The sequence below is a fragment of the Mus musculus genome, chromosome 11 (genome assembly GCF_000001635.26).
Source record: "Mus musculus strain C57BL/6J chromosome 11, GRCm38.p6 C57BL/6J".
Lineage (NCBI taxonomy): Eukaryota > Metazoa > Chordata > Mammalia > Rodentia > Muridae > Mus > Mus musculus.
The window spans coordinates 114,645,732-114,764,528 of record NC_000077.6 but is presented as its reverse complement, the minus strand read 5'-3'; the positions used below and the strand labels follow the sequence as shown (position 1 = coordinate 114,764,528).

The 118,797-nt window shown below is 50.4% G+C and overlaps 3 protein-coding genes and 1 pseudogene across 11 annotated transcripts; all 4 read right to left on the bottom strand.

Annotated features, from left to right (window-relative positions):
- Positions 1-6,639: 6,639 nt before the first annotated feature.
- Dnaic2 (dynein, axonemal, intermediate chain 2) lies at positions 6,640-43,188 on the bottom strand. 5 transcript variants are annotated; one of them, XM_006533660.3, is made up of 14 exons: positions 40,635-43,188; positions 36,754-37,250; positions 31,434-31,636; positions 29,840-30,001; positions 28,543-28,664; positions 25,771-25,913; positions 23,999-24,112; positions 20,089-20,228; positions 19,352-19,474; positions 13,968-14,191; positions 12,608-12,743; positions 11,526-11,672; positions 10,067-10,294; positions 6,640-7,407 (listed from the first exon to the last, which is right to left on the bottom strand). In XM_006533660.3, the coding sequence occupies exons 3-14, from the start codon at positions 31,614-31,616 to the stop codon at positions 7,258-7,260; spliced, it is 1,872 nt and encodes a 623-aa protein (XP_006533723.1). In that variant the 5' UTR covers positions 31,617-31,636; positions 36,754-37,250; positions 40,635-43,188; the 3' UTR covers positions 6,640-7,257. The 5 variants fall into 5 exon arrangements, with proteins under 5 accessions (XP_006533723.1, NP_001030050.2, XP_006533725.1 ...); NM_001034878.3 differs by lacking the exon at positions 40,635-43,188 and having other exon boundaries at positions 36,754-37,110; XM_006533662.4 differs by lacking the exon at positions 36,754-37,250 and having other exon boundaries at positions 6,647-7,407.
- A 356-nt stretch (positions 43,189-43,544) lies between these two features.
- Ttyh2 (tweety family member 2) lies at positions 43,545-89,061 on the bottom strand. The gene is made up of 14 exons (NM_053273.2): positions 88,857-89,061; positions 77,963-78,135; positions 74,179-74,290; positions 67,720-67,940; positions 62,653-62,748; positions 62,221-62,293; positions 57,124-57,193; positions 56,795-56,850; positions 56,020-56,112; positions 55,668-55,760; positions 54,344-54,486; positions 53,533-53,718; positions 52,691-52,769; positions 43,545-45,400 (listed from the first exon to the last, which is right to left on the bottom strand). The coding sequence occupies exons 1-14, from the start codon at positions 88,983-88,985 to the stop codon at positions 45,326-45,328; spliced, it is 1,599 nt and encodes a 532-aa protein (NP_444503.2). The 5' UTR covers positions 88,986-89,061; the 3' UTR covers positions 43,545-45,325.
- A 3,134-nt stretch (positions 89,062-92,195) lies between these two features.
- On the bottom strand, positions 92,196-96,711 carry Rpl38 (ribosomal protein L38). Of its 5 annotated transcripts, XM_017314720.1 has the most exons (6): positions 96,624-96,711; positions 95,920-96,009; positions 95,715-95,748; positions 95,563-95,623; positions 92,673-92,795; positions 92,198-92,264 (listed from the first exon to the last, which is right to left on the bottom strand). In XM_017314720.1, exons 3-6 carry the CDS (start codon positions 95,715-95,717, stop codon positions 92,239-92,241), a joined length of 213 nt encoding a protein of 70 aa, XP_017170209.1. In that variant the 5' UTR covers positions 95,718-95,748; positions 95,920-96,009; positions 96,624-96,711; the 3' UTR covers positions 92,198-92,238. The 5 variants fall into 5 exon arrangements, with proteins under 5 accessions (NP_001041523.1, NP_001041522.1, NP_075861.1 ...); NM_001048058.2 differs by lacking the exon at positions 96,624-96,711 and having other exon boundaries at positions 92,196-92,264; positions 95,844-95,949; NM_001048057.2 differs by lacking the exon at positions 96,624-96,711 and having other exon boundaries at positions 92,196-92,264; positions 95,903-95,949.
- Gm11689 (predicted gene 11689) lies at positions 99,405-99,941 on the bottom strand (annotated as a pseudogene).

The window sequence follows — 118,797 nt, the reverse complement described above, 5'->3', positions numbered from 1 at the left end:
GACCTGACACCCAAATGTTGTCCTCTGATCACCACATGGACTCCCTAGTACATGTGCATAATATATAAATGTAAATTTTTTAAAGTATGAATGGGGGCGGCAATGCTGGAGAGACAGTTCATGAGGTACTCTCTCTCTCTCTCTCTCTCTCTCTCTCACACACACACACACACATCATTAAAAATAACTCTTTTATGACAAGTTTCTTGAATTTTTTTTTAAGACAGTTTTTTCTCTGTGTAGCCCTGGCTGTTCTGAAAGACCATCCTGGCTTCCAACTCACAAGATCCCCCTGACTCTGTCTCCCAAGTGCTGGGATTAAAGGCCTGTGCTACCGTCCCCTGGCTTTTTTGTTTGTTTGTTTTTTCTGGGTTGGGGGAGTTTCTTGAAAATTAAACAAACAAACAAACAAACAAACAAACAAAACCAAAAGTGGGTTACACAGTTCTCCATTGTGAATTTCGCAGGTGAGATCACTTTGCGATGTAAAAAAGCCGGACAGGAGGCCAGGTGGCCAGGTGGAACAATGGATACACAGTTGCAATTTCCATTCTTGGTAACAGTAACAACAATTACACACTCAGGGAGCCCAGTGGAAATTTTCCTCGTCTCAGGAGGCCTGGGCAAAACAGGATTCTAGTCCTAGCTCTGCCTTAAACCTGCCTAGCCACTGAGAGCCTGGTTTTCCTGTCCTGTCTGCCTGTCACCTGGATGGTGTTGGAACTCTTCCTGAATGTAGTGATCTGTCCTTTGCATTGTCTGTCCCACTGAAGCTGAGAGCCCAGAGCTCTTGCACAGACCAGAGAAGGAGACTCCATGGGGTTAGAATCCAGGAAAGACGCTGGAAAAGCAAGTACCCACATCCCTTAAGGCTGTCTCAGACACCTGGCAGGTCCCCAGAGATAGAGCCCAATGTCAGCCTGTGCCTTGGGACTGGTTTCCCCGGCTTCCCCCAGGAGCGGGTGTTGGGCATAGTTATTAATAAACAGCGGCAGGAAGCAGCTGGCAACCCTGGGTTTGATAAATATATAAACCAAGCCAAGTCTACAAACCAAAGTCTCCTGCAGGGGGTCCCAGGTACTGCCTGACTCTCTGAGGCTGGCCAGTTTGCGAATGGGTCATTCTGCAAAGAGAATGGGGCCATGAGCCCAGAGGGTTTTCTGCCTTTTTATTTTATTTTGAGATGGGGATTGAGACTGTTAACCCAGGCTAGCCTCAAACTCACAGCCTTCCTGTCTCAACTCCCCAACTGATATAATTATAAATATATGCCAGTACTTTCCACTCTGGTGGCATTTTAGACCCTTGAATTTACTTTTTTTTTTTTTTTTTGGTTTGGTTTTTTGAGACAGGGTTTTTCTGTATAGCCCTGGCTGTCCTGGAACTCACTCTGTAGACCAGGCTGGCCTCGAACTGAGAAATCTGCCTGCCTCTGCCTCCCAAGTGCTGGGATTAAAAGTGTGTGCCACCAAGAATGCCATGTCCCTGGTCAATTGGTTTGGGCTTTGGCTAGTTCTCTTTTTTTCTCTTTTCTTCTTCTTTTGTTATTTTTTTTATTTTGTTGTTGTAGTTTTAAAGATTTATTTATTTTATTTTACTTTACTTTTTAAAGATTTATTTATTCTATGTAAGTACACTGTAGCTATCTTTAGACACTCCAGAAGAGGGAGTCAGATCTTGTTGCAGATGGTTGTGAGCCACCATGTGGTTGTGAGATTTGAACTCAGGACCTTCGGAAAAGCAGTCGGTGCTCTTAACCACTGAGCCATCTCTCCAGCTCCCTATTTATTTTATGTATGTGAGTACACTATACTGTACAGATGGTTGTGAGCCTTCGTGTGGTTGTTGAGAACTGAATTTTTAGGACCTCTGTTCACTCCAGTCCATAAGTACCCTGTAGTTGACTTCAGACACACCAGAAGAGGGCGTCAGATATCATTATGGATGTTTGAGTCACCATGTGGTTGCTGGGATTTGAACTCAGGACCTTTGGAAGAGCAGTCGGTGCTCTTACCCACTGAGCCGTCTCTCCAGCCCCTTTGTTATTCTTCTGCATACATAAACCTCACAGCCTGTCTTGACTGATGGGTAAAAATAAGCATCTTTGGAGGTATGGATGTGTGCACCTGTAATCCCAGTACTTGGGAAGCCAAGGCAGGAGGATTGTAGTGAATTTGAAGCCAGCCTGGCTTGTATAGGGAAACCTAGTCTCAAAATGAATAACCTCAAAACTAGAGGTCCTAGTTTGATTGACGTGGAAACCCACCTCGAGTTCATGTCTACTCTCATTCTCTTCAGCTTGCCTTTGGGTTGTATTAGTTAATTTTTTGGTTGTTATGACAAAATTCCTGATGAGAGAAACTTGAGGAAGAGGTTATTTTGCCTCACAGTTTGGGAGTACAAGCCAACATGGCAAACAAGACACAGCGGCAGGAACAAGAGGCAGCAATTATGTCCACAGTCAGGAAGAGGAGGAGGAGGAGAGGGAGGAGGAGGACGGGGAGGAGGGAATGGGAGGAGGGAGGTAAAGGAAATGTGGAACTTAGCTCACTTTCTCATTTGGTCCTGGATTCCAGCCCTTGGGGATAGTGCCACCTATGGTCATGGTGGCTCCTCCTTGCTCTGTTAAACCTTCTAGAAACATCTTCCGACTCAGAGATGGGTGCCCATGCTGATTGTGATGCTAAACTCATCTCATCTGTCACTGCCCTCTGTCTTCCCCTCTAGTGGATGTGGATGAAGCTCATGAAAACGCCCTCTCCTGTTTCTCACCAGAGTCCTCGACTAGGGAATGCTGGGAAGCCACGGGTCTCAAAGGCTAGTCACCATAAGCCCACGGGCTCAGCCTTTCTGAGTTCATTGACATCTTCTCCCACTTAAGTACAAGGCCTGCCTTTGCTGATGGAAAAGTCACCATTGCTGACATACGATTACATGTGTACACAGGTGAACAAGTTCATGTGTGCAAATGTGCTGTGAAATATGCTCTACACCACCTGGCTGCCTCACACCCCATCTCAGGGGCTCAGTCTGTCATCAGTTTTTCATGGAGGACATCTGACAGCTTTCTCCTCTATCTCCGAGAATCCAGGACACATTCTCCCGTTATCCTTATAGTGCCCTGTTGATTTCCTTAAAACATCACCCCGTAGAGGCTGGGGATATGGCTCAGTTGATAGAGCATACACAAATCCCTGGCTTCCATCCAAAGTACAGCATAAACACGCATGGTGGTATGCACCTGTATCTCTAGCACTCAGGAAGAATAAGAGTTCAAGGCTATGTAGTGAGGTCAAGGCCAGCCTGGGCTACATGAGACCCTATCTCAAAGCAAAACAAAATGCCACTCTGCCCAACTCTGTCTGTGTGTACTATCCTGTTCCCAGCACTGCCTGAGTACATACCCTGGGAGGATTGGTCCACATCTGTTTTCCCGACATCACATGGCTGGGACCTGGCTCAGAGCTGAGCAGAGTCGCTCAGTGAACACCCGACTTGGATTTATCTGTGCCCCACCTGGAGGTCCCCTGTTGTCCTTGGCTCTCAGCGCAGTCTCTCAGCTCATCCACAGACTCCAGCACTCTGGGATGCTTTCTTCCTCTTTCCTTGGATGGGCACAATTATCTCACCCTGGGAGCTCGTGAGCAGTCATCTGCTGTGGCAGCCTTGTGGCCATTCCATCAAGCCCAGGGACCACTTCATTTGGTTAAGGTTGAAGGGTGACAGGGGCTTCCCTCAGCACCTTGCTCTGAGGCTCCAGCACCCAGTGGCGTCATGGACAAAATGATTGACAGCTTGTCCTGGTACCCACAGAGTGCAGAAATGGGATCACGGGTTAAATGGCACAGGGTGGGGACATACAACTCCACACAGCTTGCTGGGACTTTCAGTTTCACACCTAGCCTGTGTTGCCATTTCCAGGCCCACTTTTGACCTCTGTGGGCACCAGGCATTGCACATACTATGTGTATCCATAGGCAACAACACTCATGTCGTAAAATAAAAACAATACATCTCCTTGAAAAAGAGGGCAGGGGGTGGGGTGGCTAGTGAGATGGCTCAGAGGTTAAGAGCACTGGCTGCTCTGCCAGAGGTCCCAGCAATCGCATGGTGGCTCACAACCATCTGTGATGGGATCTGATGCCCTCTTCTGGTGTGTCCGAAGACAACTACAGTGTACTCATATAAATAAAACAAACACATACATCTTTAAAAGAGAAAAAAAAAAGAGAAAAAGGAAGGGGGGGAGGTACAGTTCCTTTAGGCTGATGCCAACACTGGAGGCTTGTGGCTGCATCAGCAGGTGTGTCAAGCTGCTGGCTCACGTTTGGATGGACCAGGAAGTGACAGATAGAGATGAAGGCAGGCACTCTGGGATGGTGCCACACACATTCAAGGTGGTTGCCCTTCTCTCGGTTAAGCCTTCTTGGGAACACCCTCATGGATAAGTTCATAGGTGTGTCTCCTAGGTGACAGTGAAGGTTCACCATCACAGCGGGATGGTGGCAATAGGTGTCAGGGGGTTGGGACCAGTGAAGGCCATTGCAGTAAAGCTGGCCGCAGAGACGCCACGTACAGAGTGCTGCAGCCCCTTGTCCAGCCCTGTCTGCAGGTTCTCCCAAGTTCCATTCTGGAATGTCATGCTATCCCAGTGACACCCTCTGTACCCACGGGAAAGGATTTTCAGGCTTCAGCAGGTGGCCCACTTTTGCAAACACAAATCAAAGACCAGTAACATCCCAGAACAGTAAGAGGGTGTTCTCCTGCCTCAAGTTCACAGTGGGAGAGCCCTCACAGGGGTTCGTCAGTGCCCAAGTCAACAAGTAGCTGAACCCACCCCCCACGCCCGACCCCCAAACCCCAGACCACTCCATCTGATTGATTTTGCTCTCCAAATTAGGTTTCTGCACCCCGGCTCCACCTCATTTTGCTTGTTTGTGTGAGAGAGTCTCATGTAGCCCAGGGTAGCCTTGAACTTGATATGTAGCTGAGGATGAACGTCTGATTCTCCCAACTCTTCAGAGAGTCAGACTTGCTGGTGTGCCACTCAGTCCCCAGGTTCTGCAGTACTAGGGACCCAAAGCAGAGAGAGCATAGTGCCTGTCTTGCAAAACCAACACCAAAACTGACATTTCGGACAAAAGACTATTCCTTGTAGTAGGGGCCTAGGATCTCAGGAACCCTGGAATGCTGAGCCATTAGCACCCAGGCCTTTCTGCTTTAAATGCCAGGAATAATTCACTTAGCAGTGACATTAATGCACAATGTCCCAGATGTTGCTAGATGTCCCAGTGGGGCAAAATCCACCTCATAGAGAATCACACCTTTGAGAGGAGAGTCCCTTAGGGCAGCACGGGTGGTCTCTGCGACTCCTTCTGTCCTCTTACATTGAGGACAGCTTCCTCCAGTACCCTATGCCTCTTGCCTGGATGCTGCAGCAGGAAGGGAGCAGGGCCCCAGCTGAGCCCACTTGAGCCCAGAGGAACTTTGTGTGTGGAGAGTGTGATGTATGCCTAAGGATCCTGAGCTCAACACCCAGCTCCGGTCATCTGCTCTTATGAGACCCAGCAGCTCCTCCTGCTCTCTGTTGCCTGCCACGTTGGTGATGTGCAAATGGGAGACCGTGAGGCCCTTCCTGGATCCCTACTAAGATTTAACCCTCAATAAACATGACTCATGGTGACGAACATCAGAGTCTAGCCAAACGCAGCCACTCATGACCCCTCACTGCTCTGGGCAAAAGGAACGGCCGGCTGGCCGGTGCTTTTCTTCCACAAAATACCCAAACTCGAGTGCGTGGAGGTCAGAGGTCAGCTTTAGTGTCATTCCTTAGGATGGCATTCATCTATGATGAAACGGACTCTCTCACTGAGCCTGGAGCTCACTGATGCATCGAGGCTGGCTAGGCTGTGAGTCCCTGTCTCCATCTTCCTGGTGTTGGGATTACAAGAACCTTGGTCTCACGCCAGGCTTTTGTGCATGGGCTCTGGGGAGTCAACCGAGGTCCTCATGCTTGCACAGCAAGAACTGTACTGACTGAGCTAGCTAGCTCTTTGCCCCCTTGTTGTTGCTGCTGTTATCCTACTCCTCTTTTTCTAACTCCTCTTCCTCTTCCCCTCTCTCTCCCTTCTCTTCCTCCTCCTCCTTTTAAAACAGGGTTTCTCTGTGTAGCCCTGACTGTCCTAGATCTGACTTTGTAGACCAGGCTGGCCTCAAACTCACAGAGATCCACCTGCCTCTGCCTCCTCCATGCTGGGATTGAAACACCACCATTCCTGGCAGGCACTTTAAGTCTCTGCTGACAGCCACAGAATCCATGACACTCCGGGACTTGTACGTGTACTGAGTTGTCTCTGAGGTCCCTCCACCCTACCCTACTACTATATGGAGCCACAGCTTTGGGGCCCAACCCGGTACCTACCCAGAAAGGACTCTGCGTAGTCCCCTAGCCCACCTTCAACTACCTGAAGCTCCTGTCCCTGCCCCATGCCTTACCAGCTGCGACCAGGTAACTCTCCCAGAACCTCGACTTCCCCCGTCAGTGAAAGAAGGCCTTTTCAAGCACAAACAGTCCAGGAACTTGGCAAAGATGATACAAGATCAGTGAGAGGCCCTGAGCATGGCACACATGACAAGTACTGATGGGTGTTATCACTGATTTAATGTTATAAGAAGCAAAGCAATAAAAACCACGTGTGTACAGGGAGAGTCCAGTTCATCCTACCTACCTACTCTCCACACTTGGGGGCGCCCCGCCCCCCACCGTGTGACCATAGGTCAAGATGCCCCCTGGGGGGTTGCTTGGGAAGGTTTTACAGATGGACAAAGAGAGAGAGAGAAGCTTGCCCCTGTGCAGGCGCTCCAGAGGCCCCTGTGGGGCAGAGGTGAGCTCAGCTGAGCTCTGGAAGCTTCTGGAAAAAGGCCTTGGTAACTACTCATTGGATAACCCATAATAAGCAGAATCTAGGGTCCCATCTAAAGTCTGACTTAAGGCTGTGTGTGTGCCCTGAATCTGAGTTCGCCTCAGGGTTGCCGAGGCCGGGGGAGTTAGCAGAGAGACAAGCCCTACCCCTTCCCACCCTAAAGAAGGGTGCATTCGGGGCTTGGCCCAGTGTGGGCCAGTGACTTGTCCCTGATCTGTCCCCACCAATAATTATTGAAGAAGGAAACTCAACTTTTCGCTTTTCAGATGAGACGGTATCAAGTGGAAGTCCAAGCCGTGAGCACGAAGGGACAGTGCCGTGGGCAGAGGCTGCCCTAGGTGGGCACATCCTCTTGCTCTTCACCTGCTTCTTCACTCATGTCTTCAACTGCATCTATACCTATTATGCCACCTGCTTCTTCCTCCTCTCCAACATTTTCTTCCACTTCCTCTTCGGCTTCCACCTTGACACTTGATTTTTTCCTCTGAAGCAAAAACAGAAATGCTGGTGAGGGGAGGCCCTCCCTATTTCCCTCTCCCGCCCCCCCGTCCCCCACCCCTAACCAAGGCCAACAGCAGGGAGCTGCTGGGAGCCTAGAGTGTCCATTCCAAGCTGTCCCGACATGTTTTCAGAGTCACTGGATGGGGAAAGCAACAAGATGTTGGGGATCTAATAGCCAGGTTTCTGCCATTGTTGGAGTGGGTGACCTTGAGCTTGCCCCATCTGGGGCACCTTGTATGACAGCTTGAGGGGCAGGGCTTAGAGAGAGAAGGGTGAAGGGAGATAATGTGTAGAGGACAACCTTCATCCTGAGGAGTGGCCTGTCTTCCTTCCTTCCTTCCTTCCTTCCTTCCTTCCTTCCTTCCTTCCTCCCTCCCTTCCTCCCTCCCTTCCTTTCTTTCTTGCTCTCTCCTCATCTTTCCATTTCTTTCCTTCTTATGAGACTGACTCTTGCAATATAACAGAGGCTGGCCTCAAATTTTAGACTTTTTTGCTTGGGAGCTACACAGTGCTTAGGTTTTTTTTTTTTTTTTTAAAGATTTATTTATTATTATATGTAAGTACATTGTAGCTGTCTTCAGACACACCAGAAGAGGGAGTCAGATCTTGTTACGGATGGTTGTGAGCCACCATGTGGTTGCTGGGATTTGAACTCTGGACCTTCGGAAGAGCAGCCGGGTGCTCTTACCTACTGAGCCATCTCACCAGCCCCAGTGCTTAGGTTTTTATAGCAATGAATTACTCTTTCTGGCTTTGGAGTGATGTTCTATGATCCTCCCCCCCACCCCCAAATTTCAGGCTAACTGCAAGGAATAAGAGAGGAGAAGGTATGGGGTGGGCAGGAGAGGGGCTGAGTCCGTGAACTTGAATAGTCTCTGCAGCTCAGCTTCACCTAGGACATTTAGATTTTGCAAGGGGAGGACTTCAGGGTTTAGGACACTGCCGAGCGCGTGCCTGTCAGCCACATGGTATTTTAATCTTTGCCTTCTGCAGGACTGCTGGGCTGGGAGTGACAGATGGAAAAAGCCTGGGGATTCAGGCCAGACATCAGAACTCTAGTCCAGCCTGTGCTATGAATGGGGGCTACCCTTCCCCCTCACAAAAGTGGGTCTCGGTCAAGTGCTCCCCAAATACAAACTATATCACAAAATCACTCCCTGTCCGCAAGCAACAGAAGGGAAACAAAGTATCACTAGGCAGAAGGGGGCGGGGAAGGCCCAGAGAGCTGGTGGTTAAATCACTCACTGTCCTTGTGTAGAGTCTGTATTCCGTTCCTAGCACCCATGTTAGATGGCTCATAAACACCTCTAACTCCATCCTCCAGAGGGGATCTGACACTTCCTCATGTATACATCACCCCTTCTGCCTGGATCTATGACAGGTGTGCATGAGCCCACCTGGTTCATGGTTTGATGTTGAACATGAAACCTAGGCTTTATGAATGCATGGCAAGCAGCAAGCAGTCTATCAGATGAACTAAATCCCAAGCTCCTCTAAATAGTTCCTAAATGTATTCATTTAGTGTGTGTGTGTGTGTGTGCATGCGCATGTGCACACATGTGATCAAAGCACAGGACCTGAGAGTGGTGGTCAGAAGACAACTTGTGGGCGTTGGTTCTCTCCTTCCTCCACCACATGGGTCCCCAGCAATTAAAAGCCTATCAGGTTTGGTATTAAGTGCCTTTATGCAGTAAGCTGTCTTGTTGGCTCCATTAAAACCTTTCTATTTGTTTGTTTGTTTTAAATATGTATGTGTGTTTTGCTTGCAGGTATGTCAGAATACCATATGCATGCCTGGTGCTCACAGAGGCCTGAAGAAAGCATTCGATCCCCTGGAACTTGAGTGGAGTTATCAAAATTGTCTGGGGTCCTCTAGAAGAGCAACCAGTGCTTTAACCTCCAAGCTATCTCTCCACCCCCTCCTCCAAATGCTTTTTAAGCAAGGGTCCCATACTTTCATTCTGGCCTTGGACCCCATGACACAACCAGTCTTGCTCAGCAGAACATAGCCTGGCTTCATGGTTTGCCTGACTGGACCCCTAAGGACAATGTTGCAGATGGACCCCTAAGGACTATGTTGCAGATGGACCCCTAAGGACAATGTTGCAGATGGACCCCTAAGGACAATGTTGCAGATGATGGGGAAGATACTTTTTCTCTCTGTCCCCAGAAGGGAACCAGGCACCATTTTTTACAGCCTCTGCTTCACTTTCCAGGTGGCAGCTGAGGAGCTGAGAAGAAGAGCGCGAGGCAGGGTGGCACAGGCAGAAAATGCTTGTCCCAGGTAGAACATGCTTGTGAACTGGGGCCAGGGGCAGAGGAGCAGTCAAAGGCCACATTCCTAATGTCGGAGGCAGCAGGGGGTGGGCGGGCCTCCATACATGTTGAAGATGAGCCTACCATGGTGGGGAGGAACATACCACAAGGCATGGAGCATAGGCCCTCAAAGAACCTGATGCCTCATGGGAGACGAATTTCTTCAGAAGATAGCAGTGAGTCTTTCCTCTTATCAGTGGCCAGTCAAGATCCATCCCAGAAAACTATTGGCTCAAGGTTACCCAGGAGGTCAGATGTTGGGCAGAACTCAGGCCTCATGGCTGCTTCCCAGACCCCAGTCCCCGTGCCCCTGCCGAGGTGCTTACAGGCTTCGGTTTCTTCTTCAAGGCCTCTGCCTCCTTCCTCTTCAGCTCTGAGAAGATGACTTCAAAGAACTCCTCCTCTGCTTTGCCAACTAGCTCATCAAGGTCCAGGGCTGCCTCCTCCTCCTTCTGGTCATCCTCTTTGCCCTCCACCTTGCCTTTCTCCTTCAGTCGCATCTCACGGTGCCTGGCCTCCAGGATCTTTTCCCGCCGGGTTTCACGTTCAAATATCTGGAGCAGACAGGGACAAGCTGGTGGCAGGGGAAGTGGGGCATAGCTAGAAACCCCAGCATGGTCTGGGCTTCTATGGACATGGGTCGCAAGTTTGAGGCCAGCCTGGACTACTTAGCAATACCTGTGCAGGAGAATCTATGCCAGAGATGAGAGATTCATTGTGTATTAAACAAGTTTCTATGAAATTAAAAGTAAGCCAGCACATACTCGTACATCCAAAGTCCATTTATCTCTGAAAGTACATCTCCAGTGATGCAAACTTTTAACATTTGCCTTCAGGTATTTGTATGCAAATGAACCTAACTGAAATAAATTGTCATGCATGGGGGGGAGGGGGAGACATCTAAGCCAGATATGGTGGCATTAGGCCTATAAGTCCTGTACTCAGGAGGCAGAGATGGGTGGAGCTCTTGTGATTTCAAGGCCAATCTGTTCCACATAGGACAGACTAAGACTGCAAAGCAAGATCCTGCCTCAAAACAAACAGATACACACTTGCACACAGGGCTAGAGATCCAGGACAGCTATTGGAGTGCCTGCCTAGCAGAGATCCCCAAATGTAAATGGGGTGTGGTGGCACAAGCCAACAACCCAGCGAGTCCCAGGCAAAGGCTGGGAATCTGAAATCCAAGGTGATCACTGACCATGCATTAATCAAGGCCAACCCAGAGCAAGGCCACTGAGTTACTCTGTTCCAAGGAGCCCTGGACACAGGCTACAGTGGAGAATGCCCTCTGGGGTTAAGACAATATGGTGATCCTAGACCCCAGCTTGGATGTGAGGCCCAGCCTCAGGAACAGCCAGGATGCTATCCCACCCTCAGTACTAGGAACTTCAGTGCCAGTGTCCCCCCACCCCCCCTCCAACCCCTGTGCTGCTGGGGATTATGTTCCAGGGTGGGGAGAGGGGTAGTGGTGGCTCTCAGTGCCCCTCTTATCACGTCCATGTGATTTCTTTATGTGTGGCTGCTAAGCTTTCAACTGAGAGGCTCTGCTGCCAAAAAGTCTCACTTTTTTACTCCATCAAACTGATTTACAGCCTGGGCGTGCCGAGGCGACCCTGCCAGCACTACTGGATGTAAGCAAATGAGCAAGGGCAGATCTGACAGCTTGGGGACCCCATGCTGCCCTCCCCTGTAACAGCAACCCATTTTCCCTAACTCGGTCTCTATATGACCAGCCGGCGCGGGTCAGGTCGTGTACATAGTAGGTCTCTCCCTGGCACTCACGGAAGAAGCTATGTTCTTCTCATTCCTCTGCAGAGTGGAGAGACTGCTGGAGACCTCCAGCAGAGTGGTCGTCCCGAGCTCGGAGCCACACGCGATGAGACACCCGTTGTCCTGAACCCGGAGGCAGAAGAGTGGGTCATCACACACCTGTTGAAGGAGCCAGCAGAACCAGGTAGAGTGGGGAAGAAAACCGGAGTCACACATATCCTATTATTTGGCCCTATTGGAACACCCCACCCCATCCCCCAGTGACACACCCTTCCACTGTGAATGAAGGTCACCCTTGGTCCCTAGCCCTAATGTTGACCTAGCTGCATCATCTTACGGATCTCTGACTCCCTGGTCTCCCATGTCCCCAGCCAGCGTTTCTCAGCTACAAGTTGCTAATATCGGCTGATGGGGTAGCCACGGAGAACCTGAATATAGGGATCTGAGAAATATACAATTGGAGAGGGGGAGAGAATGTTTACTTCTTTTAAATTCCCTCCTGTTTTGTTGTTGTCGTTTGAGTCTGGGTCTCATGTAGCCCACGTTGGTCTTGAACTTACTACCTAGACAGAGGTGACCTTGAACTTCTGATCCGGCTGCTGCAGCACCACGCCTGGTATATACAGTTGTGGTGATAGGACCCAGGGCCTTGTGCATGCTAGGCAAGTGTCCTACCAGCTGATGAAACTTGTTTCTTGTGGTGCTGGGTGTGGAGCTTAGACTTGAAAGCTAAGCCAGAACTCTACCACTGCCTGGAACCCCCAGCCCTTCCCTTCTGTTTACACTCCCTAAGGTGATTCTTATAGTCATCACAGCTGCAGGTCGCCAGGTCCCTCGCTTCTACAGAAACCCATGCTCCCGAGGCCAGAGCACAGCTTGCTAGAAACGCAGAGAGGCCTATTCAGAGAGGCCCCATTCAGGTGCACATATTAAGAGCCAAGAGCAGCAGTCACACACACACACACACACACACACACACACACACACACACACACACACACACACAAACATACACACACTGGGCCCATCCAGGAAGGACCCCAGATCACAAGGGCCAGGGTGTATAGGTGGGGTGGGGGGACCACACACATGACCTTTAGGCTGAGGGCAGGGTCACACTGCTTGAACACCAAGTCCCAGATGTCCAGGGTCCCATCCATCTTGGTGGTGAAGAAAACGGCTGGTCTCACAGGACTCCAGGCTCCATCGGAGAGGTAAGCCATGTGGTACCTGTAGGAGCCAGGGCAGTGAATCAGGGATCCTGCGGTGGAGAGAGAGGCTTGAGGGCCCATCACGCTCCTCTCACCGAGGCTCTCCTAGGGGTCAAGGTCTCTGAATCTTTCAGGACAGGAAGCTTTCTCAGGTCTGACCGCTAGTCTGCTAGTCAGCCTCACTCACTGATGGTTTCCAGGCCGAGCTTAACAGGGATCTGGGGGTGTGGCTCTCCCCATGGGCTGGGCATTGGTATTTCTCACAGTGTCGGACCTGATGGAACTGGGATCCACTGTGGGGTCCCAGGAAGGACGTGTCCAAAGATTCTTTTTTTTTTTTTTTTCCTGAGATGGACGTTTGCTATAATTCCTCCTGGCCTTCATTTGGATTTCCAAAGGTTGGTTTGGTGGACAACTTGGTTTAATAATTTTTAAAATGCATTTTTATGTGTGTGTGTGTGTGTTGGGGGGGAGGGTGCGTGCATGCCACAGCACACATGTGGACCAGGTCAGAGGCTAACTTGGAGGTGTCAGTCCTCTCCTTCTCCCAAGAGAGTTCTGGGGATCAAACACAGATTGTCTCACCAGGCAGCAAGCACCTTCTCCCAGTGAGTCATCTTACCAGCTCAAACAAAAAGTCATCCCTTGGGGCTGGAGAGATGGCTCAGCGGTTAAGAGCACTGGCTGCTCTTCCAGGGGTCCTGAGTTCAAATCCCAGCACCCGCATGGTGGCTCACAACCATCCATAATGAGATCTGATGCCTTCTTCTGGTGTGTCTGAAGACAGCGACAGTGTACTTACATAAAATAATAAATAATTATTTGGTAGGGTGATGCCCACACCTAATCCCAGCACTTGGGAGGCAGAGGCAAGCGGATTGCTGAGAGTTCGAGGCCAGCCTAGTCTATAAATTGAGTTCAAGCCTAGCCAGGGCTACAAAGAGAAACCCTGTCTGGGAGATAGGTAGATTCATCCCTCAAGGTTGGTCAAAAGTAGGTGAAATATTATGCCCCCTGGAATATATGCTCCTCTGCCGTATCCAGCATGGGATGCTGGAGACTGAGAACCTGAGAACCTGGTATGGGGGCTGCCCCGTGTCCACCCCCTGCTGTGTGGTGTCAGTGGCTTCACACAGCCAGATGCCCACCTGGGGCTGAGTGGAAGCATCCGGCAGCCCCCACCACGTCCACCTCTGAAGTGGGCCCCTGCGTACACTCTGCTCCTGTGCAACCCTCCCCTTACTTGGTCCACATGATCGATGACTCCCGACTGTCCTCAGACCAGATGCGGGCTGTCCAGTCTCCAACAGTCAGAAAGTTCTTTGGGTAGAAGGGGTTTCTCTGGAGGGCATAGATGGGGCCGTGGTGGCCATAAAAGGTGCAAACAATCTTCTCTGCTTGCGTCTTGGCCTTGCGGTTGCAGGAGATGACGATGCCCTGTTCGGTGCCCACCATGAACTTGGTTGGCTGTGGAGAGGAAGACAGAAGAAGGTCCGTGAGGTAACATCTCTAGGCTGGACCCACGTGACCAGCAGGCTGCCTGGGAACTTCTGCTTCAGCTGTGTCCAGGCTGAGTCCCATCCCACTCCACAGCCTCATTGGGAATTTTCTTGAGGCCGGCACACTTTATAAAGGTATCCTTGGCTTTTCTGGTCCCTAGAGGATCATCAGGGGACCCTACTACAGGTGTTACTATATATACTATGCAGTGTATGTGTCCATATGTGTGTGTTTGGTGTGTCCATGTGTGTGTATGCAGTTTATATGTACAGTGTGTGTTTGTGTGTGTGTGTCCGTGTGTGTGTGTGCAGTGTGTGTGTGTGTGTGTATGCAGTGTGTGTACACAGTTTATGTGAACAGGGTGTGTTTGGGCGTATGCCCATGTGTGTGTGCAGTGTGTGTGTGTCCATGTGTGTGTGTATGTGTTTGGTGTGTCCATGTGTGTGTATACAGTTTATATGTACAGTGTGTGTTTGTGTTTGTCCATATGTGTGCATGCAGTGTGTGTATAGTATGTATAGGCAGTGTGAATATGTAATTTGTGTGTGTCCATGTGTATGTGGTGTGTGTTTGTGTGTGTGTGTACATGCATGCATTTGTACGCAGAAGTCAGAAGAAACTGGGTGTCTCCCGCTATCACTCTGCCTCATTCCTTTGAAACAGTGTCTCTCACTGAACTTGGATTCTTGCTTTTCTGATAGGCTGGCCGCCAGCAAGCCCCAATCCTCCTCTTGTCTCCATTCTCCCACAGCACCGGAGTTAAAGGATAGCAAGTGCTTTAAACACTAAGCCACCACTCTAGCCCCGGTAATGCTGTCATAAGGATTTTGAATATTTGTTTATACATCGAATAAACAAGGCCCAGAGTGGACACAGTGTTTCCCTGAGTGTGCAGAAACTATATCCGGCAGGAGAATGAAATTGGCTCAAGCTGTCACTGTGAACTTAGAACAGGTAGCCAGCCAGCCCTCAGGAAGCCACCTGGTGGCCAGTGACACAAGTTGTCTCCCCCAGGTCTGGGAACTACAGGTGTGCTTCCTCCTGCCGCCTAGAAACCTTACTGTGAGCATCTGTGGCAAGGCCGGAGACCTGACTCAACAGCACTTGCTACCAAAACTGACAACCTGAGCTTGGTACCCAGAACCCAGGAGGAAGGAGAGAGCCAGCTTCTGCAAGCTAGATTCTCTCTGAGACCTCCACAGGTTCATCACACACACACACACACACACACACACACACACACACACACACACACCCCACATGCATGCTTGCACCTGCAGACACACACATATACACACATGCACACATACATAGAGTACAGCACACACTCATGCATGCTTGTGTGCATGCACACACATACACATGTACACTACACATGCATGCTCATACACATGTACATATGCACGCACACATGTGCGCACACACATATGCACACACAAAGATAAATTATAAAAAATATATAAGAGTGTGAAAACAAAATAAGGAAGGGGCAGGACCACAGCTCAGTTGGTAGGGTGCTTGTCTAGTAGACATGGAAACCGGGGTTCAAACCCTACACAAACAGGCATGGCTGTGCATTGCTGAAATTCTGTTGTCAGGAGGGGAGGGGGAGGCAGGATTAGAAATTCAAGGTTATCCTTGAATACATAGAGGACACCCCAGACTACCTGTTTCAAAAAGGGGGAGAGAGAGAGAGAGAGAGAGAGAGAGGAAACAGGGAGGGAGGGAGGGAGGGAGGGAAGGAGGGAGGGAGGGAGGAAGGAAGGAAGGAAGGAAGGAAGGAAGGAAGGAAGGAAGGAAGGAAGAAAGGAAGGAAGGAAGACGATTGCTCTATGACCCTTCTCCTTAGAGGTCCCTGAAGGAGGCAAGGTCATAGAGTTAGAGAGAGTGATGAGAATTGCTAAGATCTCAGGGAGAAAGACACCGACCTGTTTTTCTCATTGGTACAGTGTTTCAATTTTGAATAATATTTGTTCTGGCAAGAGAACTAGTTTTTGAGGAGGAGATCCTACGGTTCATTTTGAACATTTGAAAAATCAGTTACAATGAGGGCAAGGCAAAGGGGTTTGATGGGGTTTTGTTTGGTTGGTTGGTTGGTTGGTTGGTTGGTTTGGTTTGGTTACTTTTTGATACAGGGTCTCACTATGTAGCCTTGGCTGCCCTGTAGACTTGCTCTGTAGACCAGGCTAGCCTGGAACTCACAGGCTTGCCTCTGCCTGAAGTGCTGGGATTAAGGCATAAACCACCAAGCCCAGCTTTTCTGGAAATCATAAGAATGACCAGAATCCTTTGAGGAAGAACCGTGTCAAAGCGCGAGTCAGCAGAACCCACACAGCTATGAGGAAGTAAAATTATATTCGCCAGTAACACGGGAGGCAGGGCTCCTTCCCTCCCAGGCTCTTTCTATTCTGACCAGAAGGTAAATAAAAATGTCATGTCTTAATAAAGAGCTTTGAAAGATGGGGAAATTCCGGAGCCAGGTGGTGGGGATGGCTACAGAATGCTATGAGTGGGCAGGGCACTGCGGAACTGCCCTTCAAAGTGGTTAAGCCCAGATTCGGTGGCGAACACCTGTGACCTGGCACGTAAAAAATGGTGGGGGCAGGGGAGTCAGAAGTTCAAGGTCATGAGTCTAGGAGGTGGCTCAGTGGGTAAAGGCCCTAACTGTCAAGCTTGACAGCCTGAGATCAATCCCTGAGACGCGCACAGTGGAAGGAGAGAACTGACAACTTGTCCTTTGACAAGCATGTCTCCAACCACACACATCAAAAATAAACATGTAAAATGTAATTTTTAAAAAATCGAGGTTGTTTTGGGTAAAATAGTAAATTCAAGGCCAGCCCGGGATACAAGGGACTTGTCCAGAATAAAAAGTTAAGAGGGAAGCTGGGTGGTGGTCCCAGCACTTGGGAGGCAGAGGCAGGAGGATCTATGTGAGTTTGAGGCCAGCCTGGTCTACAGAGTGAGTTCCAGGACAGCCAGAGCTACACAGAGAAACCCTGTCTTAAACAAACAAACAAACAACAAACAGTTTGTCAGGCCTACAGAGCTGGCACTTGTTGCTCTGGCCAAGGAGCCAGGTTTGACTCCTGACATCACATGGTGATTCACAAACATCTGTAATTCTAGTTCCTGGGTGTTCTCTTCTGATCTCTCCAGGTACCAGGATTGCATGTGGCACACACAAATGCAAGCAGAACACACACAGAGAGAAATCTTTAAAAATCAATGAATAATAATGGTTAAGGGAGTAGGTGATAATTTTATGAGCTTTCAAACCTCGAGGTTTGTTTCATTCATAGCCTAGGGGTGTGGCTTAGTGTTGAAAGGTTGACCCCAGGTTCAGTATTCAGTAACAAGAGAGAAGCACACAGAGACAGAGATAGAGACAGAGACAGAAAGAGAGAGAGACAGAGAGAGAGGAGAGAGAGAGAGAATACTGAGCTACTAAGGCTGGGTATGAAGTAAAAAGACCAAATTTGGGGGGCCCTGAGAAGCAAGCCATTAGGCCAGCCACGGTGTACCTATAAATGGTCGAGGAAGAGCCCCCTGCCTGCTTGCCTCAGACATATGGGGTAGGCACAGAATCAGAGCTTGGGGCTCAAGTCCCAGCTTTGCCAAGTGCCAGGGCCCTCAGCTTACTGTCACCAGGACTCTTCTCGTTTGTGGGGAGGCAGGGACAAAACCCCGGCCTAACAGGAGCATGGCAGCTGCCGACATCTGGCAAAGGCTGTGTACTCACGGACCTTTGTGTACTCACGGACCATTGTGGAGAAGAGGGGACATTACATTCAGCACGTGGCCTAGAAATCGCAGCATCAGGGCACAATGTCTTCTTGAACGCCCCCAGATAAGCCCTGAGTTCGGGGTGAGTGGCTGCCTTCCCACTCATCATTCCAGCAAGTGAATTCTGGCCTGTGGCTGGGGATGCTGGAGGCAGGTGTGAGGGCAGAGCCTCCCCAGGTCCTACGCATGATGTGACCATGAACCAAATAAGTGACACTGCCAAGGACATAGGAGTGGGGCCACCAAGCTTGAGCCTCAGCTATTTAGAGGAGGGACCAGCCTAAGCCACGACCCATCTGCAAAGAGATTTTCTTGCCTTGATTTGGGGAGAGCGTCCATTTTCTGCTTCTGACGCACTCTTGAGACTGCTCTGATAAACTCTAAGCTTATTTTATTTTTATAGGTCTTTGCTTTTGTATGTTTGAGACATGGTCTTGCTATGTACTCCTGGCTGGCCTGGAATTCTCTGTGATCTCAGCCGGTTTTGAATTTTCAGTGATTTTTCTGCTTCTGGCTTCAATTTTGAGTTAATAAATTTTTATTTATTATCAACATCATCATGATCATCATAACCCCCTTGTGTCCCCCCCGTGTGTGTGTGTGTGTCCATGAATACTATGACATACTATATATAAGTAGAAGTCAGAGGACAATTTCCCGGAGTCAGTTTCCTTCCATAGCTCCATCCAGGAATTAAACTCAGGTCAAATTTGTGTACAAATACAAAGGCTCTCTCTGGCTTCTTGTTTTCTGTTTTGTTGTTTGTTTTGACTTAAAAAAAAAACAACAACAACCAAACAAAACAGGACCTCAAACTTGTTACATATGACTTTGAACTCCTGATCTCCCTGCCTCCAGCTCAGATATGCTGGGATTACAGGCCTGCATCTGCGTTCCTGGCTTTGGGAGTTTCTTTATCATTCCCTGTCTGTTGAGACTTGGTTCTAACGGGGTCTGTGCTCTGCTTTTCCACCTGGCTCCTCTGATCTTCTTTCCTTCCTCAATTCCCGTTTATTTCCCTCCCCCTGCACCCCCCCCCCTCCCGAGGAAGGGAAGTGACCAGCCTAGGGCCTCAACTGAAGCCAAAGCAGTGAGGACATTGGTTCTGGGCAGGATCTTCCCCTAAAACTGGGCTTCTCTGGTTTTAAAGCTCCCCTCTGCTCAGAAGGGCGGGCCTCAAGCTGGTGTCAACGGCAGCCTTCCTGGAGGTGCTCTGCTGCCCCCTGCTGGAAGATCGCGGTAAAGCCTTCACAAGGAGTAAGGTTGCCCGGCAAGGTGCCATGCCTGCTGTCCGTAGCCCAAGCAAGCGAGGTTGAGGAAGGGAGAACAAAAAACACCCACCAAGGTAGACTCGAACTCCAAGGAGATGGCGCCCAGGGCGTTCTCCAGCTGCTCCTTTCTGGAAATGTCCATAATGACAACTTCGATGGGCTCGCTGATCTTGCGGATGTCCCACCACATGACCTGGCAGGGAAGGGCGATTGAGACTGTGAAGACCCTGCCTTTTTCTTTCCTTTCTTTCCTTCCTTCCTTCCTTCCTTCCTTCCTTCCTTCCTTCCTTCCTTCCTTCCTTCCTTCCTTCCTTCCTTCCTTTCTCTCTCTCTCTCTCTCTTTCTCTCTTTCTTTCTTTCTTTCTTTTCTTCCTTCCTTTTTTTTTTTTTTGTTGTTGTTTAAGAAAGAGGGGGCTGCCGGGCAGTGGTAGCGCACGCCTTTAATCCCAGCACTTGGGAGGCAGAGGCAGGCAAGATTTCTGAGTTCCAGGCCAGCCTGGTCTACACAGTGAGTTCCAGGACAGCCAGGACTACACAGAGAAACCCTGTCTCAAAAACAAACAAACAAACAAACAAACACAAGAAAGAGGGGGCTGGAGTGTACAGCTCAGTGGTAGAACCCTCCCTCCCCCCCCCCCCCCCATGCATGAAGCCCCGGGTTCCAGCTCCAGCACTGCACAATACAATACAATACAATACAATACAATACAATACAAAGTACTGGAAGGCAGAACATAAGGCAGTGGTCTCTGGACGGCCCCTCCCCTCCCCTCCCTCTCCTCCTCTCCAGGGTCTGCCGAATGGTACCTGCCCATCAGTGGATGCTGAGAAGCACTCAGTGCCTGTCTTTGACTGCAGCCAGATGGTGCCATACACTGGGTCTCGGTGGCTGAACTCGATGGTGGACAGCTCTGCCACCAGGCTGCCCTTCCGGGTATCCCAGCAGGCTGACGGGAGAAAACCAGACTGTGAACTCAAGGTCCCAGAAACACAAACCGATCAAACCTGTATTAAAGGTTTGTGACTGGGGAGAGTTGACACCCTGAGTTGGAGGCTAGCCTGGTCTACATAGTGAGTTCCAGGCCAGCCAGGGCTACATAGTGAGACCCTGTCTCAAAATACACAAAAATAGGAAACGAGAAGAGAGTCATCAGATAACACGTGTGAGACCTGAGACTGGTTTCCAAATGTTCTAACCTACCTGCCTGTTATTCTTACCACCAATATTTGGCCATGGGAGGTGGGTAGGCATTCATTTGATTTGTTTGGGATTCTTGAGACAAGGTCTCATGTAGCCCAGGCTAGCCTCCAACTTGCTATATAGCTAAGGATGGCCTTGAACTACTAACTCTCCAGCTTCCACCTCCAAGGTGCTGGGTTTATAGACTTGTGCTACATTTATGGCTCTACCTTACTACCTGAAAGGCCCTTGGTTAGTGGTTTTCTTTTGTGCTACTTTAAGAACTTTGTGAAACTGTTTGCAGGTTGGAACTTAGTGTCTGGGGTAAATTGTCCAAGCTTCTGGATCCTGGACATCCATATTGACTCTAGAATCAGCTCTCTCTCATTTCCCTTTGAGATGAGAGCTGTGTTTGGGGGTGGGTGCTCAAGTGTCTGTGAAGGAGGCACGGTTTCTCATCTGGAAAAGGAGTCGAGTTGGAGGGGACAACGCTTCCAAGTTTGGAAATCATCCGGATTTTTAGAATCAGGGCTACGTTCAAACCACCCTATATTTTCTACCATACGATCTACTGCAAAGACTCCTGGGCTGCAGGCTCCACGTGCTCCACCGTGCCCAGCAACACCCCACACCCTGGTGAAACGCATGGGCCCAGGCTCAGTATCGGGAGAGGCAGGAGTGAGGGCAGGAGGTGGAGAGGCTGCTCTGGTCGGGGAAGGTCTGAAGGGAAAGTGGCTGGGAACTAAGGTTGAAGGCAGAGCTAGCCAAGCAAAAGGGGTGAGCCAGGATCTAAGACAGGGGAATCACAGGCCCAGGTCCTCCCAGGCAAGGTCACGCACCGGCAGCTCTCCTTGCTGTATGAGCATGCTGCTGTAAGCAACTCTCGGAGGGGCAGCTGGAAAGGTAACTCAGTGGGTTAAACTTCTTGTCATCCAGCCAGACGACCTGGGTTTGATTCCTAAAACCTACCTGATAGCTCCCAACCATCTGTAAGTCCACTTCCCACGGACCCTGTACCTTTAACTAGACACACATAATGTGGTGCACATATACACGCAGGTACGCTCATGCACAAAATAAGATAAATAAGTCTAAAATTAGAATAGCAATGCTAATTTTTATTAGAATTGTATTATTTATATTATTATATAAATAATATATATTATTTATGTGCTAATTTTATTATTTTTATTTACTAATTTATTCTCTTTTTAGAGAGCCAGTGAGAAGTTCCATCGGGTAAGGGTGCCTCTCACAGCCTGACAACCTGAGTTTAACCCCTGAGATCCACATGGTAATAAAGAACCAACTCCTCCTTCAAGTTGTCCTCTGACCTCTATGTGCTCGCTGTGCTATGTGTGTGTGTGTGTGTATACATATATATATATATATATATATATATATATATATATATACACATATATATGTATATATATGTATGTATATATATGTATATATATATGTGTGTGTGTGTGTATATATATATATATATATATATATATATATATATATATATGTATATATATACATATATATATACCCTCCCATACAATACATTTTTAAAATGTGAATTAAAAATAAAAAAGAGGGCGGGAGAGATGGAGTATCAGTTCAGAACCCTCGCTACCCTTCAGAGGGCTAGAGTTCTGTTCCCAGCACCCACCCTGGGTGGCTCAGAGCTCCCTGTAACTCCAGCTGCCGAAGATACCCACACACAGACAAACCACATGTATGACATTTTAATGATAGAGTAAAGAGGGGGCTGGAAGGTGGCCCCGTGGTTAAGAGCGCTTGCCACTCTAGCAGAGTGTTAGAGTTTGGTTCTTAGCCTCCAGAGTGGACAGCTCGCAATGTCTACATCTATCCAGCTACAAGGGATCTGATGGCATTTTCTAGCTTCTTCACGCATATCCCTACACACACACACACACACACACACACACACACACACACACACACACACACACACAAACACACACACATGTAACTAAAAGAAAATTTTAAAAAGAAAACTCACGGGGGGCACATTTAAGTCTCTACTGTGACCCCTGTCTTTGTGCTTTGCCAACAGAGGGGTAAAGCCTACCTGTTTCCTGTCCCAAGGTATCTGGCTTTCACATCATCCAGAGGGCCACAGAGCCCTTTCCAGGAAAGACGGTTTTATAAACTACCCGACGTACTTACTTGCTCCTAAGTTTTGACCTAGTAGTCCCTAAGCAGGAGACCTTTACTCCTGGCCAGGCCGGGTCCACAGATGTGTTTATTTGAGTCATTTCTCTGCAGAGCAGCGCTTCAGGTGGTTCCTGCGATCACAGATGTCCTATGGTCACAGGGCCCCTGAGCTGAGCTGTTCTGAGCCAGTTTGAAAAGCCACTGACAGGACTCATGAATAATGAGTGAGGAGGGCTACTGAATAAGTCATGGCATTAGCTTCGCTGCAGTCTTTATGGCTCAGACAATGAATAATATGGCAGGGAAATATATGGGGCCCCTAGTGTGACACAGCTGCCCCCTCCTGCCCGTTGTGTGTAACCCAGCCCATTGCATCCTCCTAGCCATCGTGGGGAATTAAGATGTGCCCCCTTACAAAAGGATTATCCCAGCTGGACCTGTTGACTGTGTACTCTCATAGACAAAGGGAGAGCCAGGAGACCCTCTCCTGAGTATGCTGCTGAGGGGGTGCAGCCTTACTTTCTGCCTGAACCCTCTGCTTCCTGGTGGGCCTGGCTTGAGAAGCTCTTTCCCCCACCAGGGACCAACCCCCTCTAGCTGCCGTGCTTTCCCCACCGTGATGGAGTGCTCCCTGAAGTCTCTCTTCTCAGACATTGCGTGTGCATGGCACAGCGATGGGCACACAGGAGGCGACACTTACCAACTGCGTTGTGTGCAAACCCAGCATCACCCACAATCAATTCCTCTGACTCAGGTATTCATGGTCACACACCAGTACCCATCACACACACACACAATCATCCCGTGTACTTTGTCCAGAGACCTCTCCCAAGACGGGGACTCCACAGCGGGCCCCTATCTGTCTATCGTGGGCCCTGGTGCTCGACTTTATTCTAACTATCGCAAAAAAAAAAAAAAAAAAAAAAAAACTCTACATTTTATTTATTTATTTATTTATTTATCATGCATGGGTGCACGTGTAGCTGCACGCATGCAGGTGGCACACATGTGAGGGCCAGAGGACGACTGTTCTCTCTGCCCACTATGTGGGTGGTCCCACAGGTCAACTCAGGTCGTCAGGCTTGGTGACAGGCACCCTTACCCACTGAACCGTCTCCCCGGCCTGCGTTATTTTTAGAACTTTCTTGTTTCCTGTTGTTAGACTTACCTCAGTGATTATGACTGGAGGCCAGCCCAAACTACCAGCATTAATCCTGACTCCTAGGCGACTGCAGTGATTAGCTTCCTAAACGGTTCATCTGCCTGCCAAGTCCAGGCTTAGTTAGCCCTGATGGAGTGGGCCGGTCAGCAGTGTCCCCAGCTGCTGCTGGGGGGCGGGGGGTGGTGGTGCGGAGTCCTCCTTACCTATCTGCCCATTGTAGCAGCCCCCTAGGAGCACGTGGGAATCCTTGGGGTTGTACTCCAGGGTGACGAGAGGAGACAACGGCTTCAGGGCAATCTCAGGTCGGTTGGGGTTTTCTAGAATGAAGAGGGTCAGTCAGTTTCAGTTCATTAAGCAAAGGACGAGAGAAACGGCAGAGGGTCCTTCCCCTCCCTCTGGCCTCTTTTGCCTGAATCTTGGCTAGTGGTTTTATTGGGGGGCGGAGGCGATCGGGATTGGGGTACGTACTCACATACTGAATTTCAGCTCTAGACCATTCCCCAGGTTCTGTGTGAAGTGAAATTTTGATCCTAAGGTGTAGAGAGAGTGATGAAGCCCTGAGTGGATGTGTATTTGTGTGCTGTTGACATAGGTGCAGCCATGACAAGGACCCTAGAGTCTCAGAGCCCTAGAGGAACGGCAAAGCCTCACTCCACCCCCACATCCCCTGCAGACATTTTGGGGTGAGGCTCAGAGGGAAACGGTAAAGCCTTCCTCAGTGGACTGAGAGCGAGTGTTGACTGTGCAGAGAATGCCTACCAGATATACCTGTGGTCTGAAGACCGCTCCCCTGCAGAGATCACTCCTACAGAGATTAGCTAAACCCCCCTCTCCGTGGTCCAGGGGTAGATAATAACCCTGCCAGCTCATTTGTGTGTGTGTGTGTGTGTGTGTGTGTGTGTGTGTGTGTGTGATAACCCTGTGTCCTTGCTCAGCTGTATCCAGTGACCCGATGTGTCTCTGTTCAATTCATACACAACCTGCTGAGCTTCCGGGATACCGAGATTTCTCCAGCAGAGCGCCCAGACTGCCCCACCTCTGCTTTTCGGTGTGCGTCTGTGTTTGTCTTTTCTTGATTCCTTCCCTGCTTCCACCAGATCCAAGTCTGTGGACCCACAGAGGTTTTACGTAAAGTCTGCTCTTGGGGCCATCTTGCTGGCCCAACAGGTGAAAGATAGCTCTTGCTGCCCAAGGCCGGTGTGACCCTGAGTTCAGTCCTCAGAGCCCACATAAAGGTTGAAGAAGAGAAATGACCCCACAAAGTTGTCCCCTGACCTCCACATGTGCACCATAACACACATGCTCTCCCCACAAGCAATATCATCTATTTTTTTTTAATTCTCTCTCAATTCCTTCCACCCAGGTGGAAGTGTCAGGTCTGTGGACCATGGCTGAAACTGGAGTCACCCTGGGTGAAGGTGGCCTCCTGTCAGAATTTAATGAGCTGTAGAAAGGAGCAGACTGTCGGTTCTGAGTGGTGGTGTCTCTACACCGAGTGTCCCTACCATTGCTCCCTGTAGAAAATGGCCTGTCACTGTCTGCGTGAATGCAAGGCAAGTGCCAGGAAAGGTGGGATGCTTTCTTCCCTGCTTGGGCCCTCTCATGGTCAAGTAGGAATCCTCGTGTGGGGATCCATGGATCTGAGATCCCAAGCATCCTGCTCTCAATGCCTCAGATGTTGGAGTTGGGCTGGGATGTGGGATGTGACCACATTCACAAGGCCGTGGAGTCTATCCCCAGTGTAGGAGGCAAACATAGAGTGGACAGGAACTTTCTGGATCTGGTTCGGCTCCGTAGAGGTGTGCCTGCCTGTTCCCACACGGGAAGAGACAAGAGCTTTCCTCTTATCCCTGGTGCCCCACTCCGCAGGTTGTCTTTGACCCCTTATTTCTACCCTCAGCTCCCCAAGTTTGGCTGGCCTCTGACCTGGCCCTCCCTCAGTCCTCTCTGGCGGGTGGAACCACCCATTTCTCACCCAGGTCCCAGATGTAGGAGTCGTAGTTCATGCTCATGGGTGCGCGCTGGAACTTCAAGCAGGAATAGGCTACTGCCAGCTTCCTGTTGCCATCAGGGTGCCAGGAGAGGTGTGTAGCTGTCCGCTTGATCTCCTGAGGGTCCCTGGAGCGGAAAGGCAGGGAAAGCAGGGGATGGAGGGGAGGGCCCCCCAAGTAGGTGTTTATCAGATTCCTTTTCAAAAAAAAAAAATCCAAGTAGGGTCTATGTGACTGCGTTCACTTAGAAATTGATTTTACAAGGTTGAAACTGGACAGCGGGGATGTGGGGGTGGGAGTGGGAGTGGGCTCCTGCCTGTGCCGCAGCACCACTCCAGAGGCCAGCTTAGACTACAGAGACCCTGTCTCAAACAAATAAAACAAACCCCAACCCCACAGAAACCTCAAGGTTGACAAGACTCCCTTAGACAGAAAATCAGTCTCTAACTCGACCTAGTATGTACAAGGAATTAGACAGGAGGCAAATGAGTGAAATCTATGAGATAACTTTTAATTAATTAATTAATTAATTAATTAATTAATTAATTTTGAGGCAAGACCTCATGTACCCCAGGCTGGCCTTCTGATCCATCTGCCTCCAGATTACAGGCATGCACCACCACTACATCCAGTATATAAGGTACTGGGATGGAACCCAAGGCTAGGTACATGTTGGGCACACATCCACACTGCCAACTCAGTTTCTGTGTATTTGGCTGACACTACTTCATGTCACCCTGAAGAGCTTTAGTTTAACAGTCACCCCCTCCCCCTTTTAAAGAAGGGTCTCATTGTGTAGCTCTGGCTAGTCTGAAACTCCCTCTGTAGAGCAGGCTGGACTTGAACTCACAAAAACCTGCCTGCCTCTCTTTCTCTAGAGCTGGGATCAAAGAGCATGCGCTACCGTGCTGGCCTGGTTTTTGTTTGTTTGTTTGTTTGTTTGTTTTTTGTTTTTATTGTTTTTTGGTTTTTCAAGACAGGGTTTCTCTGTATAGTCCTGGCTGTCCTGGAACTCACTTTGTAGACCAGGCTGTCCTCGAACTCAGAAATCCGCCTGCCTCTGCCTCCCGAGTGCTGGGATTAAAGGCGTGCGCCACCACACCTGGCACTGGCCTGGTTTAAACACTTTTACCTGGTGAAAGTTTTGACTGGGAGCCTGAGTCCATGACGGTCAGCACAGAAGAGGCGAACATCCAACCCCCTCGTTACTACTCCACAAAAGGAGCTCAAAATTCCTGTCACACCCCTATCGGCCCGACCCCAATCCTAACAAAAGGGAGGGGTGGGGATGTAGTCCTCTTGCTAGACTCTTTGCCTCTGTGCATGAAGCCCTGAGTTTGATCCCAAGCCCTATGTAAAACAAGGGCTGTGATCCCAGCACTTGGGAAGTAGAGACAGAAGGATCAGGAACTCGGGACTAGTGTTAGCTCCATAGTGAGCCTGGGCCAGCCTGAACTTCCGGACAGCCTGTCTCAGAAAGAAAGAGAATTAGGGAGGGAGGAGAGGGAGGAGGGGAGGGAGGGGAAGAAAAGATTCAGAGATACAAACCCATGAGTGAGTGAAGGGAGCCAGACGAAAGGGGTCACCACAGAGTGTATGGCACTGTGCGGATCGTAGGAGGTGGTGGTGATAAAAAGGCCAGTGGGAACCAGGAGTTGGAGGGCAGGAGAATGGAAAAAGAAGGCAGTTGAAACCGGCTCTGTGTTGTTGGTCCAAATCCACAGATTATGAGGCCCAAGGGTGCCCTCTAGTGGAAACCATGGCCTCTGCATGTCTTCCTTCCTTCCTTCCTTCCTTCCTTCCTTCCTTCCTTCCTTCCTTCCTTCCTTCCTTCCTTCCTTCCTTCCTTCCTCCCTTCCTCACTCTGTCTGTCTGTCTGTCTGTCTGTCTGTCTTTCCTTTTTAAAGACAGGGTCTTAGAAGCTCAGACTACTTATGTATCTGAGTCTAAGAATGGCCTTGAACCCCTGATCTGGCCTGCCTCAGCTTCTCAAGTGCTGAGATTGAGATTATAGGTGTGTGCCACCATGTTTGATTTCTCTCTCTCTCTCTCTCTCTCTCTCTCTCTCTCTCTCCCCCCCCCCCAAGTTTCACTAAGTAACCCAGACTGGCCTAGAACTTTCAATCCTCCTGTATCAGCCTAACAGTTCTAGGACCATAGGTGTGTGAAATATCACACTGGCCTGATGTGTGCTGATGTGTGACCTGTGTGCTCAGGGAGGGAGGGGGGAGGGAGGGAGGGAGGGAGGGAGGGAGGGATCTGAGAACTCTCAGCTCTCTCTACTCAACTTTGCTGAAAGCCTAAAGCTATATGAAAAACTAAAGTCAATTTTTTAAAAATAATTTTTCATGGATGTATGTTTTCATGTCGTACTCTGTATGTACATATACACCTGCATGCCAGAAGAGGGCATCAGACCCCTTTCTAGATGGGTTCTGGGAATTGAACTCAGGACCTCTGGGAGAGCAGCCAGTGTTCTTAACCACTGTGTCACCTCACCAGCCCGTAAAGTCAATTAATTTTGAAGAGGTTTGTTTGTTTGCTTGTTTATTTATGTGTATGAGTGTGTTGCCTGCATGTATGTATGTATGCATGTATGTATGTATGTACAGGGGTGGAGGTTCACATGCATGCCTGGTGCCTGGTGTAGGCCAGAAGAGGGTATCAGATTCCTGTAGAGGAGTTCCCAGCATCCTCCCCTGGCAGGTTACCTGTCACTCAGGTCTAGGGGACCTGCCACCTCTCTCTAGCCATACCTGAAGACATTGATGGTCTTGGCCGAAGGGGCTTCTTCAGTCACCTCCACGGCCTCCTCGTCATCAAAGTATTCCTCGTAGATGTCGATGGCGTTGTTCTGCTTGATGCAGTGCTCCATGATCTGAGGAGACGCCGAGCCAGGAAACCTTAGCCGTGAGAGAGCTGTCCCACCCCCACCCCGCCTGTGTCATCTTTGATGTTCAGCAAGGTTTGGCCCAAGGCCAACACTCTTCCAATGAGAGGATCGAACTCGCTGCACATTAGAACAGACCACCATGTTATCCCTATGCTTTAATTCCACAGAGGGACAGCCCAGGATTCTTGGGAAAACCACAGAAAAAGGGGGGCAGCCAATCAGCAACTGCCCTGACATCTGGCCAGGAGCAACCCTCTCTCCCTTGTGGTACAAACCAATCAACAGTGTACAAATATCTCATACCATAAGCACCACCAATCCTGAGGAAGGTGACCCAACCGCAACTGGAGAACCCCTAATTGGCTTTAAAAGGGGCCTGCTTCCCTCATGGTCGCCATTTTGCTTGGATGGTTGACCCCACATGCTGGATGTTCCTGCAGAATAAATGCTCTTTCTCTTTGCATACTATGGAGTCTGGGGTCTTCTTTCAGGGATTCTCAGACCCTTACACTGGGAGCCTTCTTTAATCCCTTCAACAGGAAATTTCCTCCTTACGGGGCAAATGGGAGTGTTCCTGTCTCTGACAGTGTCTCTTAACGGTATCTGGTGAAGTCGGTGTGTCTGTCTGTCTTGGAATTGTGGCGTGAGTTGCAAACATTTTGGGAGCAGGAGGTATGTAAGATTGAGTTTGTAGCCTCTGAATTGAAATTCAGTTCAATGCATGAAGGAGCATTGCTGGCTGACTGGCAGGGCTCTTCTAGGGTGCCTTCTACCCAAGAGGCTTCCCATATTGTTGTTGTGTGTGTGCCTTGGGGTTTAATGGGAGGGAGGGGGACATGTTCACCACTGTGCATGTGTGGAGGTCAGAGGACAACTTACAGGAGTGAGCTCTCTCCTACTATCATGAGGATTCTAGAACTTCAAGTGATCAGCCTTGAGGTCATGGACCTTTACCAACACAGCCATCTTGCCAGCCCTCTTCCAAGCATTTTAGACTCCTGCTTAAATTCATTTGTCTATAGGTCCCTATGGTCAAGCAGTGAGTCTCTCCCTCCCTGGCTGAGAGCTACAGGAGCCTACACAGGGCTGCACACAGCCTGCAGAGTACAGTCCGAGCTGGGGTAGTGGCGTGGGACAGCGGGCGCCGGAGGGAGGCTAACCGAGCCCAGCTGCATGACGGCGTTGATGTAGTTCTCATCCTTCTCCACTTTCTTCCGGAAACGGATGGTCTGCTCCAGCTCCTGGGGGTTCACATCCTTGGGCCAGCCCCCCTCGACATGATTAACGCCACAGCTCTCCATCTCGAACCGCTCGGTGTTGGCCTAAACAGAAGCACAGGGGAGACGACATTTGTCTCCAGGCTAAGCATTCAGCCATTTCTACAAACCTGGGTCTTGGGACTCTAAGCTCTTACGGGGATAACTGAAGAAGGGGTGCCCTGACCAAAGCCACAAAGTGAAGAGGCCCTATCTGGTTCCCAACAGCACTATCTGGGAAGCCTTACAGGGGACAGTGGTGGTCATGGGAAACCTAGTTCTATCTTTACCTGAAATAGGCCCAGGAGTCCACACATCTATCCTGGGAGATATCATATCAACAGCGACTAAACTTCTGTCCCTCAGCATTACAGAGACAGGAAATCAACAGTGATTCAGCTCTTTATGCCATGCTCATCAGGATCATTTGTGCCCGTGATACTGTGAAAAGTCTGTTTTGGCTGAATCAAGTGATTCATGGTAAGATGGGTTAGCCCATGTCACATGATTTTCAGTGTGGCTGACAGAAACACCGGTTGATCCTTTACTTCGTGGGGACTCCGTGTCCCTGGGACCCCAACCCATTCCAGTGGGAATTGCCTATGTAACACTCTCTTTTTCTTAAGCCCGTTTGGATAGTTCTCTCCGAAGGCCCAAATGCCCAGACTGACTCCAGTAACATCTCGAAGGCCCCAGAGCCCTTGGGAGGAGCCTTTTGGTTCTAGGTATGGCCAATCTTTTTGATAGTACAATATGACCCAACACAATCATCTACAAAGTTCATATTCAGTAGGCATATGGTCAACACACACACACACACACACAGAGCTGAACACAGGAGATAGATGTAATAAAAAAACAGACAAAAAACCAAACAAACAAAGAAACAAAAAACCAGATTGGGAGATGGAGGTGGGAGGAGCAGAACCTCAAGGTCACTCTTCTCTTGGCAAGTTCAAGGCCAAGCTGGAATACATGACCATTTGGCCACACAGAAGAAGAAGAAGAAGAAGAAGAAGAAGAAGAAGAAGAAGAAGAAGAAGAAGAAGAAGAAGAAGAAGAGGAGGAGGAGGAGGAGGAGGAGGAGGAGGAGAAAAAGAAAAATCACGCATACAAAAAATTCTCCTAATGCGTTAAGATTCACCGGATTGTGTGGGACCACATTCACAGATCTCCTCAGCCATATCTGAAGTTGACTAGGCCCAGGAATCCACCCAACATGATAGCATATTAACACCGAGAAAACATCCCTCAACATCACAGAGAAAGCACATCAATAGCAACTCAGAGCTCCGACGTTGCCTGTGCATTCTGTGGGACACACAGAGGTTAGACACATCTGCTTCGGTCCAAGAGGAGCTGGTGTTGTCTACTCCTGATCCTGGCACCGGGTGAGTCTTGGGGTGACTCCGCCCACACGCCTCCAGCACCTGCTCTCGCCCACTCTACCTAGTTTCCTGGTAAGCCACCCTGCTTAGCCTTCAGGGCAGGAACCCACCTCGTGTTCCGACATACTGGCGGAGCACTGGATGCCTGTGTCTACTGGATTCCGCTCCACATACAGTGCGGCCAGCTCGGGGTTGGGTAAGATGTCGATGTTCAGCTCAGCCTGGCGATCTGAGAAGTTGCATTGCTTCCCAAATTCGCTGCGCTTCTTCAGGTACACGTAGACGATCTCCATGGCGGCGACCGTGACCGCGGCTGTTGGCAGGATGGAGCAGAGCATCAGACTAGTGAGGGTCCCACCCAGATATTGCTCATCTCCTCAGGTCACACCAGAGGCAGGGCCAGGTTAGGGGATCTTTCCAGAAGCTACACCTATGTTTTGTTTTGCTTTTTGTAAATTATCTGTGGTGGGGAGGTGGGCTGGAGAGATGGCTCAGCAGTTAAGAGTGCTGGCTGCTCTTCCAGAGGACCTTGGGATTCCCAGCCCCCACAGGGCAGGTCACAAGCACCTATGACTCCAGTTTCAGGACATCTGACTTCACCCTCTTCTGGCCTCCACCGGACTGTACTTATATGGTGCATAGACATACATACAGAATGCAGGCACCCCCCCCCCCACACACACACACAAATAAAATCTTTGAAAAAAAATCCCATTCAACTGGGTAAACATCTGTGATCCCAGCACTCTGAAGGTGGAGACAGGAGAATCCAGAGTTTAAAATCATCCTAGGCTACACAGAAAGTTCTAAGCCATCCTGGGCCACATGAGACCCTGTCTCAAAACACAAACCACAGGACATAAAACACAAAAGCAAAACGAATGGCCGGGCAGTGGTGGCTCACGCACGCCTTTAATCCCAACACTTGGGAGGCAGAGGCAGGCGAATTTCTGAGTTCGAGGCCAGCCTGGTCTACAGAGTGAGTTCCAGGACAGCCAAGGCTATACAGAGAAACCCTGTCTCGAAAAACAAACAAAACAAAAAAGCAAAACAAACAACACACACACTTAAAACCAAAAACCTCTGATGGTTTACATTTGTACTCCCAGCCCTTGGAAGACTGAAGCAGGAGGATTGCCATGAGTTCAAGGCCATTCTATGCTTTGAAAGCAGCTTGTGATATATAATGAGACGTTATCGAAAATGGCCTGGAGAGACGGCTCAGTGGCTAAGAGCGCTTGCTGCTCTTGCAGAGGACCTGAGTTGGGCATCTCCAGATGTTTGTAACTCTAGCTCCAGGGAATCTGGTGCCACCTTCTGGCCTCTGTGAGAATGTGTAGTATATGCCATCTCCCTCTCCCTCCCCCTCCCCCCCTCTCTCTCTCACACACACACACACACACACACACACACACACACACACACACATGCAGCTAGATAAATCTGGTTTTGAGACAGGGTCTCACTAGCTGGCCTGGAACTAACCATGTACTCCAGGCTGCCTTCAAACTTGGAGATCCACCTGCCTCTGCATGAGCCTCCATGGCCAGAAAAAGAAAATAAGTCTTTAAAGAAACAGAAACAACAAAAATCTCCTCAAACAAAAATCACTGAATTTACCTAAGTGCCGAGTGTATGCTAAGTGCAAATTATACTGTTTGGTTCTTGCTCGTACCCTCTCAGGCGGGCAATGAGATCACCATTTTACTTGAGGAACATTCCTATCTTTAGGTGGTTTGCCAGGCATCACACAGCTGACAAGCAGGCCAGCTGGGCTGCCTGGCTTCAAAACTCTTACCCACAAAATTGCACACTTTCTATGGAATCAATACACTTAGTAGAGGCAGGAGGCAATCTTGATGACGGTTGAGCTAAACCCACCAGCACACTCAAGACTTAAACCACATGGGACACAGATGAGAGAGACCTGGATCTCTCAGCAGGTAAAAATGTTTATAGAACAGTCCTCATGACCTGAGTTCAATCCCTGGAATGCATTTGCTTGGAAGGGAGAGGAATGTCTCCAACAAAGTTACCCTCTAACCTCCACATATGCACCTCTCTCTCTCTCTCTCTCTCTCTCTCTCTCTCTCTCTCTCTCCAGTTAAAAAATAATAATTGTAAGGGAGTGTGGCGAGACCCTGGGATCTGGCCCTGCCTCCACCGTCAGTGTGTCCCTGGCCCGGTCATTTACTTTCCAGAGCTGACCTGCAGCTGCAAAAACTCTGTAAAGGGGCTAGCGTGCAAACGCACTGTGAGAAAGGGACTCCTTATCAAAGTCCTAAGAAGACCTACTGCCTTCCAACTCACACAAAGGGGCCTTGATCCTTCTGACCCCACACATTAGGAGACTGAATACAGGGTCTGGCCATCTAGAGCATTATACTATGAACTATGGACTTCAGCCTGAGCTACACAGCTCCTGTTTGGTGCTGAAGAGATGGCTGGGAGGTGAACAGCACACACTGACTGCTCTTGCATAGAGGAGTTTGGTTCCCAGCACCCACGTGGCAGCTCTCAACTGTCTGTAACTCCAGTTCCAGCTGATCTGATGCCATCTTCTGGCCTCTGAGGGTACCAGACATACATGCAGGTAAAACATTCATACACATAAGAGAAACATTTTAAGAATATTAAGAACCTTTTTTTTTAAATGAAAAGATCCCATTTCAAAGACAGACAGACAGACACACATACAGAAAGGGAAGAGAGGGAAGACAGCCAGTTGAACCCAAGTACGAGCTAGACACAGTGGTGTCTATAATCTCAGCATTGAAGAAGCAGAGGCAGGAGGATCACTGCAAGTTCTAGGCCGGCCTCATCCACAGAATGAGTGTCAGACTAATCAGAGCTACACGGTGAAACCTGAACTCAAAAAAAAATTTTTTTTAAACAGTCAATCAATCAATCAATAATCAATCAGTCAATCAAACCACGAGTAATGAAGGCAATGATTCCTGATACAAAGAGTCATGTGATCAATAGGAATAAACTTGCAGTCAATCAAACCACGAGTAATGAAGGCAGTGATTCCTGATGCAAAGAGTCATGTGATCAATGGGAATAAACTTGCAGGGCAGGCTTATGGTCAGCTGATCTCGGACAAACCACCAAGGGGTGCAGCAGGGAGGGAGGGACTCTTCAGCAGGTGGCGCTGGGATCACTGGGTATCCCAAGGCTCCATGGCCATAAGGAGTCTGAGCCATGGCTCCACCCACTGAGTCCTAAGGCTGAAGGGCTGAGAGCTGAGTGTATCCATCAAGAAGCAGGTGGGGGGGGGGGGAACAGCTGGAACAGCGGTGATTGAGAAGGGGGGAGGTGAGGTTAACTCCCCAGGCATCCATACATTGTTCCTTCAAGGCAGCATGACCTGCTAGGCATGGCTATTGATGCCTGTAATCCCAGGCCTTGGGAGGTAGAGGCAAAAAGACTGAGATAAGTTAAGGCTAGCTCCATCTACATAGTTTGAGACTAGATTGAGCTACAGAAGACCCTGTCTCAAAAATAACAAAAAACAAAACAAAAAACCAAAAACAATAAAAGCATGCTTCCAGCCATCCCCCAAGCCAACCCAAATCATACGTGTTTAGAAAGTCTCCCTTATGGTTGGGAGAGATGGCTCAGAGAGCAGAGGGGTTGGCAAAGAAGCAGTCTGCATAAGGGTGCCCCACCCCCACCCCCCCGTGTCTTCATTCTGTATGGACAGAATTGAGGCCTTGGAAGAAAGAATGTAAAGTCGATTAAGTTCTCTCTGTCTTCCACCACAGACCTGGCAGTTGGATGCAGGCAATTAGGGGCTGTCTCTCTCCATCTCCAATTGCTGTGGTACAGCTGGCTCCCAAGGACACAGGGACACTTAAGAGAATGAGAAAATTCCGGAAAGAAAAACACCAGCCTCCTCAGTCCCGCTCCGATTCTAACAGCTCTGCTTTCTTACTTGGTGTTTCCCGAGGCCAAGCCCTCGTGGAGAACGGAGGCATTGTCTTGTGTCTGGAGGCAGACAGAGGGGACATTTAAAGGCTAGCCTGGTGACAAGAAGACAGCATACTCAAAGCCCCAGAGCAGGCTCTTTTCTCACAAGCTAACAGGGTGCAAAGATAAATGGCTAGGTCAGCCAAGAGTGTCAGAGTGCTCTTTCTCCTCTTTTGGAAGACAAATGCTCCAGGGTGAGGCTTCCCCAAAGAGGGTCTGAGCAGGGTGTCTTCAAGGGGACATCAGGAGTATTGTTGCTTGGGAGTTTCAGGGGAACATTGCCCCCGTGGGAACCTTCCAGAAGCATGCAGTATCATAATCTCTCTCTCTCTCTCTCTCTCTCTCTCTCTCTCTCTTTCTCTTCCTCTTCCTCCTCCCTCTTACACACACACACACACACACACACACACACACACACACACAGAGCTAAATATGGACTCTTAGAACCTTACACATATCAGCCAGTGCTCTACCATTGAGCTACACCCAGCCCCACTGAGTCTCAAATCCAGGGTCACAAAGAACCGCTATACCCTGGTCCAAACACCAAAACATGTGATCATTTCCTGCACCCTAGCCCAACAGAAACAACAAGACTTGCCTCAGGCGAGGATAATGAGCAAAGTCGTTCCTAGAGAGAACCCCTTGTGGTTGAGCGGAAAGCATGGTACACAGCTGGGAGGAAGGGCCAGGAAATAGCAGGCAACAGAGGTGTCAGTATGGGAAGGGGGCCAGGAGGAGGGTCACCCTTTGTCCCTTGTGTGCCTGGAATTGTAGAGCCGTGCTTGAGTGAGGAATACAGATGGAAGGGCTCCTGTGTCTTTCCAATGTCTTTGTGAACCTTCTGGACAAGGTTAGGAAAATGGTCTCCTGACCCTAAATGTAGATGAAAGGCCAACTCCCAGATGGAGGGGCAAAAGAAAAGGTGCATTTACATACAGTACCTGTGCTCAGTCCACAAGACTCTTGTGATCTCCCATTTTACGCCCTCCATTTTATTTTTCTTAATTTCACTTTATTTTTAATCGTGTGTGTGTGTGTGTGTGTGTGTGTGTGTGTGTGTGTGTGTGTGTGTGTGTAAGTGCACACAAGTGCAGGTGGGGTGGAAGCCAGAAGTGCCAAATCCCCTGGAGTTGGAGTTTCAGGGGTTGTGAGTCACCTGATGTGGGTGCTGGAAATCAAACTCCCGGTTCTTTGCAAGAGCGCACTCACTCTTAGCAGCTGAGACAGTCCTCCAGCCCCCTCTCTTAGTCTTTGAGACAGGCTCTCACTCTGAGTCCACTGGCCTAGAGCGCACTGAGTAGTCTAGGTTGCTCTCTGACTCTTGGTAATCCTCCTGCATCAGTTTACAGGAGTGCAGGGTTTACCGGCCTATCCCTATCCCCCTCCCTACGTTTAACTGAAAGCTCTCTTCTTAACAACCCATCCTTCCTGGGCTTGAAATTTTGTTCCATTCACCTGAAAGCCAGAAAGAGGTCCCGCCCACTCCGGGTCACAGCCCGGGTCAGGGCCTGGTGGAGAAGTGCAGAAGGCAAGGTGCTTGGAGGCTGAGGAGGTCCTGGAGCTTGAAGAATATTCAGGGCAGCGAGGATTAATGCAGCAGAATGAGCTGATTCCAGCACCTGACAGTTCTCCGAGATTTCTTGCACTGTTGGTGATTATTACCCTCGAGAGCTTTTCCCTCTTTTTGCCAGGTCTTCTTTCGGGCTTGGACGTCCTCTAGGACGCCCGCCCCTTATCCTGGCTCACCTCCTGCCACACAGCCCAGGAGAAGCGCCCAAGACCAGTCCCAGCTCCAGCGCAGCTTAAACGGCTGGGAGCTGCGGAGTTTACCAGTTGCCTAGCAACCCTGGCCGGGCCGAGACGCCGGCAGTTCGGAAGGCGATCTGGAGCACGTGACTCTGGTCCCGCTAGTCGGAAGCACCCCCTTCTCTCCTTCCTTCTCTGGAGGAGGTCTGCGGAAGAGGTGGAGGAAAGTTAACCAAAGCTTTGCCAAAATGCCTACCCAAGTCTACAGTCTATACCCAGCAAAGTCCCTCCCCCACTCCCGTATCCCCCGAAAACGCAATCAAAGTGACCAGAGCGTGGGAAGCCCCGCACCTGGGTCAGTTCGGATCATGTCTGATTTGTCACTGCTACAATGTCCGGGTCTCTTCTGTTAACGTATCCCTTGCACCACCACCCTTCTGAATTCATCTCTGGAATGGAAATTCCTTGAGGGTCAGGCTCAATGCATGCAAGCATGGCTTAGCTATGCGGCTGGCACGTTGTAAATATGGTTTCATTGCATGAATGAATGAGCTAGCTGATGGACACATGAATGACACAAAGAGAGATGTGTTTCTCATGAGCTTGAGGCAAGGAAGTGAGAAAATGTGGGAGGGATTGATGGACAGGCTGAGTACAAGGCACTTTGTTGGGTAAGCCTGACAAGCAGAGTTCACATCCTAGAACCCACATAAAAATGGGGGAAAAAATGGATTCCACAAAGTTGTCCTCTGATCTGTGTCATGTAGCACACCCACAATCATCATCATCATCAATAATTTAAAAAGAATTAAAGAAGGGAGGTAGAGTCCTATATCTAGGACTGGTGAGATGGCTCAGTAGAGAAAGGGGCTTGCTACCACTTCTATGACCTAGGGTTGAGCCCCAGACACACATGGTGAAGGAGAGAACTGAATTCTCTAAGTTGTCCTCTGACCTCCATACTTGTGCTATGTAAGACACACACAAACACACACATACACAATATGATTTTTAAAAAAAGATTTATTTATTTATTTAGTACCGTGTTCTGTCAGCATGCCAGAAGAGGGTACCAAGATTCCATTACAGATGGTTGTGAGCCACCATGTGGTTGCTGGGAATTGACCTCAGGACCTCTGGAAGCACAGTCAGTGTATTTAACCTCTGAGCCATCTCTCCAGCCCACAATATAATTTTTTAAAGAGAAAGAAAACTACAGAACCGTATATACTTTCCCAGAGGTGTTCCTTAAGAGCATTTGGGACCCGAGGTTGGTTCTTTATTTATCATGGGATTTTAGCAAGGCACTCTCTCTGCCATCCCCTGTGAGGTTTGAATGAGATCACCCTCATAGCTCATATATTTGTATGCTTAGTTCCCAGATGGACAAGCTTTTTGGAAAAGATTAGAACCTTGTTGGAGAAGGTATGTCACTGGGAGTGGGCTTGGAGGCTTTAAAAGCTCACACCAGGCCCAGTCTCTCTCTCTCTCTCTCTCTCTCTCTCTCTCTCTCTCTCTCTCTCTCTCCTTTCCTGCTGCCTGTGGATCAGGATGTAGCCCTCAGCTACTTTTCCAGCATCATGTCTGTCCATGTACCACCATGTTTCCCTCCATGATGATAATGGACTAACCCTCTGAAACTATAAGCAAACCCCCCAGTTAAAAGCTTTCTTGTATAATATTTGCCTTGGTTGTGGCGTCTCTTCACAGCAATCGAATGGTGGTGTCTTAAGATAATCTTTCAGTATTGGGATTGACAGGGCCTTGCATCGGATAGGCTGGAGCTCTACCACTGAACTACATCCCAGCCTTACTTTCCATTTCTGAGACTTAACTTTCTCCATCTTCACGTTGAACAGTGGCAGTTCTTCAGGATAATGGGGGAGAACACGCAATCAGACACAGATGATAATCCAGCCCATTGTGAGCCCCCGCCAGCACTGTGCTTGTCCCTACAGGCTCCAGAGAATGAGGTGAATCCCAGGCCAGGCGTGGGCACTGGAAATTTGGATAGAATCAGGCAAAGAATGAGTCACCGAGATGTGGGATTTGGGGCTGGAACCGGGCCCTAGGAAATGGTTTTGAGATGCAGGGGGAGGAGTGGGGAGTGACTCCCAGAGTGGGGGTGGGGCACGGTGTGGACCAGAGTAACTCAGCAGGTCAATTAGTTCCAGGATGGAGCAATGTGGCTGGCTGGGGTTGCAAGCTAGGGGACTTTCTGATGACACATGGGTAGATAAAGCGAGGTATATGTGTGAGCGTTCACTGTGTGTGCAGATAAAAAGGGAAAAGGGGGAAGTTGGAAAGGAAACTGCAGTCATTTTTATTATGACAGTGATTTTTATCCCTGGCTTCCTACCCCACCCTTCACTCCCTTCACTCCGACCTCCACTGGCTCATTTACTCACTCGCTGGCTTTTAGCTCTTATGCTCTTGGCAGGTTCAGCTCAGCCACCCTGGGAGGCCAGCATGAAGTCATATAATTAGGAGCATTCATAAGGTCCTAGTTTGGTTTTCCCCCCAAGCTTCTCAGATTTCCATCCAATCACAGCGTAACTGACAACAGAAATTCTTTGCTTAGATCAGCCTCCGCCCTGGACAAACTCCAGGCAGGTCCCTAGTCCATTGCACCATTGGCTTCCTTTCCACCCCCAATCCCTTCTTCTTTTTTTTAAAGACAGGGTCTCATGTAATCAGGCTAGCTTTGAACTTGTGATTTTTCGAACTTGTGATTTTTCGAACTAGTGATTTTTTTTTTTTATTAGTGCTAATCAATAGTACAGGGTAAGGGCTTTTCTTATGGTGTTTGCATATATTCATAAAATATACTTTGATCATATCTATTCCCCATTTCCTTCTGCTTTCATGCCTTTGTTGGTGGTGGTTTGGTTTTTGTTTTTCTAATTTTGAAATCGAGTGGAAACTGATCCCTAAGTCTCTGAGATGGAAAGAAGACAATCAGGTGTTCAGGGTCAGCCTGGGCTTACAAGAGGCCAGCGTGGGCTACATGAGACCATCTCAAAACGAACAGAACTAGACCAGGCTGGGTACGTTTCGATCCCAGCACTCGTAAGGTAGAGACAGACAGACCTCTGATTTCCAGGCTAGCCTGGTCTAAATGAAGAGTTCCAGGTTAGTTTCAATAGTGAAACCTTGTCTCAAAGCAAAACCCAAATCAAAACCACCAAGCGCAAGTCTTTCTCTCCCCCATCTCCTCCCCCTCTCTCTCATTCTCTCTCCCTCTCTCTCTCTCTCCCCACCCTCTCTTTCACACGCGCTCACACACACACACACACACACACACACACACACACACACACACACACACACACACATACATATACATGCACACAAAACAGACTAAACAGGAAGTACAGAGCATGGGAATCTTGCCCACAACACTAACAAGCAATAGGAGCTGTTCCATGATACTTTGTAAACTCCCATCCCAAGACCACGACCAAGACTACCCAGATACCTCTGCTACGCTAGAACTCAGAGAAAGTAAAGGGCCGTCAAATATTTAGACTTTGTGTGTCAGGAGGTACAAATCAAAGCTCTCGTGGGGGGCTGGTAAGGACAGTTCTTACCTGAGTGCACTGGTCAGTGACCATGGTAGGCCTCTTGAGTCACTCACTGTAGGAGTGACTGAGAGAGAGTGCTGAGTGGGAGTGTAGCTCAGTGGTACAGTAGCCACCTAGCAGGAACAAGGCCCTGGTTCAGTCCGAAGCAAATGGGGGCTGCAGGAACCGAGTGAAGCAGAGGTGCATCAGGCTGCTCACAGCCACCTGTCTAAGGTTTAAGTTTATCTTTCGTGTCTGGATGTACTGTTTGCATTGCTGTCTGTACACTCTGGGCATGCAGTGCCCAGGGAGGCCAGGAGAGAACATCGTATCTCAGATCTCTTGGAACTAGAGCTACAGACCCTTGTGATTGCCCTTGTGGGTGCTGGGAACCAACCCCAGGGTCTTCTGGAAGAGCAGCCAGTGCTCTTAATCACAGAGCCATTCTCTCCAGTCTTCACCTTCCTGCTTCTCCTAGACCTTTTGCAACTTAAGTTTCATCTAGTTTGCAGAGACGGTGGTAAAAGCCCCACAGCCCACGTCACCTCGTTGCTGAGTGGCAGTTTTCTCTGAAAATCAGCCTAATTATGGGAGTTCCCACAGCGTTCTTACTCATCTCCCCAAGGCTGCGGGTTCCCTTAGGGCAGGCAGAGCCCAGGAAAAGCCACAAGAGCACGTGCCCACTTGTGAGCCGGTGAGGTCATCTGCGCAAGCTTCTCCCCTCGAGCACTCCCAAGGGACACAGCAGCTTACCCAGGAGCTCCACGACTTTCTGGGAGCTCAGCTGCACAGGGGTGTGAACAGTCACTTGGCTTGTGCAGAGGCACCAGAGCTGGTGTAGCCGAGTCAGCGGAGACTAGGCTCAGCCTAGGCATCGGGGTGAGGAGTGAGGGGCTGTCCCAGAGACATTGTGTTCAGGCATCCCTGCCCCAAGCACCAGGGTACTCAGGAATACAGCATGAACCCATGACTGGCTGGTGGAGGAGTGCGCCTGGGCCCCTCCCACCTGACCATTGTGCTACCCATGCCCACCCAGAGGCACCCAGCTCAGGGCCTGGGGCTCTGTGTGAAGCACCCTGTGCTGTCTTCACACCAGCCAAGCCCTGACCCTTGATGCACCTGTTAATCTACAAACCAAATGGCCTTATCGATTTCTTCTGAGGGTTAATACAAAATTAATACCCATATCAGGCAGGATTGCTGGCTCCTGTGAACACTTAATCAAGGCTACTTACTTCTTAGCAGCGTGATGAGCAATGAATGACCTTCAGAGGGAACTTTGGGGAAAGTCCAGAGTAGAAATGGGGTCCAGCTCGGGTTCTGTGAGAGGAGCTCCCGGCAGTGGTGAGGGGCGGCTCCACAGATCAGAGCTTTGGCCGCAGAAGCATGGGAGCTGAGTTCAAATGCCCAGCACGACATAAAAAGCTGAGTGTGACAGGCCCACGCCTGTAGCATCAGCTCTTCAGTGGGGGAGACAGGATTGTTTCTGGGGGTTGCTGGTTGCAGCCTCATCTCAGGGGAATAAGGTGGAGGGGTTGGTAGAGCTGAAGAGCCAATGTCCTTTGTCCTCTGGCCTATGTGCATATAACACACACACACACACACACACACACACACACACACACACACATGCCATCACCACCAATAAACAAAAAACAAAATAGGTAAAAGCTGCAGGTACCTGTAGCCTGAGACTTTCATTCAGAGCTTCCTCTTTAAAAAAAAAAAAAAGATTTTATGTAAATGAGTATCTTTCCAGCCCAATAGCTCCCTCTTTAAAAAAAAAAAAAGATTCATAGCCAGGTGTGATAGTACACACCTTTAGTCTCAGCATTAAGAAGGCAAAGGTTAGGCTGGAGAGATGGCTCAGCGAGTAAGAGCACTGACTGATCTTCCGAAGGTCCTGAGTTCAAATCCCAGCAACCACACGGTGGCTCACAATCACCTGTAATGGGATCTGATGCCCTCTTCTGGTGCATCTGAAGACAGCTACGGTGTACTTACATATAATAAATAAATCTTTAAAAGAAGGCAAAGGTTATTAGCCTAGTCTATAGAGAAAGTTCTAAGACAGTTGGGGATGTCTGTCTCAAATAAAGCAAAAACAGTTAAAGAGATATTTTATGCTGGACGTGGTGGTGCACGCCTTTAATCCCAGCACTCGGGAGGCAGAGGCAGGCAGATTTGAGTTCAAGGCCAACCTGGTCTACAGAGTGAGTTCCAGGACAGCCAGGGCTATACAGAGAAACCATGTCTCAAAAAAAAAAATTATGCTCAGCATGGTGGCTTTTAGTCCCAGTGCTTGGAATATAGAGGCAGGCAGATCTCAATGAGCCCTAGGCTAGCCTGGTCTACAACTTGGGAGGTCAGCCAAGGCCACATAATGAGATCTGTGAGTGTACGTTTTCCTTTGTGTGTGTGCATCATACATGGTGGCCAGAAGAGGGCATCAGAATCGTGGAACTGAAATGCCAGATGCTTGTGAGCCACCACGCAAGGGCTGGGAATCGAACCCAGGTCCTCAGCAAAAGCAGTAGTGCTCTAGACTACTGAGCCATCTCTACAGCCCCAAGATTTGCTTTTTAGTTTCTCTCTCGGTCTCTCTGTGTGTATATCATGCACATGTGGTTGTCCTTGAAGGTCAGAAGGGCAATCCCCCCCCCCCCATGATGGAGCTGCAGGTGATTATGAAGCTTGCTATGAGAGCTCGGAACGGAACTTAGGTCCTCTGGAAGAGCAAGTACTCACCTGCTGAGCTACCTTGCCATCTGCCTCATAACCCCTTGCTCATTTCTCACTGAAATCCAACACAGCTTTTGGAGGAGCCTCTTGGAATCCCCCTCCCGCGCCCCCTTCCCCCACCCCCCACGAGACCTCCGCGGAGGGGACATGCACAGTGGCTAGTCCTCAGAGGTTACCAAGTTAAGTGACTCAGCTGCACATCTTAAGGGAAGTGGTTTATTTCTGGGGGAGGGCGAACATGGATCAAGAAGAGGTTTGCCCACCCGACTCTTGTAGAACCCGGAGGAGTTTTAGTTTAATGTACATGCATTAAAAAGTCCTTCAGCTGCTGCAGAGGAGACATCAGGAGCAAGGCCTGAGGTCAAAGCTCCGAGTCTGCACAGGACACAGGCATACAAAGGTCGCTCACAGTATGCACAGGTTAATATGAGACACAGTGACGCCGGTGGCTTGGCTGGGAGCTGCCAGTACAATGACAATGTGGCTCTTCTGAAATGGACACATCCCTGTCCCGCACCATCAGTAGGGCCTCGCTTGGCTGCACAAGGCCACGGGGCTTCGGTGTGTAGTGTACTCTGGGTTGGTCAGAGGTTGGAAGCACCAAAGACCCCTAACCTGTCCCTTGGCAGGCAGGACAGGGGTTATTATTTTCTCCTGGCCAGAAGTGGCTGTTCCTCAGAATGAAGTCCCTCGGCCTTCTTAGCTATCATGTCTTTCCCTTTACAAGGCTCCAGATGTCCTTCTCTAGCCGTGTGGGGTAGAATGTCTCACTGATATCTTATTAAAAAAAAAAAAAAAAAGCCAAAAGACCAGGATGTGGCATCATGGCGCACCCTTTAATCCTGGCACTCTCAAGGCAGAGGCAGGTGATCTCTGAATTTGAGGTTAGTCTGGTCTATAGAATGAGTTCAAGGACAAGCTAGGGCTACACAGAGAAACCCTGTCTCAAAAAAAAAAAAAAAAAAAAAAAAATCAAAGCAAATCTGCTCCTGGCCTGGTGTGGTGTGGTAGCACACGCCTTTGAGCCCAGTACTCTGCAGACAGAGGCAGGCAGATCTCTATGAGTTCTAGGCCAGGGCCAGTCAGGGTATATAAGGAGACCGCAGCAAAACAAAACCCCAAAAACCCCACAGCTCACTCCTTGGCCTCTCCTCCAGATCTGTAAGATGGCTTGTGTGAGAGCCACAGTAGAACATCGGGTATAAAACCCAACCGAGCCTGAGTCTATTGCAAGTATTGGCCGTGCCTGCGGGAGGCGTGAGTCTTTGGATCATCAACCTGTTTTAAAACACTGGGAACCTGTTCAGGTGCTTTCAAAGTGTCTGTTCATACCTGAGACTGTCCCCACCTGCAGCTGACACCTGGTTCCAGAATGGGGTTGGCTGGTGGAGGTTAGAGAATTGTGCCCATGGCTGCCAGGCTGCAGTGCCCAGCTTGAAGCCACCCATCCCCTCTGGGGAGATCTCTTGATGCTGTCCTTCTGGCATCTAGGCAGAGTCCCTGTGGTCCCAGAACGTAGATCCTGGACCAGGTGTTCTCCTAACACACCTCCAATTGCCACCGCCTAGAAACCAAGGACCAAGTAACTGGAGGGTGTGGCCTGGACTTAGTTAGGGCCACGCTAACAAGAGGCAGGAGCCCAATGGAAGGGCCTTTAGAGAAAAGGGCTCTCAGGCTGGTGGTCCCCTCCTCAATTACCATTTTTCATCTGCTGAGGGTGGGACTTAAGGTGGGCTGAAGCGGGCAGCTGCCTCAGGGACAACAGCTGAGTCCTGGGGGAGTTAAGGCCGGAGAGGCTGGTCCAGTCACAGGCCTCACGTCCACCTGTGGCTTTGGTCAGGAGTCCCAGCTGTGTCTCTGCAGCCACAGGAGCCTGTTCGTGTCCAGGAACCTTCGGTTTCTATTCCAGAAACACAGCTGGGTTCTGCATCTGCTGAGAACCGAGCTGGCAGAAGAGGCAGGTACACTGAAAGCCCCTAGGACGGGAACTCGTAGTGTCTCAGGTGTTCATCCGCCACGGACATGTAGGTGGGTCTCATGCTGGGAGAGTACTGTGAGGAGAGAGGAGGAGGGACAGTCTCAAGAGGGCACAGTTTGCTACCTGGTCACCCTGACATTACACAGCCCATTTTCCCCTCTCGGTAAGCTGGTTCCACACCCATAAATTCAACTAACTTTGGATCAAAGGTACTAAAAAAAAATGCCTGTATTGCATTATGTTCTTGTGTGTGTGTGTTTTCTTCTTTTGTTTCTGTTATCTATTTAGACAGGGTCTTACTTTGTAGTCCAGGGTTCCCTGTGTAGCCAGGCTGGACTCCGACTCAAAAGGACCTTTGGGTCTCAGCCTTCAGAGAACTGGGGTTGTATGTTCCTGTCACCACACCCAGGGGCAATGAACCCAACCGAGATCCTGAACATAGAGGAGGATGTGTGCATGAAGAACAGCAGCACATCGTTGCACATAACGAGCTGGAGCATCCTCAGAGTGTGGCACTCTTGGGATTCCTGGGACCAGCAAACGTGCTGGGAACTTCTCAGAGGATGACAAGCTGGCCAGGCAGGGCAGCCAGACAGTGACTTTATCACAAGCCATCACACAGCTCAGGGAGGCTTGGGAAGTTTCGTGTCCACTGACGCCTCCAGTCTCACATCCCCGGGGCACCATCTTTAGCCTCTAGCATAGCATGCAAACCCAGAGCAGGGATCCTCCTTCCTCCACACCCAGGCTCTCAGGAGGCCTAGCGCTAGACCGTATCAGGTGTACCAGGGAAGTTTGGAGCAGGTAGTTAACAGCCAGCAGACTGAGGGGCACAGGTCACACACATCCTAGAAGCCAGCTTTGAATCCGGTGTATGTGTCCTATGTGTGTGGCTGCTATCTACCATGTGTGTGTGTGTGTGTGTGTGTGGTGGTGGTGGGGGGTGTTTAATTAGTTTTTTTTTTAATGTATGTATGAGTACACTGTAGCTGTCTTCGGACACCAGAAGAGTGTATCGGATCCCATTACAGATGGTTGTGAGCCACCATGTGGTTGCTGGGATTTGAACTCTGGTCGTTTGGAAGAGCACTCAATGTTCTTAACCATTGAGCCATCTCTCCAGCCCCCTAGTCTGTGCTTTTTGAGACAAGGTGTTTCACTGGCCTGAAGCTTACCCAATAGGTGAGGCTGGCTGGCCAGCGAGCCCCAGGGGTTCACACCTCGCTTCTTCTCACGCTTCTTTACTGAGTGGATGCTTACCCCGTCCTTATCTCTACTCTCTACACTTTATCAGCCCCGTCGCTTCTTCGGCTGAGTCTCCTTTTGTTTTGTTTGTTTTTCCAAGACTGGGTTTCCCTGTGTAGCTGTTCCAGAACTCGTTCTGCAGACTAGGTTGGCCTTGAACTCACAAAAATCTGCCTGCCTCTGCTGCTGAATGCTGGGATTAAAGGGTTGCGCCGCCACCGCCTGGCTGGCTGACTGACATCCTCTAACTTCTCCTGGCCTCCCTTTTCCCACTTGAAAAATACCTAAAAAAATTCAGCACCATCCTTTCTATCAGGGTCTTTATATATCTAGGGAGTTAAAAAAAAAAAAAAAAACCCAACCAGGTCACATCTATCAAGATTTCTTTTTCTGTTTTGAGGTAAGATAGACAAAACAAACAAAAAAAAAAAAACAAAAAAAAAAAAACAAGTTTTTTTAATGTGTCACCAATAGTTTTAAAGTGTTGCTTTGACAATTCCAGAGTCGAAGAAGCTGTGCGCAAGATCAGCAGATCCAGTCACACACAACCTTCCTAAAACTTCGACTCTTTAATACATGTAGTTCCTTATGCTGTGATGGCCCCCGACCATACCATTATTTTTGTTGATAATTGGTAACTGTAATGTTGCTATTGTTAGGAATCATAATGTAAATATCTGACATGTATGATACCTACTAGGCTAACCCGAAGGAGTTGAGACCCACAAGTTGAGAACCACTGTCCCAGGTGAAAACTCAGGAAGTCTTCTATCTCCTCCTGTGCCCAAAGCACCAGGGACCCTTAACATTTCCTTCTAAAAAAATGTTTTTAGATTTCTTTTATGTGTCGGAATGTTTTGCATGCATGTATGTATGTTATTCCTGGCCTGCAAAGGTCAGAAGAGGGCATCAGAACTCCTGGTTGTGAGCTACATGTCGGTGCTGAGAATTAAACCTGAGGCCTCTGCAACAGCAGCCAGTGCTCTTAGCCATTCATTGACCCCACCAGCCGCAAGACCCTGCATTTCCTAACAAGCTTGTGGCTGCTGATGGACGCTGACTCCAGTGAGTCTCCTCACCCCAGGGACATTTCCCAAGTCGAGGTCACCTCAGGGTAGGATGAGAGGAAGCGGGCAAGAGGCACTTTAGGTAGCCATGTGCATCTGCATGAGAGTCTGTCAGATATACCTACGATATCGAATGATGATCCAGTTGTCAGAGCTGCAGGAGGATTGGGGATGGAATACTACGAAGCCAGGTAAACATCCCACAATGCATGGGCCAGCTTCAACATACAGGACCATCCTGTCCCTCAAAGCTCTATGGCTTCGGAACAAGGCAGCCTGAGAGTGGTGGTTCTCTGGTTTGACTCCTAGGCCAGCAGAGGCAGCTTTGCCCAGGAATAGGCTAGACATGCCAACCCCTGGGGCCCAGGTCAGATCCCTCAGGCCCTTTAACAGATTCTGGGGTACACACAAGTACCAAACCTTCCCAATGAAGGCAGTGTTCCCCAGACTTGCCTGGTAAGTTTGTTAGACTGTAAATCTTCCAGGCTGCTTCCCTGGGAAAGTCTGTTTCTGTGAGTCTGAGAACCCCTGTGCTGCCATTATTACAGGAACATGACAAAGGTCCACTGCTTTGGACTGGGAATTGAACCTGAGTCCTGCACTGGGCCAGACTGAAAAATCAAAATGGAGCCACACAAAATGGACAGCTCCACATAGAGTGAGAACAGCCTCTGAAATGGGTCAGTTTTTAAAAAGAGTGATCACATGGTCCCTCTTTTTCCAAAAGGATGAAAAAAAAATGTCACTTTTCATTTACAAGAAAGAACTCTGAAAAGAGAAGGCCTCATTTTGTCGCTTGTTCCTGCTTTCCAAGAGAGTTTCCGTCTCTTGGGGCTAAGGATATAGCTTGGAGTGTGAGGTCCTGAGTTCTAGTTCTCAGTACCAACACAAACAAAGAAAAGCCAAATAAAACTTTCCTATCTCTTTCAGGGCAATAATGCTTGTTTTATGGCGTGGAAGACGTCTTAACCAAAAATAAGGCCAGAGAAGACCTTCAACTCAGGGATTTTCACAACACCCTGAGCGATTTTTGTTAGTGTCTAGGAACGGGTCTGGAAACACAAGAGAGATTCCCTGAAGTCCGAGCCAAGGGAAGATACTTTTCCGGCCAAGGAACAGGCTGACCCTTCAGTGGCCTTGCTTCCTCTCATTCACCCACACCCTCATCCCACCTGTTTCCATGACGACATCATCAGCACCGATCTTTCCAGATGTCCCTAGCAGGGGCAGAGGGTGGGAATCTTCCCCCAGAGTTGGCCAAGATGGAGGTAGCTGGTAGTTAGTCACCTTTGCCAAAGCCATGAGGGTTTTTCTGTCTTCCAGCCTTGTAAATAGGGTCAGCTGCAGTTTACCTCAGGACAGGGAGAGTGGCCTGACTGTTTCCAGCAGAAGGTAATCTAAAAATCGCTTTCACTCACAATCACAGCATAGTGATTAATTTCTTTGTCACAGTAGCAGATTTTCCCAAATTGTGTTTGGCTTGGATTAATAATGAAGTCGGTCCCTGGGGCCTGGCAGCTGGAGGCAGAGGGATCTAGGAAGCTTTGATTAGCAGGGAAGGCAGGGTAGGATTTTAAAGGTGCAGCCTGCGACTCACTAGTCCATGAACGGCAGCCCGTGATGCTCTTTCCCAGCTCATGGGAAACAGAAGCGGGAGTGTCAGAAGTTCAAAATCAGCCTCTGCTCTACAGTGAGCTGTGAGTTATGAGTTAGAGGTCAGCTCAGGCTACGGGAAACTCTGTTTTAAAAATAATAATAAGGGGGCTGGGGAGATGGCAAAGCAATTAAGAGCATCTGCTGCTCTTCCAGACGACTCGAGTTCAGCTCCTAGCATCCATTTCAGGAAGCTTGTAACCCCAGTTCCAAGGAATACGACTCCCTTAGTCCTCTGTGTGTACCCCCACACTACATACTATACACACACACACACACACACACACACACACACACACACACACACACACACACATCTTAAAATAATAGTAATGAAAGAAACACAAGTAAGGTTTTCGGGATAAAACGCCAGGGGAATCGTGGCATGGAAAATCAGGATTTGTTGCAGTAGGCTTTGCAGTGGGCAGGCCAGGGTGCTGCTTACAGCCCATCTGTGCACTTGCTGGGTTCCCAGGGCCCAGCTCCACTCACTGGTCCAGGGTACCCAGCATTTCTATTGTATTGGTGGTTCCCCTGAAACTACAGGGATGGGCAGATGGAACGCCTCCATGGAAGCAGACGCTGGACAAGAAGTCTACCCACTCTCCCCAGAGACTTCCACTCTGGCATCTTCTTAGGAATGCCACACCTCCGTGACATTTTTTAAAGAGAGAGAGACAGAGAAGGAAGAGAACCAGCCTATGTGTGGCACTTCCTGTATGCTGCATATGGTCATTCTTATAATGATCTAATGAAGCCGGGCGTGGTGGCGCATGCCTTTAATCCCAGCACTGGGGAGGCAGAGGCGGGTGGATTTCTGAGTTTGAGGCCAGCCTGGTCTACAAAGTGAGTTCCAGGACAGCCAGGGCTATACAGAGAAACCCTGTCTCGAAAAACAAAACAAAACAAAACAATGCTCTAATGAGCCACCCCTTTCAGTGCTCAGGCATGTGTCTTCACCGTCCCCATTCTACATACAGGAGAACTGAGGCCAGAGAGGCAGAGGCCATGTCCCAGGTCACAGAGGCCACATGGTATAAGCTGGGATTTGAACCCAGGTATGTGGGTACCAAAGTCCAGGCTGTTCCTACCTTAGCAATAATCCTGGGCTCTATGGATGCTACCCTGGGAACAGACAGTATGGCAGTTTCTCCAATTTCCCACCTACCCAGCACATCCTGGGCTCCACCCAGGATTGGAGGCACAGACCTCACATGGGCGTGGTCCTGGGGGCTTTGAGTTTTGCTGGGGTGGTGGAGGAAGGCTGTGACTGGTGGCAGTTGTCCTGGATAGGCCACTACAACACCAAGCCAACCTGCTACAGTTAGGTCCCAGGACTGAGGGGAAACACAAATGATAAAGAGAGGAGCCAGGGATCTAGCTAGGTAGCTTAGCAATAACTCATAAGGTCCTGGCTCAACCCCTAGCACCAGAATCCAAGGGAATCTCTTAAGTGCTCCCTGGAAGGTGGAGGCAGGAGGGTCAGGAGTTCAAGGTCATCTTCAGCTATATAACACCGTGTCTCAAACCACACACACACACACATCTGGAAAGGGAAGAGTACATTTAGTTTTCTGGCAACTTTAGTAGGAGCCATCTCAGAAGAGGGAAGCTCAGTTGAGAAAATGACTCCATCATACTGCCTGTGGGCATGTCTGTGGGCCAGTTTCTTTTTCTTCTTTTTTTTTCTTTTGAGACAGGGTTTCTCTGTGTAGCCCTGGCTGTCCTGGAACTCACTTTGTAGACCAGGCCTGCCTCTGCCTCCCAAGTGCTGGGATTAAAGGCGTGCACCACCATGACCGGCTCAGTTTCTTGACTGGTGATTGCCATGGGAGGGCTCAGCCCACTATGTGTGGTGCCATCCCTGGGCAGGTGGTCCTGGGTTGTATAAGAAAGCAGGCTGAAGGCTGGAGAGATGGCTCAGTGGTTAAGAGCACTGACTGCTCTCCCAGAGGTCCTGAGTTCAATTCCCAGCAACCACATGGTGGCTCACAACCATCTGTAATGGGATCCGATGCCCTCTTCTGGTGTGTCTGAAGACAGCGGCAGTGTACTCATATACATAAATAAATAAATGTTTAAAGGGTGCAAGCCAATGAGCAGTGGTCATCCGTGGCCTCTGCTTCAGTTTCTGCCTTGAGCTCCCTCAGTGATGGACTGGATGACAAGTAAGATCTTCCCCTCCATGTTACCTGTTGTTTATCAAGGCAGTGGAAAGGAAACTAGGATGGACAGGAATGACAGACAGATGGACAAGAGACTCTCTTTTCCTCTTGTATTTATCCTCTTTAGGAAACTAGCTATAAAGGACTCTCTCTTCTCCTGAGGGGCAAACCCAGGGCCTCTGACATGCTAGGCAAGTGCCCCACCAGTGAGCTAGCTCAATCTTAACCTGTTTTAAAGGTGGAAGAGGAGCTGGAGAAATGGCTCAGAGGTTAAAAACACCGGATGCTCTTTGAGAGGACCGGGGTTCAATTCCTAGCACCCACATAATGGTTTACAATGTCTGTAACTTCAGTTCCAGGGCGATCCGATATCCTCCACTGGCCTCCACAGGTGCCAGGCACGCCTGTGGTGCACAGACATACCAGCAACCAAAACAATGACGACCACAACAACAACAACAACAACACCATGCACATGAAACAAACAAACAAATCAATGCCAAGGCAACTTCCTCCTACTCTTAGAATGCAGGAAGAATATTTTTCTCTTTCATTTTTTTTGAAGTAGGTCTTGAACTTGCTCTGTGTGACCTAGAATTTCTTTAAACCACCACACCCAGTTATACTTGGTGCTGGGCAGGGACTCCACATCCCTGAATCCACATCTCTGGCCCCAGGAGAGTTTCTTGAAGGCTGTATAAAGGTCATTATTCCAGACAGTCAGACAGTCCTCGTGTGTGTGTGTGTGTGTGTGTGTGTGTGTGTGTGTGTGTGTGTGTGTGTGTGTGTCCCACAATCTCCTGTGACTGCTTAGGTGCCTGGCTCTAAGCTGGAGCCTACTGGCTGTCACGTGATGTGAGAAATTTGTTTTTCCCCTTGAGTTAAATCAATGGCCAACCGAGCATGGCTACGCTAAGTACCATGTGGATTTATGAAGTGCCAGTGTGACAAATGCAGTCCCTGGTCCTCTAGCTTGAAGACAGAGGCCATTTATCTCAAGGACAGTTGTGCAATGGGCCATGCCCAAGAGGCCATCTAACAGGGCGAGATCGATTGGCGTCTTTACGGTCTGGGTAGCGGATGGCCCGTGACGTGTGGCAGTCTGCTCTGATACTTATTTGGTAACAGAGCTATTACATTCTTTCACGTCTCTGTGGGGACCACACATTGCACTGACAGCTTTTATCTTTGATTATGTCCCCGACAGGGACCGGGCCACAAAAGGATACTTACTGTGGGCGGAGGGGAACCTCTCCCGATGAGTGGCACATTTTCGTATCGTGGGTTCCCACCAAAGAGTATGGCCTGGTTCCTGTGGGCCAAGAGGAGATCAGATATGTATGCAGGAACTCTTAATTAATCATGGGAGTTGAGGGTTGTGGGTATGAGGGAGAGATTGTGGGTAGGACAATAAAGGAAAGAGACCTGGGCATGGTGGCTCACACCTGTCATCCCAGCACATGGAAGGTTGAGGGAGGACAGCTTGGTTTACAGTGTGAGACCCTCAAGGTGCAGGGGGAGTCAAAAGGAACGAACACTCTAGGGCAGTGTTTCTCAACCTTCCTGATGCTTCGACCCTTTAATACCCTCATGCTGTGGTGACCCAGAGCTATAAAGTTATTTTTGTTGCTACTTCATAACTGTAATTTTGCTATTGTTATGAATCATAATGTAAATATTTGATACGCAGGGTATCTCATAGGTGACCCGTGTGGCAGTCCTGACCCACAGGGTGGGAACCACTGCTCTAGGGGGACCAGGGAGGAGGCAGCTAAGGAGAGAGAGATGCCAGGGGGAGCATGGCTTGGAGAAGTGCAGCTTCTTAGACTTGGGATTGACCTGGGGTCATGTGACAAAGGGTCAGGCTTGTTTTTACCCAGCACACACAGCTGTGGAAGGGTGACTATATGCTCCTGTCAGGCATTCTGGGCTACAGTCAGAAAGATCAAGTTTGGCCTCTGGTGCCCTCCCTTCCCCATGTGTTTCTGGAGACCAAATCCAGCCTCACTGCAGGGTTGGGAGGGTTATGCCGCCCAGCCTGGGTGTGAGAGACTCTGCGGCCCCACTGTGCGTACATGTACTCAGAGACTGGGGCATTGGAGATGGTCTGGGAGGGAGGCTGAAGGCTGCACTGGCTGCCAAGGCCGCTGCTGTAGCTGCAGAAACTGTGCAGTTGCCCCCTCGTGGGGTTATGGGCCGCGATGCGCCGAGCTTGGGGGTTGAAAGGGTCATCGTCGTCGATGTCATCATAATCTCTGTCCCTAGAAGGAGATGTAGAAGCCGGCTGGCCATTAGGGGTGAGCCTCAAGGCCATGGGGTCCTACTGTGCTCCCAATCTCTCTTCCTAGGATACTCTCAGGCCATATGCATCTCCTTCAGCATCTACAAAAGTAAGATTCTCAGAGGCACGACTTACTGCACCGGACCCAAACTCCACGCCCACCTCTTCCAGGCAGAGCCCCTTACTGGCTGCACATGGGGTGGGAAGGCGGTCCACTCCCTCCCTCTTGTCCGTCCATGAGATCCTGAAATCCATTCCTATCTTTCTTTCTCTCTCTCTCTCTCTCTCTGCCCCCAAGAAGCCTGAAAATCCCATCTTGACAGTAATATCTTTGATCCTCCCTGCTCTTTCTTGGGGCCTTTCTCCCTCATTATGTCACCTTGCAAAGTGTTGCCCAGGAAGAAAAGCAAGAGCTACTGGGCGGGGTCAGGTAGGTTGTCACCATCTTTGGCTCAGTTACTTTTACAGGGATCTATTTTAACTCTCAGGGACATCCAGCCACCTCTGCAGCCCTCTTTTGTCTCAGGTGACCAGATGGTGATGTCCCCTGCAGAAATCCTCCTTACTGCTGGGATCGGGTGGGCCCCGCTTTTCTGGTACCCTACCTGTTGATGAAGTATTTCCAGGCACGAGGTCCGGCACAGGTCAGGGTGGAGAAAGCCAGGGCAGCCAAGAGGGAGAAGAGACCAAGGAAGAGCAGGCCCTCAATGCCATCATAGCAGATGCCAGTGAGGGCGTCTAGGTAGTCCTGGGGAAACAGGGACATGTCATTGCAGAGGGCTGGGGTCTGAACCCTTCTTTGGAAACCCCTCTCCTCTCTGCCTGTACCGAACATCTCCTGGCAGCTTCCCACCCAAAGCACCTTCCCCTCCCCGGAGGTACCTGACAGACTCCTTGGGACAAGGATTTGCTAGCCTACTGTGTGCCGGACACTGGAGGCTGACTTCAAACTAAATGGATGAGGGGGCAGCTAGTTGTAGAACTGGAAACAGGTTATATCCAAAACTCTTTCATTTTAAAAAATGTTTATTATTTTATGTGTAAGTATGTGTAAGTGTATATGATTTGTGTGTGAGTATGGGTATACATCATGGACAAACTTATGTGCTTATTCTAAGTCTATATGGGTTGTGGAAGATGTTGAAATACAATGGCTCACTGCTTGGGGTTGAGGTGCTCACATACCCTCAGTGTCCCTTGCATTACTACTATGTAATATATAATATACATGTATATATGTTACATAATATATACACACACATATATGTGTATATGTATATGTATATATATGCACACACACACACACACACATTTAGTTTGTTTGTTTAAGACAGGACCTAACTATGTAGCCCTAGCTAGCCTGGAACTCACACGAGATCCACCTGGCTTTGCCTCCCAAGATCTGGGTATTAAAAGCATGTGTCGCTCTATCTGGCTCCTGCCCCTCTCAGTCTCTCTCTCTCTCCGAGACACAACTTCACTATACAGTGCATGTGGTCTTAAATGCATGATCCTCCTACATCCACATCTAAGTACAAGCATGCATCAACATGTCTGGCACATTACATCCTGGCAATAAGATTCAAACATTGGCTTGTAAGATGGGGAGAAGGATGGGTTGACCAGATGGCTGGGAGTCTAGGCAGTGAACAACTATATAGTCATCATTTAATCAGGGTCTTCCAATGTTCTAAAGCCAACCTCCTAGGTTCCTACCCTAAGTTCCTTTCATAGGGTGCCCCTCAGCAGCCATCAGAGAAACCAAGAGACAAGGCACCTCCTTTCACTTCCCACTGCTTGGCTTCAGCCTCATGTCTGAGGGCCTGAAGGAGGCTTGGGTAGTCTTTCCCTAGGTCTTTGCTGGCTTCTCTCTGGGAAAATGTACCCTGCTGGTGTACCCCACACCCTCCACAGTCAGTCACCCAGTACCTTGTGCAGCCCTCGGCAATCCAACATGGCGGTCAACTGGTGCAGGCTGATCTCGGAGTTGTTTAGCAGAAGCTGGATGCCAAGAAGGTCTTTCTGAAGTAGGAAGAGGGAGAGAGAAGGCAGAGTGAGCAGTTGGGGAGGGCATGCACACAAGATTAGAGAGAGCTGCTGTGCAGAGAGGCCTTTCCCTAGAAGGGAAGAGCTGAGCCACAGGAAAGTGAGGGATGCATAGCTGGCAGGATGCTCACCCAAACCTGCTGGGGTACAGGTGCAAGGGTGGCTGTAGGAGTGGGGGGGAGCTCAACTAGGGCTCCCTTCCTGACACAGCTGCTGCAAGTGGCAGCTCTCTTACCTCTGCTGTAGGGAAGAGGGGCACGGCAAACTGCAGCAGGCCTCCAACCTGGATCTGCATGGTGGTCAATGAGCGCTGGAAGGTGGTCAGTGACTGGGTGGAAAGAACACAGCTTTTTGTGAGGATCCATTTCCCAGAAGTCCCACAGTTACCTGGAGGCTGGTGCTCCTGTACTCACATTACCAACCAGGCAAATATACAGGAGGGTCTGGGCAGGCTATACCCACTGTAAAGGGTTTCTTGGACTCTGATGGGGGCAGGCATAATAAATTGGATCCTATTGGTTTTGGAACACTGGAGAACCTGGACTCAGAGAGGGAACGTGTTCCCCAGCATTCAGACTTTTAGCCATCTGGTCAACCCAACCACTATGGCATGAATATGCTCCTCCCTTGTAAGATGTCTTTCCCACACCCCTTTAGCTTTTGAGAGCCATGCTTCTTGCTTCTCAGATGTGGTCCTCAGACAAACACCATGGACCTTGCCAGGGAGCTTGTGAGAAATGCAGAGCCCTGAGGCTTGCCCCTACCTCTTGCCTAACACCCACAGAGTAACCAGCTCTCCAAGAAGGTGCACGCTTGTAAGCGTAGAAAAGGGAAAGAGTGGAGTAACCAAGAGCAGAGTCCCCTTCAGAGAGTGGCCAAAAGAGGACCACAGTGAAGTGAGGCCTGGCTGTCCACCATCTTGGTACGTGGTGGGGCTGAGGGTCCAGAGAGAAGGAAACCCGGAGATGAGGGGCTGTGGGATGGGCAAAGGTAGGTGTGGGTGGCTGTACCTGCTGGAACGGGCTGATTAGGCTCTGACTGCAATGGAGGTAGTACCGGGTCACCTCTGCAAGGCAATAGCATCAGTGTCAGGAAGATCACAGGAAACAGACCAGACCCTCCGCCTGCTCAGTGGTCCCATCCACTCCCCCTTCTCTCAAACACCTAATGGAGGCAGTTTTTCACCAGGTGGCCCATGGTCTAGAGAATCCCAAGTCTGGGGTAGCGAAATGTTGGGTGACTAAAGTTAGAGATAAAGTGTAGCTAGCTGGTTCATATGGCCTTAGCCTGAGCTGAGGGAATGAATGGCTCTAGGGACAGCGGTCCCAGACGACATTACCTGAGTTGATCTGGCTCCCTGTGTTGTTCAGGATGTAGATGTCAGGAGCCATGCAGAAGTCACTGGTGCCCTGAGTCATGGAGACAGGATTGGGTAGAGGAAGGTCAGAGCCTCAGGCACTGCTGCCCTGGTCACCTTGATCTCTAACTCATTCTAGGGCAGAAGCCCTAGACTGGGAGCCAGGTTTCTGGGTTTGAATCCTGCTTCTGTCACCTTGGACAAGTTACTTATTCTTTTTGTACTTGAGTGGTCTTATCTGTGGTGGTGACATAATGACACTATCCACCTTACATATGACTGTATGTACGGTTTTCTGGACTGGGACCTCTTATTTCTGAATTCTTTTTCAGTGACGGATACCCAGGAGGCTGGGAATCTCTGCTGGGGGTGGGACAGCGGCAGGCTGGGTGTGTCTGCGATTAGGATGCCTTTGCTCCCAGGCTTATTTGTTCTTTTTAACTGTATTCTTACAACTATCAAGCTCTGCACACTCTGGTGGTCAAACTATGGAAAGTCCCTAACTTGTCATCTGTTCTCCCTGCCCCCACTCACCCCTGAAAAAGCAGGGTCTAACTATGTAGTTCTGGCTGTCTCAGAGCTCACTATGTAGATCAGGCTGGCCTTGAACTCACAGAGATCCACTTGCCCTCTGCCTCATATGTGTATGTGTTGGGATTAAAGGTGTGTACCACACACACACACACACACACACACACACACACACACACACACACGGTTCTGACTTGTCTTCTGAAGGGTGAGGCTGGTGCAGAGTTCATCTTGGAGCTTTTGAAGCAGGTTTTCGTTGCTGTGACCAGCGGCAAGGAGTCAGAGGGGTAGGATTGGCTCCCAGCCCGGCTAAGTGACTCCTGAGGTCAGTATGACTACAGGAAAGAGAAGCGACTGAGGAAGTTCTGAACCCAGATCTGACACCAGTGACATGGAGGGAGAAATGGGGTGCCCCACCTTTCAGAGCAGCCAGAGCAAGCTCTTCCTCCTATGCCACATACTAAGGAGTCACCCTGCTTCTCTGATGCCTGATCCCTGAGCACAGGACTCCTTCAGGTGGTGCTGTACCACGAGGGGTACTCTGTCCACCGGAAGCATCACCTCAGGCATCAAATTGATAGGTTTTGAGCTCTTCCTAGGTACAGGTGCAGTTCTAGGATTGGTACTTGTCAGGGGTGTGTGTCTGCATCTTGAGACTAAGAGTTGGGCTGGTGAGATGGCTCAGTGGGTAAGAGCACCCGACTGTTCTTCCAAAGGTCCAGAGTTCAAATCCCAGCAACCACATGGTGGCTCACAACCATCCATAACGAGATCTGACGCCCTCTTCTGGAGTGTCTGAAGACAGCTACAGTGCACTTACATATAATCAATAAATAAATCTTTAAAAAAAAAAAAGAAAAAAAAAGAGACTAAGAGTAGAAAATGTGTGTGTGTGTGTTGGGGGTGGGGTGTTGGAGAGCAATAGGCTCCTCTGGATTCCAAACTTCTCCAGAGTACCCCAACATTCATCTCCTCTCCCACACAAACACAATCATCCTCCCCTCCCCAACATATGCAATCACCCACAGGCACTCAAGACCACGGAGAAGGGTTTTATATACAAACCACCAACATACATAATAAATCAGCTGGCCTATTATTATCAATAGAGATGCAGCGCCAGCAGGCCCGGCTGCACACCCGCATCCCTTGGCTGGAGTAGCAGAGGTGGGGAGTTAGGCTAGGGTTGCCTCGGTAAACGGAATAAGGCCACTGTGTTGGAGTCACACCTCAGGAAGACTGGGCTCCAAAGAGGGGGAACTAGGAACTTCTTCACGAGGCTTTACCATAGCTGATGCTTCTCTTCTTTCTCTGCTAAGGCCAGGAGAGAAAGGGGGTTAAGATATTGTGGGGTACATGGCTTGCTGTGAGAAGCCAAATCTATCAATGAGGGTGACATATGTATGTGCATGTGCAGCGTGTGGGTACATATACACCCGTGCATGCATGCATGTATTTGTCCATACATTATAAGTTCGATTTCGAATGGGATGGAAGAAGGGCGGAGATGGGGGAAAGAGAGCACCTGGCGCAAGTGAAGTGGGCAGGAGAAGTTGCCCAGAGCCTGGGCCAGATTGAGCCTGCAGGAAGTTCCTGATTGTCTGAAGAGGTCATCCCTGTGACTCTCACATGGTGAGAACTGTATCAGAAGCCAAGATGGCTACTACACATTGAACAGCCACTGTGTGCCCTTTGAGGCACCAGGTACTATTCTCCCCATTTTACCCAGGAGAAAACTGAGGCATGGAGAACACCAGTAGCTTTCCAGAGGTCCTGCTGCTAGGAAGGCATGAAAGGATGGCACAGTCAAGGCTGGGGGCTATAGCAGCTATGCCCCTGCCTGTGACCCAGGAGGTGGGCCTGCTGTCCATCAGACCTGGATGTTCTGGGAGTGTTCTGTCATGTCTGCTGTAGCCAAAGCACCCAGAGGCTCCTAACCAACCTCCTGCCCTCTTCCTTCTTGGTATTGCCTCTCCTCGGCTGGGAAGAGCCGCCAGCTCCGAAAGCGTGTCTGTGGCTCATTACTGACTACATGGGGATGGCCAGGATGGTCAGCAGAGAGGGCACAGGTCACAGGTCAGGAGGCTCTGAGCTCGGTTCCCCAGTGCCCACCTTCCCTCCACTCAGCATGCCCCGGAATGGTCTCAGAGGCCATACTATGTCCTGTGGATGCCCTGCCTGATGGGCAGGTTGGAGGAGGGGTGATGGTGTGAATCTGGCCCCCAATGCCCTCCGAATCGGCCTCAGAGGGCAGGGTGGCAGGGGAGGAACACAAGAGCTTTACACAATGACCCCTTGACAGCTGGTGCCCTCCCCCCGCAGCTCCTCCATACCCCTCTTCCTATTAAAATGCTACAGCAGCCTCGGCTCTGTCAAAGGCCCATTCAATGCCCTCACGCCCCCCTCTCCCGCACAAGGGCCCAGAGTAAAGGAATTAGGGAACTGGCATGGCTCCCAGCTCCCTGGCATTCCACAGTACCCGGCTGCAGATAAAACGGCTGCCTATCGGTTCTTGGTTCCTTGAACGCAAGATGCTCGGTGGGAGAAGCCCCCACTGGGAGGAAGCCAGCTCCCAAGGGGCGGCTCACGGTAGCAAGCTGGACGCTATTGCTTCTTCAAAAGGCAAAGGCTGCCAGAAGCGAACCCACCCCATAGTACAGAAAGCTTCCCTGCGCCTGCAGTTGTCTCTGGAGAAGAGGCTGCCAGCCAGGCAGCTGTGCCCATCACTCTGGGGAGTGGAGCCCCTCCCCACAGTGTTTACAACCTCCAAAGGCCACCAGGATGCTTTGAGCACAGCCTGGACTTCAGCACTGTTTTTTCTGCACCAGTCCTTGTATGTGACCACAGCACAAAAATGAGAAATACCATCTCCTTTTGTTTTTATTTGCTTTGGGACAGGGGCTCAGGTAACCCTTAAACTGACAACCCCTGTGTTTCTAACGCTCCCAAGTGCTGGGAGGATAATGGGTAGTATCTCAGCCAGTTGATGCAGTGCTGAGGACTAAGCCCAGGGCTGGGTCTCTGTCAGCAAGCACCTTCCTAACTGAGCACCCCAGCCTTCTCTAGCCCCTGCTATAGTACTAGAGCTCAAGCCTACAGCTTCTTACATACTAGGTAAGCGTTCTGCCACCGAGCTTCGTTCCCAGCCCCACTCTCACGGAGGTAGATTTATTTTATGTGTATGAGGTAAAATGCATGTGTTTGTATGTTTACGTATGTGCGTGCATGTGTGCACTGCCTGTGTGTCTGGTGTCCTTGGAAGTCAGAAGAGGGCATCAGATGCCCTGGAAGTGGAGCTTTGGATGGTTGTGAGCCACCATGTGGGTACCAGGATGGGAACCAGGATCTGTAAGAGCAACAAGTATTCTTAACTGCTGAGCCAGATCTCCAGCTCCTGTTTAAAGACAGGGCCTTACTAAGTTGATCAGGCTATACTTAAACTGTAGTTCAGATGGGTCTTTAATTTGCAATCCTCCTGCCTCAGTTTCCAGAGTAACTGGGGCCATAGGTATGTATCACCAGAACAAGATCTTTAGCACTTCTGAATAAACCTCCAAGAGTGGCAGAGTCAGGTGGCACCAGAAGCCATTTATTCTGTGGACTTGAAAAAATGCCCAAGTCATCCCCAGGGGTACCAGGCCTGGTGTGGGTAGGGAAGAGCAGGTGCAGACCTCGGGGTTGGGTACAGCCCTCGAATCAGCGTGGTACCTTGGTATCACCTAGTAAAATGAGTCCTCCCCAGCACACGTGCAGTTGTATAAGCATGCGTCTTCACACAGGCACACAGCAACACACACAGAGCAAGCACCTAGAACTAGGGATTCACACTATGTCTTCCTCCACCGAGTGACTGTCCCCAGGGAACACCAAGTCCTCCTGTGTTCTGCAGATTGAGGCACACAAAGAACACACCAACACACACACACACACACACACACACACACACACACACTAAGTGAATGGTTACTCAGGCAGCTCAGCTCCAAGAGCAAATAGTTTTCAGTGGGTTTTGTTTTTGTGGTTGCTGTTTTGTTTTTACGTTCTTACATAGGAAGTCCCTCGCTTTTGCATAACATTGAGGAACCACATTCAGAAGCACGCACGCGCGCGCGCACACACACACACACACACACACACACACACACACACACGAGTATGAGGGTGACCGGGCTGCAGGAACAGAAGGTAAAAGATGTCACCTTCTATGTACCTGTGTCAGGCAGCAGGTAAAGGACAGAGCTTCAGAACCCATCCAGGGAATTCAACGCTTCAAGCCCACACAGAAGCTGCCTGGCCACCCTCAAGTTCTCTGCATGCCCAAACAAGCAGCGTGCCTCGTCTTGGCTCTGTCCCCAAAGCCCTGCAACTTTGGACAAACACCTTCCTGTCTCTGAGTCTGGACAAAGTGATCCAAGCCTCTTTAGTCCTGAGACTCTGGAATAGTGGGTAAGATACTGAGCCAAAGCCTGCCCGTCTGGGGTCTATGAAGAGGACGGGACAGGCAGATTGTCCTGATCAGACCAGTCACCCACAATCCCCTTCACTTACCACTGCTGCAGCAGCATCAGCAGCCAGAGAAGCCCAGCTGAGGATCAGGGTCAGTATTCCACAGCACAGCATGCTAGGAGAGAGGCAGACACTCTGGGATTGCAAGGTGACAGGAAGGGGTCTTTTGGACAGCAGACATCCGACCTAAATTCAACACCCATCCTCCCAGACACAGCCCTATCCTGCCATGCACAGACCCCAACCCCTACCCCCTCTCTGCTAAATCCTAGGAGAGAGCTACGGATCTCAATGCTTTGGTTGAAAAGACTCAGCTGTGACAGCACAAAGACACACAAGGGGAGGGGAGTTGGGTGCTGAGGAGGGGCAACCTGGCTACGACCACTCTCAAGGTCTGGCCATGCCCTCATCTCCCTCTGTAGGTGGGCCCCAGCCCGACTCTGGTTCAGGAGCATAATAAACAGGGCTACTCACGAGGCTAGGAGACACTTGGACCGCCTGGCCAGTCCCAGGCAGGTGACAAGGCAGATGACCAGGTCAAGGATGAAAAGCAGGAGGTAGGACAGCCACCTGAGCAGAGGCAAAGACAACATGAGGGTGGGCAGGGTAGAACTGCCCACCTGCTGCTTTTGGGAGGTCAGAACAGTCGCCCAGATCAGTGGGAGCACAGGTTGAGGGGTCCTCAGGGGCTGGAGTAACCACACCTTCAGTTATACCTGGAGGAGGCTGGACTCTCCTACCCTGTGCCTTAACCATCTGGTGGAACCTAGGCCAGTGCAGGGCACTAGAACTTTCCATCACGGTGGAAAATATCTATACCTACATTGTCTGTCTGCCACTACTCACAGCCACCTACTAAGAACCTAAAGAAAAACAGGTCTACTAAGAACCTGAGATGTAAAATATGCAAGAGAGAAAAATGAAGCCACACCTGGAATCCCAGTTCTTGAGAATTCCAGGGTAGCCTGTGCTATTTAGTAGCAAACTCATTTGTGGCCCAAAGGATATGAATATTTAGGTTTATTTAATATTATTAATTTTTATACCATTCAGGAACAAGTCCAGGATCTCATGCATGCTAACTGAGCTACATCCCAATCCTTCCGTCCAAGTTTTGGGTTTTTTTTTAAAGATTTATTTATTTATTTTATGTATAGGAGTACACTGTCACTACCTGCCACTCTCTTCAGACACAGCAGAAGCGGGCATCTGATACCATTACAGATGGTTGTGAGCCACCATGTGGTTGTTTGGAATTGAACTCGGGACCTGTGGAAGAGTGGTCAGTGCTCTGAACCATCTTGCCAGCCCATACCCACATTTTAATAAACATATGTGGCTGAAGGCCTCACAGTAGACCACACAGCTCTGTTTCTGCAGCTCCCTCCCACCAATCAGGCAGCTCCCATCTCCTCTGCTTTGTTTCTAGAACCCTCAGAGAACAGATGTAGTAAGGCCCAACATTTCAGATCGGAGAAGCCCCCTTCTTTGATGGATGCCTGTCTGTCTTCCCCAAGGCCTCCCATCTTGCCCATCTAGCCTGTGGGCAACACACAGTGTAGTATGCAGAGGTTTCTTCACCCAACATTTGTGCCAAGAGCTGAGCTTGGTGTCAGGGTGCCTGTGTGAGAGAGCTCGCTCTTGATCATCAGGGAATTCAGATGGGAGCAGGGGTTGGGATATCCTGGGGTCCCATCTAACCTCTAGGCTACCTACAGAGCTTCTAGAAAAAGTCTGTCCTATGCCAGCTAGGAACTGGCATATACCTTCTGTCGCTTTTTAAAAAGACAGGGTCTTACATATTCCAGGATGGCTTCAAACTCGCTATCGCTTTAACTTGTGGTTCTTCTTCTGCCTTTGCCTTCTGCCTTCCAAGTGCTGTGACTAGGGGCATGCACCACCCACACATCTCATGTGGTACTAAGGACTGGGCCTTGGGGTGTTAAGTAGGCCAAGATGGAACTGGTAGGAAGTGACAAGAAGCTCTGAGGAAGATGGAGCAGGCTGGAGATTCCCAGAAGCCAAATAAGATGCTGTCTTTGTGAATGGAGGTCTGCTGCTTAAAAGCAGGGGCTTAATCGAAAGTCTCGGCCCCAACCAGAGCAGCGGCTACTCCACGGCAGGTCTCTGGGATCCCAGAAATGGGGCTGCAGCTTTGGGACATGGATAGAGCTGGCTTGTCACTTGCTGGAGGTCACCCAGGAGCCAGTTTTCTTAAAAAGTCAGAGCCAAAAGAACTTTGGGATGCATCTAGTGTTGCGTCCTATGCTACAGATTGGAAGGTGGAGACCTATGGTGGCTAAGATTTCTGCAAGTTGCATGGGAACCCTATGTTTTCCTTCCTTCCAGAGACATAGGTGCCTCCTACCCCAGTTACCGTCTACAACATGGGTTCCGAGCCTCCCAACCTAAAGATCAGGTGCTCCTTCTGTCTTCTCTCCCATCTGTAGGAAATCCAGCTGCAGAAGAGCCCCCGACCCCTCCACAGCTGCGCTTTCGCAATTCCCACAGCCACTGCTATGCGTGTAAACTGTTCCTAGAAACAGCTCCTGGGCGGATGTGTTCTCCCAGAGGAGCCCCTGGGAACTGGGGGGAGGGAGTTCTCACCATGAACTTGGCTCTTTTCTGCTGAGCTAATGCTGTCGGTTCACCCCACCCCAACCCCACCACATCCGGCATCTGTAAGCCAGTATTCACATCTCAGTCCCCGGCGGGCGGTACGCCTCCGCTTCTTCTGTCCTCTGAGCTGGATGTGTCTCCCCAGTAAAGTGTTCTGATGGGAGTGGATGGCCAGCATTAACAACTGCTGGAAAGCCTTTCTGGGAAGGTTCTCCAAGAAGCCTGTGAGCTACAAACACTGGCAGAGATGGGGGCCTGGCCCTCAGCATTCGGCAGTTTCAGGGACCTGCTCAGATGATTCTTGCTCCTTAAAGTGACCTGGATTAAGAAGTGTCTTCCGATATGTAAGATCCTTACCCATTTCCACCACAGTCTTTACTACAATGCCCACCGGGTCAGCCAGATGCACTCAAGAAAAAAAAAGCCAGCCGGGCGTTGTGGCGCATGCCTTTAATCCCGGCACTTGGGAGGCAGAGGCAGGCGGATTTCTGAGTTCGAGGCCAGCTTGGTCTACAAAGTGAGTTCCAGGACAGCCATTTCTATACAGAGAAACCCTGTCTCAAAAAACAAACAAACAAACAAACAAACAAACAGCCAGGTCAACAAGGACACCCCCTCTATGGATACTCCACTCGCCCTGATGTGATTTCAAGGGCTCAGGAAGTGGACAGCCCCCACATCGAGGGGCTCGTCAGATCCTGCTGTTGAGGGTCCCGGGTGATGGCAGACCATCTCCTCAGAGCTGGCAGTTCCTTTGGGTTCCCTGGGAGGATGGCATTTTGTCCCTAAGGATCTGAGAGAAGTAACACCAAGGGTCCATTTAGAATATCTATGACATGAAGGAAATTTGATCTGCGGGATGAGGGATGGGAGCACCACCTGGATCCCAGAGCACCACCCAGAGAGCTCAGGACTGAGCGAGCATCTCCCTTTGGGAGAAAGGGAGTCTGAGGGAAGGGGCCTGCACATTTCCTCTTGACTCAGCCCAGCAGCGGCCTCCTGGGTGGGAGTTCATGATATAATAGAATACTAATCCAGAAAACCAAGAGTATATTGTGCAATGTTGGGGCAGAGGCTCTGAAGAGGGGCCAAGTTATTTGGGCGAGGAAGGGATTCAAAGAGCTGAAGCTTGTCATGCAAGTCTTGCTTATGTGTTCCATCCTGTGTCTACGATGCTGGATGCCTGACCCTTTGAGTACAATGACGTTTGTGTCACACGTGACACACACATATTACACGCGTGCATGTTACCATTTGGATGAAGGTCAACCTAGGACAGAGAGAGTTGCCTCCTTCCTTGGCTCTCAAGAGCATTCCTTCTGAAACCCTATATTCAGGAGACCCTATGTTCAGCCAGCCTGGGGGTCTATGACTTGAGTTTAGTGACTTTACCAGGGATGGGGTTACAGAGGGACAGAAACAGATGCCACAGGCCAGATGAGACAGAGATGCATTTGGTTACCTAAGTGAGGTGGAGTGGGGACGATCCTGTCAACGAAGGAGACCTAGAGTCACCTCGGAAACAAATCCCTGCACACGTCTGAGAAAGGTTTAAGAAAATTGTGTGTGTGTGTGTGTGTGTGCACACATGCACGTCACACAACGTGTAGATCACAGGAACAGCTTGCAGAAGTCAATTTTCTCCTTCTGTCATGTGGGGTCTTTGGAATTGAACTCAGGTTGTCAAACTTAGCACCAGAGGCCTCTATCAGTTTAATTATTTCGGCAGTTCAAGATTTCCTAGGTGGTGTTAATTGGGATGGTACTCTGGCTGGTCTGATGTCCACTTCACACAAGCCAGAACCATCAGAGAAGAGGGAGCTTCAGTTGAGAAAACACCTCAATAAGGTTGGGCAGTAGGCAAGCCCATAGGGCAGTGGTTCTCAACCCGTGGGTCTCGATTCCTCGGGGGGGGGGGGGGGGGGTGTCTCGTAGCAGATATCCTGCATATCAGATATTTACATTAAGATTTGTAACAGTAGCAATATTCCAGTTATGAAGTAGCAAAGAAATCATCTTATGGTTGGGGCCACCACAACATGAAGGGAATGTATTAAAAGGTTTCAGTGTGCCGGGCGTGGTGGCGCACACCTTTGATCCCAGCACTTGGGAGGCAGAGACAGGCGGATTTCTGAGTTCGAGGCCAGCCTGGTCTACAAAGTGAGCTCCAGGACAGCTAGGGCTATACAGAGAAACCCTGTCTCAAAAAAAAAAAAGAAAAAAGAAAAAAGGTTGCAGTGTTAGGAAGTGTTGGGAACCCCTATTTTAGGGCATTTTCTTAACAATCAATACGGGAGGTCCCAGCTCTTTGGGGATGGTACCACTCTTGCTTGGGTTGGTGGTCCAAGGTTCTGTAAGAAAGCAAGCTAAACAAGTCACGGGGAGCAAGCCAGTAAGCAGCACCCCTCCGTGGCCTCTGCATCAGCTTCCTGCCCTTCTTGAGTTCCTGTCCTGACTTCCTTCAACGATGAACAGTGGTGTGGAAGTGTGAGCCAAAGAAACCCTTTCATCCCCAAGTTGCTATTTGGTCATGGTGTTTCATGGAAGCAAACAGAAACACTAACTAGGACACTAAGCCAGGCGGGAAGAGCTACCGGATAGGAAGGAGGAAGCTGGACACTAGCATTCCTCATTCACTCTCTGACTATAGATGCGATGGGACCAGGGACCTCATGAGCCTGCTGCTACATCAGGATGGACCACGCTCTCAAACCGTAAGCCAGAATAAACTCCTATTCCTTCCTTAAATCTGTGCCGAGATATTTAGTCATAGCACCGAAGAAAGTACACAGTAGATGGGGTACAGGTGAGGTGGAGCCCCTCAGCCCCTCACTGTCCTAGGAGGTTACACAGTGAGGCTGGAGAGTGGGGGGTTGGATGGGTCTGCATCTGTAGCCCCACACGCCTCACCCGGTTCCTCACCTGTAGTATTCCACATAGGCAGTCTGGTGGGACAGCTTGGTCAGCTGCGTGGTGACCTCCCTCCACACGGGCAGCCCCGAGAGCTGGCTGACGACATTGCCTGCCATCTGTTGCATAAACTTCAGGGTCTGGATGTAGTCACCCCGGGCAGCAATGATCTCGCTGAGCCGGGCCAGGTGCTGTTCTAGGTCTACCTTCATCCTCTGGGTGTTTGCAGACACCTGGGGAGGTAAGGAAGAGGCTAGGAGCCTGGCCCTGGGATAGCCCTGGAAAGTCTCAGGAGGAAGAAGTGGTAATTGGCCAGCTGGGTTTGAAGGGATGGTCCATACCGACACAGACCCAAGAACTCACGAGACTCCCAGAGGAGTGGCTAAGGATAGAGATCTTGTCGCCTTCTGCCATCATGTGGGTCTAGAATGTTCCCAAAAGAGTCATGTCAAAGGCATAGGCACAAGCTTGGCAATCCTGGGAAATGGTAGGATGTTTAAGCGGTACCTAGGGCTGTACCAGGACTTCAGGTCATCGAGGAGTGCTCTTCCTCAAAGAAGGCTTTTCTTTTTCTTTCCTTCCTTTCTTTCTTGGTTTTTTTGGGACAGGGTTTTGTTTGGTTTGGTTTGGTTTTTTTTTTTTTTTTTTTTTTTTTTTTTGAGGCAGAGTTTCTCTGTGTAGCCCTGGCTGTCCTGGAACTAACTCTGTAGACCAGACTGGCCTCGAACTCAGAAATCCACCTGCCTCTGCCTCCCGAGTGCTGGGATTAAAGGCAGGCACTGCCCTGCCCACCGGGCTAACACTGGAATTCTTTCTTTCTTTGCTTCTGTATACAGTGCACTGAGCAGCCCTGCCTGTCCTGTGGGTTCACCCACCGTGGCCTCTCAATTCAAAGGCTCCAAACCAATGAGACCAACCAGCATGAGCGGAAACCTTTCAGGTTGAACCAAAACACGCCTTTTTCTTTCCCTTTCCCTCTCACTTTCATTTTAAAAACTGTCTTATTTTTGAGACGGGCAGCCCAGGCTGGACTCAGACTTGCTATGAAGTTGGGAATGGCCTTGAGCTCTTGATTCTCGGGTATCCATTTCCCAAGCGCTGGGGTTTCAGGAGTAGGAACCTTTTTTCTTTATAAGTTTGATGCTCTTGGGGGTTTGTTATAGTGTGGGAAAGCTGACCCACAGACACACACAGCCCAGTCACATTCGGCCCTCTTCTGGCTCTCATCCGGCTTTGGATCTCCAAGCCTTACTGCAGCCTGAGTTCCTCTTATCTGGAAACCCAACTTTTTTTAACAACCTAGCAGGAAACAACACAAATAATTCCAAATATAAACCCCAAGCTCCAAACTCTGAAATCCCAAACACCTTGAGCCTCCTGAATTTCAGAGAGGAAGGCTCAACCTGGACTCCAGATAGGGAACGGAAAGAATCCATTTTTCTTCCCTGAAATTTCCCCCAGGGTTTGAATCCCTTGGGATCACAACATCAAAGACTCAGAGCTCCAGGCTGCTGCCTCGTGCTTTAGTCCCAGGCACCCTACAAGAGAGGGGGTTTGTCTCCCAGCTAGAATCAGCTTGTAGTGTCCCAACCACAAGTCCATGCGGAACAAGGGGGCCTTGAAAACAGAGAACAAATGTCTTCTTCTCCCAGCCTGGCCCTGGGACAGGAGGAAACCAGTGTTTTATCTTGGGCTCATGTCCTCCACCCCGCATGATGTCTGTCCTGCTAGGTGGGTATAGAGGCACCTGTCCTTGGCTTGAACCAAAACAACATCTGTCTATGCAGACAGAAATGAAAGGAAGTGGCCGAGGGTGTCCTTGACAGCTCCTAAACAAGGGGCAAGGGGCAGCTTAACCTACAAAGGTCACTCTCACCTGGCCACACGGAGCCTGCATCATGTCGGCAGTTGAGAGACTAACAGCTTTGTTTCTGTTTTATTTGGTTTGCAGTCAGGGTCTTACTAATTGCCCAGGCTAGCCTGGAAATGGCTCTGTAGTCCTGGTAGACCTTGAATCTGAGATCACCCTGCCTCAGCCTCTGGAATAGCTGGACTAACAGGACTATGCTACCAGGGTCTGGCTTTGCTGCTTTGACACTGTTATAAACAAACCGCTGGAAGAAGGACAGGATGCCTTGTTAATCCTTCCCCAGCAGCCTTGGCTTGAGGCGGAGCCAGAAGCCATGGGTTAGGTGAGTCATGAAAACAAGGCCCTGAGGGTGGGCCAATTGGAGTGAAGAGCTGCCCAGATGAGACATAGTAAGTAATAACCCAGTTATTAAGTCATCAATTGGAAAGTAGGTTCTAATAGGATAGAGGGTAGATATCTGTCCAACTCTTATGCTGATTAAGGGTTATTGTAAATATAAAGATGGTGTCTTTTATCCAGATACTAAATGGTCAAAGGCAGGGTAGAAACCCTGGATAGGGATTAAAAATTTCTACAACATTGGCTCCCCCAGCCTGCAAGAGAAAAATCCCTGCAGAGGGGCAGAGGAGGAGGGCACAGCAACGAAGCCCATAGGAGAGAGGTCTGAGCTCGGGGAATCATGGGAACTTCACATCAATCTTGCGGCTTTTCATGCCTTCCCTACAGGGTGACTTCCTGATTCTAGAACAAACCATGGCTCCCTGTTTCCGTGGGTGTCAGCACCTCTTCCGTTTTCTGGCTTTTGTTGGGTTCTTAGGAGGTAGTGACAGATTCAGAGACACCAAGACAGAGACAGATATGACTGGGCTTGCTGGCTCGTGCCTGTAGAATCCTAATAATTGGGAGGCTGAGGCAGGAGGATTACCTTGAAGTCAAGACCAGACTGGGCCACAGATGAGCTCTTGTCTCAAAAAAAACAAAACAAAACAAAACAAAACAAAACCAAAAAACAAACCAAAAAACCAAAAACCAAAACAAACAAAAATAAAAGTCCTCCCTTTCCTGGAGGTGGAGGGGCACACAGCTTTGGGAGGCAGAGGCAGGTGAATCTCTGCAGAATGAGTTATAGGACAGCTAGGACTACACAGAAAAAAAAAAATGTCTCAAAAAACGAAAACCAACAAAACAAAAGGAAAAGAGGAGCCGAGAATGAGCATGTAGCTCATTTGATAGAATGCTTGGCCAGCCGGCACGAGGTCCTGACTTAGAGCCAAGGCATCCAACACATTGGGCATTGTATTGAACACTGTAGTCCCAGCGCTCAGCAGCAGGACCAAGAGTTCAAGGTCATCCCTTGGCTATACTGGGAGCCAGCCTGAGCTATCTGTGACTCAAAAAACAAACATGAAGAAAATAAGTGCCTCCCACAAACAAACAAAACCCCAAGGAAAAAAACACAGAGAATTTAAGATTGTAAGGAATAGCCAGGTGTGGCGGCTCACAGCCTGGGCTATACACACAGCCTGGGCTACACAACACAGGATGCGCTACACTTAGAATTCCAGGACAGCCAGAGCTCGTAGAGAGACCCTTCCTGTGCTGAAAAACCAAAACAACAAAAATTAGAGAAGAATAGGCCAGGCATGGTGTCCAAGGCCTGGATTCTGAAAGCTCAGGAGGTTGAGGCTAGAGGATCAGGTTCTAAGATAGTCTGGGTCACATCGTAGAACCTTGAACTAGAGAAAAAAAGAAGAGAAACAAAGCCACAAGACAAAAAACATCTGTCAAGTCCATTTTCTTTTTTTTCTTTCTGGTATTGTTTCATGGGAAGAGATGATAGATACATGCTAGGTAGACAGACAGACAGACAGGTGTTAGAGCACATCACAACAAGGGCCTCCCTGTAGCTCTGTGCTTGCTCACATGGGTCCTAGTCTTTGCCCTTCAAGAAGACAGGTGTGATGCCCCGGAGATGGGCTGTGGCTTTCTCTTGGGAGCTGAAGATGAAGGAAACAGCTCAGCTCTTCCACCAGGTGGGCACCCAGGCCAGAGAGAAGGAAGGTCTTTAAGGACAAGGGTGTAGCTTTCAAATTGCGGTCCCCAGGCAAGCAGCATCGCTAAGGATCTCATTACAAATGCAAATTTTCAGCTTGCCTCAGAAGATGAACTGGAGCCCAGCAGGGCGGGCCTGGCGCCCCGGGGGCTAACAAGCTCTCAGGGAGATTCTGACCTCTGGGAGGGATCACCAGGTCCTGGGTGTGGGTGGACCGGGTCAAGAGGAACACTGGCTCAGATTCAGGGAGGTAGTAGGGAGGAAAAGGACCCAAGGACTGGGCTTTGTGTTCTTCCTCCCTCAGTTTCTCCACCCAGCAGTTTCCCACAGGCCTACTATGGGCTCAGGATGGTGGGGGTCTCTAGCCAAGAGAGGAGCATACAGAGGGTCCTTGGTCTTTGTGTTTAGGGGCAGCCCTGGAAGGGTCTCTTAGTTGACCATGGCTGCTACATCTGGGCTCCATCAGGGCCTGGCTTTATGATCTGGGCTGTTGGATGAGTCTCCATCCTGACTCTGCCACCCACAGCCTCCCACAACCTGAGCACCTCCACTTCATGGTGATTGCAGTAATTATTATAATGACGCCATTATCTTAATTCCTGAGGGAGAGAGCACTCTATAGTTTACCCGGCACTTTCTCCGGTGGTAATTCACCTGATGCCATTTAGCCATTTACCTGCAATTTGGACCCCACCCCTTGGATGAGGGGGGAAGGCCCTATAAAGGATCTATCATCTTCCTGCAGGCCTCAGGCCAGAGACTGTCAGGTACCCATCTTGAGGCCTTCCCCACCCTCTTAGATAAAAAGGGCAGATGCTACCATAGCAGGCAGCCCCACCAAGGAGCCCCAGGACAATTATCTTACGTTGCAGCAACAGCCAGATGGTAAGGGGCTGTCTCCAGGGACAGGGTGAGGGTAAGGTCACACAGCCAAGTGTTCAAACCTGGCTCAGGAGGGCAGGGAGCCTAGAGCTGGTTCCTAGATACCAGCAAGTTCCTCCCCAGAGATAAAGACTAGAGTTTTCCCAACAGTGAAGGTCATAGCTTTGGGGCTTTCCAGCATGCGGGCTTCTCCCACTTCCAAGGCCGATGGTGGCTAGGGACAGAGAGACAGGGTAATACCAAATAAACAGAAGGTGTCCTTGGGGACTTGGCCCCCATCAGGACAGAGTTCCCAGGGACCAGCTCCCACAAATCCTGAGCAGTGCACATCTGAAGCACCACAGCCTGTGTTTTTTTTTTTTTTTTTTTTTTAGGTGAGAGTTCCTGTCCCTGCCCCACCCCCAGGAGCTGATGGAAGGATTAGATCCCCAGAGGAGCTCAAAGGAGCATGTTGGGGGGTGGGGGCGGGGGTCAGATGATGTTGAGTCCTCCCTTGGGAGGACGCCAGGTCACCAGTTCCTCGAGTTAGGGCTGGCAAATCAAATGTGCCTTTTGCTGGGACCTGTGCTATTCTGGAGGGACCTGGTCCAGAGAGGGTCAGATGCCCAAGGACTCGTTTCCCTGAAATATGCATCTGGTCTTCCCCCACCAGAGTCCTCAGGAGGCACCAGAAGCTGTCACGGGATCACCTTAAAAATCAGCAGGAAAGACTAGCTAGCACTCTGCAAAGGTGACAGGCAGGTAGGGGCCAGGGGTGAAGAGATGAGCCCAGAGATAGTGCCACTGGTCCCACGGTCCCGACACACAGCTGGGTTTATGAGGCTTCTTCCCAGCCCTGTATGTGTGGGGGGGTGGGGTGGGGGTGGGGCAGGGCTGAGGGGCTCTTCTACTGTTTCTACAGACTTTTTAAAATCACTTACAAAATTATTTTTTGGCAGACCCTGTTACCACCATGCTCGGTCTCTAGGTTCTCTCCTTTCGATATATGGATCAGAACTCTATTCAAAGCACTTAGAGCTAACATTAAAAAAAAAAATCCATGTTCAGGATTGAGGATATAGCTCAACTGGTAGAGCGACTGCCTAGTATGTATAAAGCTTGAGGTTCAAACGTATACAAGGCATAGGGGTGCACACACGCACATAAGCATCAGGTCGTCCTCGAAGTAATAGAGGGCTCAAGACATACAGACCCTGTCTCAACCAACCCATGCCCAGCACACTAGGGTGGCAGTGTTTCCACCCTGGGTACACAGAGGCAGGAACATCATGGAAAGCTCCAGGTGAGTCTGGCCTATACAGTGGGTGCCGGGCTAGTCAGGGCTACACAGCGAGACCTCTCGCTTTAAACACAATCACAACAGAACAACTCCAGAACCCATGTCCGAGGTCTGCTTCAGGGATGGGTAAGGTCTCAGATGTTCTGCAGACCAAAGGGGGTCGGTCTGATGGGGCCGAGCTGCCCTGAAACCTCCCTATGTCTGGGACATAGAAACTGTGTTTGCCTTTGGCAGGGCAACGGCTCAGAAGGCGGCCCGGCCCACAGCGCCCATCACACAACTCGACAGGGTGCAGCTGGGCTCCTGAGATCTGACTGGTACCCTTGTTCCGGCCTTGCTGATCTCATGGGCTGTGCCTGTGCCCAGCCACCTGCCCACAATCCTTACCAGCTCATCCATTCCAGAGAAGGTGTGGTTCGCGTTGTCCAGGGAGTAGATCAGCTGATGCATCCCATCGTTGGTCTCGCTGTTTCCATAGAAACCAACGCCCACCGCAGCACTACGGGCAAAACCCCAAAGAAAGGTTAGGGGTGATACCCAGAAGAGAATACACTTGCTGCTTTGTGTGTAGCGTGTGCTCATATGTGTATATGCACGTGTGCACGTGCACAAGGGGGACAGAAGATGATGCTGGGTGCTTTCATCTGTCACTCTGTGCTATTCCCTTGGGACGAAGTCTTCAGTGAACCTGGAGTTCGGTGAAATGGTTAGTCTGGCAAGGGAACCTCAGCTTTATGCCTGGCTCTGGCCTCCATCCCTAGCACTGGGATTGCAGATGTGTGGGCTTTGTCCGTGGGTTCTGGGAATCCAAACTCACGTAGGTCCTCATGTCTGTCCAGCAAACACTTTCTTCTGGATTTCCCATAAGTACTGTCAATCGTTCTATGTGCTGAGGACTGAACCCAGGACTACAGGCCTGCTAGGCAAACAATCTGCTCCTGAGATCCAGTCCCAACCTTGCATTTATCTTCAAAAAAAAAAAGTTTCTATACCCAGGTGGTGGTGCATGCCTTTAGTCCCAGCACTTGGGAGTTCGAGGCCAGCCTGGTATACATAGTGAGTGCTAAGGGAGACGGCCAGGGCTATTACACGGACAGATGGACAGACAGACAGACAGACAGACAAATACATTTTCAGGGTTGTAGAGATGGCTCAGTGTTAAGGACACTGGCTGCTCTTTCTGAGGTCCCTGGTTGTTTCCAGCACTGAGACCGCACTCCACAACCATCATAAACTGGTTCCAGAGGGATCGATCTGCCTTCCTCTTCTGGTCTCTAAAGGCACTGTATACACACAGTGCCTAGACATGCATACAGACAAACCACCCATACGCATAAAATAAAGATAAATAAATTTGGGGCTGGCGAGATGGCTCAGCTAGTAAGAGCACTGACTGTTCTTCCGAAGTCCTGAGTTCAAATCCCAGCAACCACATGGTGGCTCACAACCACCTGCAATGAGATCTGACACCCTCTTCTGGCACGTCTGAAGACAACTACAGTGTACATATGTATAATAATAAACCTTTGGGCCGACCGAAGCGAGCTGAGGTCCTCAATTCAGTTCCCAACAACCACATGAAGGCTCACAACCATATGTACAGCTACAGTGTACTCATATACAGAAAATAAATAAATAAATCTTTAACAAACGAACAAACAAAAAGATAAATAAATTAAAAAAAATAATTTTTTGAGTGGCTTTAGGCTCATAGCAGGTACAGAATTCCTCTATTTGTGTACAGTCCTCAGTATGACTGACCTCCTTTATGAAGGACTCCTGGCTATGACTGGTAACCCAGTAGGAACATGGGTATCATCCAAGGCCCAGTGTGCACAGTGGTCACTCTTGGTTAAAATTCTAGAGGTTTGGACACGCAGTGTCTGATATTCACCATCACAGCAGACCCTGCTCTAAAACCCCTGTACTCTGCCTACTACTGTCCCCCCACCCCACCCCCCCCCCCACCCCCCCGGCTCTGGCCCTGGGCCTTATAGTCTCCATGGCCTTTTCTAAAATGTATTCTGATTCGGTGGCTCTGGTGGAGTCCTGAGATCTGATTTGACACAGTCGGTGCCAACCTTCAGGGCTCTCCTGACATGGTTAAGAACCTCAGACTAGGGCTGGGGAGATAGCCCAATGGTTAAGAGCACTGACTGCTCTTCCAAAGGTCCTGAGTTCAATTCCCCACAACCACATGGTGGCTCATAACCATCTGTAATGAGATCTGATGCCCTCTTCTGGTGTGTGTCTGTAGACAGCTACAGTGTACTCATATAAATAAAATAAATAAATCTTAAAAAAATAACCTCAGACTATCACACCCCATTTTCTCTAAATATTCCTGATCTAGTCCTCTACTGTGAAGTTTTAGCTTCAGGCAAGTTCCCTCTTAGGGAGCTGAAAGGACACCTGCCTGCCTCATTTAACCTAGAACCTGCTGGGTCCTGATTCAGCTTTCAGGTGGCTGGAACAAGTCTCCAATTCTGCCACAAACTGCATCTGATAGCCCTAAGTGCCCCCTTTGTCACTTCCTGCCTTCTGTTCTTGAGACAGACACACGAGACAGGGTCTCATGTATCCCCAGCTGGGCCTGATGCTCCCCATATAGCTAAGGATGACCCTGACTCCACATCTCCCTGGGATTGCAGGCCTGCGGCACCATGCCTGGTTTCCAATGTTACCCTTTAGTTGGGACTGAGCAGTGCGTGGAGCTGTGCTGTGTGTGTATGTGTGTTCTCTCTCTCTCTCTCTCTCTCTCTCTCTCTCTCTCTCAGACCATTACCCCACTGGCCTGCCCTCGTGTCCTTACTGACGTCATAGTCAGTAAACATCCCCTCCCAGGTTTTTCTCCTCGGAAACTGTCATCTGTCAAGCTCAGTCTATCCTTTTTCCTATTGATTTTAACCAAAAGCCAAACTTGAAATCCATCTGTATGAAATTTCATGCTTGGCTTGACTCCAACATTCCAGCCTGGGTAAATCATCTGCAACCTTGACTCTGTCATCCTTCATAGCCTATGTGGTCCACCCCTCTGGGGATCACGAGGCCAATCAACCAGCTTCCCGAGTTTTCATCCACACCACTAACTCGGGAAAAGGGAAGTGTGAGAGGGCACACTAACACACACACACACACACACACACACACCCCACAGATGCCCGCCCGCCCTCCCTCCCTCTCTCCCTCCCTCTCCCCTCCCCTCCTCCCTCCCTCCTTGAGACAGTTGTAGCTTGGTTGTCCTGGAACTCACCATGCTCAGTTCCAGTCAGTATTGTTATCGTTCAAGCAATATCAGCACCCACCTTCTGAGTCACTCTGCCATACCATCACTTCACCCATCCCTCTCCAGAGTGTCACTGGAGGTGTCATGTGACAAATCATTAACTCGGGAAAAACGTGCTTTTTTTTTTTTGTTTTGTTCTTTCTTCCGAGACAGGGTTTCTCTGTGTAGCCCTGACTGTCATAGAATGTAGACCAGGCTGGCCTCGAACTCAGAAATCCGCCTGCCTATGCCTCCCGAGTGCTGGGATTAAAGGCTTGTGCCACCACGCCCGGCTAAATAAATCTTTAAAAAAAAAAAAAAAAGAGTAAGGTGACCCTTCTGCAGACTGGAACCAAAGACCAGTCCTTCAGACAAGTAGCAAGGGACTCTTACCCTAGAGGGTAGCCACACCCTTCAACATCTCCAGGGGGCACTAACTGCAGCACACAGAGCTAGCATGCTCATGGCTGGGTGCTGGGTGGGTGGGGCTCTCACACAGTGCTGTGAACCCTCATCCCTCAGTCAGGGTGCAAGGGAAGATCTACCTAAAGCTCCTGATCCCCCAAGACGAGGAAGCAACTGGGGCCAACTTCTGATCTCGCAGATCCAGGGTGGCAGTGGAAGGGGATAGTGGTATAGAGAAAAGAAATGCCCACTATCCACCTGGTCAATTGAAGAGAGACCCATTTGGCTGCCGGGCCTGGCCCTGGCCTCATAGAAGGGTTGGGGGTCCACTATGCTGACCCACATCACCACACTAGAGACAGATTCCCCATGCTTGGGCGACGGACAGGTTGCTCATCCAGGTGTTAGCTTGGAGTGAACGTGGCTAGACACTGATGAGACGCAGAGGCATGAGGGGTTTCCTGGCCATAGGTTAGCTTTCCCTGTACATAGGACACTCACCAGCAGAGGAGCCCAGCCACCACCGCCGTCCAGGTCACGCAGCATGATTCCTGCTGCTTGGTCTGCACCGTGTGGTCCCGCCGGCAGCAGCATGTGCACACCAGGTAGACGGTGAGGAAGATGAGATTCAGGCCCAGGCCAATGGCAGCCAACACCCCCAGGAAGAGCAGCGACTGTAAGAGAGACAGGCTGTGTCAGCTCTGGCCCAGCAAGGGGTGGGGAGTGGGGTCCTCCGAACCATACAGCATCCTTATGCCCAGCCCTCTAGACAGACAGCCTGCCCTACATTTGGGTGCCAGGGTGGAGATGGCAGAGAAGCAGACAAGCTGGGCATGGGAAGGGTTGGTGGGAGAAAGGGGAAGGAAGGGGGAGGGACAGCTGTCGGGGTGATTCGCGTTATCAAGCTTAGCGGGATCTAGAATCTGCTAGAAGACAAATCTCCGGATACCATGTGTGAGAGACTCTAGTTTAACAAAAGCGAGGAGATCCACCGGAAATGTAGGAGGGGTCATCACTGTCTAGAGCTCTATACAAAAGAGACAGGCGGCAGCCGAGGAACAGCACTCAGCCCTGTTTTCCCGACTGCAGGTGCTGTGTGACCAATGGCTTCACAAGCCACCACCATGATGGACGGTGTCCCCTAAGACTGCAAGCCGAAACGGTCGCTTCCCTCTTCAAGCTTCTTTTGCTAGGAATCTTATGGCAGCCACGACAAAAATAACTAATCCAGCGATGTAGCATGGCTAAGCCCAGGTTTCTGGCTGAAGATGCAGTCCAGGCCAGGCCTGATGATGACAAGCCCTGAGCCATTCAGGAAAGTGAGGAAGACCTGCTGGCTGCAAACAGGGCTGGAAAGAGACAGAGCCTGGCAGTGAGACTAAACTTAGGGACCAGGTGACACTAAGCTAAGGCTGCAGAGGATCATGGGTGCTGCCATACCTAGGTCTCACCATACTAGAGCAATCTGGTTATGCCAAAATGGAATGTGTCTTTTCTGGGTGCTGGGGCTCTCTGGAGTCCTTAGAAGCCAGTTCTGTGCTCAAGGGTGGGTAGAGAGGAGACAGGGTAGATAATCTTTGGTGTCCTCCTTGCTGCATCTTGCCAGGGAAAGCTGACCCACAATGCCATTGGTAGCAAGCAGGGCAGACTGTTGAGGGTGTGTGTGTGTGTGTGTGTGTGTGTGTGTGTGTGTGTGTGTGCGCGCGCGCGTGCGTATACTTTGTTAGGCCCTCCTAGTAGGTCAGAGTTTTCAAAGGGAGCTGTTGTCTGTCGGGAGGCCCAGGTGTCCCCCTCCACTGTATCTTCAAATCCCTTGATTTGGCCAGATGGACACCAGATGGCCCCGGGATCAGTGGCCGTCAGCCAGGGCTGGACCTGGCTCTACGTCAGGCTCCTGAGCTGACAGCCTCCTGGCTTCCCATGAGGCCTCAGTGTTGCCCTCACCCAAAGTCCAGTGTCCCAGGGGGTGGGGGAGGGGGTAGCTCTACCTGGTTCTTTGGTTAGGGAACCTGTGTGGGTGGTAGTGATCTGGTGATGGCCACAGGACACCAAGGTCTGAGAGAAAATACGGTGTTTGCAGGGTGAGCTCAGGGTGGTGACTTGCAGCGCAGAGGCTGGTGGCTGCAGACTGGGTAGACTGTATGCAGATGACCCCTGTGGGTGGCTGTTCAGCTGCCTACTATGTGAGGATGCAGGCAGCCTGTGGGGCCTCTGACATGGGCTGTCCTGATGCGAACCCTGATTGGACAGGCGTCTCAGTCTTAGGGACAAATCTGGAAGTGACAGGTCAGCTGAGGGGACATGTGAGATGTCTCATGTCACTTAGCACAGGGCTTCCACTTCCATCCCAGCAACACTCAAGCATGGAAGGGACCTCCTCTTCCTCCTCCCCCTCCTCCTCCCCCTCCTCCTCCCCCTCCTCCTCCACTTCCTCCTTCTCTAGGAGGTAGAAGGTGGAGCAGCAGCTCTGAGCATAGCATCCCCCACAGTCCTCAGCTGAGGCAGGAGGCCCGGCGTACTCGCTAACACATCTGTCCCTCAGATTGACCTCAAGAGGCTCTTGTCCAATAAGGTGGTGGGAAGTCACTGCCTACCTCTCTGGAAGGCATCTTTCACTGCAAAGGAGGCTGGGGGTGGGGGAGGGGAGCTTTAGAGGCTCACTACACAAAGTCACCATACTATACTACACACTGGCCTCTGACAGAAGAGGGATACCTCCCTGGAGCTGGAGAACAAGTCAGACCCAAAAAGCCCATCACAGCCGGAACTAGGAGGAGCTGAGGCCGCGGTAGAGAAGGCGGTGTGCTTGCTCGGTAAGCTGGAAGGCCAGGTTTCCCTCCCCACATCACGGAAGACTGGGCATGGCGGTGCGCACCTAAGTGGGCCCCACTTGGAGGGGACACCTAGGCCGAACAGATGACGTTCCCTTTGAGAACCCTGAGCTGGTGGGTGGGCCTGAAGTGGCTGGAGGATCAGAAGCTCAATGTCATCTTAGTCTGAGCCATGTGAGACCCTGTCTCAAAAATCAACAATAAGCAACGGTGTAATGATCTGAATGAAAATGGCCCCACTATGGGCCCATAGGGAGCGGAGCTATTAGGAGGTGTGGCCTTGGAGTGGGTGTGGCCTCGTCAGAGTAGGTGTGGCCTTGTTGGAGGAAGTTTGTCACTGGTGTGTGTAGGCTTTGAGGCTGCAGAAGCTCAAGTCATGCTCTCTCTCTCTCTCTCTCTCTCTCTCTCTCTCTCTCTCTCTCTCTCTCCCCCTCTCCCCGCCTCCCTCTCCCCTCCCTGCTCCCTGAGATATAGAACTCTCAGCTCCCCCAGCACCACGTCGCCTGCGAGCTGCCATGCTTCCCACCACGATGATAATGGACTAAACCTCTGAACTGTAAGCCAGTCCCAATGGAATGTTTTCCTTTTATAAGCGTTGTCTTGGTCATGGTGTCTCTTCACAGCATGACTAGGGCAAATGACAAAAGAATCCCAAAGAACCAGACAAGGCTAGAGCTGGCCCCACGCCAACTTAACTCGTCAAAGTGTTTTCAAGTGCAGAAGCAACAGATTAATGTCAACAGAGGTTAACAATCTTCTCCCAGTAGGTTAACTTCTTTAAACTGACCCACTCAGCGGGGCCAAGACACAGAGACTTGTGGGTGCATAGGCCATGGTTGGGTCCCCATGGCGCCCTTGAGCTCACTATGTAGCCCAGGTTTTTCTTATACTCTTGGTATTCCCCTGCTGTAAGTGCTGGGATAGCAAGTGTGTCCCACCACACCCAGCTCTAGAAATGACACTCTGTGGCTGGGCGTGGTGGCACACATCCATGTTCATGATCCTAGATATCAAGAAGGTAAGGTCAGGCCAGCCCAGACTTCAGAAGGAGATCCTGTTTCTAAAACCTAAAAATAAGCCCCACTCTCTCCTCACAGGCTCTGAATTCCCACCACTAAGAAGCAGGTCTCTGCCCTTGATGATTTGTGAGGCGCCGTGCTTCCAGATACACTGGGAGCCAGCAGTTCCACTTCACGGAAAGGAGGGTATGTGGCCCCCCTACCAGGTCCACATACACTTAGATCCACAGTCACTCAGTCCAGTGGCAGTCACCAAACACTGGAAACAGTGCAGATGTTCATCAAAAACACACGCAGTGTGCAGTGGTCATGTGACACGACGCCACACAGGCACCGGAGGGCAACAGCAGCTATATAGAATGTGGGTAAATCTAACAAGGAATGGTGGGGCCACGGATTAATAACGACAGGTTGAGTGTACATGCAGTGCAGTCGGAGATGACCATCTGTGCCAGTGGAGAGGAAGCCACTAAGGCCAGTGCGGCCATGCCTTGGGTGGTCAAAGGTCACCCTGACTGGGAGCCTGTGTTCGGGCTGGGCATGCACTACCATGCTCAACTTCAGGATGAGGTGTCTCATTAGCGCTGAGGGCTATGGAGATGGCTCAGAAGCAAAGATATTTGCTGTCAAGCATGAGGACTTGAGACTGGATCCCACTTCCTATATAAAAGGCTGCATTGGCTCTCTCTGCTCTCCACCCCACCCCCGTCTCTCTCTCTCTCATACACACACACCTCAGTAACCCCAGAACTGTGGCGGGGAGACAAGAAGGAGGTTTGTTGGCCCCCAGTCTATTTCCAAGCAAGCACAGTGAGAGACCCTGTCTGAACGGAATAGGGACGAGCATAATACAGCCAGACACCTGGTATCTTCTTCTGTCTTCCATGGATGAGCAGGCATGTGCACCTGCACACACATATGTGTATACCACATACACTCACACACACACACACACTCACACACACACTTCTTTCTAAAAATAAAAACAACTGACTCAGCTGAAGAGTTAAGAATGAGCCGGGCGGTGGTGGCGCACGCCTTTAATCCCAGCACTTGGGAGGCAGAGGCAGGGGGATTTCTGAGTTCGAGGCCAGCCTGGTCTGCAGAGTGAGTTCCAGGACAAACAGGGCTGTCTGTCTCAAACCCTGTCTCAAAAAACAAAACAAAACAAAACAAAACGAAAAAAGATATAATTTTGAGCCAGGTGTGGTGGCGCTCGCCTTTAATCCCAGCACTCGGGAGGCAGAGGCAGGTGGATTTCTGAGTTCGAGACCAGCCTGGTCTACAAAGTGAGTTCCAGGACAGCCAGGGCTATAGAGAAACCCTGTCTCGAAAAACCAAAAAAAAAAAAAAAAAAAAAAAAAAAAAAAGAACGGACATGTTCCAGTAAATTATTATGAATACATAAATATATATTTTACATTTTTATTATTTGTTAATCTTTTTTGTTTGTTTGATTTTCAAGACAGGGTTTCTCTGTGTAGCCCTGGCTGTCCTGGAACTCATTCTGTAGACCAGGCTGGCCTTGAACTCAGAAATCTGCCTGCCTCTGCCTCCCAAATGCTGGGATTAAAGGCATGAGCCACCACTGCCTGGTTTATTTGTTAATCTTATGTGTGAGGTCACACACATGCCAAGGCTCTAGCGCCGGGGTCAGAGGACAGCTTTAGGGAGTCAATTCCCTCCTTATGCAGTGTGGGCCCTGGGTATTGAATTGAGGCTTGACCTTTACCCTCTGAGCCATTTCACCAGCCCCTGAACATAGTTTCAATAATGACCTACGCTGCAAAATGAACGGTGCAGCTACCTTCATTCCCAGAAGGGTCTCCTCTGTGTTCACCGCAAGCAGAGGGAACCACTGACCCTAACAGGTGTCCCCACTCAGGAGGGAGATGACACAAGGATTGCCTTTCCAGTCTCTGCAAACCGGCTCCAACTGCTCTCTGTAGCTGGATTCCAGATTTCTGATTCGGGAGAATCTGTGAGCCTAGGCTTCCTGTGGAGCCCCCCAGAACTCCTGCACCCCAGGTCTCCTGGCCAGCCCTGGGTCTGAGCCCTCTCCAGGCAGTTAGCCTCCATTAGGCCACTGGTAACACAGGCTAGTGCCCTGGGTAGGAAGCCCAAATGCAGGTGGGGGTGGGGCTTGTTAGCTGCTAACTCCAAGAGCCCTAAGCAACTAAAAGATTAGAGCTAGTAGCTTGGTGGTCAGTGGGCCAAGGGGACAGAAAGGGGAAGGAAAGTAGGAAGAGAGAGAGTGGGGGAAACACAAGAGGGGCTCCTGCTACTCAGTGTCACCTACTGCTCTCAACAGGCCTAACCAGTACACATGGACAGGATGGGAGGGAGAGTGGGAGTGGGGGAGGGGGAGGGGGAGTGGAGAATTCTGCTCATACACCCTCAAGCAATTGCCAGAGCTTAGAAAGGCCAGTCTCACATCACCCCTAGCCTCCTACTGCCCCACCCCACCCCTGCCTGTCCCAGCACCATGGCCAAACTTAGCCTCTCTGACATCAAAGGTCCTTCCATTATTTCTGGTTTATCATTTGTAGTCCGGGCCACCCTGGTACTCAGGCTAGGGGGACAGCAGCGGCCGCTGTAGACAGACCCCCAAGGGAGTACAGATGGCAGTTTCAGTGGCGTGCCAGCCTCTGGCTGAAGCAGGGGGACTATCCACATGCTCTATAGGGAGAACACATCCTTGAAGCCTGGGAAGGGTTAACTCCTTGGGGAACTGGCGTGACAGCCCGATGACCATGACTCCCAAGTTCAGATGTAATGAACGGGCTTCCTCATCCTGACCTTGGCTCTTTTCCCACGGGGCTGAGCTCTAAAGCCTGCTTTTTCCTCCGATCTGCCTCCAGCTGAGCATCCTGGTCTTCTCCCAGAATTCCATACTCTGTCCTCAACGCACTCAGTTGGGTCAAAAAGATGGAGTCTATAGCCCACGCTGGCCTCAAACTCTTATGAAGCCAAGAGTGACTTTTTGTTTGTGGTTATTTCATTTTATTAATTTTTTTTAATGGCAGGGTCTCTCTATAGCCCTGGCTAGCCTGGAACTCACTATGTAGGCCAGGCTGGTCTAGAACTCACAAAGATCCCACTGGACTCTGCCTCTCAAGTGCTGGGATTCCAGACGTGTGTCACCACAGTTTCATAGGGTACTGGGGATGGGACTCGGGACTTTGTGCGTGCTAGGCTCACTCACGACTGAGCTACATCCTCGGCTTCTCACTGGGGACTCTCAGGACACTGGGACTCAAGGAAATCCAAGCCAAACCACGACAACGAACTCCTCCTGTATCTCCTCTCACATGGCCCGCAGAAGGCCCGAGATGGGTGTGCTGTCCTCAGATCCAACAGGAAGTCCTACGGACATGACATCATCAGAGTCTGGCCTCTCCTGAGTAGCTGGTGGACAGTGAGGGTAACAATAATTCCCCAGATAAGAAGGGAACTGAAGTGGCTTCTCTGAGAGACACAGCTCAACTTTGTAACTTTCTAACTGTCCTCGGGGCTGCCGAATGGGCACCTAGCCAACTAGGGCCTCCTTCTCAGGCAGGGATTACAGCATTGGCCACCTGCTTCCCTCCTGTGAACTCCTGAGCCCTTTTGCGAGATCTCTGAAGCAGAGATCATCTCCAACTTCCAGGCTTGCGCTCCTGACAAAGGCGATGAGATGTGGGATAGGGATCCAGGCTGCTCCCTGCTGCAGACACCCAGCCCAGCAGAATTCCGGGTCTACTGCCCTGCTTGCCCCCGACGGGCCCACAGCCACTTCCTGCAAATGGCTGGGAATGTAGAGGCTCCCTGAGAACGAAGGCTCAAGTTCAATGAGGGGGAGGATGAGGAAGACCAACTACAGGAAACTAGGAACTTCCACTGTGCCCAAGGACACCAGGCAGAGGGCAGGAAAGGTGACACACAGCTGTAGTTCCATACTGTAAGGTACGAAGGCAAATGGATTGCCAGGTGGAAGCTGGCCTCAAATACACAGGGAGACTCTGACTCAAAAATAAATAAGTGAATAAATAAAATAAAAAGGAGGGCTCAATGCAGATGTAGCTCGGTTGGTAAAGTGCCTGTCCCACAAGTAGGAAACCCAGGGTTCCACCCCCCAGTATCTTGTAAACAAGGCATGGACGCACACACCTGTAATCCTAGCACGTTGAAGGTAGAGGTAGGGGTTCAATATCATTATCATCAAGAAGTTCAATATCGCCGGGTGGTGGTGGTGCACGCCTTTAATCCCAGCACTGACAGCCAGGGTTACACACAGAAACCCTGTCTCAAAAAACCAAAAAAAAAAAAAAAAAAAAAAAAATCATCCTGGCTGTGTGGTGAGTTCGAGGGCAGCCTGGGCTACATAAAACCCTGTCTCAAACAAACAACAAAAACAGAAAAAACAAAACCTCAAACTTAAGGGCTGGCAAGATGGCTCTACAATTAAGAGCACTTCCTGCTCTAAGCCCAGGACTAGGGATCACTGTCTAAAACCTACAGGGTGGCTCACAATCTCGTCTGTAACTCCAATTCCAGGGCATCCAACCTCCTCTTCTGGCCTCCACTGGCCTAAGAAAATCTCAGGAAGCAATGTAGGTCCTTCTTACTCAGGGAAGTCCTGGCTCACTGCATGTGCTTACCAGGTAGTCAGCTCTTCTAAGCCCTGCTCTGCTTTCTAGGTCCCAAGCACAGAGCTGTCGTTCTTTGTGGGACCTTGAAAGGCACCCTGGTTCCCAGTTGAGCTAAGGTGCCTTTCACAGTCCCACAATTCCTGGAGCCTGACTGCCTATTTACAAGGCTATAGGTACATATCTACACCTGTGCATGTGGCTGTGTGCATACACACACACACACACACACACACACATACACACACACACACACAGGGGAGTACACTCATCCGTGCAAATGTACACATACATACACACATGCATTCACACATATATGCACGCACACACGCACACACACCCTTGTTTTGTTTTTGTTTTTTTGTTTTTCGAGACAGGGTTTCTCTGTGTAGCCCTGGCTATCCTGGAACTCACTCTGTAGACCAGGCTGGCCTCGAACTCAGAAATCCGCCTGCCTCTGCCTCCTAAGTGCTGGGATTAAAGGTGTGCGCCACCACTGCCCGGCACACACAAACACACAAACACACACACACACACACACACACACACACACACACACACGCCTTAAAGTCCACTTTGTTTGTGACTTTCGAATGCATTTTTCAGTTTCCCCCCTGCTCAGGGTCTTCGGCTCTCTTCCTCTCTATTTTACAGGGCCCTGTCCTTAGTTAGACACCCATCATCTCAGGGTCATTTGTCTAATGATGGCATCAATGGGTCCTGTATTGTCCTTACTGTGAATGCTCAGCAGAATAACTCATGGGATGGATACACAGAGATGAGAGAAAAATTTCCATCTGCCTGTGGCCACACACCCATAGGACTGGAACTCAACTCCACCAGTGGAAGGGCAATGCCCCTGCCTCAGACAATCCTCACCTCAGAAACACCTCAGCCACTGCTACCCTTGTTGTATGCCACCCAGGCCCTAGCACAACACTCAGTCCCAAATTAAGTTTGCAGAGGACCAAGACCACTTCCAACAGAAGGCGACCTTGTGAACTAACCAGCTGCTCAGGTGGAAAGAGACCCCTGGTCAGACAACACGGAGACTTAACGAACTAGGAGTAGCTTTAATTAAGTAACACCCAATGCTAGACAGCCATTAAGACCCACCACATTCATCTCCCAGGGCTTTGCTATTACTAGCTGAACTAGGATGGGGGCAGGGGCGGGGCAGGCGCAGTTGTCCTGGGAAAGAACTGGAGCAAAAGGTTTGGGGGTCAGGACCCTGGGAGCAAGGACCATGAGTGGGACTCACCAGCACCACACACCTGCCTATCCCTAGACTGGGGTGGGTGGGGTCAGGCTCAGGCTGTGGGGGTGAGGGAGAGCCCGAGTCAACCCCTTCCAAGCCAGAGGTCCCTTGACCCAGCTGAGGGGCTAGATTTCTTCCAGGAGAGAGGAGAAAATATGGTTGGGACCCAGGGCTCTCTCCACACCCCCAACACAGCTGTTCGGAAACCATATCCGTCCCCTTTTAAGCATTAGCTGAAGGAAGACTCCCTGGTGCTTTGCCAGTAGCCACCAGGCCTCAGGGAACAAGTCTTCCTTCCAGGGCCAGACAAGACTGGGGGGGCGAGGGGGGTCGGGGGTGGGGGGGGGCGGGGGCGGCTGCAGTGCCTAGGGCTGACAGTGCCTCCAGTAGCACAAAGGGGGTCCCATCCTCCCAGAAGAACAGAAACCAACAGCCCAAGCCCGCAAGTAGTAGAGCCATTGAAAGTTATAATTAGACTCTGGGGTACTGGCTCTTCTTGGGCAGAGCACAGCACACGGTTCGGGAGCCCCTGGCCTCAGAACGAGGACAATCTGGGAGGACAAGAAGCCACTCCTGGGCAGTCTAGAGAAGCCCTGCTCAGCCAGATGCCCCACTATGGAGATTAGGACACCGTGCCAACCACTGCAGGTCAAAGTCCAACATGAGCACAGTGCTCTGAACTAATAATGGGCCTCCTCCCAAGTCGCCTCAGCCCCTGAATCTTTGACCCAGCAGAGGGAACTGACTCAGCCGGGCCGCAGAGGCCGCCGTGGGTTTAACCGCGGCTGAGATCTGCTGAGAGACCGTTGCAGGGTCTGGAAAGGAGGTCAGAAGCCTGGACCTGACCTCCAAACCCGCAAGGGAACGTCCCCCTTCATCAGGGACAGTTAAGAAGTATAAAGATAAGGAGGGTAGCTGGCCCGGGAACCAAGACCTCAGAATTTCAGAGCCTAGAAGTTTATAGGGAAGGAACACCAGAACAGACGGGGTAGATGCTGGACGTGGTGCGAGACGGGGTGGATCTGAAGCCACCTTCCATCCTGGACTCCAACAGCTGTGGGGTTTTGGCATCCAAGAGATTAGTCACCCACGCCGCTTCTTTCAGCCCCGCAGCCTTTGTGAAGAAGCCAAGGCAGAGGTATTGGCAGTGGCTGCTACCCTTCAGGCTGGGGCTGGGGCTGGGGAAAGGAGCGCAAAGGACTCCGGAGACTCAAGTCGGTTTCTGCCTAAACTTTTTCTCAGGCCATCAGGGCCGGGAGAGAAATCGTCTGGTGTCGGGAGTCTCAGAAGGGGAACTTTGCAGCACCTCTAAGCACCCACACACCTCGGCCGCCAGTCACGCCGATTCAGATGCCCCACCCCCACTGTAAGTCTTTGGAAGGCTCAGCCCCCGCCACCCGAGCGCAGCCTCCGCGTCCTTCCTCTTCTTCCCCAGTGTTTCCAGCTTTACCAACTCCGAGATTTCCAGCTAGGTCGAGCGTCCCGGCCAAGGAACCCGGGAGAGCTGAGAGGGCCCAAATGGGGACCAAGGGGGTCTGAGAAGCGCGGAGAGCGCGGGATGCCGAGGCAAGAGAGAAAGGAGTGGGACCTGGGCGAGCGCAGGCCGGCTCTGGCTCTCACTCTAAGGGTCCCTCTCCGTGGCTCGGCTCATGGGCTTACCTCCTGGTAAGTTTCGTCGCCGGGGCTGAAGGTGCTGTCTACTCGCTGCAGGCGCAGGCCGAGGTGCGGAACGCTGTGCAGCCACACGACCCACCAGGGCGCGATGTACTCCACTCGCGCCGCCGGCATGGCTTGCACAAGCTGCAGCGGGTCCACTGCCCCTGCCAACGCCGCTACCACCACTACCCGGCTCGGAAGCGACCCGGCCCCGCCTCGCCTAAACCCCGCCCCATATCCAGCCCTAGGCGAGGACACGCCCCACCATGCACGAGGCTCTGCTCAGGTCCCGCCCCCACCTCGGGCCCTGCCCCACCCCTCCTCTTGAGCCAATTCCTGGACACACACACCCACTCCAGAAATTGGGCTCAAAAACATGCCCTGATCCTTGCTATCAACATCAGAATAGTGGCCCAGGTTTGATGGTGCGTGCCTTAGGATGGTAAGGCAGAAGGATCAAGAATTCAAAGGTCTTCCTCAGGTCTGTTATGAGTTGGAGGCCAGCCTGGGCTATGTGAGACCTGATCTTAAAAAAAAGGCAAGATTTTGAAAAAAAGACTAAAGAGCCAGTGGATAATTAGTAATCATTACCTAGGAGGCTGGGCTAGTCCCTAATTCATTCTACTATTACTATTATTATTATTAATTATTCCCCAGACTGGGCCTCACTATGCTTTCTGTCCTGGAACTCATTATGTAGAGCAGCCTGGCCTTGAAGCTGGGAGCACAAGGGTCTTTTTTTTTTTTTTTTTTTTTTTTTTTTTTTTGGTTTTTCGAGACAGGGTTTCTCTGTAGTCCTGGCTGTCCTGGAACTCACTTTGTAGACCAGGCTGGCCTCGAACTCAGAAATCCGCCTGTCTCTGCCTCCCAAGTGCTGGGATTAAAGGCGTGCGCCACCACCGCCCGGCTTGCACAAGGGTCTTAAGCAGGAGGTAGGTGGTGGGCAGGTACCAGTCAACACGTTAGGTGGCAAACTCGAGAGCCAAGTCAGGGCCAGGCTTGGTTGGGCACAGCGCTGGGGAGCCAGCTGGAGGGAGGATGCTTAGTGCTGCAGGCAGAGGAAGGAAAGGAGACCCCAGAGAGGGCAGGGAGAATTTCTAACTAGGTGCTGTGGTGCCCCTAAAACAGGCACTCTTGCTCTATCAAAGAACCTTGCTAGGAGTGCTTCCCTGCTCCCTGGCCGCTAGGACTTCTCACAGTCAGCTCTGTTCTATAGTTGCTAGAGCCTGGCTGCTACATCTGCCCCGGACAGCCGAGGCACCATCAACCCCCTAACCCACCTTGTTCTCACAGATGTCTCGCTAGTCCAGGATTGTCTAGGAATCCTCCCGAGCCTAGGACACCTAGTGATGAGCAAAGTCTCTTTCCAGTTTCCTGTCTTTCCACGTGTTTAGTAGGGAGGGGAGGCTCTAAACCTCGGTGATTATAAACACGTCCAGTGCTTTTGTCCTGAGCTGGCATGAGGGTGGCTAGCTTGGGGGGTGCCTCCACAGGGAACAGTTAGGCTGATGTCTCCAGAGGATTCCATGGTGGGTAGAAATCTTGTGGGGTGAGGGACTAATGGGCAGGGGAGAAAGGGAATCCAGTCAGGAAACCCCAAGATCTGCAGTGCAAGGGCCGGGCTGGGCTGTGGCTGCTTCCCAGTGGCCAGGGTCGGGGAGCGGCTTCTGAGTTGATGGAAATGTTCTGTGGACTTGAAAAGCCCACATCCCTGTACAGCTAAGACTTATAGGCCTACACCCAGTCTTTTCTAGTAAGACAGGTCTTGCTATAGTCCTGATTTCCTGGAACAATGTAGCCCAGGCTGGCCTGAACCTTGTAAGGGAAGTGAGGGCAGTTGAAGCACAGGGCTGACTTAGGTGCCCTCAGCCTTAGGACCTGATGTAGACCCCTGTAGCCAAGCAGAGAAATGTGAAGCAACTTCCCAGAGGCCCCTCTTGAACCTCAGTCACAGGCAAGAGATACAGCCTTAGCCAGAATCCCGAGGGCAGGGAGGTGCTGCCCGGTGTCCCGCACACCTGCCCTCAGTGACCCCAGGATGCCTCTGCTCACTTCCCTGTTAATTTTGAACCTGGTGCAGAGTCAGAGGGAGTAGTAATAAATACATGGCCACCAAGGGAGAGCTCAGTGCCAGGGCATTCCAGATGTGTGCTGACGCAGAGGTGAGGGAAGCCAACCAGGAGTGTACTACTGAAGAGCAGGCTGGGCCCTCAGCCTTGGTGAGCCCATCACCTGAAGGCACAAAGACATTATTCAGTCTCTGGAGCCAGCCTGGACCGCAGAAGCACACCCTAAGTGACTCAGGATTGGCAGGGTAGGAGGCGCTGCATGAAAAAGTGCCTTCAGCAGACCACAAGGCCAGACAAAGTCAGTCTCCTAGGAGCCAGAGGGAGCCTTTGAGAAATGAACTGGGGACAAAAACAAAACACCCAAAGCTGTAAACTGTCTCCCTTGGGAATCCCAGGCAACCACACTCCCATCCCACCCACTCCCCGGGGTAAACAAAACCCATGCCTCCCCAAAAAGCTCACAGCATATGCAAAAACCTCTTCCAGAAAGATCTTTACTTCTGGTTACAACCTGCTTGTTTAAGCATCTAGCTCAGCCTGCTGCAGTACATTTCCTAAAAGCAGAAAGCACTCCCAGTAGCAGTACATTAAATTGGGCACTGCACACCTATGGTCCCAGCACTCAGGAGGTGGGGGCAGGGTGGACTCAAAGTCAGCACCTGGGATGCATGTGCTATCTCAAAACAACCCCCTCCTCAGTTACGGGGTTTACTTACTGCGGTAGAGTGCCACCTGGTGGCAGGCCCAGTGGCTTTGACTTTGCCTGTCCCTTTTTAATTCTTGAAAATTGTCATGTTGTTTGCTTGTATGCATGTATGTGTACCGGGTGCGATGCAGTGCCCAGAGGCTCGGATCCCCCACCCCTGCCCACTCTGCAGTCCATGGTAAGGCAACCCCACAGAAACCATCCTTTCTTCAGCATTCACAGCGGAAGCCCATGCTTTCTTGACTTCACATTCCAGTCTTACAGAATGGAACACTCTTGCATCCAGGGGCTCCAAGGACGGCTCATCTGGCAGCTTCTCCCTCTCCCACATTCATCTCAGGTGACCCATCTCAAGGCCCACTTCCAAGCCTTGGGAGTATACACCAGCTCCCCTCCATGAAGAGCAAGCTCTTCCAATTGCCTTCCCAGGGTATTAAAGTTTCCCCAAACGTAGGCTAAAAGGAAGGCGATTCAACCACTGAGATCCCAGTTGAAGATGTGGGCTGCAGAAGGTGGCACTATCTCAACAGCACTACCACTTCCCCACCAGAGACTGAGGACACACAAAACACTTTTCAGGGTTTTTAATAGTCACACGCAGAGGGCTGGTTCATTTCAGATCCTTCACTGCCAAACCTGGGGAAAGAAAAGATTGATGGTTGACATGACTCCTTCCGGAGCTACCAGGGCGCATTACAAGGCCCTTCCCTCTGCAAACCCAGGATTGTCAATCAGATCAACCAGTTCTTTTGTTTTGGTTTTTCGAGACAGGGTTTCTGTGTGTAGCCCTGGCTGTCCTTTAACTCAGAAATCGGCCTGCCTCTGCCACCCAAGTGCTGGGATTACAGGCATGCGCCACCACTGCCTGACTCAGAGTAGGTCCTTTTGAGAATTAAATAGATTATAATCTGCCTGGGACCAAGGAAGCCATTTCTGGGATCAGATAGAACCTAAGAAACTCAGTCATGGCAGACACCTCACAGTCACCACAAAGTGGCTCCCCTAATGCTGCCCATGCCACTATTCTCCCTCAGGCGTACTCACCCGGGGGTAGGGACTGCTTCAGCTTCTCTGCCTTTTCCTTGTCTGTGATAACCAGGGTGTAAAGGTACCTGCTGCAGCGAACCTTGAACTTCACATTATCCTTGTTCTTCTTGATCTTGACAGCTGCCAAGGAAACCACAATTAAGGATGAGAACTGGTGCAGAATCACACAGGTCATGTTCTTAAGTGGCTGGAATTTTCAGTCACCGCCACCTCAGACTTCCCTCTGCTCAGTGAGTCTTGGGGTTACTCAATTCATTTGCGCATGCACACAAAACCTGCACTCAATACACTAAACACAGCACCGCAGAACATTCTAGAATGACCCATGACCTTTCTAAAAGGATAGCCTATAGAGGAAAGAAATGAGTTATCTTCTCTGGTTAATAATTTTCCAGCCTTCCACTTCTGGCAACCAATTCTCCATACAAGGACACTGGATGCACAGGATGGCTTTTAGGATGCTCCATTCCAGTGTGCAGGGAAGCACCTCTTACACTTTTGTGGAACCTGGCTCTTATTTTATAGTTATGTGTAAACGCATGCCCGTGTGTGGGCACTGGCACGTGGGTGCAGATGCCTGGGTGCAGAAGAGGTCGTCACTGCTACAGGCAGATTAGAGCGGAAGGATGCTGGGAACCAAACTCTGCAGCAGTAGTAAGGGCTCTATAAAGCATCAAAGGGCCTAATGCTTCAGACTCAAGCACCTAACCAGAGACAGGCATTTGGTCTTAACCTCACAGAACAGCTGTGTGTGATCTGCGTGCACAGGTTCTCTCAACTCCACCTCTGACTACTGCTGGAACAGCCTTCACCAGGCACTGGTGCTCAAGGCACTGGTCACTCTGGCTTCCATCTTACCAAGTCCAGACATGGATGGCAGCACCCTATGCTGCCCCAGCCATTATCGCACTCCTGAATACTAACTCTCCTCTCTGGAGGTGAGTGAGGTCTGAGACAGGGTTCCACATATCCGGGCAGGTCCTGAACTCACTGTGTGGCAGAGGACCTTGAACTTCTCTGATCCTTCTGCCTCCAACCAAAAGCACAGGGGTTAAAGTGGTGCCCTTCCCTGTCCAGTTAGGTCAGTGCTGGGAAACGGCCCAGAGCTCGAGGAATGCTAGGTAGGGGCCCTCACAGTCTCAGCCCCTGGGCATTGTCCAACTGCCATATAGCGACTCCACTTCTGGGTAAGTATCCAAAAATAAATGCTGCGTCAGGCTGACAGAAAATGTGCAAGCAGCCCAGTGTCCACCAACTCAATGTGGTGCCCCCACACAGAAGAAGCGCTGACTAGGGCTTCCCACACATCTGTAATACCAGCCCCCAGGAGACCCAGGAAGTTCAAGGTTAGAGAGAAGCCAGTGTAATAGTTGGGTGGGTAAAGACAGCCAGTGTCAAACCCAATGACCCCAGTCTGGTTCCTGAGATCTGCCCCATAGGACAACCAACACCCTCAAGATCCTCTCTGGCCTCCACATGTGCACATATACAATAAACAAAAACATAAGGGGGAAAACAAGTCAGAAATATCGGCCCAGGTCTACAATCCGCGAACACTTGGGAGGCGGAGAGAGACTCCCTGAGCTCTAGATCTGAGGCCAGCTTGGGCTACAAGGTGAGTGCCAATGTTATTCCAGATCCATATAGCCTATTTCTAAACAAAACAAAACCAAACCCACCAGAAATTGGGTCCAAAGGCATTTCTCCTAACCCATACGCTTGATTCATTTTCTTAACTAATTAAGGAACTGACAGGCCTGCTAGGTTGACCTCAGCAATCTGGAGGCATGACCTCTGATTCCACACTCTTAAAGTTAAACAGGAGAAAAGAACTGTGGCCCGTGGCCGAGCTGAGACTTGAGAAGGCAGTGCCAAATGTTACAGGCCGGATGGAAAACACCAGCAAACCCCACTGTGCCCACCAGCAGGAGACATTCGCCAGGCCGGTGGCCGCCGGCCCACAGACAACCACATCAGAGGCAACAGCCTGTCTGACGTGACAGAGTACACCTAAGGACCTTGCAAAGGCTCTTCCTGCCCACCTAGGTCTACTTCCGCTCATTATCTGATGTTTATAAGTCCGATCTGGGGAGGAAAAGGAAGGCCCATAGGGCTATCTCACACAGTAGAAGACCAGACCTCTTTTTAGCTGCCATGGGAAGATAACATCACCCAAGGTTTCTCGCTAGGCACATCCTCCCCAAACATCCTTTAAGTAGCAGACAATTCCCTCTTCGTGTATGAAAGAACAATACAGAAAGCAGCAGGAGCCGACAAACAACTTTGAACCTGCTTGTTTTAATCTATTTTCGAGACAATGTAACCAAGGAGAGCCTAGCATTTCCCCATCCCTTTGTCCCTGCCTCCGGAATTCGGGGACTGCAGTCTGTGCACCAGGCCTGGCTCTGAATCTCAGCTCATGCCGAGCAGGAGCGAACCCAGCGCAGGAAGAAGCAAGCGCCTTGCTATGTAGGCCAAGGATAGCGTTGGATGCTCAGTTCTCTTGCCTCGGCCCGAGATTAAGCAGGCAGACCTGGGCCAGCACACTGGCTCTGCTTTGTCTCGTCACCTCGCACTCGCTTATTTGGAAGCTGAAGGTTACTGGTAAATGACACTTTTTTCTTTTTTTTTTTTAAGGACAGGGTCTCGCTACGCAGCCCTGGAGAGCTTCTAACTCCCAGGGATTCTCCGGACTCCACCACGCGGGCAAGCCCGGTACTGAACTACAAGGCTCGCTGTGATCGGGGTGTGCACACGTGGCAATGCCAACCTCAGTGTGACACGCTGGGTCGCCAAGCTCGCCATAACCTGCTGTTCCGAGCCGCCCGATGCCTCCCTCCGCCCGTCCCTCGGGCTCGCCCTGAGCCTCCCGGGAGCCCGCACTTACACTTGGCATCCTTCCGCCGGGCTGTCAGCAGAAAGTCCTTGATCTCCTCAATTTTCCGAGGCTGTAACATAGGAGGGACAGAAGATGAGCCGGGGGAACGTGCGCGTCCGGGGGACGCCCAAGCCCGCCCCGGTCCCTCGTCCCGCACTCACCATGGCGACGCGGGCTCGGCTCTGGCGTCCGCACCTGCGGGGTACAATCCCGAGTTAACCGGCCGCGATCCTATTTCCCCGATCCGCCCGCCGCACCCCTCCCTCCTCCCTCCCTCGCTCCCCGCACACCCGTGCTCCCTGCGCCCTCCCCGGCTGCGGATCGCCCCGGATTGAACGCCCTTCCCCACCTGCCCAGCACACTCACAGCGATGAGAACCGAAGAGAACGGGGAAAGAACGAGGCTTCCGCTTCCGGACGGTTAACCCCGCCCAACAGAGGAAACTGAGTACGGTGTCTGCAAAGGACCAGAAAGGATGCGTTCATCATTTCAATTTCAGCAGCCCTGCCCTCTTCTGGTTCAGATTAGTAGTGCAGCTTCTTATAGCAATGGCGTTAGGCTGCCAGCATCACCCTCACCTCCCTTCTTATCCTTTCCCCTATTGTCCCCTCTTTCTGTCACTCATCTTATTATTTTTTTTTTACATTTTATTTTATTTTTTGTTTTTCGAGACAGGGTTTCTCTGTATAGCCCTGGCTGTCCTGGAACTCACTTTGTAGACCAGGCTGGCCTCGAACTCAGAAATCCACCTGCCTCTGCCTCCCGAGTGCTGGGATTAAAGGCGTGCGCCACCACGCCCGGCTACATTTTATTTTTATTGCGTGTATATTTAATTTGCTTGTATATCTGTGCATTAAATGAATGCAATGCTCATGGAGGCCAGAAGAGGGCATCGGATCCAGGGGAACTGGAATTACAAACAGCTGTGAAATGCCTCGTAGGTGCTGGGATCTGAACCCCGGTGTTCTGGGGGAGCAGCCAGTGCTCTTAGGACTGAGCGATAGCTCCAGGTCCAGAAGTGATTGGCTATTTATGTATTTGTTTATTTGAGACGGGGTTGGGTCACCTACCTTCTTCATGCTTATAACAGGCCCAGCAGAAATGATAGTCCAAAGAGCCACTATGTGCCTCACTTGCGTGCAGGGCAGAACTTCTGCAACCACCTGGGTAATCAGAAATGGCTCCTTTATTGCATCTTGAGACCCATTATCCAGGTCAAGAATTGAGCCTCCCCTGGCCAGACAGCTCAGGCCAGCTCTCACCACACGTTGCTTCTTTTTTTTTTTTTTTTTTTTTTTTTTTTTTTTTTTGGGTTTTTTGGTTTTTCGAGACAGGGTTTCTCTGTATAGCCCTGGCTGTCCTGGAGCTCACTTTGTAGACCAGGCTGGCCTCGAACTCAGAAATCCGCCTGCCTCTGCCTCCCGAGTGCTGGGATTAAAGGCGTGCGCCACCACGCCCGGCTACGTTGCTTCTTTAGACATGTAAGAAGTGACAGCTTTGGGAAGGCAGCGTTGCTTCCGTCTGCCGACTGGGTTCCCGCCCGGCTCTAACTTCCTTAGCACTTTGTTAGTCTTTATGATAATGCCTTGAAGGTTAGGCTCCAGGAAACTTTAGGTAGTGGTTTTATTTTCAACCACTTTTATTTTATTTCAACCGCTCTACAAATGTCTCCATTTTATTATGTTTGTCTCCCCCCCCCCCCAATTTAATAACTCACAACAGAATGTAATTGCCTTGTACTTATTACTGTGGAGAGCCTTCCCCCCCACCCCTCCCCCCCACCCCCACCCCGGAGGATGAGCGCTTAACCGTGAGGTTTTCAAACTCACCTCTTTCTCTCCTCCCCGCTCCCTTCGCGGAGCTCCTGCCTCCCGGTGATACGGGGCAGAAAAACTAATTGTGCAGGAGTCTTTTTCAAGAACAGAGCTGTGCTTCGGCGACTGCTGGTAACTGTTGGGTTTCAGACCCCAGAACAAGCAGCTGAGGTGTATTTTACACACCAAAGCAGGCCTGGCCCCCAGCTTTTCCCAGCATCCCTCAGTCCCTACCTGGCAGACCCTTTTCCCAACCCTAAACTTTTAGGTCCCCGGGCTGTCCACAACAGAGAAGGAATGTTTGGTGGGGGTGTGGGGAAGGGGGTGCCTCCGCGGACCCATGCTGAGGCATCCCTTCCCCCTGAGGGACCAGCCACACTACAGTATAGAATAGAGTATATTCAGGGCATGGAGAGGGGAGTTGAGAGAGTAGTAGAGGAGAGAGAGAGAGAGAGAGAGAGAGAGAGAGAGAGAGACAGAGACAGAGACAGAGACAGAGAGAGACAGAGAGACAAACAGAGACAGACAGAGACAGACAGAGAAGAGGCTGGCCATGAGCATTTGGAGGGAGAGGCGGGAAGGGAATGGGGAGTGGGGAGAAAGAGGGTAAGGGACAAAAAGACAGAGCAGGAACAAGAGGACAAGAGAGAGGGGAGAAGGCAAGCAACCCCTTTTATAGTGACTCAGGCAAATGCCTTTTGGGTCTTTTCTGCCTCCTGTCGCCTCAAGTAACTGTCCTTTTGGCCAAACTGAGAGCCTCTTGCTGGTGCTTCTGGTCTGCGGGGACGTCTTTGCTGTATTACAGTGTCCCTTCATAACCCATTCCATTTTCTACTTGGGGCCAGACCTTCAGCTCCGATGCCCCCCCCCCCCCAGCCCCTTTGTCCCTCCTGATATGTTCTATAAAGCATGATATGGTGCTGTGGGAGGTGGTGCCTTAGCAGGCCCAGAATAAAAGGAAGTTTTATTTGGGACTTGGAAAGGGGGTCTGGAGAAGAGGCAGAGGAAGGGGACCGAGAAGGACACAAAGAGGAAAGAGAAAATAGGGAAGAGGCAGGCTGGGAACATGTAGAAAGAGGGAGAAGGAGAAGGAGGGAGGGAGGGAGGGAGGGAGGGAGGGAGGGAGGGAGGGAAGGAGGGAGGGAAGGAGGGAGGGAGGGAGAAGGAAAGCCCAGACAACCCTTAAATGCCTGGCTCCTGGCTAAGTAACTGTTGGGCGGAGTCTAGAGGAAATGCTAACACCTTCCGTATAGGCTGTGTGGCAATGGTGGGGGTAAGCTCTGTTTTTTAAAGAGAGGGTCTCCTTGTGTTGATCTAGGTATTCCTGGAACTTGCTTTGTAGATCAGGCTGGCCTTGAACTCACAGAGATCTCATGACTCCACCTTCCAAGTGCTGGGATTAAAGGTGTGGACCACCATACCCGGCTCTTTTGGTTTTTTTGGACAGGATATATCTTATAGCCCAGGATGACCTCCCTGAGAGGCAGAGGGTGGCCTCCTTGAGCTTGCAAACCTCCTGTCACCACTTCCTGAGTGCTAGCATTACAGATATGAGCCACCATGCCTGGTGCTGATGTCTTGACCCAGGACTTGTGCATGCTAGGCAAACACTCTATCAACTGAGCTATGTCCTTTGGTCCTTTGGGGATAAACTCTTCCTGTGTTTGTACTGACTTTGAGGGCAAGGACAACGTAGAACTTTCTTCTTCTTCTTCTTCTTCTTTTTTTTTTTTTTTTTGTTGTTTTTTTTTTTTTTTTTTGTTTTTTTTGTTTTTCTTCTTCTTTTTTGTTTTTGTTTTTGTTTTCTCGAGGCAGGGTTTCTCTGTATAGCCCTGGCTGTCCTGGAACTCACGCTGTAGACCAGGCTGGCTTTGCTTGAACTCAGAAATCCACCTGTCTATGCCTCCTGAGAGCTGGGATTAAAGGCGTGAGCCACCACTGCCCGGCTAAGGTAGAACTTTCTTCTTCCTCTTCTTCTTCTTCTTCTCCTTCTCCTTCTCCTTCTCCTTCTTCTCCTCCTCCTCCTTCTTCTTCTTTAAATGTAGACTTTAATAAGTGTACAGGGCAGCTTGTGGGGCAGCTGACCAAGATACATAATGTAGGAGATACAAGTGACCACCTGGAGTTTCTATACTTCATTCTGCTTACATATTTGTTAAGGTTGTTTAATGTATGACTTTTCATTTGACTTTGTGGAAGTCCTTTATTGCAAAGTGAATCCTTCTGCCTGGTGACAAGCAGCAGCCACACGATCACTCTGGACCCCCATGCTGGATAAACTCCATTTCCTCTTGAGACACAGGTTTCCTTCTGTATTTCTGAGGTAATGATTTTATAATTTCTGCAGTGTCTGGTGGCCCCTGGCGCATCAGTAAATCGTACTTCCTTTAGGATGCTATGAAATGACAGAGGAGTGGGAGGGGAGCGCAGCAGACCCCAGAGCTTCTGAGGCACTGAGTTTAGGTTTGTCTCTTCTGTTAGGGAACTTTATTAATGGACCGTGTGGTTTCACTACCTGCACGACCCTGGTGGCGGAAGTCATCTTGCTGCCCATCGTGACCCCCGAGCAGGGGCGGTAGAACTTTCTGTAGGCAGCTCTTGGATATAATGCTGACGTATACAGTATATATACAGTAGGCACTTAATGCTGACTTTGGGGGACTCTCAAGCTGGATGTGACCTTTGAAATCACTCATTATGAGAAGGGACAGGAAGAGGAAAAAACAAACAAACAGGGAGCTAAAAGAAGAAAGATTCAGGTCAGGTACTCCAAGCAGTCCCCAGCACATAGTAGGTGCACAACATATATAAGTGATAACTGGCGCCCGTGCTCCTTCCTGCTGCACCAGTCAGGAGGTGGGTAAGATGAGCTGCATCTACCATTGACAGCCGCCCTGGGAAGACAGATGCTGGCCCACTTGAGTTGCATGATTTAAGAGAGCGTAGACGAAGAGTAAAACCACGAAGGCTCATTTGTTCAAGGACCAAGGTCTTCTCCAGCTCCCCAAGGGGGATAGAAAACAACAAATAACAAGATACACTGCAGGGCAAAGTATGGTGTACAGAGGGAGGGTGTCTCAGGCTCCCAGGGGGGAATCTCAGTGTCAGGATCTGACTTCAGACTCAGACAAGAAGCAGCTGGGAGAGATCTGTACGGTAGCTTCCCTGGGACTCTCAGACATGCACATGATAAGAGCTGCTAAAGGGGGGTCCTGCAGGAGAGGGGGGCTCTCCTCTGGCCAGAACGGGATCCACATTACCTATCAGGGCTACCGTGTCTGTGAAGCCTGGGGGGGGGGGCTAAAGCATCCCAGGTGGCAAGCTGAGGTACCATGAAGAGACAGAAGGTCTGGGAGGGGGCTTGTAGGCAAGCCAGGGCTGATGGAGGTTGGAGCTGGGCTTAAGTCTGGTCTAGGGACTATCTTCTGGTCTTACACCTTTCTTGCTTTCATCTACCCGCTGGCCTTGGGGCTGACTCTGGCAGGGTCTGCGGCAGAGCAAACAGGGTCAGAGAGGTACCCTCTCCCTTCCCTTCCCCTCCAATGGTAACCCTGAAGACCCATCCATTTGGGTTTCTCTCTTCAGTGGTCAGAGGCACCAGAATGAGGCAGAGACCTGGCACTCCACTCACAGGCAGGCAGAGAGGTAGTGTCAGGATACAGTGTGCTCTAGAGGAGCTGAGAAGTCAGCCTGGCATCTGACTTGGACAAATGGTTGATGGACCCTCATCCCAGTATTAGCCTAGAGTTGAGAGAACTTGGGGTTCTCTGGGAATGAAAGTTCTGTGGCTTCAAAACAGATTCCCTCTCATGCTAGAGTAATCTCTTGAGCTCTGGGTTTCTGTGTCTAAGGCTGTTTTTTGGGGGGGGGTTAGGAGGATGGGGGGATGAGGGGACAGATAGGATGGGAGGCAGGTTATCAGCCATTCTGGCTTCCTCTCTGGCTGTCTGGGATGTGGGTGCAGTGTCCACTTGTGACCACACGGGGGTGCTGAGCCTGAGACTGGAGACTGAACGGCAAGGAACCTGCCTTCTGGTTTAAATCCCAAATCTCAGGCTTATAAATTGTGGATGCGATTGGTGTAGTATTTCATACCTACAGGAGTGCTTTCTTAGTTCCCGACGCACTTAGTCTCCAGGAGGCCCCCAAGGGGACCATGCCTTCTGCTGCCAGCATAGCTGGCCTTTAAACCTGTCCTCTGGGAGCTGTCCATAAACCTCCCAGAGGCTCAGCACAGGGAGAGCCTAGGGTTCTACATAGCTACCTGGAAGAGTGGATGGATGAGGGAGGAGTTGTGCTTTTTTAAAATCTAAGGTGGGAAGTCTAAATGAGGTGCTGGGTAGAATCTTCAAGCCGTAAATGGTCATGAGAAGGATGCCACACAACCAGCTTTCTAGCCAAGTGCCACAAAGCATGGCTGATCAGACCACAATTGTGTGTCTCTGGCTCTGATCAGACAGTAATGATGTCTCTTGAACTCTTCCTCCTCTTCCTCCTCCTCCTCCTCCTCCTCCTCCTCCTCCTCAGATAGCGGCTCATGTAGCCCAGGTTGTCCTATGTAGCAGAGGGTGACCTTCTGATCCTTCCACCTACACCTTCTGAGAACTGGGACAAACCAACCACACCATACTGGGTTTATGCAGCGCTGGGGATCGAACCCAGGTCTGTATGCATTCGAAGCAAGCACTCTACCAGTTGAGCCACATCCTTGGCCAGGAACTCAGCACGAGTGATGATCTTTTCCAGACCGGATCCTTGCCTCAGGCTGGGGCTGAGACTCCGTAGAATGCTGTGGAATTCGGATTGCATCCTGGTTTTTCTGCACTTGATGCTCTATCTCCACAGTCCTGGAGAATAAAAAGGCCCACGCCCATGGCTAGATATCCCTGCACAGTTGGAAGTCCCCAGGGCTAGCAGAACAAAGCCAAATAAATATTTCTTGTTGCGCGCGCTCAACAGGCCAGGAAGAACGACGCTGCTACAGGATCCTTCTGCACACGTTTATTCAGTCCTGTTTCTTCTTTCTCTATATCTCCCTTGTTCATATCTCCCCTGTTTATATCTCCCCTGTTTTTATATCTCCCCTTGTTTATATCTCCCTTGTTTATATCTCCCCCGAACCCTGGGCCTCTCACTCTTTTATACTCTCAGTTCCCATCCACGCACAGCAGGCCACGCCACCTCACCAGGCACGCAGCTTCAGCTAATCAGGGCAGCAGGGGCAAATCTCCACCAAATTGGATTCACCTGTATCCTGGTACACCTGCGCAGCACTCAAGATGTTTGTGTCTTATATGAGGAAGTCAGGTGCAAGTCATATGACTTAGCTGCAGTCTCTGGCGCCTTTGGGACTGCCGCCACACCCGCTCCCCACAAATCCCCCTTTTTTCTTTTTTGGCAGAGAGAATGTCTGTAGAAAGCCCCCCGCAGCCATGTCCCTTACCCGTCCTTGGGTGACAAACAGCATTGGTTTGATCCCTGTCTTAGGTTGGCGACATGCCCAGGGAGTCTTATCACTGACTACCTCTCTATCATGCCAAGCCACTCCTGGGGAGATTGTGTTTTGCTTGTGGCAGGTGCATCAAAAGGCCAGGATGTTGATTAATCTATGGCCAGATCTTAATTGCTGCAAGCAAGCCTCATGGGTGAAGGTAGAGGTCTGATCCCCAGTGTGCAAGCATAGGGGCCCTACACAAAACCATCCCTTAGGCTCATCACCCAGAGAGGTCTTGGCCAGCTCCCGTGTCGTTTTTCCTGGGGGAAGGGAACTAGGACACTGAACCTTCATGCAATCAGACATGCCTTCCACAGGATGCCAACAGCAAGCTATCCTCTGTGCAGTGCTTAGCCTCGCACCCCACGGCATAACGCAGCATAATTTCTTTTAGAGCGGCAAACCAAATCTGAGGAGATTGTCCCGCCTCCACTGCAGCAAAAGCCTACGCTACCATGGCGAAAGTGCGGGCCCGCACACTCTGCACCTAACACATGTGCCAAACACAAAACACACACACTATAACAAGCATACATCCCAGGGCTCTCATCCCTACTCATCTTCCCTGAAGCAAGGGATAGATAGCCAGAGCGGCTATCTCTATAAGGGGAATTCAGGGATCAAAAAGGCATGGAAAAATTTGAATGTCATGTCGAGCTGGTATCGGCTTCTGGAATACCGAAAGGATCTCTCATCTCGGCTCCATCCTTTGTGCTTGTGGGATCATCCACCACATCCACAGGGGCAACTGGATCAGGATCCTCATTCTTGCAGCGTCTCACCAACCTCTCCAGCACCCAAAGAGGTTCCGTCTGGTCCTGTGGAAACACACAAACAGACCCTCTCGCCCACGTCAACACCTGATCTGGTCGATCCTCTCCAAATCTCCGGACAGAAGGTCCACCTACAGGTGGCTGCTGAGGAGGCATAGGGAGGCGGCACAAAAGCTAATTCGCCTTCCTCCTCCACCTCGGCTCTTTTATTTTGTCCTTTCTGTCCACCTGATAACACTGTCTTTCTTTTTCCTTTTTCTTTTTAAGCCCTTCTCCTTTTCCGACATACTTTCTTGTTGCTCTGTAAGGATTTTCTGACCTGTCTTGACTGCCTCTTGATTCAAACAGTAACAGAGTCCATATATCAGAACAAACAAGACCAAAACTATCAGACCTACCCACAAAGGGTCAATGGGAGAAAAAAGCATAACTACACAGCGAGGATCTATTGATCACTACACTGAGGTTATCATAGTTCCTTAACTTGTCCCCAAACAGGGAACCTTAACTTGTCCCAAAGCCAGGAACCTTAACTTATCCCAAAACCAGGAACCTTTTGTTACCTTGTGCCTGCTTCCTGGCAACTTTATGCTTGCCTCTATTTTATCCGAGGTCCTTCCCAAACTCCTGGGGTCGCAAGTTTCACTCACCGTGAACTTACCCTGCCGGCAACCACTGACTGCTGAAAGTTCTGAACTCGGTGGGGGAGTCGGTTCCCCGTACGGGCCACCAATTGTCACGCCCACTCTCGACCAGCAAGAACGACGTGACCACCAGTCCTTCTAACAGCAGTTTATTCAGTCTTCATCTTTCTTCTTTCTCTTCATCAGTACCGTTCCCCAGCTGAAGAGTTCTGAATCCACGCCGGATCCTTCTCAACAGTCTGTTTTACAGGAACTTTTATTAACCACTCCTTCCCCGTGATGCAGTTCTGAATCCTCCCTGTAGCAGGGGGTCTTCGCTCATGCCTGAAGATGTTTCTTTTCCCTTGTCCTGGGTCCCAGGTCTTCTCGTCCCGTCCCGAGTTTTTCTTCCCGGGTTTCAGCACCAACTGTTGCGCGCGCTCAACAGGCCAGGAAGAACGACGCTGCTACAGGATCCTTCTGCACACGTTTATTCAGTCCTGTTTCTTCTTTCTCTATATCTCCCTTGTTCATATCTCCCCTGTTTATATCTCCCCTGTTTTTATATCTCCCCTTGTTTATATCTCCCTTGTTTATATCTCCCCCGAACCCTGGGCCTCTCACTCTTTTATACTCTCAGTTCCCATCCACGCACAGCAGGCCACGCCACCTCACCAGGCACGCAGCTTCAGCTAATCAGGGCAGCAGGGGCAAATCTCCACCAAATTGGATTCACCTGTATCCTGGTACACCTGCGCAGCACTCAAGATGTTTGTGTCTTATATGAGGAAGTCAGGTGCAAGTCATATGACTTAGCTGCAGTCTCTGGCGCCTTTGGGACTGCCGCCACACCCGCTCCCCACAATTTCTGTTGTTATTTTCATAACAGGGTGTTATACTCCATCCTGGCCCCCTCACCCCCACCTTTTGCTCCTGGGGCTGGGATCCAGAGCCACACACGTACTAGGTAGACACTGCTCGTGAGCTCCATTAGTGATCTCCAGTCCCATGGCCAGGTTATTTATTTCTGAACCCAGACCACTGATATCTCTTCGCTTTGTGTTCCAATCAGGATCTGGTTTTATATCCCTAACTTGACCTGGTATTTCCTATGTAATTCAAACTGATTCTCAAACTCACAGCGATCCTCCTGCCTAAGCATCGTGGGTGCTGGAATAACTACCGTGCCTGACTTCAGGCCAGGTCTTTGCACCCCTACACCCTTTCTTATATTTACATATAGCCTCAAGTTCAAAGTCTTTCTGCAGGCAGTCAGGGTTGCTACACCTCCTTTGGCCCCCTCCCGAGGGCTGCAGAGCCGCTGCTCTCGGCTGGGAGCATGGTTAGAATACCTTTTCCGTCTGTATGGATAAGAGGAGGAAGGATCATACACACCAAGTTCACTGTTAAGATGCCCAAGAGAGACAACCAGACCCTAGGTCCCATTGCTGGCCAGGTCCTGTGCCACACTTCCCTGCTGTGATGACGTGTATTTAGCCCACAAATGTGTGTCTCTGGCTCTGTTCCCACCACAGGGTTCCCAAAGACTAATAGTGAAGGCAGAGGTCACCACATGGGAGAAGTGTTTCATGGACCAGATACGGTGTGCTGTGGGATAGATAGATCACCCAAGCTGGGGATGAGTCAGGTCTGGGAGGAATCCACCCAGCTTCTTCCTATGTAAGTGTCCAGGAGTACAAGAACAAAAGAATGATCTCACTCCAGCCCGAAGATCTATTTATTATATATAAGTACACTGTGGCTGTCTTCAGACACACCAGAAGAGGGTATCAGATCTTAAAATGGTTGTGAATCACCATGTGGTTGCTGGGATTTGAACTCAGGACCTCGAGAAGAGCAGTCAATGCTCTTAACCACTGAGCCATCTCTCCAGCCCCAATTTGAGTGGTTTTAATCCAGGTACCCTCTTAGGACATTTTTTAAAAAAGATTTATTTATTATTATAAATAAGTACAATGTTCCTGTCTTCAGACACCAGAAGAGGGTGTCAGATCTCATTATGGGTGGTTGTGAGCCACCATGTGGTTGCTGGGATTTGAACTCAGGACCTTTGGAAGAGCAGTCAGTGCTCTTACCCGCTGAGCCATCTCGCCAGCCCAGGACACTGTCCTTGGAGACAGGCTGTCCAGGTTCACGCTAGTGTTTGGCTAAGCAGTCTCCAGAAACCACGGGCTGTGTGGCTTCTCTTAAGGAGGAATGCAAATATCTGTTCTGAGTCAGGCCACTCTGGCCACTTGTGGGTTGAGTGCTGGACCTCAGTGGCCTTGTTTCTGAGCACCCAGGAAACCCGAGGGACACAGGCCGGCTCTGCCCAGCAGGTGGCGCTGTGGATGTTGACGTGGAGAATGAGTCCTGGAGGAGGTGGGCTACAGAATGAACACCCTCCCTTGGTCAGCCTTGGTGAGGCAGCAGGGACCCTGGAAAGCCCCAGGAGTCTCCTCCATAAGGGTGCAGAGTCGGTATTGACAGATAACATTCCTTCAACACCCCACTCCCACCCCCCAGCACAGGCCTTTTTCGCTCTTCCTAGCGGCATTCCTAGCATCCAATCTGCTCCTGTAAAAAAGGACAGATTGGACCGGTCTCCCAGCAGTGAGGAAAGTAATATCGAGGCCGAGGAGAATCCATCTTGAGTGCAAGGGACAGGACACCTTCCTATATATCAACACATGCCAGGGTGAGGTGACGTTGGAGAGGAAAGAGGAAGGGCACCGTCCCTTCAGAGAGCAGGGCAAGGGCCAGCCTGTCGGTGTGTATATATCTTACATTATGCAGCGTGGGAGAGAAAATCAATAGAGCTGTCAGCGGTTAATGCATTCAGCTCTGCCACCGTCCCCACCCCGGGATGCTCCAGACGGATGCTTCAAATTAAACAAGAGGGGAGGGAGAGGGGCACGGGAGGCCAGGAGACATACACCCTGACAGGCCGGAGGAAAGCGGAGGCACAACTGAGGGGCTGAGGAAATTAAGGTCCATCAATCACAGGCGTAGAGAGCATTCTCCGGCACGAATGACAGGAAGATGCCCAGCACCAACGGTAGTGTCCCATCGGTTGCAGGTTACGGGTCCCTCTGCCTGGCGGGAGTCCCTGGGGAGGCAGGTGACTGGCCAGTGGCTTGTCATTCTCTGATCGGATCCTTAGGAGGAGGGGGTGAGAGGATAGTTCAGGCTTCCTGCCGCGTGTGTGTGTGTGTGTGTGTGTGTGTGTGTGTGTGTGTGTGTGTGTGTGTGTTTGTGTGCTCGAGGGCGCGCGCCAGGATGGAAGAATGGATGGGCAGGATCTCTGCCTGTATGGGGTGGGGGCCATATTGCTCGCTGACGACTGCTCCTGGACAGCTCTAGTTCCCCAAGGTTTGACGGAATCCTTTGGCCTACAAGAATGGGTCTCAGAGCACCCCACTCTGCTTGGTCACCCCGATCCATTTCTCCACTCTGCCTCATTTACCTCAGTCCATGTGTCAGGCAGGCCTGCTGGCTGGCTGCTGCTCTTTAGCCCTAGAGACCGTCCACCTGTGAGTAGAGCCCGGCTCTGCCTTCGGCTCTCCCTCAAGTCTCTCCCTAATGACCACTGTGTGGGGGCAGGGTGGTCCTAGCTTCCCACCCTGTTGTCCTTCCACCTGGGGGTGGCATGGAGGGCATAGTCCTGGGGAGACCCTGAGTGGGTAAGTTGGAAAGTGAAGCACTGAGTCACCTTTTTTTTTTTTTTTTTTTTTTTTGCCATCCCTTCATCCTAAGGCTCCTTGGGAGAAGGGATTGAATGACCCGGAGTGAAGGCAGAAGTTTCCTGGGTGCCCCAAACTTGTCCCCAACAGCCTGTGGGCCTTTGAGGTTTCATCAGCAAACAGACTACGCCAGAGGTGTTTGGGGTAGGCTCAGGGAGCCAGGAGCAGGGGTGCAGGACCCCAGAGGACTGACAGAGATAGGCGGATAATAAATTATCAGCGGGACATTGTCACCAGAACCTTAAGACAGTCCAGGCTGCAAGGAGAGCTAACCCTCAGCCTAGCTAGTCCCCAGGGAGGCAGCTGGGAGTGAGTGCTCTCCGCTCACGTCACTTTCCCTTAGCAGATTTCCCTTAATGAACCTAACGGGATCATGGAGTGCTGGCTTAGGCTAGAATAAAGTGTTGCTCTCCCTATCATGATCCTAGGGCAGAGAAAACCTCTGGGGTCAAGTTGGCTCGCTGATGTTTGTACTTCTTTGAGTTTGTATCAGCTCTTGTGGTATCTCCACCTATTTTTCCCATCCCCTTCTCCCTCTCCCACTTTCCAAGAGGGTCTTTGGCTCTAGGAAGGCTTCAAAGATGGAAGAGAGCTCTGGCTTGCTAGCTCCGGTTGGCACAGCCCAACCTGCTGCCACCCGCTTCCCAAATAGCTATGCTGCCCTCTGCATCCAGAGAACGGCTCAGTGTTACTCCCTTGCGCAACAGTGCCCAAGACAGGTTCTTCCAATTACCACCGGTGACCGAGTTTCCAAAAGCAATTACCAGAGCACCTCAATGCCTCCAAGGTGTGGAACTGAGAGAGAGACCTGGGGTACCTGGCTGGAAATGGAGGTTCCGGGGTGTGTGGGCAGCATAAAGAAAGGCAGTGCAGGCCCATGCAGAGACCTGACTCTGGGCAGGCTTGCAGCAACAAGGAGAGCCCAGACTGGGGGGAGGGAGGCATAGCAGGAACAGAGCCCAGCAAGCCAAGGTCCTGTGTGGTTTTGGTGGCCTCTCTCTTCCTGTTTCTTCTCTGGTGTGCCCAGGAATGGAAAAACAACCCCTGTGACTCCAGATGTGTCTTGAGGGGATGTGGGGTGGGAGTGAAGGTCCCACCAGGATGAAGCTCATTGTCAGAGGTCTCCATGGTAAGCAGGCATCATTGATACCTCCTTATGCCTCTTCCTAGGGATAGAGATTGCAAAACTTTTGGAGCAGGAAGGAAAGAGACAGGGGCGACCCTGACCTGTTCCCCAGAGTCCCCATCTTCCACTCTTCCTGCCTCCAGAAGGACTCAAACCTACATGGCTCTTAGTGCTCCCTGGAGCCTCTGATTTCAGGGAGATTCAGCCTTAGGGCCGAGGGGAGGATGGATAAAAGGAAGTATGCTAGATGCTGGCCAGGTGAGCCAACTTCCTGTCTGCTTCCTCCCTACGTTCCTGCCCTGAGCCTCTTTCCCGGAAGTCTCTGCCTGACAGGCTGCTCTGCTGTTAAAAGATCAAGACTGCTGTAGTAGTCTGGTTATGACCTTGGGTGAAGTCTTCAGCCAGGCTCCTGCAGAGGAAGAGCTGCCGTCAGTTGTCCACTTGGCCTGGGCTTTGGAGACTCGGCCTAGGTAGGGTTTGAAGAGGGGATGAGTATGCCTCTTCCTGGAGTCGCAGCCTACCTTGGGAGAGAGCTTGCTGGGACAGCAGGGACAGCAGCTCAGCCCACGTGGCACTTCAGCGGAGCATGTGTAGGCAAGTCAGAGAGGCAGTGGCTGACTTCCTAGTCCCATGAAATGAGAAGGGCTCTCTGCCCCATTCCTGTGTACTTGCCAGGGGAGGAGGTGGGGGGAGGACTCTTCCTCCCTCCCCACACAGTCTTACAGCTCCCCCTAGCTGTTGTGAAGTGATTTTAAAAAAAGAAAAGTAAATGACCCCGAAGGTAGAAGAGAAATGTGAGCAGAAGTTTCCAGAAAGACAACCCCACATGTGGTAAACATCTTCCAAAGCTGTGGGCTATGGAGAACTGGAAGGCTATTGGTCTGGAGCCAGATGTATCTTGGGCTATCTTTGATTTTCTACTGAGCCCACGTCTGTGTGCAATTTGATTGTGACTACCTGGTAAGCCACCCCCAAGCCAAAGGCCAAGCATGTCACCAGATAGTGTTTTAGGCATAAACAAAGATGGAAACTTATTTTATTTATGTGTGTGAGTGTGTGCCTGTGTCTGTGTAAGGGTGTGCCTGTGTCTGTGTGAGTGTCTGCTTGTGTCTGTGTGTGTGAATGCTCATGGAAGATGAGGTCATCATATCCCTTGTGGCTGGAGTAACAGGCATTGTGGTCTGTCCCATGTAGGTGCTAGGATCTGAACTCAAGCCCTCATGAACCCAAGCTCTCTGAACCACAGAGCTATCTTCCCATCTCCCCAGGTGTCTTGATTTCTGTGCTCGTGGCCACACATATTTGATTCCAGAACAAACTTTCTCTTACTTCCTTTGAGGAAAGAACTGCATGTTTTTGATTGACAGAAAGCCGAGGGGTCCTGGTTAGGCGTAGAATCCTGAATTGTAGGCAGGTGGAAGTCGGAACTGGGCTCAACAGGTGGCTGGAGGCCCTCCTGACAGAAAGAGGAACCACGAGGAAGCACACAGCAAGCATATGGAAGCGTGGTCCTGAGAGACGGAAGTATGGAAGTGCTTGACACCCTCAGGGACCCACTTCAGTGGGTATTGGCAGTTGCTTGAGGCCTGCTGTGGTGACTTCTGCTTCCTCTTCCTCTCCTTCCTCATCTTTTTGAGACAAGGCTGCAGGGATCTCAGGCTGGCCTGAAACTTCCCACATAACCAAAGGTGATCTTGATTCTCTGATCTGCCTGCCTCTACCTCCTAAGTACTGTGATTACAGGTGTGTACCACTAAGCCAAGTTTATGCAGTGCTGGGGATTGAACCCAGGGCTTCATGCATGCTAAGGCAAGCACTCTACCAACTGAGCTACATCCCCAGCCCCGAGTCTGTTTTCTGATGGAAACCTTTACCCATAACACTAGAGGAGGGGCTGGTGAGATGGCTCAGTGGGTAAGAGCACCCGACTGCTCTTCCGAAGGTCAGGAGTTCAAATCCCAGCAACCACATGGTGGCTCACAACCATCCGTAACGAGATCTGACTCCCTCTTCTGGAGTGTCTGAGGACAGCTACAGTGTGCTTACATATAATAAATAAATAAATAAATAAATCTTTAAAAAAAAAAAAACACTAGAGGATTCCTGTTGTATAAACACGCAGTATAGAGATGCTCTGAGGAGCCAGTGGAAGCCACTTGCAGAGTGCCACAGTGTAAAGTTGGGGCTATGTGGGAGAGACAGGAGACGAGGAGGGAGAGAAGCTGAAGAGGCCCTGAAACATCACCTCCTGGGTTGAGCTCTGGGTGGGTGACTTTGGGGATCCACGTGGGTCAGCAACCCCGTTGCCGTTTGCTGCCCTGCCTCTCCCTTAAGCTGGTCCTCTGAAGAACTGGGAGACTGTCTCAGCCTGGCAGTAGACATGGAGCCCGGTGCTCAGAATGCAGGACGCATTATTTTTTAATAAAGGAGGCAGAAAGCTAAAGAAGGCAAAGACGCATTCCGGCTCACCCCCAGCCAGCTGCACCTCGGGGCCATCCCTCATCTTAATGAGCCCATCCAAATCTCGTTTGCTAATGAGGAATTTAATGGTCACAGACTGACAAGCGAGACTGAGAGGGGAAACAGGAAGGTCGTTACAAAAATGAAATGTGTAGCTAAGCGCCACGCCACCGCCATCCCGCGCGCCCGCCCCTGAGTGTCAGCTCACAGCGGTTCACGTGCTACGAGGGCGTCAGCACCATGGATAGGGCAAAGCCCCCAAGCCTTCCTATTTCCTACAGCCCCAGTATCCCCTGCTCTTCATTTGCTCCTGAAGTTTGTTTTTCCTTGACTCAGGTGGGTGCCCCCTCCCCACCCACCTACTAGCACAGTCCCAGGAAGGGTGGGGCCCACCGCTGGCACTATAGCCTTTGTGTGTGCTCACAGCTACTAGACACATTTCCTTGGGACCTCCCTGATGGTTTGTGGGCACCTTGCTTATAGCATCTGTGTCTTTCTTGATAAAATTTGAATGCTGACCACAAGCCCAGGGCTTGTGGTACAAGAGACAGAAGAGAATTTCTGTGGGATAAATGAAGGAAGTGGCAAATAAGTGGAGCAGTCGGGGGGGGGGATTCACATATCCTGGGGTTTTGTTTGTTTGTTTGTTTGTTTTGAGATGGGGTCTTGTGTATCTCAGGCTGGCCTTGATGTAGCTAAGGGTGACCTTGAGCTCTTTTTTTTTGTTTGTTTGTTTAGATTACTTATTTATTATATGTAAGTACACTGTAGCTGTCTTCAGACACTCCAGAAGAGGGAGTCAGATCTCGTTATGGATGTTTGTGAGCCACCATGTGGTTGCTGGGATTTGAACTCAGGACCTTTGGAAGAGCAGTTGGGTGCTCTTACCTGCCGAGCCATCTCTCCAGCCCCCGACCTTGAACTCTTGATACTCCTACTTCTTCCTTCTAAGTTCTGGGGCTAAGGGCATGGGCCACCACTCCCAGTCTATATGATGCTTAGAATCAAACCTAGGGCATTTTGCCAACTAAGCTACCTCCTTAGCCCCAAATACTGGGTTGACAAAGCAATCAAAGGCTATAGAAGGATGGTCCAGCGACTGAGAGAGAAATCAAGCCTTATACAAAAGAAATCCCATACGGCGTTTAGTGTTATCAACCTGGCAGCATCTAGGCTCCTGTAGAAGGCAAGCCTCCAGGCAGACCTGTGAGTGGCTCTCTAGATTAACGTTAGCCTCTGAGGATGCGTGTGAGGAGTTATCTAGATTACGGCTGATGTAATCAGTGATGTCTCATTGTGAGTGAGACCCTTCCCTGGGCAGGGATCCTGGATTGTGTAAAATGCAGAGTCCATGCCAGTGTGGATGAGGCAAATATCACAAGGTCACCTCTATATGAAGAGCTAAAGGCAGTCAGTGGCTGCGGGGGGGGGGGGGGGAGGGAGGGGGAGGGAGAGAGAGAAAGAGAGAGAGAGAGAGAGAGAGAGAGAGAGAGAGAGAGAGAGAGAGAGAATATGGATCAGTTTTCTCCAGGGAAAAGCTCCCTGACAGGTTATTGAATCCAAAGTGCTCAGCCCTAAACACACATATGCAGGGGCACACATTGGACTCTGTAAGTTGTGTGTGTGTTAATAATGTAATAATGATAACAGAGCAGCCTAGCTCTGAACTTAGAGATCCGCCTAAGTGCAGGTGTTAAGAGCACAAGCTGGTGCTACTTGCTTCTGTTTTTGTTTTTGTTTTTGTTTTGGCTTTGGTTTTGGTTTTTTCCAAGACAGGGTTTCCCTGTATAGCCCAGGCTGTCCTGGAACTCACTTTGTAGACCAGGCTGGCCTCGAACTCAGAAATCTGCCTGCCTCTGCCTCCTGAGTGCTGGGATTAAAGGCATGTGCCACCACGCCCGTCTGCTCCCTGCTTCTTGACTGTGGGTGTGACCAGCTGGTGCTCCCTGCTCCTTGACTGTGGGTGTGACCAGCTGGTGCTCCAGGTGCTCCCTGCTTCTTGTCTATGGGTGTGACCAGCTGGTGCTCCAGGTGCTCCCTGCTCCTTGACTGTGGGTGTAACCAGCTGATGCTCCAGGTGCTCCCTGCTTCTTGTCTGTGTGTGTGACCAGCTGGTGCTCCAGGTGCTCCCTGCTTCTTGTCTGTGGGTGTGACCAGCTGGTGCTCCAGGTGCGCCCTGCTTTTTGACTGTGGGTGTGACTAGCTCCCTCAAACTTTTGCTGTTGCGACTGCCCTGCTGTGGGAGACCGGGACTTGAAAATCTCAGCAACAGGAAATAGCCCAAGACGCGTCCCGTCCTGAGGTTGCATACCTAAGATAGAGAGGGGAATTAGGATAGGGGACTCCAGACATTTCTGTGTTCATGAGGTCATTTTTTTCCATTGTAGGCTATTATCCGGAGTAAAAACTACATGGCCCAGCATTCTCTGTGCTTATCTGTGGCTGTGTGAGATACTCAGAGCCAATGGGGTGTGAGGACGAGTGGGGTAAAGGAAAGGGGTCATGCCTTTTCTGTTCTCTCCTCCTTTCTGTTGGTCGGTCTGTGGATGTGATGGAGTTTTGGAGGGGACATTCAAACACAACAGTGTTCCCTCCACACTCAGAGGATGCCAAGGGGCAGATACTGCAAACCACACCCTCTCCCAGATCCCTTCCCAAGCTCAGTTCCCAGATTCCCAGAGCTGAGCCATAAGAAGATGACCCTTCCTAAGTCACCCTCAAACCCACAAGCCCCTAGCCCAAACCTGCTGGACAGGCCCCATGTCTTAGTCAGGGGTTCCACTGCTGTGAAGAGACACCATGGCCAAGGCAATCTTTACAAAGGACAACATTTAATTGGGGCCGGCTTACAGGTTCAGAGGTTCAATCTTCTCCTGTTTGTCCTCGGAACAAGATACAGAACTTTCAGCTCCTCGAGCACCATGTTTGCCTGGACACTGCCATGCTCCCACTTGATGATAATGGACTGCACCTTGCTTTGAGATGTCACTGCTGAGTCACCGGGCATGGTGGAACACACACCTATAATCCCAGCACTTGGGAGGCTGAGGCAGGAGGAACAGGAGGCCAAGGACAACCTGAGCTCCATAACCCCCTGACTCAGAAGCAACAAGCATGGGGCTGGCGAGATGGCCTAGGGGTTAAGAGCACTGGATACTCCTGCAGAGGACCCAGGTTTGGTTCCTAGCACGGACACAGCGGCTCACAACCCTCTGTAGTTCCAGTTTCAGGGGAACTCTGATGCCCTCTTCTGGCCTCTGTGGGTACTGCTTCCATGTAGACTCAGGCATACACATAAGATAAAAATAAATAAATCTAACACATAACACACACACACACACACACACACCCAACGTGGTGACATTAAGAATTTATTCTTAATGGATTAATAATACCCATGTTGAAATCAGGATGGATCCAGCCCTGACCCCTCTCCATCTCCACTTGCTCTTCTGCTGGGTCAGGATGTAGCAGAAGGACTCTCTCTCTAGAGGCTGGCACCATGTTCTTGGACTTCCCAGCCTCCAGAGCTAAAAATTAAATAACCTTCTCTTGTTTATAATTTACCCAGTTGGCGGCATCGTGTTATTGCAACAGAAAGCATGTCCCCTGAATCTAGTAAATAAAATATAGCTAAGGGAAAGGGATTGTGTAGGTGCTATTTAAAGTTCTAAACAGTGAGTCAGAAGGGCTGTTATCTGGGTGGGTCACATCCAATCAGGAGAGGTCTTTCAAAGAGCAACCAAGCTGGCATCAGCTCTACAGCTCTAAGGGGAGGAGTCTGTCCACCTGAGGCAAGATCCAGTCTGGCTACACATGAGCTCAGCCTTGGGTGGAGGAACCCTAGGGAGAGAGAGGCTGCCCAACTCTCAACAGCCCTCAGACTGGGGAGAAATTCTGATCAAATAAATGTGGGTCATTTTAAGTTGCTAAATGCATGGCAGTCGGTTACATAGCAATAAATATTTCTTACAGAGGGTCAGATGTGAGTGTGTGTGTGTGTGTGTGTACATGCATGCGCGCACGTGCACGCACATGCTTTCTTGCTGTGGCCCAGCTCCACGACCCACCCCTCTCATGCTGGGATCTTGTGGTGATGAGCCAAAGAGAAAGAAAATTAAAATCTGAGATGGAGTGATTCCAGACTGTAATCTCAGCAAACAGTGGTGCTTAGATTTTCCATTATTGATCTCCTCGGTGAATATGCTCCAATCTCGTAATTACAGGGGGACTTTTTCAATTTGGGCTGAATTGTCTCCCCTCCCCCGCTTTATTTCTTTAAAGTCACGCTAGCATAGATCCTATACATCCGCAGAGTCTAAGTAAACAGCGCTAATCATTTTAATTGAATCCCGATCTCAGTGGCGGGGAGGTACTCCCTCTTATCTCTCTGGAGCAGGGGACAGCTCTCTAAGGTTTTCTGAACAGTTCACCTCCACCTGCAGCATCTCAGGTTCACTTGATGCTGGACCACTGACAACGGACCTGTGCTAGGTTGGGTCAGGGTGGCCTTGGAGCTGCCGGTCACATCTGGGTCAGTGAGCTCCTGAGAGCCCAGATGAATCCTCCAATTTGCCCTTTTAAAGAGTTGGGACTGTTCTCACGCTTGAACCGGTTGGGGTGGTGGATATTTTTGTGCCTGACCCTCCAGACCACTGGGAGAGATTCTGATTGATGTAGCAGGGGAGGGGTTTCCTATGAGTGTCTGGTGGGCAGAGGCCGGGAGAGCTGCTCAGGATGCTGCAAGATCCAGGACAGGGCTACCGAGGTGGCTCAGAGGGTAAAGAAAGGTACCTGCCACTAAGCTGACAGCCGGGCTGGAAGCCACGCATTGCCTCCTGAGAGAGTTGTCCTCTGTTCTCCACATGTGTGTCATAGCATGTGTGTGTGTGTGTGTGTGTGTATGTGTGTGTATAGGAGGCAGAGAGAGCCAGGTGGACAGGCATGCGCTTCTGAAACCACAGAGCCCCCCCCCCACACTAACTAATGTTTAAAAACTATAAAAAGATACAGGACAGGCCTCCAAATGAAAAATTATCTGACTCCAAATGTCAAGAAAGATGGGCTTGGTGACGTGTCTGTAATTCCAGCAATGGAGAGGCCAAGGCAGGAGTCTGCCCCAAAGTTTGAGGTTAGTCTAGTCTACACAGTGAGTTATAAACCAGCCAGACTTGCATAGAGAGACTTTCTCAAAATCAAACAACTGGGCTGGTCAGACAGCTCTTGAGTAAAGGTGTTTGCTGCCACATCTGACAACTCAAGTTTGATCCACAGGTTCCACATGGTAAAAGACTGACTGCATAATATGGCATATGTAGAAATACACACACAAATAAGTCTTTAAAAATATAATAAAAACCCAGCCAACTATAAACAAAACCAAAAATAGCCAATTATTAATAATAATAATAATAATAATTAATAATAATGTGGTGGGCTCAGAAACATCAAAGCTAGCCTAAGTCCTTTATCTATTACTGTTGTTGATTTTGAAACAGGTCTCCTTAGGTAGTCCAGGCTGGCTTTGAACACTGTAATCTTCTTGCCTTCAGCACCCTTTCACTGTGGGTCTCTGCCATCCTAGCTGACCCGTAGCTCTCCATTCTTCTTCCTCGGATTCCTACAAGAACTGCCCTTGGCCTTCTTCAGGTTGCCATGGCCTTGGCTTCCCAGGCTGTCTTCCCTGTCCAGAGCCTCCTCCCTACCTGCCAGCCTGGAGCACGTTCAAGAGAGATTGTTTCATGGAAGTAATGACTGCTGTGGGAGCAGGGGAGACATTTACCTCTCGCCAAAGAGTATTTCCTCAGCATGCCCATTAAACTCCAGCATTTAACCAGGAACTACAAATCTCAGCCCTGGGGAGACCCCAGCACTTTGTAACCAGGGATCGAAGGGAGCCCTGGGCTCCTGCTGAGTTACCTTTCATTATTACTCTCTCCAGGTTTTAGCAGGGAAAGGCAACTTCACAGATGGCTGGTTTTGGCCTGTGACAGGACCAGGGATATTTGGATTTAGGAAATCTCTTGTCTGCAGCTTTCATCCAGTGTATCCCCACCCACCCCCAACCCATCACTCAGTGTGGGAATTTGAATGAAAATGATTCTTACAGGTTTATACGTTCAGCCTTTGGTTGGTGGAACTGTTTGAGAAGGATTAGGAGGCGTGGTCTTTCAGGAGGAAGTGTGTCACTGGGGGCGGGCTCTGTGGTTTCAGAAACCCATGCCTGTCCACCTGGCTCTCTCTGCCTCCTACCTGTGAGTCGAGCTGCGTTCTCTCAGCTGTTCCTGCTGCTGTGCCTCCTCTCTCTCATCATGGACTCTAACTCTCTGAAACCATAAGCCCAATTGAACTCTTTCTTTTATACATTGCCCTGGTCATGGCGTTTCGCCACAGTAATAGAAAACTAATTAAGACACCTGCCCAATAGAAAACTAATTAAGACACCTGACCACTATCCATCCATCTCCCACCCAGCCATTCATCTGTCACCTGCCCACCTGTTCACCCATCCTTTGATCCTTCCATCCATCCACCCACCCACCCATCTACACATCCACCCTTCTATCTACCTATATAACCTAGTCTTCCCATTTGCCCATCCATCCCTTACCTCCCCCCATCCATTCATGCATCAATCTATCTATTGCCTGTCTACCCTCTCACCTCTCCTCCCACAAACCCACCCACCAATATGTCCCTCCATTCATATTCATTCATCTAGCACACACCCTTAGGGTTTTACTGCTGTGAACAGACATCATGACCAAGGCAACTCTTACAAGGACAACGTTTAATTGGAGCTGGCTTACAGGTTCAGAGGTTCAGTCCATTATCATCAAGGGAGGAACATGGCAACATCCAGGCAGGCATAGTGCAGGAAGACCTGAAAGTCCTTCATCTTCATCTGAAGGCTGCTAACAGAATACTGGCTTCCAGGCAGCTAGGATGAGGGTCTTAAAGCCCACACCCACAGTGACACACCTGCTCCAGTGGGGCTACACCTTCAGATGGTGCCACTCCCTGGGTTGAGCATATACAAACCGTCACACCCTCCAAACATCATGTATCCTTCACATGTTTTGCCTCAGTACATGCATCCAATCAGCCCAAGTCCTTGGGGTCCTACAAATGCAGTTCAACTACACTGTATAAGGCAGACCAATACACATGTGTTGTTAGCGAAGAATCCATCATGTGTCCTTTCACATGTT

What these genes read in the sequence shown, in the direction of transcription:
- Dnaic2 (XM_006533660.3), bottom strand. Translation starts at nt 31,616, where the DNA reads ATGGAGATCGTCTACGTGTACCTGAAGAAGCGCAGCGAATTTGGGAAG. An exon ending in AAGACCATCAATGTCTTCAG is followed by an intron (nt 25,914 to 28,542) that starts GTATGGCTAGAG and finishes TTTCCGCTCCAG; the next exon opens with GGACCCTCAGGAGATCAAGC. An exon ending in CAGCATCCACTGATGGGCAG is followed by an intron (nt 19,475 to 20,088) that starts GTACCATTCGGC and finishes CTTCCCTGCCAG; the next exon opens with GTCATGTGGTGGGACATCCG.
- Ttyh2 (NM_053273.2), bottom strand. Translation starts at nt 88,985, where the DNA reads ATGCCGGCGGCGCGAGTGGAGTACATCGCGCCCTGGTGGGTCGTGTGG. An exon ending in GCCTATGTGGAATACTACAG is followed by an intron (nt 62,749 to 67,719) that starts GTGAGGAACCGG and finishes GCCTCTGCTCAG; the next exon opens with GTGGCTGTCCTACCTCCTGC. An exon ending in CTGATGCTGCTGCAGCAGTG is followed by an intron (nt 57,194 to 62,220) that starts GTAAGTGAAGGG and finishes TCCATGACTCAG; the next exon opens with GGCACCAGTGACTTCTGCAT.
- Rpl38 (XM_017314720.1), bottom strand. An exon ending in CCGGCGGAAGGATGCCAAGT is followed by an intron (nt 92,796 to 95,562) that starts GTAAGTGCGGGC and finishes TTTCCTTGGCAG; the next exon opens with CTGTCAAGATCAAGAAGAAC. An exon ending in GAAGCAGTCCCTACCCCCGG is followed by an intron (nt 92,265 to 92,672) that starts GTGAGTACGCCT and finishes TTCTTTCCCCAG; the next exon opens with GTTTGGCAGTGAAGGATCTG.